The sequence below is a fragment of the Aplidium turbinatum genome, chromosome 11, assembly GCF_918807975.1.
Source record: "Aplidium turbinatum chromosome 11, kaAplTurb1.1, whole genome shotgun sequence".
Lineage (NCBI taxonomy): Eukaryota > Metazoa > Chordata > Ascidiacea > Aplousobranchia > Polyclinidae > Aplidium > Aplidium turbinatum.
Genome location: NC_137482.1, coordinates 12,410,625 through 12,554,803, shown reverse-complemented (window position 1 = coordinate 12,554,803; position 144,179 = coordinate 12,410,625). Strand labels below are relative to the sequence as shown.

At 37.2% G+C, this 144,179-nt stretch overlaps 7 protein-coding genes across 10 annotated transcripts; 3 read left to right on the top strand and 4 right to left on the bottom strand.

Moving 5' to 3' along the window:
- The first annotated feature begins 31,116 nt into the window (after positions 1 to 31,116).
- Positions 31,117 to 33,237, top strand: LOC145780101 (late secretory pathway protein AVL9 homolog). The gene is made up of 2 exons (XM_082591816.1): positions 31,117 to 31,899; positions 32,017 to 33,237. The coding sequence occupies exons 1-2, from the start codon at positions 31,117 to 31,119 to the stop codon at positions 33,235 to 33,237; spliced, it is 2,004 nt and encodes a 667-aa protein (XP_082447942.1).
- A 10,447-nt stretch (positions 33,238 to 43,684) lies between these two features.
- LOC145780371 (histone acetyltransferase KAT7-like) lies at positions 43,685 to 47,915 on the top strand. The gene is made up of 6 exons (XM_082592071.1): positions 43,685 to 44,398; positions 44,976 to 45,141; positions 45,361 to 45,485; positions 46,015 to 46,189; positions 46,284 to 46,513; positions 46,964 to 47,915. Exons 1-6 carry the CDS (start codon positions 43,695 to 43,697, stop codon positions 47,355 to 47,357), a joined length of 1,794 nt encoding a protein of 597 aa, XP_082448197.1. The 5' UTR covers positions 43,685 to 43,694; the 3' UTR covers positions 47,358 to 47,915.
- Positions 47,916 to 49,480: 1,565 nt separating this feature from the next.
- Positions 49,481 to 61,619, bottom strand: LOC145780372 (uncharacterized). 2 transcript variants are annotated; one of them, XM_082592072.1, is made up of 11 exons: positions 61,495 to 61,619; positions 58,425 to 58,504; positions 58,121 to 58,225; positions 57,720 to 57,813; positions 57,416 to 57,523; positions 56,826 to 56,990; positions 56,340 to 56,471; positions 55,895 to 56,017; positions 54,574 to 54,732; positions 50,411 to 50,555; positions 49,481 to 50,337 (listed from the first exon to the last, which is right to left on the bottom strand). In XM_082592072.1, the coding sequence occupies exons 1-11, from the start codon at positions 61,505 to 61,507 to the stop codon at positions 50,175 to 50,177; spliced, it is 1,287 nt and encodes a 428-aa protein (XP_082448198.1). In that variant the 5' UTR covers positions 61,508 to 61,619; the 3' UTR covers positions 49,481 to 50,174. The 2 variants fall into 2 exon arrangements, with proteins under 2 accessions (XP_082448198.1, XP_082448199.1); XM_082592073.1 differs by having other exon boundaries at positions 58,420 to 58,504; positions 61,495 to 61,541.
- A 16,533-nt stretch (positions 61,620 to 78,152) lies between these two features.
- On the top strand, positions 78,153 to 83,693 carry LOC145779472 (putative Ras-related protein Rab-33). The gene is made up of 5 exons (XM_082591071.1): positions 78,153 to 78,346; positions 78,512 to 78,605; positions 79,232 to 79,336; positions 80,056 to 80,175; positions 81,000 to 83,693. Exons 1-5 carry the CDS (start codon positions 78,255 to 78,257, stop codon positions 81,237 to 81,239), a joined length of 651 nt encoding a protein of 216 aa, XP_082447197.1. The 5' UTR covers positions 78,153 to 78,254; the 3' UTR covers positions 81,240 to 83,693.
- Positions 83,694 to 83,852: 159 nt separating this feature from the next.
- Positions 83,853 to 93,562, bottom strand: LOC145779471 (acid ceramidase-like). The gene is made up of 11 exons (XM_082591070.1): positions 93,445 to 93,562; positions 92,113 to 92,247; positions 90,138 to 90,218; positions 89,305 to 89,458; positions 89,148 to 89,193; positions 88,743 to 88,887; positions 88,418 to 88,554; positions 87,770 to 87,918; positions 85,839 to 85,945; positions 85,698 to 85,754; positions 83,853 to 84,225 (listed from the first exon to the last, which is right to left on the bottom strand). The coding sequence occupies exons 1-11, from the start codon at positions 93,514 to 93,516 to the stop codon at positions 84,136 to 84,138; spliced, it is 1,173 nt and encodes a 390-aa protein (XP_082447196.1). The 5' UTR covers positions 93,517 to 93,562; the 3' UTR covers positions 83,853 to 84,135.
- Positions 93,563 to 109,079: 15,517 nt separating this feature from the next.
- On the bottom strand, positions 109,080 to 138,897 carry LOC145779503 (cytoplasmic FMR1-interacting protein 1 homolog). 3 transcript variants are annotated; one of them, XM_082591107.1, is made up of 25 exons: positions 138,567 to 138,897; positions 138,301 to 138,480; positions 131,925 to 132,106; positions 129,984 to 130,102; positions 129,482 to 129,588; positions 129,121 to 129,225; positions 126,453 to 126,686; positions 126,213 to 126,288; positions 125,755 to 125,924; positions 125,459 to 125,625; positions 125,035 to 125,182; positions 123,152 to 123,305; positions 118,628 to 118,784; positions 118,088 to 118,247; positions 117,566 to 117,679; positions 117,340 to 117,459; positions 116,952 to 117,151; positions 116,036 to 116,154; positions 115,575 to 115,687; positions 115,280 to 115,501; positions 114,956 to 115,123; positions 114,618 to 114,737; positions 113,972 to 114,090; positions 113,728 to 113,875; positions 109,080 to 110,657 (listed from the first exon to the last, which is right to left on the bottom strand). In XM_082591107.1, exons 1-25 carry the CDS (start codon positions 138,771 to 138,773, stop codon positions 110,496 to 110,498), a joined length of 3,771 nt encoding a protein of 1,256 aa, XP_082447233.1. In that variant the 5' UTR covers positions 138,774 to 138,897; the 3' UTR covers positions 109,080 to 110,495. The 3 variants fall into 3 exon arrangements, with proteins under 3 accessions (XP_082447233.1, XP_082447234.1, XP_082447232.1); XM_082591108.1 differs by lacking the exons at positions 123,152 to 123,305; positions 131,925 to 132,106 and adding exons at positions 123,906 to 124,044; positions 131,355 to 131,536; XM_082591106.1 differs by lacking the exon at positions 131,925 to 132,106 and adding an exon at positions 131,355 to 131,536.
- Positions 111,653 to 113,605, bottom strand: LOC145779504 (uncharacterized). The gene is made up of 2 exons (XM_082591109.1): positions 113,435 to 113,605; positions 111,653 to 112,269 (listed from the first exon to the last, which is right to left on the bottom strand). Exon 2 carries the CDS (start codon positions 112,185 to 112,187, stop codon positions 111,675 to 111,677), a length of 513 nt encoding a protein of 170 aa, XP_082447235.1. The 5' UTR covers positions 112,188 to 112,269; positions 113,435 to 113,605; the 3' UTR covers positions 111,653 to 111,674.
- Positions 138,898 to 144,179: the final 5,282 nt, after the last annotated feature.

Here is a 144,179-nt window from a genome sequence, read left to right as displayed (position 1 = left end):
CAACGATAGAAGATAACGACACGAGGGTCGGACTGTCTTGCTATTTTCACGCGTCCACGATGTACTGAGTGGTATCGCTTGTACATTAAAGTTATCATTGGTTTTATACTTCTCATCTATGGGTGTGAGTTCACGGGCGGAACTAAGAATTCATTTTCAACACAACAGAGCCCCTAGAAAAAGTTTTGCAGAACCGCTAATCTAAAGAACGTCAAATGAGCCTCCATAACTTTGCGTTTACGGTATTTTTCGAGGACTTTTTGTCCGCTGTCTTGTAGGCTATGTGTGTAGGCCTACCGGTATGTTTTTCATGCGCACCAAAAATAAAATTTCTGACTGACTTCCACAAAAACAAAAAGAGGCAACCAATTGTGACATCTAAGCTACAGAAGTGAGTGGTCGCGACAACCACAAAGACAAAAACGAAACAACCTACCGTACAAAAAATAGACCCATGACAGGTCACAAAATCTTGGAGTTAGGCCTATAAAAAAGATATTTTAGCAAGATTGGATTGGGTGAAACTTGTTGCACGATAATAAAAAGGCTGTAGGCCAAATAGTTGTGCGATTTCTATAAATAAACAAGTGCTTAGTGGTATTCAGTGTTGTACGTTGACGGCGTCAACTTTTTGTTGACGCTGAGGCTAGCGCCGTCAATTTATTTTTCAGTTGACGGAAGTGATAGCGCCGTCAACTATTTTGCCGATTTTAAGCGTCAAGCGCTAAGCATCATTTTTTGTTTTCATGGAAAATCTCGTTTCACAATAAGAGTTTCGCAATGTATTCTGGCCAGCGCGACTCATCCGAATTATCAGTTTTTGCGTTGGTTGGAATGGCTCCCTGGTATACATGCGGAAGAAGTTCGCCAAATGGTGATCACCCATGTATTGAGAACGAGGGATCAGAGACAGAAAGCGAAAAATCCATGAATGGCATCGCGGAAGTTGAATATACTTTATTTCAAGAGCTCTATGGCCCTGAAAAGAGCAATGTTGGTGCAGTGGACCTCGTTAAAAGATTTATACATGCTAAACTATCACAGCACGCTTGGAACAGTGATAGCCTACCTTTCCAACTAAACGTTTTCAACTTGTTTTTGAAAATAATACAACACACCAATAGGCTACCAACCAGCGCTGGTGTGGAACGCATGTTTTCACTTGGAAAGGACAATATGCGCAGGGGCGTCGGAACCAGGGATGGAGCAGGGGGAGCGGATGCCCCCCTGCCCTCAAATTTCTGTGGATGGGGAGGGAAGAGGGGGCAATGGTGCCCTTTTAAGGTCATGTAAGCTACTGCACACTTTGCAATATAACAATTTATGCTATTCGCTTTTAGCCTAATTATAATGTTTTATTTTTGCCTCAAAATAATATTCACGACACAAAATTCTCCATCACAGTAAGTTATATTACATGATTATAAAATAGCATGATGCCTTTCCGTGCCATTGTTCTTTGTATAGCGGATACTTGTATCATTACTCGATAATGAGCTGATAGATGAGCATTATCGCTATATCTTATCTTAAAACTTAAAAAAAAAATTGACCTTTCAGCAACAAAAGTGCCCTTATTTCATACTCCTGCCCCTCCAGTCAAAAATCGCTTCGGCGCCCCTGAATATGCGTCCCAAACGCAGCAGATTGTCAGACAAACGTTTTGAAATGCTTGTTTTTCTGCAAGTAAATAACTAATAGGCTGAGCAGCTAATTACAATACAATCTCAAAACATAATACCTGCTCTTTATTTATAGCTATTGTTAGCCTGAACTTGGTTGAAATATTTGCGTTTTATGAGACGCTGGCAAAAAATAGCGCTAGAAATTAGCGCTGACGCCGTCAATTTTTTTAAGAGCTTACGCAGTCCTTTACGCCGTAAAGTTTTTAGGCAATTCGCGCTGACGCTGACGCCGTCAAATTATTTCAATGACGCGTACAACACTGGTGGTTTTGAATCAGCCTCTGATAGGTTTGTGACACCACCGTCATTCCGGCAGAATAGTTTTTCCGCTTTCCGCCTAAAAAAGTCATCCGTGAATAAGTGCGAGGCATAAAATGCGACCTGACATAGCTTCGAAAAACCTTAAATAAAACAATAACTCGCAACACGTGCCACTTAAATTTTACATGCATCGGATTCAGTATTAAATTACCTTTCCAGGGATGTGCACCAATAGGTGGGAATTTGGAAGGAACTCCCAGCAGAACGCTTCAAAGATGGAGGATATATTTACGATAAACATTAAAACAATACGATGTTTGCATAATGGACACCACTTCAAACATCTTCAAATAGAACTTTAATCCGCAACACGTGCCACTTAAATTTTGCATGCATCGGATTTAGTATTGAATTACCTTTCCAGGGATGTGCATCAATAGGTGGGCATTTGGAAGGAACTCCCAGCAGAACGCTCCAAAGATGGAGGATATATTTACGATAAACATTAAAATAATATGATTTTTGCATAAATAATAGACACCACTTCAAACATCTTCGAATAGAACTATAATCCGCAACACGTGCCACTTAAATTTTACATGCATCGGATTCAGTATTAAATTACCTTTCCAGGGATGTGCACCAATAGGTGGGCATTTGGAAGGAACTCCCAGCAGAACGCTTCAAAGATGGAGGATATATTTACGATAAACATTAAAACAATACGATGTTTGCATAATAGACACCACTTCAAACATCTTCAAATAGAACTATAATCCGCAACACGTGCTACTTAAATTTTGCATGCATCGGATTTAGTATTGAATTACCTTTCCAGGGATGTGCATCAATAGGTGGGCATTTGGAAGGAACTCCCAGCAGAACGCTCCAAAGATGGAGGATATATTTACGATAAACATTAAACTAATATGATTTTTGCATAAATAATAGACACCACTTCAAACATCTTCGAATAGAACTATAATTCGCAACACGTGCCACTTAAATTTTGCATGCATCGGATTCAGTATTAAATTACCTTTCCAGGGATGTGCACCAATAGGTGGGCATTTGGAAGGAACTCCCAGCAGAACGCTTCAAAGATGGAGGATATATTTACGATAAACATTAAAACAATACGATGTTTGCATAATAGACACCACTTCAAACATCTTCAAATAGAACTATAATCCGCAACACGTGCCACTTAAATTTTGCATGCATCGGATTTAGTATTAAATTACCTTTCCAGGGATGTGCACCAATTGGTGGGCATTTGGAAGGAACTCCCAGCAGAACGCTTCAAAGATGGAGGATATATTTACGATAAACATTAAAATAATATGATTTTTGCATAATTGACACCTTTTCAAACATCTTGAAATAAAACTTTAATCCGCAACACGTGCCACTTAAATTTTGCATGCATCGGATTTAGTATTGAATTACCTTTCCAGGGATGTGCATCAATAGGTGGGCATTTGGAAGGAACTCTCAGCAGAACGCTTCAAAGATGGAGGATATATTTACGATAAACATTAAACTAATATGATTTTTGCATAATAGACACCACTTCAAACATCTTCGAATAGAACTATAATCCGCAACACGTGCCACTTAAATTTTACATGCATCGGATTCAGTATTAAATTACCTTTCCAGGGATGTGCACCAATAGGTGGGCATTTGGAAGGAACTCCCAGCAGAACGCTTCAAAGATGGAAGCGAAGCTGGAAGAGTGAAGAGTGAAGCATTAGCTGGACCTCTTCGGTTAATGCACGAACCTGCCAGGAGAATTGCAAAGATTTCGTCAGAATCGAAGTTACCTTTGGATGAGGAGGAATACATTCAGTCGTTCAAGACCATGCTGATGGACGTTGTTCATAGCTGGTGCAATGGTTCCACGTTCGCTCAGATAGCTGAGATGACCGACACATACGAAGGCAGCATCATCAGGTGCATGAGAAGATTAGAAGAACTTCTACGAGAAATGTGCCACGCGGCGAAGGCGATTGGAAATACTCAACTGGAAAATAAATTCGCGGAAGGCATCTGCCTCATCAAGCGAGATATTATATTTGCTGCCAGTCTTTACCTCTGATGTCTACAGCGCCAGTTTTGTCGCTTTATTCGTCGAGCGAAGTTTAACATCAATACGCCCCGTTAGCTCTTCAAAGAAATATGTTATTATTCACCAATATAGCAATTGTGTTGATTAACCAACTTATTTCAAGAATTACTATTTTTGCACCAAACTTAACCCGCTGTTATGAATAGGATAGCCTACAGATCTACCGAAAAACTTCGCTCCAACTAATTCTCCATTGTCTAATTTAGTGGTTCTCAACCTGGGTGCCATTTACAACAGCCTACTCTGGGGTGCCGCGAGCTATTTCTCATATTCATTTTTATCTGTTTTCACATAATTAATTAGCTAGAATCATTGTTGCTGATAAGAATTTGGAAGCACGTTTGCTTTTGTTACATCATTAATCAAGGGCTTTAATAAAGGGCTTTTTTATGATATAAAAAATCAAAAGATATGACTTTATTTTTTGAGATACAGGGTGACCCAAAAAGATTCGTACCCATGTTTTATTCGATTTTTTCACATTTGGAACACATCTTGGAAAAGCCATAAATTGACTAAAAATTGACAGAAAAAGCTAAAACTCTGGTCAATGGTCTTTCATAAACTGAATAATGTGTGGTTGTAATTTGAAATAAATAGCTTTTCAATCAAAGTCACAATTGAAATTTTCATGGGTACGAATCTTTTTGGGTCACCCTGTATATGACAATATATGACTTTAATTTTTAAACATCAAGTTTATGCTAATATTCATAATTAAGAATAACATATTCGAATTCGAATAACATATTCGAACAACGAACCCAAACTTTTACGTTATATCACTTCAAAATCTCAAGAAGAATTCAAATGTCTAACTCTAATGCATCTAAGTACAATTTCATTTATTGGACCTATGCATATACAATGTTTGCGTCTGCAAAATTTATGTTTGGATATAGCATTGATTTCAAAAAGGAAAATCATCGCTCCACATATGCTAAAGTAGGAACAATTTTGCCATGCAATGATGGAGAAATGTCTGGTCTACTCAGCTTTACAATGTTTTCTAAGCGTTTCTTGATGTTTTTTCTCCATTGCACAGAGTAGCCTAATGGTCTATGTTGAAGTGTCTAGCGAAGCTCAATGAACTTGAACCTCATCAGGTTCACACAGAAAGAAGTAAATAGCAATCAGCTAAGTCTTTGTCAATTACAGCGAAATTGCGAAAGCAGTCGTTGAATTCGCTAGCAGAAAAATCAATAAATGCTCGCCTATCACTCATTACAAAAGCGATTTTTTTTGTCACTAAAGTTACTTTTTTTTAGTTGTACCAATTAATAAAAAAAGTGTAAAACCAAAATTTCATGGTTATGGGGTCAATATGCTTGTCCGCCCCGTTAGCTCAGTGGTTACGCGCCTGGCTCAAGATCATTCGGCGCAAGTTGAACTCTCGGGGTGTGCGCTTGAGAAATGCCTTTTTAGGACTGCTCTCCATTCAGCGGCACCTAGTGAATGGAATATTTCCCCGGCAACAACCCTGGCCTAAATTGTAAAAACTGCAAATGAGAGCGATGTGGAATCATTAGTAGAAAGTGCACTTGCATACAACCTCGCCAATATCAAGTTTAAAGGAAATCCTGACACAATTAATTGTCACGTATCTATGCTTGGTTGTCGTCATTGTTCAGTCAGATACACACCAGGCAGGTAGAATATGGCTACTGGCGATAGGTCCTGCCTCAACAAAAAACCTAGCGACCGCATGAGGTTGCCTCAATGGCGCGGTAGGAAAACCTTGTATATCACACCGATAATAGTTCTATTCGAAGATGTTTAGAAAAGTGTCAATTACGCAAAAATCATATTATTTTAATGTTTATCGTAAATATATCCTCCATCTTTGAAGCGTTCTGCTGGGAGTTCCTTCCAAATGCCCACCTATTGGTGCACATCCCTGGAAAGGTAATTTAATACTGAATCCGATGCATGCAAAATTTAAGTGGCACGTGTTGCGGATTATAGTTCTATTTGAAGATGTTTGAAGTGGTGTCTATAATGCAAACATCGTATTGTTTTAATGTTTATCGTAAATATATCCTCCATCTTTGAAGCGTTCTGCTGGGAGTTCCTTCCAAATGCCCACCTATTGGTGCACATCCCTGGAAAGGTAATTTAATACTGAATCCGATGCATGCAAAATTTAAGTGGCACGTGTTGCGGATTATAGTTCTATTCGAAGATGTTTGAAGTGGTGTCTATTATGCAAAAATCGTATTGTTTTAATGTTTATCGTAAATATATCCTCTATCTTTGGAGCGTTCTGCTGGGAGTTCCTTCCAAATGCCCACCTATTGATGCACATCCCTGGAAAGGTAATTCAATACTAAATCCGATGCATGCAAAATTTAAGTAGCACGTGTTGCGGATTAAAGTTTTATTTCAAGATGTTTGAAGAGGTGTCAATTATGCAAAAATCGTATTATTTTAATGTTTATCGTAAATATATTCTCCATCTTTGAAGCGTTCTGCTGGGAGTTCCTTCCAAATGCCCACCTATTGGTGCACATCCCTGGAAAGGTAATTTAATACTGAATCCGATGCATGCAAAAGTTAAGTGGCACGTGTTGCGGATTATAGTTCTATTTGAAGATGTTTGAAGTGGTGTCTATTATTTATGCAAAAATCATATTATTTTAATGTTTATCGTAAATATATCCTCCATCTTTGGAGCGTTCTGCTGGGAGTTCCTTCCAAATGCCTACCTATTGATGCACATCCCTGGAAAGGTAATTCAATACTAAATCCGATGCATGCAAAATTTAAGTGGCACGTGTTGCGGATTAAAGTTTTATTTCAAGATGTTTGAAGAGGTGTCAATTATGCAAAAATCATATTATTTTAATGTTTATCGTAAATATATCCTCCATCTTTGAAGCGTTCTGCTGGGAGTTCCTTCCAAATGCCCACCTATTGGTGCACATCCCTGGAAAGGTAATTTAATACTGAATCCGATGCATGCAAAATTTAAGTGGCACGTGTTGCGGATTATAGTTCTATTTGAAGATGTTTGAAGTGGTGTCTATTATGCAAACATCGTATTGTTTTAATGTTTATCGTAAATATATCCTCCATCTTTGAAGCGTTCTGCTGGGAGTTCCTTCCAAATGCCCACCTATTGGTGCACATCCCTGGAAAGGTAATTTAATACTGAATCCGATGCATGCAAAATTTAAGTGGCACGTGTTGCGGATTATAGTTCTATTCGAAGATGTTTGAAGTGGTGTCTATTATGCAAAAATCGTATTATTTTAATGTTTATCGTAAATATATCCTCTATCTTTGGAGCGTTCTGCTGGGAGTTCCTTCCAAATGCCCACCTATTGATGCACATCCCTGGAAAGGTAATTCAATACTAAATCCGATGCATGCAAAATTTAAGTTGCACGTGTTGCGGATTAAAGTTTTATTTCAAGATGTTTGAAGAGGTGTCAATTATGCAAAAATCATATTATTTTAATGTTTATCGTAAATATATCCTCCATCTTTGAAGCGTTCTGCTGGGAGTTCCTTCCAAATGCCCACCTATTGATGCACATCCCTGGAAAGGTAATTCAATACTAAATCCGATGCATGCAAAATTTAAGTGGCACGTGTTGCGGATTAAAGTTTTATTTCAAGATGTTTGAAGAGGTGTCAACTATGCAAAAATCATATTATTTTAATGTTTATCGTAAATATATCCTCCATCTTTGAAGCGTTCTGCTGGGAGTTCCTTCTAAATGCCCACCTATTGGTGCACATCCCTGGAAAGGTAATTTAATACTGAATCCGATGCATGCAAAATTTAAGTGGCACGTGTTGCGGATTATAGTTCTATTTGAAGATGTTTGAAGTGGTGTCTATTATGCAAACATCGTATTGTTTTAATGTTTATCGTAAATATATCCTCCATCTTTGAAGCGTTCTGCTGGGAGTTCCTTCCAAATGCCTACCTATTGGTGCACATCCCTGGAAAGGTAATTTAATACTGAATCCGATGCATGCAAAATTTAAGTGGCACGTGTTGCGGATTATAGTTCTATTTGGTCACAGCGGTAAACCATAATTTCTTCGTGGGAAAATTGTAACTTAAAGTTCCCGGATCCTTTCGTCTGCATATAATGACCGAAGAAACACACACTTGAACTTCTTTTCAAACAGTGTATTTCTGTAAAAATTAGCCCACGGCTACCAAAAACGAGGGGGTGCAACGCGTACACCACTGAAAACTGTCACTACAGAACAGATTACTTGGATAAAAGACGGAACCTTTGTCCAGCTAGCAAGCACTAAGCCAACAGTTAAATGTGCGGCCAACTTTCAAACAATCATTTTACGAATGACCAGAATAGATATCAATATCTCAAATTCACGTAGAAAGTAACTGTGACGCAATAAATGAAAGACAATTATGAAGTCATTCCAACAGGTGTTTAAAGCTGATGTAATATTTCCTGTTTAAACAGGCCCAAACAAGTCCAAACAAGTTTGACACAAGTCTATGAACGATGGTGCAATTTTGGCACATTTTCTAGCAACTTCCATGACGTAATATTCAGTAGACTTGAACGGTTTTATATGACGTTTGATTTGTACAGAGATTGGCCGTAACACTATTCGAAGATGTTTGAAGTGGTGTCTATTATGCAAAAATCGTATTATTTTAATGTTTATCGTAAATATATCCTCCATCTTTGGAGCGTTCTGCTGGGAGTTCCTTCCAAATGCCCACCTATTGATGCACATCCCTGGAAAGGTAATTCAATACTAAATCCGATGCATGCAAAATTTAAGTGGCACGTGTTGCGGATTATAGTTCTATTTCAAGATGTTTGAAGTGGTGTCTATTATGCAAAAATCATATTATTTTAATGTTTATCGTAAATATATCCTCCATCTTTGAAGCGTTCTGCTGGGAGTTCCTTCCAAATGCCCACCTATTGGTGCACATCCCTGGAAAGGTAATTTAATACTGAATCCGATGCATGCAAAATTTAAGTGGCACGTGTTGCGGATTATAGTTCTATTTGAAGATGTTTGAAGTGGTGTCTATTAGGCAAACATCGTATTGTTTTAATGTTTATCGTAAATATATCCTCCATCTTTGAAGCGTTCTGCTGGGAGTTCCTTCCAAATGCCCACCTATTGGTGCACATCCCTGGAAAGGTAATTTAATACTGAATCCGATGCATGTAAAATTTAAGTGGCACGTGTTGCGAGTTATTGTTTTATTTAAGGTTTTTCGAAGGTATGTCAGGTCGCATTTTATGCCTCGCACTTATTCACGGATGACTTTTTTAGGCGGAAAGCGGAAAAAATATTCTGCCAGAATGACGGTGGTGTTTGTGACGCAGGGCCAGTTACCCAGCTTGGCAGAGTAAAGTTTCTGATTGTTAAAATGTTCTTGACGGGGAATTGTTCCATTCACTAGGACTAGGTTACATTAGAAGATCGGCTTTGGTGCGTTATCAAAAGAATTGATGGCCTTAAGAAGAACACACGGTGCTGGTTTAGCATCGGCCGCCTTGGTCAGTGACGTCATTAAAATGTGTGACGTCATGCAAAAAAACGCAACTACTTTTAAAAAGGGTGCAAAAACGCGGAACAGAAGTAAAAGCGGATCTACCCGAATGGATTATTTGTCAGTCTAAAGTAGGCATTACATTTATGTAGCGCTAACTTAAACTTTACTATTTTGTACCAATTCTCCGCAATTCATTTTTTACAATAAAAATACCAAACCAACACAAATTAAAAGATTATGTCTTGGTTTATTCATATGTTAACTTTCACATTTATATCTAATCAACAAAACGAGCAATCGTTGTTCAAACGTAACCGCTCGACGAAGCTTCTTTCCAATTCATTTTTCAAGGCGATTCGATTGTGGTTCAATATAAGCCGCCCACAGTTTGCTGTGATCGATGAATACTGCCTCCACCAAATATGCTGTAGCTTTCTTATTTCTGCTCGGATTTTAATAATTTTACTATCGTTGGATGGCATTATGCTTCATCTACCCGAATGGATTAATTGCCAGTCTAAAGTAGGCATTGCATTTATGTAGCGTTAACTTAAACTTTACTATTTTGTACCAATTCTTAGCAATTCATTTTTTACAATAAAAGTACCAAACCAACACAAATTAAAAGAGTATGTCTTGGTTTATTCATATGTTAACTTTCACATTTATACCTAATCCACAAAACGAGCAATCGTTTTTCAAACGTAACCGCTCGACGAAGCTTTTTTCCAATGCATTTTTCAAATCGATTCGATCGTGGTTCAGTATGAGCCGCCCACAGTTTGCTGTGATCGATGAATACTGCCTCCACCAAATATGCTGTAGCTTTCTCATTTCTGCTCGGATTCTAACAATTTTACCATCGTTGGAAAGCACGATACTGCATCTATCCGAATTAATTGGTTGCAAGTTTAAAGTAGGCATTATATTGATCTAGCGCTAACTTAAACTTTACTATTTTGTACCAATTCTAAGCAATTCAATTTTTTACAATAAAAATACCAAACCAACACAAATTAAAAGAGTATGTCTTGGTTTATTCATATGTTAACTTTCACATTTATATCTAATCAACAAAACGAGCAATCGTTGTTCAAACGTAACCGCTCGACGAAGCTTCTTTCCAATTCATTTTTCAAGGCGATTCGATTGTGGTTCAATATAAGCCGCCCACAGTTTGCTGTGATCGATGAATACTGCCTCCACCAAATATGCTGTAGCTTTCTTATTTCTGCTCGGATTTTAATAATTTTACTATCGTTGGATGGCATTATGCTTCATCTACCCGAATGGATTAATTGCCAATCTAAAGTAGGCATTACATTTATGTAGCGTTAACTTAAACTTTACTATTTTGTACCAATTCTTAGCAATTCATTTTTTACAATAAAAGTACCAAACCAACACAAATTAAAAGAGTATGTCTTGGTTTATTCATATGTTAACTTTCACATTTATATCTAATCAACAAAACGAGCAATCGTTGTTCAAACGTAACCGCTCGACGAAGCTTCTTTCCAATTCATTTTTCAAGGCGATTCGATTGTGGTTCAATATAAGCCGCCCACAGTTTGCTGTGATCGATGAATACTGCCTCCACCAAATATGCTGTAGCTTTCTTATTTCTGCTCGGATTTTAATAATTTTACTATTGTTGGATGGCATTATGCTTCATCTACCCGAATGGATTAATTGCCAGTCTAAAGTAGGCATTGCATTTATGTAGCGTTAACTTAAACTTTACTATTTTGTACCAATTCTTAGCAGATCATTTTTTACAATAAAAGTACCAAACCAACACAAATTAAAAGATTATGTCTTGGTTTATTCATATGTTAACTTTCACATTTATATCTAATCCACAAAACGAGCAATCGTTGTTCAAACGTAACCGCTCGACTAATCCACAAAACGAGCAATCGTTGTTCAAACGTAACCGCTCGACGAAGCTTTTTTCCAATGCATTTCTCAAGGCGATTCGATCGTGGTTCAGTAGCCTATAAGCCGCCCACTGTTTGCAGTGATCGATGAATACTGCCTCCACCAAATATGCTGTAGCTTTCTCATTTCTGCTCGGACTTTAACAGTTTTACCATCGTTGGAAAGCACGATACTGCATCTATCCGATTAAATTGGTTGCAAGTTTAAAGTATGCATTACATTGACCTAGCGCTAACTTAAACTTTACTATTTTGTACCAATTCTTAGCAATTCATTTTTTACAATAAAAGTACCAAACCAACACAAATTAAAAGAGTATGTCTTGGTTTATTCATATGTTAACTTTCACATTTATATCTAATCAACAAAACGAGCAATCGTTGTTCAAACGTAACCGCTCGACGAAGCTTCTTTCCAATTCATTTTTCAAGGCGATTCGATTGTGGTTCAATATAAGCCGCCCACAGTTTGCTGTGATCGATGAATACTGCCTCCACCAAATATGCTGTAGCTTTCTTATTTCTGCTCGGATTTTAATAATTTTACTATCGTTGGATGGCATTATGCTTCATCTACCCGAATGGATTAATTGCCAGTCTAAAGTAGGCATTACATTTATGTAGCGTTAACTTAAACTTTACTATTTTGTACCAATTCTTAGCAATTCATTTTTTACAATAAAAATACCAAACCAACACAAATTAAAAGAGTATGTCTTGGTTTATTCATATGTTAACTTTCACATTTATACCTAATCCACAAAACGAGCAATCGTTTTTCAAACGTAACCGCTCGACGAAGCTTTTTTCCAATGCATTTTTCAAATCGATTCGATCGTGGTTCAGTATGAGCCGCCCACAGTTTGCTGTGATCGATGAATACTGCCTCCACCAAATATGCTGTAGCTTTCTCATTTCTGCTCGGATTCTAACAATTTTACCATCGTTGGAAAGCACGATACTGCATCTATCCGAATTAATTGGTTGCAAGTTTAAAGTAGGCATTATATTGATCTAGCGCTAACTTAAACTTTACTATTTTGTACCAATTCTAAGCAATTCAATTTTTTACAATAAAAATACCAAACCAACACAAATTAAAAGAGTATGTCTTGGTTTATTCATATGTTAACTTTCACATTTATATCTAATCAACAAAACGAGCAATCGTTGTTCAAACGTAACCGCTCGACGAAGCTTCTTTCCAATTCATTTTTCAAGGCGATTCGATTGTGGTTCAATATAAGCCGCCCACAGTTTGCTGTGATCGATGAATACTGCCTCCACCAAATATGCTGTAGCTTTCTTATTTCTGCTCGGATTTTAATAATTTTACTATCGTTGGATGGCATTATGCTTCATCTACCCGAATGGATTAATTGCCAGTCTAAAGTAGGCATTACATTTATGTAGCGTTAACTTAAACTTTACTATTTTGTACCAATTCTTAGCAATTCATTTTTTACAATAAAAATACCAAACCAACACAAATTAAAAGAGTATGTCTTGGTTTATTCATATGTTAACTTTCACATTTATATCTAATCAACAAAACGAGCAATCGTTGTTCAAACGTAACCGCTCGACGAAGCTTTTTTCCAATGCATTTTTCAAGGCGATTCGATCGTGGTTCAGTATAAGCCGCCCACAGTTTGCTGTGATCGATGAATACTGCCTCCACCAAATATGCTGTAGCTTTCTCATTTCTGCTCGGATTCTAACAATTTTACTATCGTTGGATGGCATTATGCTTCATCTACCCGAATGGAGTAATTGCCAATCTAAAGTATGCATTATATTTATGTAGCATTAACTTAAACTTTACTATTTTGTACCAATTCTCCGCAATTTATTTTTTACAATAAAAATACCAAACCAACACAAATTAAAAGAGTATGTCTTGGTTTATTAACCTAACAACTTTCACATTTATATTATATCTAAAAAACGAGAAATCGTTGTTCAAACGTAGCCGCTCGACGAAGCTTTTTTGACAATTTTACCATCGTTGAAAAGCACGATACTGCATCTACCCGAATCAATTGGTTGCATGTCCAAGGTATACAGTAGCCTACATTTATCTAACGCTAATTTAAACTTTACTATTAAAACATCAATTACTCCAAAAGTGATAGGCCTATGACATTTGGACAACACCATGAACTCCAAACAGACTTAAGCTATGATATCCATAAGCAGACAATAGGCAAAAAGTGTTTACTAATTCCCTTTAATTGAATCTTGCTTGAACATTTTTAATTATTCCAGACATGTTGGATGAATGTGCTTGGCCTACGCAGTTTTTGAAGTCAAGATTCAGTTGGTCAAGCAAAAATAGTAGGCTACACATTTAGCCAAACGCAGCAGCACCACTTTTCAAGATTGAACAATAGAAACCCTTTAATGATGCAGAAATCAGTAGTCTTAACAGCATCAAATTTTACGTCTTGAAGCAGTTTAACATCGCCTATCTTAATACGAGAAGTAGAATGGGGTGACTTTGGTCCAGTTATGAGACACCGCTTACTTTAATTTTACAATGGTTCTGGGAGAAAACTTTAGTTTACCCATATTGAGGGCTATCAAGAGACCTTACATGTTACCAAGTTTGAAGTCATTTGGTCCATGCGTAGAGTTTAAAAAAAAAAAAAAAATATAAGTGGTTTTCACTCCAGTGTTTTAAAAAAACTATAAGCAGTAATCTTTTTTCAAGACATGCTCATTGCCAACCCCAAAAAGGGGTGTCACTGGCCTCTTTCAGAGTTTTTAAAATACTTTGGTTTGGTATTTTTATTGTAAAAAATGAATTGCGGAGAATTGGTACAAAATAGTAAAGTTTAAGTTAACGCTACATACATATAATGCCTACTTTGGATTGGCAATTAATCCATTCGGGTAGATGAAGCATAATGCCATCCAACGATAGTAAAATTGTTAGAATCCGAGCAGAAATGAGAAAGCTACAGCATATTTGGTGGAGGCAGTATTCATCGATCACAGCAAACTGTGGGCGGCTCATACTGAACCACGATCGAATCGATTTGAAAAATGCATTGGAAAAAAGCTTCGTCGAGCGGTTACGTTTGAAAAACGATTGCTCGTTTTGTGGATTAGGTATAAATGTGAAAGTTAACATATGAATAAACCAAGACATACTCTTTTAATTTGTGTTGGTTTGGTACTTTTATTGTAAAAAATGAATTGCTAAGAATTGGTACAAAATAGTAAAGTTTAAGTTAACGCTACATAAATGTAATGCCTACTTTAGACTGGCAATTAATCCATTCGGGTAGATGAAGCATAATGCCATCCAACGATAGTAAAATTATTAAAATCCGAGCAGAAATAAGAAAGCTACAGCATATTTGGTGGAGGCAGTATTCATCGATCACAGCAAACTGTGGGCGGCTTATATTGAACCACAATCGAATCGCCTTGAAAAATGAATTGGAAAGAAGCTTCGTCGAGCGGTTACGTTTGAACAACGATTGCTCGTTTTGTTGATTAGATATAAATGTGAAAGTTAACATATGAATAAACCAAGACATACTCTTTTAATTTGTGTTGGTTTGGTACTTTTATTGTAAAAAATGAATTGCTAAGAATTGGTACAAAATAGTAAAGTTTAACCCTTTGCTTTTCAACGTTTTTTTGGAAGTTAACTGCTCAAGGGGGGGCCGTTTTTGGATCAAATTCAATCAGCTGTTACGTGTTATCCGCTGATGCTATTTGAACAGAAGTTGCACTGGTGTGAAAGCAAATCATTTGTATATAAGTTTGAAAAGTCATTATTTTAAAATTTTATATGTTAAACTTGATATTTCAATTTTTGCAAAGGTACCCAAAAACGACAATTTTGATTTAACTTGCCGCTATTTAATTACCGTGCTAATCCGATTTCATGCAAACTTCTGAATAACAAAGAGCTCGATCGAACGCACGAAGTGTGTGTGCGGTGTGCCGAATCATTGCATTGATTAGAATTTACGACTTGCGAGCAAATCTTATTGTAAGCTACTCACTGATTCTAAAATAGTTACAATCAAAGTAACATTGTTACACGAATTTGAAAAAAAAACAAAACTGCGTTTGTTGTCTTACATTTTTATCCTAAACTAATGCATTCCCAAACTCATGGCTAGCTTCTAGTTTTATGGAACCAAATTTCTCATAAGTAACACCTTAGCCTGCTTGAATAGCTGTTTACATCTTCGTTTGTGTATTTAGGTCTACAATTGAGTTTGTAGTATGAATATTTTTAGTAGAGAGAAGACAGTTGAACAAGTTGTTGAAATTATCTGAAATTTCTAAGTTCAAATTAGGTGCTTTTGAAATTGTGGATTTGTGTCAAGTCGCATCACAAATATCATGCAGGCCACATCATAAGTCATTTCGCTTACGGGTGTTTATAAACATGACTCATAAATTACATCCACAAAAAATACAGCATTTATATCAACAAAGCTAAGTTCGAAGCTCACTTTTTATTGAAGATTGTGTCAATCAATTCGAAATAATGCAACAGCGAATTGCCGCCAGCGTCGAAATAATGCAACAGCGAATTGAGGAACGTGCGTAAACAAAGGAAATGTGAAATAACCCACAGTCAGCAAATCTACATAAATTTAACGTTTACAAATGTTGAATCAATGTAAAAGGACTGGATTGCTGACTGGGTCCTTATTGTTTGAAGCACTAAAAATACGCGTAATATCGACAACATCAGCAAGGCAGTGATTATGTTTCTGGCCAAAAAAAAAAAAATAACTTTTGACTTCAAAGATAAAAATGATTATAACGAAGCTTCAAAGTTTGTCGTAAAACATTTTACAGAGATACAATAAACATAATCATTTTGTGCCAGATTGTGAGAAGACTTCCTAGATTCTTTCCAACCATTTGCATGATTGCAAATTATTTTCTATAACTCTATATTGCTAAAAAATGGCTTCTTTGTTGAAACAACGTGGCTACAATTCTATAAGAAATTCTTAGGCCTACTACATTGAAGTAATGAAATTTTTTTTGTGATTTTGCTGATGACGTTTTACAATATCCGAGAAGTAAAAAATAATAATGATGAATTATTTTATAAAACCGTGGTTTGCAAGTGCTTCACAAAAAATTGTTGAGGGAAAATTTACTATTAGACGTAAAACGTTTGTAAAAGAAAATTGTCGGTTTACGTATTTATAATGTTTATTGCGCTGTTATCGAATTATAAACTGCCTGTATTGTCTACCTTTGTGGTTGCCGGCCAGCTTAGAGCAGCATGCAAACCATGCGTTTTTGGTATTTGCATCGTGTTATGATTCTCGAAAATCTCCCACAAGGTCTTTATTTTTATCGTGATATTTTTGTGCCTTGTCTGTCCTGAACTTGAAGTCATTGTGCAGCACAATCCACATCGGTTTTTAGACTCAGTCTTCATTGAAAATCTTTTGTGTGGTGCATCATTTCAAGTAGTGTCTTCCCCTAAACTGTTACACAAATCGCCCAGAACCAGAACCATCGTGTTATCTTACAGCAGTTGAGAGCCCGTTATTGTATGTGTGGAATTATTACTGTAGATGTCTGACTAAATTCATGCCAAAGTTGAGCAAATTCTGCTTTCGGGATCCTTGCCGTTATTTACGGTATTTTTTGTTGATAAGTTTGGGCAGCATTTTTCCAAGATAAATGAAGACATCGGTATTGTTCGTCACTTAGATTTAGTTTTCTCAGCATTGTTTATTCATTCTTTGATCCACTAGTTTGTCCCACTTTTGGTATAATCGGATCGTTTATAGCCTAAATGGCGGGTCTTCACAATAGCCGGCCTCTTATACATTGGCGCAACGTATTCAGATGTTGAATCAATGATGAAGAAAGCTGATTTGTTGTTTGTCTTATGTGACGCCTAACTTTATGCCTCGTCTACAGTACAAAATATTTTGTAATGTACATTGTGTACATTGTACATTTTGTTTGTAGGCCTACATTACAAAATATTTTGTAATGTAGATGAAGCATTATCATCTTTATTTTGCGCTCTTTGGAACAAAACACAGTGCACTGTGAAACAAAAATACAGGACATAACAACAAGTAGGCGACATAAATCAGTGAAGGGACGCCATCGAGTTAGCTGCTACGTGTAAATGAAGCCTATCTCATAATTTTGAGTATCTCACAATTACTGTTTGCAAAAACGCTATTTCTCCGGCTTCTCCCAAAAGCATTTGCAGTGATACATTTCCTCAATTGCAAGTTTTGTCAATGAGAGCATTTCCATAGAACGTTTATTTCGAAACCAAGTTTTCGTGTCTTTATCCAAGAGAAGATTTCTTATTGTAACGTTTTTTATTCGTCAATGAATATTATCTGCTTGAAACAACTGTTTTGAATAGTTTGTGGCCTCCATAGTCTACTATTTTGATCGTGGATTGCTATTCTTCTTTGTAGAGCTGATAACGCAAAAAACGTTTGCTATTATTGTTTCTAATTAACAGCTTTGCGATCACTGGCTTTTCTTTGTAGCATAAGAAATAACGCGCTTTGTATTATTGAGGTCAAACCAAACAAAAGAAAGCAAGAGAATGCTTCTCTCTGCTCGCGCATATCGATGCACGAAGCAATTATGAGCTTATGGCTTGTCATCGCAATGTAATCCATTTCACGCTTTGCTGGAAGTTAGCTAGAAATAGCAAAAATTCACCAAAATCTTGAATTTACAAGAAAACTACACAACTTTTAGCATCAAATTTAATATCATCAGATCCGCCTGGCAATTTTAGGAAAAGTCAAGAAAAACCAAGTGCATGGCGTTACTGTGCTTCAAATAATTAAAGGAAATATGAGGGGGGGGCCAAATCCGGCCTCCCTTTGAGGAGCAAAGTGTTAAGTTAGCGCTAGATCAATATAATGCCTACTTTAAACTTGCAACCAATTAATTCGGATAGATGCAGTATCGTGCTTTCCAACGATGGTAAAATTGTTAGAATCCGAGCAGAAATGAGAAAGCTACAGCATATTTGGTGGAGGCAGTATTCATCGATCACAGCAAACTGTGGGCGGCTCATACTGAACCACGATCGAATCGATTTGAAAAATGCATTGGAAAAAAGCTTCGTCGAGCGGTTACGTTTGAAAAACGATTGCTCGTTTTGTGGATTAGGTATAAATGTGAAAGTTAACATATGAATAAACCAAGACATACTCTTTTAATTTGTGTTGGTTTGGTATTTTTATTGTAAAAAATGAATTGCTAAGAATTGGTACAAAATAGTAAAGTTTAAGTTAACGCTACATAAATGTAATGCCTACTTTAGACTGGCAATTAATCCATTCGGGTAGATGAAGCATAATGCCATCCAACGATAGTAAAATTATTAAAATCCGAGCAGAAATAAGAAAGCTACAGCATATTTGGTGGAGGCAGTATTCATCGATCACAGCAAACTGTGGGCGGCTTATATTGAACCACAATCGAATCGCCTTGAAAAATGAATTGGAAAGAAGCTTCGTCGAGCGGTTACGTTTGAACAACGATTGCTCGTTTTGTTGATTAGATATAAATGTGAAAGTTAACATATGAATAAACCAAGACATACTCTTTTAATTTGTGTTGGTTTGGTACTTTTATTGTAAAAAATGAATTGCTAAGAATTGGTACAAAATAGTAAAGTTTAAGTTAGCGCTAGATCAATATAATGCCTACTTTAAACTTGCAACCAATTAATTCGGATAGATGCAGTATCGTGCTTTCCAACGATGGTAAAATTGTTAGAATCCGAGCAGAAATGAGAAAGCTACAGCATATTTGGTGGAGGCAGTATTCATCGATCACAGCAAACTGTGGGCGGCTCATACTGAACCACGATCGAATCGATTTGAAAAATGCATTGGAAAAAAGCTTCGTCGAGCGGTTACGTTTGAAAAACGATTGCTCGTTTTGTGGATTAGGTATAAATGTGAAAGTTAACATATGAATAAACCAAGACATACTCTTTTAATTTGTGTTGGTTTGGTACTTTTATTGTAAAAAATGAATTGCTAAGAATTGGTACAAAATAGTAAAGTTTAAGTTAACGCTACATAAATGTAATGCCTACTTTAGATTGGCAATTAATCCATTCGGGTAGATGAAGCATAATGCCATCCAACGATAGTAAAATTATTAAAATCCGAGCAGAAATAAGAAAGCTACAGCATATTTGGTGGAGGCAGTATTCATCGATCACAGCAAACTGTGGGCGGCTTATATTGAACCACAATCGAATCGCCTTGAAAAATGAATTGGAAAGAAGCTTCGTCGAGCGGTTACGTTTGAACAACGATTGCTCGTTTTGTTGATTAGATATAAATGTGAAAGTTAACATATGAATAAACCAAGACATACTCTTTTAATTTGTGTTGGTTTGGTATTTTTATTGTAAAAAATTGAATTGCTTAGAATTGGTACAAAATAGTAAAGTTTAAGTTAGCGCTAGATCAATATAATGCCTACTTTAAACTTGCAACCAATTAATTCGGATAGATGCAGTATCGTGCTTTCCAACGATAGTAAAATTGTTAAAATCCGAGCAGAAATGAGAAAGCTACAGGATATTTGGTGGAGGCACTATTCACCGATCGCGTCAAACTGTGGGCGGCTTGTAATGAACACTCGAAACTGATCGGTTTGTGTTTGCATTGTTTTGGTAAAAAGCTTCGTCGAGCGGTTACGTTTGAACAACGATTGCTCGTTTTGTGGATTAGATATAAATGTGAAAGTTAACATATGAATAAACCAAGACATACTCTTTTAATTTGTGTTGGTTTGGTATTTTTATTGTAAAAAATGAATTGCTGAGAATTGGTACAAAATAGTAAAGTTTAAGTTAGCGCTACATAAATGTAATGCCTACTTTAGACTGGCAATTAATCCATTCGAGTAGATGAATCATAATGCCATCCAACGATAGTAAAATTGTTAGAATCCAAGCAGAAATGAGAAAGCTACAGCATATTTGGTGGAGGCAGTATTCATCGATCACAGCAAACTGTGGGCGGCTTATACTGAACCACGATTGCTCGTTTTGTAGATAACATATAAACGTGAAAGTTGTTACGTTAATAAAGCAAGTATTTTTATTGTAAAAATTCAATTGCTGAGAATTGGTACAAAATAGTAACAGTTAAGTTAGCGCTAGATCAATAATAATGCCTACAAATATTTAAAAATCAATAGGCTTTCCGCTTTTACTTCTATTCCGCGTTTTTGCACCCTTCCTACAAGTAGTTGCGTTTTTTTGCATGACGTCACAGATTTTTGTGACGTCACTAACCAAGGCGGCCGATCCTAAACCAGCACCGAACACACTTGTACCGAATGCTTACAAAACTACCAGAACAGTTTCTTCAACCAAATTAGATTATTTAACTTGCCTTGCGTCAAAAGCCTCTACAAGCAGTGTTGTTCGTTGACGCTGAGGCTAGCGCCGTCATTTTTTTTAAATTGACGGAAGTGATAGCGCCATGGGCGGATCCAGAGGGGGGCGATTGGGGCGATTGCCACCCCTAAAACCCAAGAAAGCAGCTTTATTCTTCATTTATATGTATACGATTTGGAAAACAACATATCGAAAGCAATGCTGAATAAGTCTTTCGCCATGTGCAAAGATTAGGTTAGGCTATAAGGTACCGTAGGCTATAATAATAACATAGTATAAGGCTATTATTTTGTCGCAGAGTCTAATTACCGAACGAAATTACTAAAATTTAAAAAGTTTCTAAACTTTTTGCCAGCACTGTAGTGTAGAGCATAGCGATAAATCCCTTAGCCTAGATAAGTTAGTTGACAGAGCAGGTTATTGGCAACTTTGACGGTCAGACGTGGAACTAAAACCATTGGAATTCTACCTTGAAATTGCATCTAGATACAGCAAAGCTCAATTTTTTTCGATGAGACTTTAGCATCTCGACACCTAACATCATTGCTACCACGAAATTGCTCAAGTATCGACCCGATAGCATTGACAAAAGTCATTTTCAATGCCTACAACGGCTTGTTACGTCATATATATAGTGTAGGATCAGTGGAATCTGCTCAAGGTTCAGAGATCCAACTGTGAAAGGAGAAGTGGGAAAATAAAATTGTTCCGGCGACTGCTGCAGTCTTATTGATGACTGCGGAAGAAGCTTTACAACAGTGTGATGGAAATGTGTACACAATCGTACACTCTCTTCTAAAAATGCTATTAACCTTGCCAGTCAACGTAGCATCAGCCGAAAGAAGCTTTTCATCTCTTCGGTCGTTGAAAACCTGACTGAGAAACAACATCGGCGAGGAAAGACTAAATTGATTGGCCTTACTATACCAGCATCGGGACATTTTAATTGACACAGACTCCGTGATAAATCGATTTGCCAACAGTAGAAACCGCAAACTTGACTTTGTGTTGTAGTCAAAATACGACACCTGTTAGTATTACTGTACCGGCAAAGTAGCTTTTTATTTTCGATTTATTTGTGAAGTCCAGAAATAGTTGTTTCTGTTATTGTTAGTTTCTTTTTTGTCCGGTGCAGCAACCGTGCATGACACGTTTTCAGGAGGACTATATCTTTTGGTCGTCATTTAATTATGTTTAGCTGCCATTCTATTGTACAAATTGTAGTGTTTCGCTGGTCCAAAATAAAAATTTACAATCGATACCTAGCCTATAGTGGCGATTCTACGGGGGGGGGAGCATAACCCAGTGTTTTGACCTGGCCCCCACTTTTGTTGCTCATTATGTTGAATGTATGCATAACCTTTCCTCATTGCTCTTTGTAACAATTCAAAACTTGTCAGAGGAATAAAACCTCAAAGTTATACAGTAAGTCTATAACAACCTCAATGTCTGTATCAGTATTGGAAAGACAGAATTACCTGTTATTATCTTTCCGAGATCAATTTTTAAATTGCCGTGAAACAATCAAGAGTGAAACCTTCTTTCTCAACTATAAATGCGGCTAGGTTGCTCAGGCTTCAACTTGACATGGCAAGGGCATATCAGCTTTTCATCCCTCCGTTTGTTAAACAACAGCATTGTTGAAGGTTTTTTTAAGTTATAGAATTTCAATTTCTCATAATTTGTGTTCGAAATGCTCTCAGAACGCATCAAATTTGATCTAAATTTTCTAGGGGAGACCCTCGTCGTTGTTTGTGCCTGGCTGATCACTTGCCTGAATGTCAATGACATCGCCCCCTCTAAAGTGAATACCTGGATCCGCCCCTGGATAGCGCTGTCAACTATTTTACCGATTTTAAGCGTAATTTTTTATCTTGTTTCATAATGAGAGTTTCACAATGTATTACTGGCTTTCGCGTTGGTTGGAATGGCTACCTGGAGTACAAGCGGAAGAATTTCGCCAAATGGTGATCACTCATATCTTGAGCAGTAGGCTAGTAGCCTATCGAGAACGAGGGATCAGACAGAGAAAACGAAAAATATATCAGACAGAGAAAGCGAAGTCCGCCTTGATAGCTCAGTTGGATAACGCGTGACTTCTGGAACGAAGAAGCTTCAAGATCAAGCTGCGCTGGTTCAACTCTCAGGGTGTGCGCTTGAGCAACACATTCTAAGGACTGCTGTCCATTCAGCGGAATCTAATAGATGGAGTGAAATAATTTCCTGGCAACAAGACTTCAACAATCAGAAACTTCACTTTGTCAATCTCGGTGACCGGGCCTGAGTCAGTGATTCAAAGCCTCTACAAGTATGCGAAAATGCCAGGATTAAGCTCTGCAAGAAGCTTTCCCAGTCCAAGGATAAAGATTCAATCAAAATCAATGAATGTCATCGCGGAGGTTAAAGATAGGTTCTTTCAAGAGCTCTATGCCCCTGAAAAGAGCGATTTTGTTGCAGTGGACCTCGTTAAAAGATTTATATATGGTAAACCATCACAGCACGCTTGAAAGAGAGAGAGAGAAACCTTTTATTTTGTCTGCTGCGAAATAGTATACGGTACAAATATATTCAATAACAGACAGGAAGCAGCGAAAGACTATATTAGTCATCGAGTCAGCTGCTTCCCGTGTTTTTAATGTGACAAATGTAAAGCATCGGCATTACGTTGCAAACAAGATAAGCATAAGTTTCGCAAAAATGTAAACAAAAAAGTGGATTCCTGTGGTTTCATTGTAACATCAAAAAATATCATGCCCTACAAAAGTAAGTTAGTATGAGAAAAAAAAAAAAAAACACCTATGCAAAACAACAACTGTTAACTTCTAGCATAAAGGACGAAGCAAAAACACTAAAAGTAGGCCTATCTTTATAAATTCATAGCCTACTTTAACAAAATTAGTCAGTTTATAGGCCGACTTGAGTACAGTTAATAAAATTGCAGTCGTTATATAAGTAGTACGTAGCACAAGTTCGTGAGTAGTAAGCCTATACGTATAGTACTAACAATGTTCAATCCGAAATAATCGTCAATGTTGTGACAATAAAAACAGTCACGGACCAAGTTCATTCATATAATAAATTTTTAGTTTTTTTGTGAAAGTTTTAATACTCGTAGCCCCAGTTATTTCTGAAGGTAAATCATTCCATATTTTTGGGCCTAAGAATTTCAAACGAATTTGAAACACTGTTTCAAAAAGAATTTGAAACAGTGATACCTTTCCGAGTGAATGTTTTCAAGGCTTGTTTTTTAAATACAACACAACACACCATACCATCCAGCGCTGCTGTGGAACACATGTTTTCACATGGAAAGGACATTATGCGTCCCAAACGCAGCAGATTGTCAAACAAACATTTTGAAATGCTTGTATTTCTACAAGGAAATAACTAATAAGCCAAGCGGCTAATTACAATACAGTCTCAAAACATAATACCTGCTCTTTATTTATAGCTATTGTTAGCCTAAACTTTGTTGAAATACTTCCGTTTTGTGAGAACTTGGCTAAAATAGCGCTAGAAATTAGTGCTGACAATCACGCCGTCAATTTCTTTAAGAGTTTACGCAATACTTTATGCCGTAAAGTTTTTAGGCGATTCGCGCTGAGCCGCTGACGCCGTCAATTTATTTCATTGACGCGTACAACACTGTCTACAAGTAGGTAGGCCTACAGTAGGGTGTTGCAGGCGCCCCGACCCTCTCGGATTTTGCTTACCTTTTTTGTGGTACTGTGTTTAGCTCAGTAGATCACAAATATGAAGTTTCATAAATTTTCATCGACGTTTACCTCCACCGCCGAGGCCATTTTGAGGCCCACTTTGTGAAATTTTTCATGTATTTTGCCACCAGAGGGCAGTGTATAAGTTTTGCAATATTGGGGGTACATTTAAAAGATGCTCTATGATGTTCTGAATTGTTTTAAAAAAAAATTGGAGAAATGGGATAAGTATATCCTAAAATATTCAAGTTTTGTCACTAATTTTTTGCACAATACTGCCCCTAGCGGTAAAAAGAAAAGTTAAAATATCTTGAAAACTACTCATCATATTGTTATGGAACTTGCATGCACCCCCCCATTTTCATGGGTAAGGACTTTGATTTCAGCAATATTTTTGCAAAATATTACCACTAGAGGGCGGTAGTTCTAATTTTGAACTATTTTCCTGTGAAAAGGCGATATTGTTGCATTTCTTGAGCTGTGCTTCTGAAGAATACAATTTCATGGTTTATGCACAACAAAATTTATTCAATTGTAAAGAAACTGCATGCATGCATGTACTATATCAATAAATCCAAACAGGCAATGTGAGTCTTAGTTAACACAATTTCCGCAAAGGCAGTTGTGCATCTTCATTGTGTTGATAAATGACGTTTTCTAAGATTTGGTATCTTTCTTCGATTCTCCTCCACCACTTGAATATAGTTTTGCAGATTTTTTTCTTGTTTTGCTACATGAAGAAAGTCGGATACCAGTTTTACCCCTCTCTCTGCTGAATCATTACAGACTTTGAGTGCACTTATGATACCATTAGCAGAAGCATAGCCATCATCTATTTCCCACTTTTTTGGGTGTTTGACAAGAAAAGCTGTTGAAATGTGCAAAAGTTCAAATAACATTTTGCTGCTGGCATTTGCATAGGAGCACAATGACAATGAGTTACCATTAACAATGTCTGGCAGCTCTGGCTTACCGTATCCATTACCAAACCTGTTTGTAACCTGGCCATGGAAACTTGCATTTAAACGCAGCAGAGTTCCAGCCAAAGCTTCCTTTTTATCAATAGTGACTTGTTTGTCCCATAGAACTAAGGGGATCAGCTCCCCAGTTACATACCATGTGTGCCTACCTAAAGCTTTTAAAGCAGCAAGACTGATAATTTTGTCTACTGCAGCATAGCTTTTGATGTCACTTACCAGTTGCAAATCTTCTCGGGGTGCTGATGCAGCAATTGGACAGTTGAACCACCATCCATTAAATACAAAACTGCAAAGGTCAACAAATCACTCTATGTTTTGTATTTGTGACTTGGAAATGATTCCTTGCGGTAGAAAGTCTTGCAACATTACTATCTCATAGCAATAGAGCTGCTTTCCCATCCACCTTGCTCGATGGACAGCAGAGAGAAATGCATGCAGCAGAGAAATGGCCTTAAAAAAAGAAAAATTTAAAACAACAACACCCAAAAACTTTTTTCAAGCCATCTCTTTGCTGCATGCATTTTTTTTTCAAATAAAGCTAGACAAACCACTTCTCTGCCTAGCATGCAGAAAACATATTGGAGAAGTTATACTTTCTCATGTGTGGGAAGCCCTGTAAGTCGAAACGTCAAGATCTCCAGGCATTGAACTATTCGAAAGATTCCGGAACAAAGGATTCAATGCAACCCCACATGCTGCAGCTGTACTGCACACCAAAAATCCTCAAAAGAGTTGGGAGAATTTGTAACAACTCAAAGCAGAAAAGTGTAAGCACATAAAGTTTGAGAGAGATATGCAAAATTATCAGAGGGGTGATTACAAAGAACTTTTAGACCTGATGACGGTGTAGATTGGAATCAACAGTGGACAGTACAACTTCATGAAATGTGGTACAGTCCATCGAGCAAGGTGGATGGGAAAGCAGCTCTATTGCTATAAGATAGTTATGCTGTAAGACTTTCTACCGCAAGGAATCATTTTCAAGTCACAAATACAAAAATTAGAGTGATTTGTTGACCTTTGTGCTTTTGTATTAATTTAATGGATGGTGGTTCAACTGTCCAATTGCTGCATCAGCACCCTGAGAAGATTTGCAACTGGTAAGTAATATCAAAAGCTATGATGCAGTAGACAAAACTATCAGTATTGCTGCTTTAAAAACTTTAGGTAGGCACACATGGTATGTAACTGGGGAGCTGATCCCATTAGCTCTATGGGACAAACATTCGAACAAGTCACTATTGATGAAAAGGAAGCTTTGGCTAGAACTCTGCTGCATTTAAATGCAAGTTTCCATGGCCAGGTTACAAACAGGTTTGGTAATGGATACGGTAAGCCAGAGCTGCCAGACATTGTTAATGATAACTCATTGTCATTGTGCTCCTATGCAAATGCCAGCAGCAAAATATTTTTTGAACTTTTGCACATTTCAACAACTTTTCATGTCAAACACCCGAAAGAGTGGGAAATAGATGATGGCAATGCTTCTGCAAATGGTATCATAAGTGCACTCAGAGTCTGTAATGACACAGCAGAGAGGGTAAAACTGGTATCCGACTTTCTTCATGTAGCAAAACAAGAAAAAAATCCGCAAAACTATATTCAAGCAGTGGAGGAGGATTGAAGAAAGATACCAAATCTTAGAAAACGTCGTTTATCAACACAAAACTGCCTTTGCGGACATTGTGTTAACTAAGACTCACATTGCCTATTTGGATTTATTGATATAGTACAGGTATGCATGCAGTTTCTTTACAATTGAATAAATTTTGTTGTGCATAAGCCATGAAATTGTATTCTTCAGAAGCACAGCTCAAGAAATGCAACAATATCGCCTTTTCACAGGAAAATAGTTCAAAATTAGAACTACCGCCCTCTAGTGGTAATATTTTGCAAAAATATTGCTAAAATCAAATTCCTTACCCATGAAAATGGGGGGGTGCATGCAAGTTCCATAACAATATGATGAGTAGTTTTCAAGATATTTTAATTTTCTTTTCACCACTAGGGGCAGTAATGTGCAAAAAATGAGTGACAAAACTTGAATATTTTAGGATATACTTATCCCATTTCTCCAATTTTTTTTTAAAACAATTCAGAACATCATAGGGCATCCTTTAAATATACCCCAATATTGCAAAACTTATACACTGCCCTCTAGTGGCAAAATACATGAAAAATTTCAAAAAGTGGGCCTCAAAATGGCCTCAGCGGTGGAGGTAAACGTCGATGAAAATTTATGAAACTTCATATTTGTGGTCTACTGATCTAAACACAGTACCACAAAAAAGGTAAGCATGGTGAAACCAAGATTTAAATTTCATGGGGCGCCTGCAACACCCTAGCCTACAGCCCTACAGTATGCGAAACTACCAGGAATAACCTATTGTAGCGGACGTCGTATAGTCCAGACCAGCGTTTCTCAAAGTGGGCGAAAAAAGTCTAAGGGGGCAAATTTATCAAACCACCAATAACAGTCCAACGCGCTAACAACAGTCCAACGTGCAAACCATTTAGCCTACTGCAAATAGATGATTCCACCTTGACCGACAATGTATTGCTGCTGCTGCTTGGATATGTGCGTTTTGTTCATAATATGAGAACAAGAAGAAATGATTTTTGCCCTCAGTCTTCCTACAGATATTCGGGCATCAAGCATCTTTAATGCAGTGAAAAACTTCTACGAAGAGAAGAGGATTCCACTGAAGAATATTCTACAATGCACAACTGATAGTGCTCCGGCAATGGTTGGAAAGCATCGAGGGTTCATTGCGCTGATGAAAAGAGCAATTCCTGGACTTAATGCAATACATTGTGTAATTCACCGTCAGCGTTTGGTTGCCCGTAAGCTCAGTCCTGAACTGCATGAATCACTGAATATTGTGATAAAATGCGTCAACAAAATAGGAAAAGCGCAGGTCAAAATGTCTTAACTCAGTTTCCCAATTTGAGCGAGAATGTTATTACAGAAGAACAACCACTGCACAAAAACTGCTCACATTTAGACATGCTTCATAAAGACATGAAACTTCGCTTTACAGATCTCGTGGACCCCCATGTTCCAAACTGGGTGGTACAACTATTTTCTACCGAACCTACAGACATACTGCAGAAGTGGAACTTCAAGAGCAGTTCATTGATATGCAAACAGATGATGAGTCAAGAGTGAAATTCAGAAATGATCGATACGATTTGTTTTGGTGCCAGGTTGCTGGCAAATATGAGCTTCTCGGAAAGAAGCTAGAATGTGGATTTTGTCGTTTCCTACTTCATATATGGTTGAAAAAGGGTTTTCGGCTGTGGCATTGATGCTTTCAAAGCAAAGAAATCGCTTGGTAGTTCATAAACGGGATGATCTTCGACTGTATCTTACAAAGATGTCGCCAAACATTTCAAAACTTTGTAAAAGTCGCCAAGCTCATCCATCCCATTGAACATTATCATGTATTCATGTTACTGTCAATTTCGTTGATTAAATTCCCAAAACTAAATTTGTCTATCACTCTATTATCAATGTTTATTTTACTTGACAGAATTAGGAGGGCGAAATTTTATTTCAATAACGAAAAGGGGGTGATGGACTAAAAAAGTTTGAGAAACACTGGTCCAGACTATCTACTCACAGTCATACCTAGCTGTGCCTACAGCAATATTCCGAGCGCGGTAGTGCGGTGGGAATGACCAGAACGATATCTAGCCTTCTTGATTTCATGTATGTATTTATTGTAGAAGCAAATTTTCAAACCATCACACTAACTTAAAGGGTTGCAACTCAAAATAAACTCAAATCAATTTATATCTCATAAATTAAACCATCACCGCAATTGAACTGAAATCATGCTTTGATTACGAATAGAACATGGTGGACTGATTGAACAATGTCACCACTCAACGACTGAAAAAGAATAGTACTGATTACCGGTACTGATAAAAAAATCATAGCCTACTAACAAAATTTCAACTAATTAATTAATCTCTCTCAATCTTTTCTGGGAATGAAGTGTTCAAGGGATGTAATAGGTCGTGCACGGACATTTTGCCGAAAGACATTTTGCCGATGGACAAATTGCCGAAAGGGCTAAGGTTGTGAACGATAGACTAAAACACACTGTGGAGAATATCGATACATATAACACAAAAAGGAGTTTCGGCAAAATGTCCATTCAGCAAAATGTCTTTCGGCAAAATGTCCTTTTGGCAAAATGTTTTTTGGCAAAAAGTCTGGGTACCGTAATAGGTGGCATCCACTAATAAGCTTTATCTTGATATTAGATACGATAATGAATGGAAATTGAAATAAGGGCAGTACACCAAGGATTTGGACTAATGATATTGATATCACATACTAATTTTTAACTAATCTAATCAATTATTGGTCTCACGAAAATTTAAACATGAAAAATAAAAACAATTTAATTAAGTTTGCTTTGGTCTACTGCTAACAAGCTAGGTTGCCCAAAAAAAAGTACCTAATTTAAGTTGTTACTATTTCATAGTTTTGCTAAAATCATAATTTTGCAGGTGTGGTGTGTATTGCTTTAGACCAGTGTTTCTCAATCTTTTTTTGGCCCAACGCCCCCTTCATGAACTGAAAAATTTTACCGCCCCCCAACAATAACGATTAATTACAAAAAGCAAATATAAAACAGTAAATACTATTAATGCTACAAAAAGTGTTCAATGCCAAGCAGAGCGAATTACATCCAATATAGGCTTTTACCAGTCTCTGAAACTCTTACAGCCTGTTTTACCCTAAAAGGTGGATCATCAAAAGGTCCTTATTCAAACAGAATTATATTTCTGTTAGAATATAGCCTAAGGACCTTCTGATGATCCACTGTTTAGGGTGAAACAGACTGTAAGGGTTTTGGAAGCTAGTAGCTAAATTTGATGAAAAGCAAATATATATTTGCGAGCGTGAAAAATGAAAACATTATAGGCCCAGTGGTAGTCAGTGTGAATCTTGGGCTTGGTGAGAAAGTGCCAGTTTCTTCACATCCGGTGTAAAGCCAGTGAGAAACTTTCGAAGATCACCTCTTATATGGATATCTCAAGTGGGTTTCGCTGTTTGGTATGTAGCAGAACAACACAGCATCCCTTTTCCATCAGGTAGCCTATGCGGTAGGAAATGCCACCACGAAGATACGAGCCCTTTAACGAAATCGTTACGCTGGGCGGTAGATAGGGTTAAAGAATGCCTCCTAAATAATCAAAATGCCCCCCTTAAGCCGAGGTAATCATACCGCCCCCCTAAAAAATCAAAACGCCCCCGTTGAGAACCGCTGCTTTAGACGATGTTGCTGAAAATCAATTGCAAAAGTCTTTTTCATATCTGATTTTCATAGACAAAGATTCAGCAAATAAATTATTTATCACATTGTTTTTATTTGCCTTGTAGGTATTAGCAAACTGTCAAAAGCATATATATAATACCAGTTTTTGTAATGACTATATATATGTTATGCCAAGCCAAACCGGATTATCAATGGAAGAATCAGATTTTACACAAAAAGCTGTAATTCACATTATCGTTATTGGTTTTCATCATAAAAAAGGTTGTCAAGTAGAATATTCATATCCTCCTTTGATAGATGGGGAAGATCATGACAGCTCCAATGTTCCTGAAGAATGGAAATGTCTTCCATTTTTAGCATTACCTGATGGAGCCCATAATTATGATGATGACACAATTTATTTTCATCTTCCACCACGTGCTCATTATTCTGCAAAAACCACTGTGTATGGCGTCTCTTGCTATCGTCAAATTTCCACACATTTATTAAAGCGCAAAGATGATGATGTCACAAGAGAAACTGTTCAAAAAAGTGTTGTTGTTTTAAGTCAAATGCCTATTTTTGGAATACTCCATGCTAAACTTCAAATGATTACTCAAGCTTATTTTGAAGAGAAGGATTTTGCTAAAAATGATATTTTAAAAGAATTGTTTGACCATGTTAATATGTCTATAAGTGGAAGTAGCATGGAAGATTCAAGGAGGTTCCTTGGACTTTCTGCAAGATCACTGGTTTTAAAATTTCAGCACAAAGTCCTGATGCTTTTCAAATTGATTTTGCTTGAACGCAGAGTGGTGTTTTATACTTCTCCTGTGAAGAAACTGGTTGGTGGTATTATGGCACTGTTGTCTTTGTATCCTGATATGATTGAAAGAGGCTTAGCACAGTGCACTACGACCTTACATCAACATGCTGAGTCTGTTTCCAGTGAGTTAGAAATCAATTCAGAAATTCCTTTAGCTTCTGGCCAGACCGTGATGGAAGATGTTATCAATGATACTGACATAAACAATGAAACATTTGTAAATATATCTATGCCAAAGAACTTTGAAACTGAAAGCAATGAAGTAGGCCTCGCTGAAATTGACCAGTCTGAGCAGAATTCTTCAGATTTAAATGCTTCGATTGAGCAACAGAATAATAGCATGGAAGAACTCAAGCTTGATGTTAGTAACAATGATGGGGTCGTTCTGAGTACATTGTCTGAAGATGTGGATATTCTTGACCAGTCTTCTCGTCATACTTCATCTAGTATTTGGGATGTTACTTCTGTAACTGCATTAAACATAGCAGCTTCGGTATCATCAAAAATTGAAAACTTTTCATCTGCATTAACCACCACTTTGTATAATGATGAAAATTTTGAAATTTCTCATCGCTCTGAATCTATAAGTGAGATAGAGGATGATGATGAAGATCACAAACTAACAACCAGTTTTGGAAATTCAAGACTTGAAATTAAAACTGATTCTCCTGCAAAACATGACACAAATAGCCATTTTTCTCCATCTATCAACACCCCTTGTTTTGCAGAAAATCATATGGGTGATCTTCTAAAATCAGATAACTATGTTTCCCATCTGAAAACTAACAGATATGGGTTTCCTCTCTCTGTGTTTACAAGAGGACATTTTTGCTTGCCATATGTTTCATTACAGCAATTTAATGACTTAAAAGAGAATTTGGAAAGAGGCTACATAGTAGGAGCAACAAATATTTTGTTTACTACTCAATCACACATTGCAGATGTTGTAGTTGACATTGAAAATGCAAACTTAGAAGTTCGTGATAACAACCTCAAACGTTTGCTTCATCTTACAGCTGCTGATCTTCGGTTTGCAGACAATTTACTTAACAATGTTTCAGACAGTCAGGTAGATGACGTTTTTTTAGATGCCACTGGCTGGGAGGGTGGTGATGAATGGATTCAGACACAATTTATGGATTATCTTATTTCAATGCTGTCGGTGTCAACGGCCGTAAACGGAAACCCAAAAGATGCTCAAGATTTTAATGAGTTTTTTCTTGCTGCTTGGAAACAAACTCAAAATTATAAAGTCTGGCTATCTGGTGATCATCCAGCTATGAACAATGTTTCACAACCACATCCATTCCAAGCCCAATACTCTGTGAGTGATGTAAGATTACGCATTCATCACAATTTACAAAGCACTGATCGGGGACGAAAAATTGAAGGTGCTATGTCTAGTGCCAACCAAGCAGTGACCAACACAGGAAAATATATGAGCACTGCATTTGGCTCTGCTAAATCATCAGTTTCTTCATGGTGGTCAAAAAAATTGAAAAAATAAATAGCAGTATATATAGAAAATGAATTGTTGAACTTAACTTAACCTGTGATCTAATTGCTGTCAGATTTATTTCAGAATAGTACAGTCTTGTGATAAAATCGTTTTTCTTACAGGCTGCATTCCTCAGTTTAGTTGTGTAATGTGTATACTGTATACTTCATTATCTTCAGTTTGTATGTGTTTCTTTTGAATAGTAGGTTATGTTATTTATGTTTGACATTTACATGTGATAAATTGTTTGCTAAAAGTTTTTCTCAATTCCTGATTTGTAACAAAAATAGATCAATAAACCTGTGTTTCTTTCGCAATATGTGCAGGTTGTTAAAAACTCAGTTTTTTGAATAATACTTACCCCACACGGGTTTTTATGGGCGGAAAAGGGCTTTTTGGTAAAAAAATCCAGGTTTTATGGGCAAACTGGGCTTTATCATGTAAAAATAACCAAAACTATTTTTTTTTGTGAAATTTGTTTATTGGTTTAAAAATCAGATGACTATTATAATATGCATTCATGTGAAAAATCATGCTCCTAGTCATTAAGTTGCTAAAATGCTAACAATGAGTTTTTGAATGGCTAATGAGTCTAATCCTGATTTTAAAACTCTGGTTACATTTGCTACATTTAATATCCTTTGGGAGAGCTGGTTGTGGGTGTAATTGACATTTTTTGTTTCTATTCTTTTAACCTTTTAGATGGACTCTTCTCAAACAGGGCAACACCATCATGAGTGGAAGATCTCCAAAGCAGCCTATTCTCTGTTGTTTCCTCCCAGTTTGTGTAATTGATACTGCACTTGTTAAGATTACTCTTCAGTGAGTCCTTATACCGCTTTTTTGTCCACCTATTGAACGCTTACCTTTAGCCAAATCTGAGTAAAGCATTTGCTTGTGAAGATGTTTGCTGTAACTGGTCTGGCATTCGCACTACATGCCCGGCTTGCCCGCACCATCTGAGTTGGTTTTGAATATTGCGGGACTCAATGCTTGTTGTTTCAGCATCTTCTAGCATGCTCAAGTTTGTTCTTTTTCCTTCTCAGCTGATATTCAGAATTTTGTGCAGGCAGCATTATTAATATTGAAATCTTTCAAAAATTGTAATATGGTTTCGGTAGGTGGTCCAGGTTTCGGAAGCATACAGTAGTGTCGTGATAACTACTGCATGGTAGACAGCGAGCTTTGTATCTTTTGTATGTTATGATTATTATCAAATATTTGTAAGCAAAGTGCTAGCACAAAAGCATAGCTAGCACACTTTAAACAGAGTTGTATTTCATCCTGAATGTCAACGCTATCTGAAATTTCACTTCATAGATAGCAAAAGTGTTTTACATTCTTTAGTGGTATACCATCGAGAAGCATCTATGGCAGAACATTGTTATGATCTTTGAGAAGTGATTGAAAGAGTACTTTAGTCATGTTAATATTGATGCTAAGTCCAAGCCTCTTGTATACTAAAAGGAAAACGTTCAAAATCTGCTTTAGGTGATTTTCACTTAGGACTGCTACACTGTTACCATCGGCATATTGAAATTCTATGATACTACATGTTGTAGTCCTTCCTTTACTTTAAAAGTGAGCAAGGTTAAAAAGCTTTCTATCCATGCAGCAAGACATATCTATGCCAAATGGGAGGTCATGGTGGACGATTTCCAAGATAAATGCAATAAAAATTTTAAAAAAAGTTGGTGCTATTACGGCATTACGCAACCCTGTTTCACTCCAGAGTTAACCAAGAAAGATGCAAGATACGAAGAAATTTGTCCTAATATCTCTATGTAGAAAGAACATCCTGCAGGAGCTCTCTTGAGATGCAGTCAAAAACTTTATAGAGTTCTATAAACGCCATGTACAGTGAATTCCTTGATTATTATTTGTGTCATATGCAATTATGCATTCATGTGAAAAATCATGCTCCTAATCAGTGAGTTGCTAAGCCTGCTAAATGTGACACGAATTTGATTAGTTTTTTTTTTCTGAATTTGTAGCAATAGTTGCAACAAAACTTGTGCTAGAAAAGATTACAATCCCGATGAACATCCAAACTTAGCAGATTTTTTTGGTTAGTTGTTTGAAAGTTTTAAGAAAAGCTTTGTTCTGTCACAGCGGATGTTGCCATAAGTTTTTTTCTTGAACAGCTTTAAAGTTTTCTCGAATTGGAACAGAATTTCTCATCTAGCTACACTAGTTTTGTAGATCTAGCCACATTCTTTTAAAAAAAACTCGAGTTTTTTTCATAAAAGAAACCAGCCCACCCAGGCAGCTGCCCTCTACAACCCTGATTATGTAATATGTACCGTAACATTTTCATGTTCTGTCCAAAGATTAGCCATTCATTGCCATGAAGTGGAATGGAATGCTATATCCAGATGACTTAGCAAAGCAATTCACATCTACTGTTATCATTGTTAACCTACATTATGAGCTACGGTTGTTTAATGTGTTGCTGATCATGCATTATTCTCATTATTTCGTCTTTTTTCATTCCACAGTTGAATCCACTACAGTAAATGCATAGCTAGCTGATATCAAAGTGGGTTTATTTAGTATTTACTCTATCTTGTCAAGCATGCTGACATGTTTATGTTATGAAGCTTTGTGAAATATTATTGAAAGGGGCTGTCCTTAAAAGACGTTTTCATAAAATTACAAAAAATGACACTCCCACCCCCTATCTTTGCAAAATCTCTGCACTGTGTCATAGAAATATCTGCAATTTGCAAACCCTCCCCCCTTTGACTGTGGACGTCTTTTATGGACAGCCCCAAACAGTAAATTGTATGAATTGCATTTGCATTTTTTGAATGACCTTTCAAATGCACGACTGTTTGGCACAAATTATATTTCATCCATTGAGAAATGAGAATATCATGCCTGCAGATCTTTTTTTAATAAAAATTCCCATTCTCATCACACTTTTTTTCACTAGACGCTGGTCTTGATGCAAAAGTTGTTCACTATATATATAATTATATATTTGAACCAAGGCAATACAAGAGCTACAAACAGCTAACCTACGGAAGTAGGATGTTACAATACGATTATAATTTTTTTTAATTGAAATTCCTTTTTAAGGTATTTTACTTTTGCAGTTCTAGCAGACAGTAATGCTAAAATATTGTAATTTGAACATAGATCTTTTGTACCATCAAAAAGTTTTAACAAGCTATAATGTGATTTAAATGAGTAAAGTAAACTTAAGCTACAATGGAATGATTGGTTGGTTTTGAATCTTTATTCTCGGACTGACAAAGCCTTGATAGGTTATTCCTGATAGTTTTGCATACTTGTAGACTTAGAGGCTTTTGACACAGGGCCAGTAACCGAGATTGACAGAGTGAAATTTCCAATTGTTGAAGTCTTGTTGTCAGAGAATCATTCCATCCATTACTGAATGGAGAGCAGTCCTTTGAATGCGTTATTCAAGTGCACACCCCGAGGGGCCGAGAGTCGAACCAGCGCAGCTTGATTTTGAAGCTTCTTCGTACATGAAATCACACGCTATCTAACTGAGCTATCGGGGTGGACTACTGAGGTATTGTGGCAAAGTGTGTTGGCGCAATGGAATAACGTGCATTGAAAGTGCTGATGATTGCTTTGAAACTGTTGTAAAAGTAGTGGATAATACTATTTGAAACAAATAATATACACAAAAAAGATATTTCATTTAACACAAGCTTATAAGTAAACAAAATCAGTTAACATTGTGGAACCAGAACAGAGATTGAAACACATCAGCGTCTATTTCATTACTAACACGAGCTTCCCCAGATTTGTTTCTGTTACGACAATCCAAACAATTTCATTCAATTACAATGCATTAGAATTGTACTGTAGCATCATCTAACTTCCAGTAGTTAGCTTTTTTGTTTGTTCTTAGCTTGTCTTTTTTGTTTCAAAGATATAATGGACAACTTTCATAGCAAGTGTTACCGTAACTGTTCAGTGAAAAAAAAATTGTGATAGGAATTCATCACTGGCAAACAAGAATATCTGCACAATGCAAGATTTGTTCAGAGGATGAAATAGAATTTATGCCAAATAGTCTTGCAATAAAGATGTCACTATGACAGGTCATCCATGGTCAATTGTCTTACACCAGGTTAGCCGTGCCAGAATGTCCTTTCTGGGATGATTTGGAAAATAAACATCTTTGAGTTGAGGCATTTTCTCACAACTGTTTTTCTATTAACCTGGATACGAGATAGAAAGGTTTATTTTCTATTAAATGCAAAATGAAACTTGAGTTTATGACTACGTTATGATTGTTGGCAAGAAAATCAAAGCAAACGTTGTTTAACCCTCTACCGTTCACTTTTTTGTTTTGTGTATAAAACAATAACTAGGTGTGTTTTCTTCAATTACATCAAGCAGTGCATTGTTACAAATTTTTTTCTACTTTATCCCATTTTTGAAACGTTACAAATTGGTAATGCTGGTCCCCTAAGCTACATAAAATCTTCGTATTTGACATAAAAAGTCATTTTGTGTGACAAAGTAAATCAAAAACATGTTTGTTTGAATTTTAATAAGCCCAAAAGCAGTTTAAATCACGATCTACAATATAAAGAATGAAATGAGAATAGGGCATCTGTTTATGCCTTATTCAATGCTATTCATAATAATACTAATACACACAACACAGATAAACAAAGCTTGAAAGCAAATCAAAACATCAGCTCAATGTAATTATTGTGGAAGTTATGTTTTTCTCCATATCTCTTTTGCTACTCCTTTGTTGTCATCCAGTGATCCCACAAATATAATTACGCTGCATTGACCTCTGGCCGGTTATCTATGGAGAAAATATGTGGAAAACTATATAAACAAACAAAATCCATTAAACTGGTTGAAAAAACAAGCATATATATATAATTATATATATATATCATTTAAATCTAACATTCTGAAAAGAAACTAGAATAGAGCTTGTTCAGCACTTATGAAATTTCACAAAACAGCTTTTATTTTTATTGATACAAAGATAGACCTCACACTTCTGGCAAAAAAGGTGTGGGCTGCTTTTACGGGTCTGCTACTATTTGGTGAGTCCGATTCGGTGAGTTCCTAACCTCTAACCCCTAACCTTATCCCCTAACCCTAAAACGGCAATGATAATTTGGCTACGGTACCCAATAATTTAAAAAAAATAATTGAAAAATCACCGAATAGGGATCGAACTCACCGAAACGGACCATTCCGGCTTTTACATCCAGGCAACTTGCATTGAGGTCTCTTCTTGTAGATCGGAAAGTGATCAAAATTATCTTGTCAAACAACCTGGTGTGGTATAACTAACTTTAAAGTTGTGGCTTCTGGCTTTCTTTTCTTCATACCTTCTTTCTACTGAAACAGATGATCTTCTATGTCTTGCTGCACCCGTGGCCGTGACCTTACCTTCTTTGTATAGAGCCTCAGCCATGTCATGTTTGAACAAGAGCAAAGGAAGTTGCTTGATCTTTGGCAGACCCAAGTCATCACAATCTCTTCTGTAAAGTAGCCAGCAAGTGACTACTGTTTAATCCATAAAGTGGAAGAAAAGCCTTGGTAACATTTTTTTGAGCAAATCTTGATACGATAAAGAGCAATCAAGGAATCAAGCACATTGACCCTTACCATGTACTTATTGTATGTGGACACAGCTATAGGACAACTAACTTCAATTCTATTTTTGCTAGAACGATCATATTGTTCAGCTAAAATCAATGAAGGGGCAGAATAAAAACTTGTCAGAAGCGTCACTTCTTTTGTATCTTGCCATTTGAAAGCTCTGGTTCATTTTACATTCTTTTTCCTTGTGTGCTCCTCTTCCTTTTTTATTTCCTTGTCTGATGGTAGGTCACAGCTTCATAGCCTGTTGCTTCTCACTATTCTAAGGCAAAGACTTTTGATTTTGCAAGGTGACAGACCAGGGGTACGGATGTAAACCAATTGTCAAAAAAAAGTAAAAGATTTTTTTTCAGCTGGGATAACTTTCGACAACTGCACCACAATATTCGAGCTGGCTTCTAGGTCTGGTTCTGTATATTTCTAGTATATAAGCCATGTGTGACACCTTTGCTGTTGAACTGCACAAAAACTTTGTAGCCATACTTATGAGGTTTGCTTGATATGTACTGCTTCATGCATGACTTCCCCTTGAAGGGAACCATTTGTTCATCAATACCAAGTGTTTGTGTCATTGGGATAGAATTATATTGCTTTTGAAGATGGTCCAAAAGTGGCCTCTATTTAAACAACTTATCAAATTCGATCATTGATCTCTTCAAAATGATACCTTGACATAATTTCTAAAACCTTAGTTATTCCAAGGCCCACAGTCCAATAAAGTATTGTTTAGAAGATAAATTATGGACATTAACATTAAAACTGCAAAGAATTTTTCAAGTTTACCTGCCGTAATTCCCAATAGCTTCGATGGATCAACTTGCACTGCATACAAGTTTGATTGTAATACAATGTGACCCATGATAGTAGCATCAAAAAAAGAATGAAAGTAGTTGATGTATGCTAAAATGCAGTCAGCCCTGTGCACTTCCTAACTATTGTGGTGCGCAGTGAGATGTAGATACTCCATAAATGTCCTTGCAAGACAATGTTTTCTTAGAAGCATTTGGAACAGAGACATCCATCACATTCTCATCATCATCTGAAAAAAAAACAAACACATCAAACGCCATCAGTGGATTATCAAACATAGTAAATAAAGAACCCCACCTGAATCACTTTGATTCATCACTTTCACCAATGCTAGCTTGCTCAGATTCAGGTGAGTATTCCCCATCAGAATCAAGATAAGTTTTCATCATCATTTTCTCCAGCAATAGCTGTTGAAAATAATGGAACTCTTGTTGGCCTACGTTTACCATAAAATGTGCTACTTTCCTTTGTTTTTTATTATTAAAGCTGAAAAACTGTAATGCTGAAATGCAGATCAGTTTATTTATTTTTTCTTCTGCCGAATCAACAAGAATTATTTCCACAGCAAGGATGACAGCAAAAGACTAAAATGTCACTGAAGTCAGCTATTACAATGTATAATACAACTTAGGCCAGTACTAAACAATTGAGATTAGTAGTACATTTTACCCAATCTTCTTTGTTTGAACCTTCTTCGCCACTCCAGGGCTCGAGGAGCTCTGCCTTTTACCACCCTTGAGCAGTGGCTGCGATGCGGTCTAGATATTTGGGCAGGTGTCGAGCAGCCATTGAATTGATTTGTCATCCAGTTCACGCAGAGTCACAGACCAGTCAACTGACTAATATTATAGCTTTGCCAAATTCTACCACCCATGCCAATTGGGATACTTCTGCTGCAGTTAGTCCACTAAAACTGTCCACATGAGCAGGCTTACTAATAGACTAAAAAACCAAGTGCTCAAATTAGACCTAGGCTAATTATGCTTCCAGGAATCAAGTTAACAAAACTTTTCACGCATATATTCAAATATATACCTAACCAGTCAATCAAAAAAAGTACTGACTTTCGAAGATTTTTCTAAACCTGCTGAAATATACCAGAAAATGGACTACTTAGCAGTTTCTGCCATGCCTTCACACAAAGAAAAACAAAAAGGTGATTATCAACTCACAAGCTTGATCAGGGTTTTCAAAATAAAATAAAAATATGAAACGTAATAAATATGGTGATGTGAGTGATGAAGCAAAAATCTGTTTTGTTGACCAATAAAACAAAGAAACTCTAAACTTAACTGATTTGATGATTTGGGCGATAGAGGGTTAAACGATGGGTGGCTGGCTTATGCTTTGAAACCAATGAAGTATTGATGTAGAAAAAATTATACCACATGTTTTTTGTGTTTACATTTTTGTCAGCACATTTTGAGCTGTCTTAATTTGTCTTCGTATTTTATGAAGCTGTTAAAGCTATATTATTCAGAAATGTTTGCGCATTGAGCTTAATTGAAAAAACAAATGTTTAATTATCGTTAAAATGTAGTTGACTGCCATTTTAGGTGTAGAAGTGTTAATGTAATATACTCACATTAAGACTGTGTAAGTTGTTCTTTTCTTATGTACTGTTCTTTGATTATTATTCATGCATTAGGTTACATTCACTACATATTCTTTCATCTATCACACTGTTTATGCTAGATCTTCCTAATCCCAGCAAACAGCACATCCTTCCATTATAGTTTTTGTTGCAAGATTTCTGTGTCATACAATCCCTGTATTTGATAGTATGGTGTTTGGCATACTGATACAAATTTTACAGTAGTATGATTCTCAGCACACACAATAATTTAAGCATTACCAAGATTTACTGTTACAATTTTTACTACTGTAATCTGTAGTTTTTACCTTACACTATATAACCACATGCACTGTAACTAAACCAGCTGTAAATATATTATAATTTCACCATGAAAAGAACATATACATATGCTTTTAATTGATCACAGAGGAAAAGTTCTACAATTCTCCTTTATTTTTTTTTTCAGATTGGTTACTATGTACACCGTCTGTTGAAGTGTTGCCGCTTTAATCTTGGCATTTTACCACATTGTACTGGTTATTGAATAAGACAGTTAGGTTTTTACATTGTATATATCTAATCTTTCACTTTTATTGGCTGAGAGACTGTTTACCTTTAGAAACTTAGTCCTAGCAGTCTGTGTGCTAGTTTGAGATCGTGTAAGATTGCCACCAGGTTTCATAGATGGAAGTTACTGTTTCATGGAAATTTAGCCCGGATTATTACTTACCGAAACGGATTGAAAAAGTAATGATGACAACAATGGTCTTAAACCTTAAATATTATATATATATATGGTAAGATAGTCTGCCACTCTATATGCATCATCATTAAGCAACAAAACATTAAAAAAAAAATGCTTTTGTTGTGATATTCAGACTTAGCTGGTATGTAGCTCGTTAAAATGCTACCATATGCTGCCTTCATTTCTTTATGTTTTCACTTCACAAGAAGCAACTATTTCTTTGATTTATTATGTTCTTGTCATCTCGTTTTGGCCATTGTTTATGTCAACATGTTGCTTGGTTTACTTGCTGTTACTTTGAAAGCGACTTTATGAAAAAAACTTACTGTGACTGTGATTGTATGTGTATTATGTTTTTGTTTCCAAGTTTTAATCTATCATGTGTAATTGGGTTGTCTCCATCTTATAATATCACTTTATCGAAAAACCTATTAATCTTCCACCATGAAAGTCTCAAATGTTTTGATGGCGTTTGTATTATGGATTAAAAGTTAAATTAAAGTAACTGCTTGAACGTAGTTATGTTTTTTACAGCAAATATTATTTTTGTTCACGTGGAGAGTTAAATTGCTTTAAAGTGTCCGGGCAATGAAAGGCGGAAGAACAATTAATGTTTTTAGCAGCATTTTGATATATTTTGAACAGTGGAAGAAAATATCTAAATTAAGAAATATACACTTAAAGTAAATTTGAACAGAAAAAAGATTCAGACTAGAGAATGTGAACATGCATTTACTCATTTTTGCATAGTACGGTATGTCGGGTAGCCTAACGTTGACAATTTTATAGTTTGATTATATTGAAATTGATAGCATGTATAATTTCTATGGTAGATTTGAGTGATGCCATTGTTTACTTTAATGAACAATTGAACATCGCTAAAAATGTATAAAATCGTTGTGTTATATACTTTGTAGCCAAAACTCTGGTAAATGTACCAGATACTTTGTGTTAAAACAGAAGCCAATCTTGTTTTTCAATAAATTGTTTACAAGCAAACTGATGATTTTTTTATCCCATTTGTATCAAAGTGGACAGTTACAGTGGCTTGTTGCTGATAAATAAAGAAAAAAACTTCACACAATGTGTACTATGTCTCCCTCTTCAACTTGAATGCAAGTCTAAAGTATTAGTTTATTTAGTTTTCATGTGCAATTAAATATAATTTTTCTGTACCGTGAACAGGTAACTGACAACAATCCAATTGGATTTGATAACAATGTCCAGACAATAGCAAAACCAACAAAATATGAACATTTATCTTCCTTTTGTGAAATGTTTTGCCTCGTTGATATGAACGTTGTTAAACAAGCCAATAATTGACAGTGTTTACTTTTTCTGTTTTTATTGTATCAGTAACGTATGGTTGTGTGGTTTTACATAAACTGCAACAATAGGCTAGTGAATATCAAAGGTTTCGAATGATCATTTTAATATTTGGTTGCTTTTTTGTGACATACCACTATCATTTAGTAATAATTTTATTGTTTTAGTTGCAGGTACGTTTCCTTGCAAAACTTTCCACGCTTATATAAACGAACGTGTTTCATATTATAAATATGTGTATAAGCATAAAATGAGCTGCATTTTTTGAAAATATAAAATGACATAATGTCTAGTCATAAAAGAGGCAATTTGGACAACAAAGGAGATGAAGATGCTAAAAGGTCTTCCCTGAACAGCTCCTCGGATGACCAACATAGCGGTTGCAGCACAAGAATGACCAGAAGGTCTTCCACAACATTTCTAAAGTCGCAAACCACTAGCAATCCAAAAAAAGATAACATTGTAGATGCACCATCAAAACATGAAAAAAAGCAAATGGAAAACGAAGGTGGTCCCCCAATAAAAAAACAGAAGATTAAGACAAAGAACATCGATGAATCTATCAGTGCTGATTTTGATACAAAGTCTTTAAATATGAAAGTAACGCCTAGAATGTCGACAAGAGGTAAATCTGCCACTTCTGAAATTACCAACAAAGAAAAATCGACAACAAATACTTTGGATAGTCCGAAAAGTAAGGTGAACGATGACAAGAGTCCAAAAAAGCAGCCAGGCAAAGTTGGTATTCCAAAAAGGTCTAATCCTCTTGGAATATCTGAACATGAACTTCTTTTAGCTTTAGATGAAAGTGGTGGCCGGCTAAGGAAACGAAAGTTTAATCATTCATATCAAGTTGACATGAAGCAATGCCCTGTTGCTGGATGTGATTCCCGTGGACACTTAATGGGAAAATTTGAAAGACACTTCACTCTTGCGGCATGTCCAATTTATCACAACTTAACTCCGGAGCGATGCCGCGAAAACCACGAAGCCTATGAAAGATTAAAGCAGGAACAGGCAAATGAAGCGGAAGAAGTGGAAAAACACCACAACACACGAAAACAGAGTGATATTGGACCAACAGTCAATCAAGTAAAGTAAGAAGCTCGTTTTTTATACAAAATCTGAGTATTCTTTTTTTGCTTCTATAATTTCCTACGGTATATAAGAGCTACTATAACCCAACGTTTTTATTTTAGTTTACTTCTAAGTAAACTAAAATAGTTTACTTCAAAATAATACTTTATAGTTTACTTTAAAATTTAAAATAGTTTAGTTTACTTCTAAGTAAACTAAAATAAAAACGTTGGGTTATAGTAGCTCTTATATAGGAAATTATAGAAGCAAAAAAAGAATACTCAGATTTTGTATCTGTTTGTATAGCATTGATTTAACCTTTAATTACTCTAATATGTTTTTTTTTTCCATTGGACTTCATTTGAGATTGATGTTACATAAAGTGTGGTGAACACATTTTGCTTTACGCTGCATTTCGCCGTTATCAAATTGTGCTAACTACAAGGGCTACCGATATATGTGATGTGCGAGACTTCGCTTAGTTACCTATTTGTCCTCATGGAAACACTGTTGTGGTTGTGAAACATCAATAATTACGTCATTTAAGCGATACAAAGTAGGCACGTAATGTTACGTGTTTGCAACGTCCGTTTACAGATACAAGAAGAAGGTGAATCAGCTTCGTGGCAAAAACGGCAGCACTGTTACTGCTGAAACTAAGAATGCAAACAGGGAACACAAAGGGAAGTTTGACACTTCAAGAGAACCCCTGCTTGATGGAATTGCTTCTGAGTATGATATCGATTTATTTCGCCGTGCTCAGGTAATTGTACAGCACAGCGCATGCTCAAAGCTTTTGCTACTTACGCGCTTGTATTTCTGGGTTTTAGTTTTACTGCACCTTTTTAACATTTCTTTGTGGTCAAATCAAAAAAATACATATGATTTTTATTCAAATGGTCTGGAAGTCGTCCGCACAGTAGATTGTTGCAGGCTGTTTATACACAATGCGTTTTTGTTATGAGGCTGTTTGGTTTTGTAGGCATTTGCTTCGGAGGTTTTAGAGGATGAGTTGGTACGTCTTCAAGAGTCCGGTCTTTCCACAAGCAGTAACCAAGATCGACGACTTCGAGTTATTGAGATTGGTCAATACGAAATGGATACATGGTACAGTACACTAACGTAAACACCGTTGTTTTGTCAATGCTAGGCTTAAAACTGTAACAGCAAAGAAGCATTTTCACTAATTATACGTCTTTCAAAATGATATTTTATTGTCTCAGTCTTGTATTATGTTGCAAAGGAATTTATAAAAATATCATATAAACTTTTCTTTTAAACAGTAAATGCTATTAATACTACAAAAAGTGCTCAATGCCTAGCGAAAAGCCAAGCAGAGCGAATTACATCAAAATTAGTTAATAGTTCTTTACAAATCTCAACAGCCTGTTTCACTTCAATAGGATCGTCAGCAGGCACTTCTGAGGTTTTAAGGTTTTTTGTAAACTAGTAACCAATTTTGATGTAAACTTTTCTTTTAATATGTTTAACAAGCCTCGCCCGTTCTTTGTTGAATGCTGACATGGCATTACGTCAAAGATTGTACTTTGACCTTTTGTAGTGCTTACAAATTCCCCAATTAGTATGATTGATTATTGCGCATCATCTCATTAAGTTAACCACAATCATTTATCAGGTATTCATCCCCTTATCCCGAAGAGTATATCAGACTACCAAAATTGTATATTTGCGAATTTTGTTTGAAATACATGAAAAGTGCAACTATCCTTCGTCGGCACATGGCAAAGTGCGTGTGGAGACACCCTCCCGGTGATGAAATTTACAGAAAGGGAACAATTTCCTTTTTTGAGGTAAGTAGATTATTCACTGCTCAATGAAAAATTTGAAATACCCTATGCTTTTATTTAAACGTCAGTTTTTAAATTGTGTTTTTGCTGTTTTCAGGTAGATGGTAAAAAGAATAAAATCTACTGCCAAAACTTGTGCTTGCTCGCAAAGTTGTTTCTTGACCACAAAACGCTTTACTATGATGTGGAACCATTTTTGTTTTACGTGATGACGGAATCTGATTTGACTGGTTGTCACATGATTGGGTATTTTTCGAAGGAGAAAAATTCGTTTCTAAACTATAACGTGTCTTGCATTCTCACAATGCCACAATACATGAGAAAAGGGTAAGAACATTTGTGAGCACATCGACACACAATGTATGTAAAGATTGCCATTAATATAAGATGATGATAAGCTTTATAAGTCGATGTTAGACAAAAAAGACCTTTTAGAAGCATTTCTGTATCTGATTGTAAAAATCTTTATCCTCGGACTGGGAAAGCTTATATAAAAGTACAATCCTGACAGTTTTGCATACTTGTGGAAACTTTAAACCACTGACACAGGCTCGGTCACCGAAAATGACAGAGTAAAGTTTCCGATTGTTGTATGTGATATATTCCATCCGCTAGGTGCAACTGAAGGGAAAGCAGTCCTTATAATGCATTGCTTATGCGCACACAGCCAAGCCAGTGCTTCTTGATTTTTATATTTCTTTGTGAAGAAAGTCGGGCGTTTAACTAACCGAGCTATCGGAGCAGACTTTAATCTCAAGCAAATCTTTGTATTTTTAGATATGGGAAGATGCTGATAGATTTTAGTTACTTGCTCTCAAGACATGAAGGTAAAACCGGGTCTCCAGAAAGGCCTTTGTCTGATCTTGGTTTACTTTCGTATCGAAGTTATTGGACGGATGTGATACTGCATTACTTGTCGAAGAGAGATTCCGCTGGAGAAATGTCCATCCGCGATATAAGTCAAGAAACTGCCGTAAATCCTGCCGATATTGTAAGTACACTGCAAGCATTGGAAATGCTTAAGTACTGGAAAGGAAAGCACATTATTTTGAAAAAACAAGACGTGCTTGAAAAATGGACAAAGAAGCGAGACGAACGAGCATCTGATAACTCACGAAAAGTCATTGATCCAAACTCGCTTAAGTGGACACCTCCTCGGGCAAAGGAATGAGGTTATTGCAGTGGACTACTGGCTTCCAGCATGGGTTGTGTGCTTCTAAGGAGCCATAACAAGTTGCGCCAGCGCTAATAATGTCTATGGAAGTGGAAGATCCACGTTCGTTTTGTCGCCAGGCGAAAAGTTAAGCATACAGTGAACTGCTAGGCCTACTGCTCTTCAGTCTTATAGAATCCAGTTGAGATACTTGATTACACATGAAAATACAAGGTAGCCTACTACGTAGACATTACATAAACCTAATGATTGCACATTAGGGTGGGTCGAAATTTGGACTTTTTCTCCAATTTCATTGCTACAAACTTTTTTTTGCGAATAGTCATAAAACGACATTCCTGAAAATTTGAGCTTGATCGGACATCGTCTTCATTTCTAAAAATCGCGATTTATAAAGGTACCTGAAGCGATTTTTTCGAGGCTTGAAAATGCATTGTTTTTAATAGGAAGTTGTTTTCACGAGATTTGAAAACGTCATAACTTAATTCTTATTGTGGAAAGATGATTTATGCGTCAACGGATTCAATATAATTAGGAGAATCCAATTCATTGTGTACTGACTCCAAAAAAATAATGACGTCATCAATGACGTCATTAAACAGTAATTTGCAAATAACGATAAAACTGATAATCCTACATGCTTCATCTCTAAGTTATTTGATAATGAATTGATGTACTTTCTAAACATAAACATCATGCTGGTGCTTGATGACGTCATCTACATTACTAAATTACATCACTATGATGGCTTCTGGAAAATATTGCGTGTTTCTGATAGATAATGGATCGTTATCAATTAGTTATGATTCGCTTGATTTTAAATAACAATATTGCTCTTTAAAGATTAGTTCCACACTACCTTTCCGGGTGTGCAAAATAGGCAATAGGCATTCTTTTTAACATATTTCAACGCAATGTCTCGAATTTTATCAGGCAAAAGTGAACAGCACTGCAATGATTTAAGGATATGCTTTGATCCGTCTTTGTACAATGGTTCACATTTTATATTGAACCAACATGGGGCATATTTAATGACTATATTACGCGCAACAATTATTTTCAAGTTTTCTGCAACGTTACTTGGCAATTTGTGATCACTGATGTATAGTTTGTAGCAACGTGAAGCGAAAGTTAACCACCACGTATGATTTAACAGACCAATCTTTGCGTACATCAGTTTAGATGAAACATAGTCATTCCTAATGGCATTGGTAATCTCGTACAGATACCTTTGATCAGTCGATAGATCTTTTACTATGTGCTCCGGTAGCAAACGATTTCCTGGCCCCATATTCACAGGCACAAATAATGAGTTGACTTCTTCAAATTCAACTCTACTTAGAAGCTTCCCTATTGGCCCTTTAAATGGTCTGTCACCACTGGTAGGTCTATCTAATGTAGCGAAGACGTGTCGAAGGGGTAACTCATTGGCTGCAACTGTGCAACATGCATATAAACCAACTCACACGATGACCAAGGCGTTGTTCCAGTCCGGTTATCACACCTGATTTAAATCCAGTGTTTACATTCACGGAATCACACCCAACTACTTTGACACAATGCACCATATTATATTTTTTGATACAGTCCATGAGAGCATTTGTAATATCTTCAGCTGTTCCTGATATTGGACTGACAACAGTTAAATACTGATTTCCAGGTTTCTGAACAACACTGTAGAGTTCTTCGCGAACAAAAATCTTGCCACCTGTTCTTGATGCTATCTTAACAGTTTCATCTTAATAAAGTAGGTGACGTCATCAATTACGTCATCAAGTACCAGCATGATGTTTATGTTTAGAAAGTACATCAATTCATTATCAAATAACTTGGAAATGAAGCATGTAGGGTTATCAATTTTATCGCTATTTCCAAATTACTGTTTAATGACGTCGTTGATGACGTCATCATTTTTCGGAGTCAGTACACAATGAATTGGATTCTCCTAATTATATTGAATCCGCTGACGCATAAATCATCTTTTTACAATAAGAATTAAGTAAGTTATGACGTTTTCAAATCTCGTGAAAACAACTCCCTATTAAAAACAATGCATTTTCAAGCCTCGAAAAAATCGCTTCAGGTACCTTTATAAATCACGATTTTTAGAAATGAAGAGGATGTCCGATCAAGCTCAAATTTTCAGGAATGTCGTTTTATGACTATTTGCAAGAAAAAAAGTTTGTAGCAATGAAATCGGAGAAAAAATCCAAATTTCGACCCACCCTATTGCACATGGATAGTTGAATACCGCAGTATGTGGTATCACTGCCTACGAGCACCCTTCTAAAACACTGTCGTGCACATGCGTTGTACGCAGTTGTGTTGATTTTTAATCTGCCAATGAACGAGGTCCCTGGTGCAATTCCTCACAAGAGTAGCTTGCAAATCACAGCCTATATTTACGAACCACATCAACTTAATCCAGGAACTTCGTTTATCCCATGACACCATAGAGTCTATAGTAAACACAAGATTTAAAGTACCGTAATCAACTTTAAAGTATTGTTTTAATTAACACTGTACATATGGTTTGAATGACCCGACAAAGAAAAACTTCGTTCTGACCAGTATGTGGCTAAGGATAGGAAACTGAACGGTTATTATTAGATTGTAGTGATGGCAATGAACTTTTGTTTCTAAATTGTTTCGTTTCCACTTAAACGAAACACGTTAACGATATTTACTGTACTTAAACAATCGTTTGCTAAACCTTGTGTTCAGGTCAATCTTGAATCAGCATTTTAAAAAAAATATAGTTTTTATTTTAAAATTTGTACGATTGTATCAGAATAAAATATTTGCGATGGCATGTTAATGTTTGTCTTGCTCCAGTTCTTTTGGATAGTTCCCATAATACTTTGTCGCCAAATGTCTGTCAGGCAGCACAGCGGTTTGTTCTCGTTTTGCTTTTTGTAAAAGAATCTTGTCTCTTTTCTGACGATTTTTTTCCAAAAAAGTTGGGCCTCTGGTGGACCTGCAAACCATGAAACAAATATACGATTTTTTGACGTCACAAAAGCTGGAACATATTGTCGCGCGTCACTCACTTCAGTTGCGTTTGTGGAAGTTTGTAGCCCGGTGAAGTATTATTCAAAAAACGCTTCACATTGTTTGGTTGGTTCTTGCTCTCCCAGCTGAATACATGATATTGCTTTTCGCAAAGACGGCAGCAAACTTTGTTGTCAATTACGTCTGGAAACGAAAGTAAGATTTATTTTAGATTTTAGCCTACTTGCGAACCAGTGACAGCAAATGGTTTTCCAGTAGGAGGTCACGTTTGAACGATCGAATTAAAAAAGACAGCCAGGAGCGGCTCGCTAGTGTGTGCTGCGGTGCTGCAGCACTCCCATGAAAGTTTTCATAAAAAATTTCTCAAATATCTTAGCGCTTCTTCTGCCCAAAATGTATTTTATGTTCACAGAATTGCTGACTGATATAAGTGTAAATTATATTTGGAAAATCTGCGTGCTGTAAAATATTTTGCGCAAGGTTACAACCAGGGCCCACAAGAGGGGGGGACAACCGGTGCATTGCACCGGGGCCCGGTGAGTTCAAGGGGGCCCGACAAAATATCTAAATTCACGCGTTAAAGTTGATTTCAACGATTTTGCATAAAATATTGTTTTTATATTAGTTCCGTAGCCGTAGGCCTATGTTGATAGGGCCCCCTCATGGGTATGCCCTTTTTTAAAACTACAGAATTTTTAATGTTTTGAGTTCAGGGGGCCCGACAAAATGTTAAAATTTGCGTGCTCAGGTCGATTTTGCATAAATTATTGTTTTTTATATTACCGGTTATGGTTTCATATTTTAATTGGGCCCCCTCATGGGTATGCCCTTTTTCAAAACTACAGCATTTTCAGTTTTTTTAGTTCAAAGGGCCCGACAAAATGTTTAAATTTGCGTGCTCAGGTCGATTTTGCATAATATAGCCTATTTTTTTTATATTAGCGGTATTTTCATATTTCGATTGGGCCCCCTCATGGGTATGAATGAATATTTTAGTTTATTTCAGTGTTAGTCTGGGTGTTTTATTGTGAATATTTGGGTACGTGTACGGCATGTTTTAATAAGCAATTGATTGATCAGGTTAGGTTACAGTCATACAGAAGGTATTCTATGCATTTGCTGACGTCTTGTCAATTATGACACAAGCAAGCAGTGACTGTTATGTGTAGGCTGATCATGTTGAACTGGTACAATTTTAGTTGTATATATAATCTTGTTTAGCGTGATATTTTAAGAGTTCAGAAAATAGTAAAAAGTTTTGAAATATTGTTAAAATACTTAGCAAGAAGTCGTTACTGTCACTTTTTCAGTACAGAAATGCTCAAGTATTTTTTGTTTTGGATATGATACTAATTACATGTACTGAAATTATGGAACTTGTCTAATATAGCCTGAGACAGTTACAGTATTTTTGAGTTTTTAGGACTTGTTGAATGATTTTGCTATATTGGAATGCAAGCAAGTTTCATGGAGGCAATGCAAGAAAATAATTTTGTCCTTGTAGCAGGGCCAAATGTCATAACAGTCTAACAAAATTCGAAAAAAAGTTAAAAGATTAGTGGAAGTGTGATTTTTTGAGTAAAAATCATAGATCTTTACTTCTGTTGAAGTGCAGTTTCTTTCAACTATAGACAGAATCAGAAGTGTCCTAATTGCAATGCAGCTTACTTTTTCCAGCACTGCAGAAAGGTGTTGATTTTCAAAGCTAATGATTAGTATATAAACAAACATTTGTTTCGAAGAAGTTTTCCTTTTTGTTTGTTTTCACTATTTATTTTTTAGCAGTCTTCTCCAGCCAGGCCAAGCCAATCTTACTCTTGAATTTCAGGAACAGTGTCAATATTGACTCAAAACAGCCATTCTGTCATTATGCAGGGTATTTGTAAAGGTCTCGATACATAGTATAGTGATAGATGTAGGTGCATTTATATTGATAGGACTTAAAAATAGAAATATATTCAACTTTGGTTTCTCCTGACCACTTGCTGTAGAAATGAAGAGAAAGTGACCCTCAATCATGCGTGAATGCAGTTTCACTCAAACAAGCAAAGAAAACTAAAGGAGTAAAAATAAGAAGCTGCCTATTGATCCTGAAATAAAGTTGGTATTTCTTGATGTCATGAACAATAGCAATGCATTCATCCAAGTTTGGTCTCCTAGTCTCTGCTGATTTTAAGGTCAGAAATGATATTGTATGGTATGTTAATGTAAAGGTGTATGCACACATATGCAATGCTACTTGTATGTCAGCCATGCCGGATAGTGTTGCCATTTTTATCTTCAAAGTGGCTATTTTTACCCACTTTTTGCCATGGTTACAATCAGGTGTTGCCAGAGTTAGGATTAAAGTTAGGAAGGGGTAAGGGTTAGAGTTAGGAATAAGGTTAGGGTTTTGATCTTTGACCATGACTAAACATTTTTTCCAAAATACAAGTTTTTGTTTTCAACAGCTATAAACGTTTCCTCAAATTAAAACAGAATTCCTTATCTGGCAACGCTATTGAGGCTATAGTTATATACTATAGTTATATAACTATAGCCACAGCCTTTTATCTTTGTATAACTAGTGTGTATCTGTGAATTTAAAGTCATAAACACCACTACAATACTGCATTCTTTGTGAAATAGTGGAGTGGTAATACTTTAACCTAATGTATTCTTTGTAGTATTTTTAAATAGGTCTGGTTTTAAAATAAAAACACTGTACGGAACACCATGTATGCATTGGCCTTGTGGATTAACGCGCACCGCAAATTTTGCTTGTGATTTGTGAGATATCACGCGACATGTTGCGCTGGGGGGCCCGGCAGCATGATCTGCACCGGGGCCCGGCAGGGCTCTTGGAGGCCCTGGTTACAACAAAAGAGACACTCGTTTGTGACTTCGGAGAGCCGCGAGTTTTCTTGAATTGCCAATTCAAACGAATAGCAAAACGATGTGCTATATTAAAACAGCACACGAGCAAAAAGGCAGTGTGAAAAGTTGATGAGTGTCTGGCGTCGTGGTAACATCAAAAGCAGCTAACGGCGCAATAGCGACGCCAGTGTGAATCCGCCTTTACGTTGTGAAATTACGCATTGTTAAGTGTTATGCAATACTAAACCAATTAGTTTACATTTTCGCTGATTAGAAATACGGTTACGGTAGTCTCAGTTACAGAAGAACGCAAATAAGAGAGGCACTAGAAAAACTGATACTTTTTTGGATAGGTCTAGCCATGGCCACCTGGAGATGCGGCCTGATTTGTCACATTTTGCAGATTTTGATTACAGCTACTGCTAGTGCTTGACTGACATTTTTTGAGATGTTTTTAATTTTTGCGGTTTCCTAATGACAAAAAACTTTTTTTTTGCCTTGGGGAAGCAGTAGCAAATGAGAAAAAGTAAGTTAAAAAACGCAAAATCAGACTGTTATTGAAAATTAACAGTCTGACTAAAATCTTCGAAATCAAATTTTCTTTGTTTTTCAACATGTGAGGATGTTAAAACCTATTGTGTCATCTGGGGAAAAAAATAAAGAAAGCGTAAAAATCAAATTTTTAGAAAAATTTATTTAAACGTTTGCCCAAAGTTAGAAAAACCTGGAAATTTCTGCAAAATGTGACAAATCAGGCCATATCTTTAGGTGGCCATGGTCTAGCCTACTTCCCATCCTTGGAGAAAAACTGCTTGAATTTAATATGTCATCCAATAAGCAACGTATCTAAAATGTAAAGTGACATAGGCCACGGGAAATTTTTTTGTAGAATAAGTAATGAAAAAAAGCAAGCGTTTTATCATTTAGAACGTGTTATTCACATGTTTGTTCATTGTCCCCTTCAAAATATTAGCCTACACATTTGCGAAACGCCAAGTTTTACTCAAACTTTTATCACAATTTAGAGCTAAAATATGCTCAGAATGCACCAAATCAAATGTATTTTTTCTGAGGGAAACCCCCTGCTGTTGTATTCGCCATCAGCGGACACGAGGCCGGGCTTCGCCCGTCCGCAGCAACCCCATTTCTTGGACTCACCAGCCATCACTGTAGACGGCCGTGCTTTGCATTTTAAATAGAGATAGAATCATCAGACCACTCAACAACAAAAATGTTAGATCGTAAAAGCGGAACCCAGCGATGTTGTGTTTTCTACATCAATGGCCTAGCATGACACATACAGAACACATTGTCAAAGACGACAAGTAGCCTACTCCATCCGTACCCTGCATTAGCCTTGGATGACCGGAACTTCTTGCACACTGCACAGGATCATCGCCAGCGTTATTTTTTATTTGACCATCGGCGTTGTGCTGCAAAAGACAATTTGCACATTTTCCTTCTCCACTTTTTACTGCAACATGCAGTGGTGTATCTCCACTGTCTGCAAAACATAGCTTACAGTTAGGCCTAGTTGAAGTACCACTTCTGCAGAAAGATGTTATTTCTTTCGATTTTTATAAATTAACGCACATAAGCCTAATCGCAAAGAAAAAAATAAGTAAGCTATTGGGACGCAACATCGCCTTACGCGATTGTCACAATCAATGTGCAAGGCCTCGCGACAGGCTGCTTCGTATCTTGACCGAACGTGCTGTCTTTATTGTGGAATGCTATATGTTATTATCCGTTACTGTTCTGTAGTAACCTCTGATTGCAAAATCTTTATTATGTGACGTATTTCTAGAACATTCTACCCTACCTGAAAATTTGGAAGCTTCTTTAACTTGCTTGTTTACTTTACGTGTAGTGCAACTTGACAGAACAATGAGTTTTTATGATGTAACATTATGTAACCTTCTCGAAGTTACTAGACCAAACAACCAGCTATAAATAGTGGTGTAATTTGCGTAAATTACGAATTATGACTATTATGAGTTGTAGATTGTTGTTGTAGTAGTTGGTAACTAATAGGTGCAGAGATTATTGTTGATTGAGAGTTGAAGTAATTGAATACAAGTAGATGAGAGTTGGTGCTGATATAAATTGAGATCGAAATTAGAGTTACAAAAGAAGCTGTGAGTGAACTTCGTTAGAGTCCTTCAAGAATTTTCATATATCATTTCACTAGTAGAACTATTCAACATTTAATTGACTGCCTTTCGGTAATATTCCATTAAACTACGTCATTGAACCTTTCCAAGTCTCTTTCTTGGTAAGAGATAGAAAGAAATCGTGACAGCGATAAAAAGCTGCAAAGGCCAACCAGAGTTTGTTGCTTCTATGTACTATGTAGGGTTTTCAACTTACTGAAGTACAGGATCAGATTATTTTACATGATAAGGACTTGTCGTGCGAGCAAATCGAGTAAAAACAACCACCATCTAATAATCACCTATTGTAATGACTGGCCATGTTGCAACGCATCTAGAGTTGTCCACGTTTTTGTGGTTTGCAAACACTACCGTTAAACCTTGCATGTCACTCACTGGCAGTATTTTGCACCGAATCCCCGCAGTTGATCCAACACAATTCCAAGTTAAAACGCAGGCTTCATCAGTAAGCTATTGTGACCTGTTTCAAGACTTAGAAAATTAGGCACTCACCATCTTGAACATTCACATCCAGTTTGGCTTCAGCTAGCCAGTGCAATACGTTTGCAGCTCCGTGCTTGGCCGCGTAATGCAGTGGTGACCGTCCGACGCCGTCAAGTGCTTGTAACTTTGCACCTAGTTTTGTTTAACTTTCAATTATTATATCAAAGCACCATTTACATTGCAGCAGACAACGTAGCCTGATATCCAAATCAGTGAGCTGCCAAACTATCCAAAGACATTTAAACACAATAAACCAGTAAAACAAACAAAAAAGTGAAGCCTGTTGCTTCGGCTTGTTCCTCATAAAATATAAGGAAACGATGCAGCATGAGACATCAACTGCTGGGTTAATTTTTGTTTTGCTTGTCAGTAGGCCATCTGCTTTGATTGTATGAGAGGATGTGATGCTTTCTTTAATCATCTACTTTTCATTCTAAACAAATCTCTTTCCTACCTTGTTTCGCTAAATACTTCAAGCAATCGAGGTGATTCTGTGAAGCTGCATAATGGAGAGGTTGGCAGCCAGATGCATCTTTGGCGTGAATATCGCCGTCAAAATTTATTAGTAACTTGATAGATGTCAAACCTGAAAACACGTTTAACAAGGTCATCAAAGAAATTGAAAAAAGCTAAACAAACACAGATATGAAAAGTGAGCAAACAGAGACAAAGCTGAGTATATAGCCTACACAGGGGATCAGCTGTGTAAACTTAATTAACTTTTTGGTGAACTAAACACTCGATATTTTATGTTAACTACCTTTTTCCACATCCTAACCTACAAGCGAGTTTTAGAACAACATTACGCTTATTTTGAAATCTTCAAACAACTGGCTATAGGTTAGATATAGGTCTTCCAAGTAGCCTAAATAAACATTAAACAAGGTTATGGCGTATCGGCGTATTATAAAGATCAAGTTAGTGATGGTGCAACTTTCACCTCCACTTGTAGCTGCTGTATGCAGTGGATAACGACCTCGATTATCTGTTACTTGCATATCAACACCCAGATGAAAGAGAAGCTCCAACACTTTGCTTTGATCTCTTGTGCATGCGACATGTGCGACGGATCTTCCTTCTTTATCACCCGTCAGGGGTTCACAGCCTGTAATATAATAGACAAACTGAATTACTGAAGGCCGTTTTACGATAAAAGGCTAGTAAACCATTGACTTGACCGCATGCTTAACATGCAAAAACCAATCACAAATTGACCATTCTCGGTAAGCTTTGTATCAACTGTAAGCCCTGCAGATGCCATAATCAATAGGGACTTTAGTGCCCCACGCAATTCCACAAATGCGGTCGAATTCACGAACATCTCTAAAAAACGAGACATTCTTACCGTTTTCACACCTTGTTCTCTTGTTCATTGTGGTTTTTTTGTTTTTAAACATCGTTCTTCTGTTTTGACTATTACTTAGATGCTTAAACCCGAGCTTAATCTGGCCTAATAGTTCACCCAGCCCCGCCGACGTATCAATTACGATAAAGTTTACAAAATATATTTCCCATTACTGCGGCACTAACCATGTTCCACCAATATCTTGATGCAGTCCGCTTCTCCATTCAGTGCCGCAAGATGACATGGCGTTTGACCATTAACATCCTGTTCATCAATTCGGTCTACGCATCTGACTGACAATATATCAAATGTATAAACATTATTTCATGTGGATCTTTCGATTTTCAAGAAATCAAACGATCCTTGTTTATTTTTCATTTTATGTTGCAAATTACTGTATGTTGCAGGTAGATTGGTTTTTAAGATTATTGAACAACGGATGTGACATCTAAGCTACACATAGAGTAGAGAAAAATATAATCCAATTACCTAGTGCTTCCACAACCTTCGGATGGCCACCAATGCATGCTTCATGCAACGGCAGTCTGTTAGCAGAACTTTTCATGTTCGCATCGGCTCCAGCCTGTTGAAAAAGAAAACACTGGTCAGCAATGAATCTAAATCAGCGATGGCTTTACTTGTCTCTAGAATACTTTTGGCTCTGATTTCAGTATTGTTTTTATTTTCTATCTAGCAAATTAATATTTATATTACAAGACCTAAGAAAAGTTGCGAAACGCAAACTGTCACCAGCTACTTGCTTTAATTAAAGCACTGCTGCATTACATGACTAGTATTGCGGAACTATAAATTAGGAATTCATGGGTTACTTTGAAAAAAAACAATATAAAGCAAAGCTCGGTTTAATTCATAATAATTCATAAGTATACCTGCAATAATGCATAAATAATTTCAACTTGACCGTACGCGGCGGCTCTATGAAGTGCTGACCTCATCTCCCCTCCATTATCCCGGCTACTTGAATTTGGATTAATCTGAATAAATGTTTAAGAAATCAGGCCAATAAAAATCAATTTTAAAGAAAGTTTTGTCCTAAGCAAATTGACCTAAACATTACACAAAAATCGGGTATAGAAATCAACAATAACATAAAACAATGAATGAATACAAGGCAAAAGCTCTACCAAAGGTAGTAAGTAAGTGCAGTCAACCAATGGCTGGTTAGTACCTTACTTGTTGATTTCGGAGTAATTTTTTAGCCATATTAATATCTCCATTTTCCACCGCTCTTATCAATTCTCTTCCGTGATACACTGAACAAATAGCACATACCATTTTTACAACATATACGGTAGCAGTAAAATGAAACCCAGCTCATGAAGCTTTTTTTATTTGATCACACTAATACCTACAGGAGTTAGCATCGGGCTCTATAAATAAATGAATACTGTAGTAAGAGCAAACATCAATGGCTCAACTACTGCCATTTATGCAGAAATAATGACACATACGAAGGCAGCTCTTCAATTGTGACAAAAACTTTATATTGCAGGCAAAGCCAAGCAACATACATTGTAGATTACTCCATGAAACTAATATATAAAATAAACCTTCTTGAGACCATCCACCAAGCATACATATCCCATAAACATAAAGAATAACCTGGACACAAAGGAATAAGCTGTATAACCGTATACCTAAGATGTTTTGAACATATTAAAACTGACCAATTCCTGTGAACTTGACCCTAATATAAGGTCGATGTTAAGACTTAGGAAAATATGTGATTTTTCACAAACACTGAAGCAACCTTTGAGTTGGCAAATAAAAACTCTTAAAGTTAACTTACTTTGATTATATTAAACTAACAATACACAGGAATAGAAGATTCACTTAGTAGCCTACTGTGATAGCAAAGTAATTGTCTGTTCTCTATTATATATCTTCAGTGTGATTTTTATCAAATTGATGTTATATGTGATAGTGAAAGACCGGATGCAGTAATACATGTTTTGCTATACGGTAACATAAAAGAGCAGTTTTATTATTCTTTTAAGGTGTTTTGAGGTACTGAAACGGTATCTCAAATCTCTCTAATGGTCTCTCAAAGTATAACCTACTTTTGAAACTATAGCAGAGAATTAGCAGTTGGTCTTTGTAAGTGAGTGCTGTAACATTTATTTTTACACTCTGTTCTTGGCCATGATAGTTGTGGTACGGTATCTTAAAATTTCTCAGTAGTCACCAAAGTCGAACCTTTAAAAATTGCCAACGTGCGTACTGCTTAGTTTGTATTTTTTCTGTACGATAGCCTACTTATTACAACTTACTAAAGGCAACTGGCCACTTTGGTTGTATTTTCATGAATACCAATTATAACTCAATGAATGTATCGGGTTTTGAACATAAACTGGCAGAGTGTGGTACTACTACACAGAAAAGTTATGCCACTCAATATTATGTTCATTTTCATTACCGCAAACTAGTAAAACACAAATTTGGGATCTCCCAAAGTTTTCCAGAAATGCTAATTTATATAACCTATGTTTACTAGAGGCCAGATAAAAAATTTCCTAGATTTAGACCAGGGGTGACAAACCTTTTTGCGGTCGCAGGCCACTTTGTCAATTACACATGAGTTATCGGGCCACACAACTTTTTAATCGTAACCTACTATGAAATCCTTTAGAAGCGACTCAAGATATTATTCATGAAAAGTACGATAACAAACGGCAGATGAAAGTAATAAAACCCACACAGTTAAAATTATCCTAACTTACGCAGAATCGAAACATACAACAGCAAAAAATAAAAACAAATTAACTTGAGCAAAAAGGATAGAGCAACAGTACTTGCACTGATAATGAAGACAGTTTAATTTTCGGAGCGTTTGCTTTCATATAAATATGATTTCTTCTTTTTTTGACTCTATCATTTTTGCTCAAGTTAACTAAATACTTCGACCATTATGCTCCAAAACAGCAAATCAGTTAATGAAATTTCTTTTTCAAACAACAAACAAAAGCCCATGCGAATCATACAGCTGAAGCCATCTAATGCAGCATTGAAGCTTAAAATATTAAAAAATAGCATAGGCTGGAAGCATTAAATTTTTTGCTTAGTGGGATTTTTGGAACATTTTTTGCTTGACTAAGCGTTCAATATTAGGTCGAACAGGCGATGTGGCAACTCTCAACTGCATACTAAGATTTTCATCTGTCAGCCTCGACCTGAAACGACTTAAGAAAATAGCAAATGAAAGGTATACCAGTGAAGGCATAAAACAGCTTTGAGATGTCTGCATGAGCGATTGTCAAATTTTTTGCGGGCCGCACAAAATTCTTTGACTGGCTGCATGCGGCCCGCAGACCGCAGGTTTGTCACCTCTGATTTAGACTATAGTAGTAGTACCGACTACCGTACATAAACTAATAAGTCAAACCAAAATACAAACACATTACTTCAGTTACTGTAAATTACTACAAAATAGTTTAGTTACTGTGGATTACTACAAATAACTTTATACTCAAGTGATTTAGAACATGTAGTCTAACCATATCTTCTAAAGCAGAACTTAACCTATTGTCTGATTAGGCAACTCCTGGCATTGAATTTTTAAATGATTCCTATGCTTTGTAACTTCCTATCAAATAAGCAGTCAAGCATCAGCAGTACATCTCTGCATCAGTATCCGAGTTTTTATCTTCTTTCACTGAAAGAAAGTCTACCAGATTAGATCGTAAGACCAGGAAGGTGACAGATGATTAGGCTATGCCATGGTAAGATGGTTATGCCAATGGTAAGAATCAGAAAATGTACCGACATATGTGCAGTATGAATATATTTACTTGTATTATTTGTTCAGTTTGTGCTTTTCAGTCCATAGTGTCTTACAGTTAGTGCAAAGTCAAATTTACCTTACGATTTTTCATTTTATGTACGGTATATTGCAGATTTAATTCCTGATGATGATACATGTACGTGTCGAAAACGTTTGGGTTATTATGTTAGATATTTTGTTTTGTATGTAATACCGGTACATTATGTTAAACTAGCTAAGGTTACTTTGTTTTGCTTGTCTATAGTTTAAAAATTATGCAAACTCTCTACCAAAGCATTATAAATATATAAAAGCCAATGAGAACCGACTGCCCACATCCAAAAACTAATCTAAACCAGCTTACCAAAAAAGTTGATAGATATATTCCTGAATTGCTATTGGGCTAATCCGCCCTTAAATGTTCCATGTGCATAAATTTTAGAAAGCATGGTCACATTTAACGGAACAATAAATTTAAAATACCTGTTTTATCCATTGCTAATGCCCAAATTTTCCCAATACAAGCTTCAGTTTCCAAGCCTTTCAGTATAAATAACAAGCATTGAATTTGTTTTGTATCGTAGTTACCAGATCATGAAAACATCCGTACGATGACGCCCTTGTACCGTTTGACATTCATGAAAATTTCGGGGCCAACTATTTTATCACAATGATAAAGCTTTGGTAAAGAATAAAAAAATAACAGTAACTTCTCAAGCAGGGATGGAGGAACCACGTGGGCCTGGTCCCACCTACTTTATTTTTTAGCCCACTTACTTTTGGAAGCCAAATATTTTTGAAAAGGTAGCAAAAGATTTGACCAAGATAACCTGCAGTTTTTTGTGATATACAAAAAGTAATTTTAGCTGCAGCAAGAGTAGAGGATGTAGCAACTTTGTCTATAAAAGAAGGCACTTAAACCAGGCTAGATGAGGAAATTGATGTTAATTCTCTCGAAAATGAACTCAAGTTGTTAAAATAGATAAAACATTTACATAAATCTATCAAAACTGATACAGTTTTACCTGAAAACCCCTATGTTTAATGCTACTGCAAAAAGGTCTTTTTCGTGCCACAGACTGGTGAAAAATTACTTAAAATGCAGATTAACCCAAGAGCACTTGAACCATAGGATGAACAGTTGAACAAATTCACAAAAACTTGATCGATCAGGTTGATCTCACCCAGTGGTGCCGAAGTTAGTTGAGGATTGGGGGGGATAAATCTACATTTTATCAAATTTTTAACAATTTTGAACATTGGGAGGGATGCAAATTTTTATACACAATTTTACTGGTAGGCCTATTAAGTTTATTAACAATCACCGAACCTCGGTAAATTAGCTGCTAACAGCATAATATATGGTACAGATAAGAAATCATGGGGATAAAAGTGCTACCAGTGCTCTTGTGAATGCTTATTTCTTAATCTTGCAGCAGCCAAAGAAAAATTGGTAGGCCTATCTCCATCGGGATTCGAACTTATGACCTTCCAATGAATACTTAGTTTTTCCAAAAAAAACAGAAGTTATACTTTTCTTCATGTCCTCTCCTTCACTAGAATCACTACACTAGCACTATAGGACAAAGTCACTAGTCAGGAGACTGAAAACAATCGAAGCACAGAAGAACATCTGCAAATTTATTGACAAAAATAATAACTTTCAAACACATCACAAGAACTTGTTACAACCGAACATATTGCGTCTTACGGTAGTGCGCATTGAAAACTCATTAGTAATGTCATTTATGCTGATGTCATTAAGAATATTTTGGTGAATGTTGCAAGCAATGCTAGCATTCAACCTTTCCTGTCCCAAAGTATTTCTCAGTCAGGTTTTCAATCTACGAAGATTGGAAAACGACCTCTCACAAGCAGCAGAGCTATCCGGGCAAAGTAAGAAGATTTTAATCAGCTGGAGTATTTGAGAATAGAGAGGTTTTTCCAGCTCGGACAATGCCTGCTGTGGTAAGCTCTTTTAGCATCGTACAGAGATGTTGCTCCTGCTGCCTTTCTGAATGAATCAATTTGATTGATTGATTGAATCTTTATCCTCGGACTGGGAAAGCTTCTTGCAGAGCTTAATCCTGGCAGTTTCGCATAGCCTACTTGTAGAGGCTTTGAATCACTGACGCAGGCACGGTCACCGAGATTGACAGAGTGAAGTTTCCGATTGTTGAAGTCTTGTTGCCGAGGAACTATTCCATCCATTAGATGCCGCTGAATGGAGAGCAGTCCTTAACGTGCGTTGCTCAAGCGCACACCCCGAGAGTCAAACCAGCGCCGCTTGATCTTGAAGCTTCTTCGTTCCAGAAGTGACGCGCTAACCAATTGAGCTATCGGGGCGATAACTCATCGATTGTTATTCAGCTCTGGATAATTTTTGACCATTTCAGGAACTATAAGCCGGTCTTGAAAATTCGTGCAAGTTCTTTGCCGAATCGGAATTCAGGCTATTTTCAAACCGTTTGGTCAGTTCAGAGATAACTCTGTCCATGAACTTGTCGCGGACGCGTCGGTTAGTGCGCGCGCTCATATGCTGCCGTCCGTGCTGACAGCGACATTCCTGGGCAGAACGAGATTCGGACTGGCAAGGAATGACCAGGACACGGTGGTCTTCACACTGTCTATTTACTAACTGGCTTGACAGCTAATGCTTGACTACGAGATTGAATTCTCCAAGGCTCCGTCGTTTATTAATCGATCCACTATTTTCAGGAGAACAGAGATTTAAACATAGCGAACTAAGAACACCGAACTTTGAAAGAATAGAACTTCAACTTGCAGAAATCAAATAGCCAGCTTGGTTGCAACCAGAAAATAATAGCGAACCTTCTTGAATCGTCTCGAATAATATAGTTGAATAGTAAAGTAAAATCTATTACAGTAAAGGTCTAGTAAAGTTCTCGATTACAAGTACCATATCCTTTACACCCAAAACTAAAATTCTCGGTCTGTCGATTGGTTGGCCAAAACGCGATATACATAGTCGCTGAGGAATGAAACATCTGTAAGCTATAACGTTGAAAAGACGAAAACTACGCATATGTGATTGAAGCTACAGGTTGTAAGAATGCTTTTAGCTGATTGGCGAACGATTTCTTCAGAGGTAAGCAAATTCCTAATCAAATTCCTAATCATACTTCAGGAAGCCCGAAGCATACTTGCCAAACTACCTGAATTGGTTGACTTACAGAGTAACATTACATATATGCAACAGAACAATGATATCAAGGCGGTAACAAGCGTTAAGGAAGATTGAAAAGACCTAAAGTGAAAACGCAGGGCGCTACAAACTGATTGTAAAGTATTTTATAATGCACTTGAGTGTCTGCAGTAGCTGCCATTGAGCCTCTTCCCAATCTTTTAGGGACTCTTCTTTGCCGTGGTGCTTGCAAAGGCGTGATAAAATTAGCAGCAAATTTTTCCGGGAGTGAAACTGCATTTTTGTAATTGTTCTCAAACTCTAAATCACGATATTTCTCTCGAGTGCTTTTCAGGGTCTAAAACAGCACTTCACAAGAGCCAATGTCAAGAAGCTTTTCTCCTTGCAGCGTGATGCTACATTGCTCCATAAGTGACAAAGGCTTCAAAATCAGCACAAATCCAAATGATGTTTCAGCTTTAACTAAGCTTGTTAAAATTCCTTGGGCTTTTATTTTTGCTTCTAGCGTAGACAGTAGACCAGACGCAACAATTTGTGACTAAGTTTTCTTGATAATATGATAGTTGACCACCGTTAGGTTTTCCAAGGAAGTAACGTCATTTTTTGAGCTGATTTTTGGACGGGAGACTTCATTGCTGATTTTGACATAATTTTGTAAATTTTTGAGGTCGTACAACATGTTTTCCATTTGTTTAACTTGAGTGATGTCTTGGCTTTCAGTGATAAGTGATTAATGTGCCATAAATTAGCATTGTTTTTAGGAATGTTGAGTGAGACTAAAAGTTCAGGTTTTAGGCTGGGAGCAAAAAAATTACCGGTCATGTGGTGCGTGACCTGTGAACCTCCCTGTTGGAGTGACCTGCCAACCATTTTGTTTTGGGTCAACAACATGATCCAAAAAAATTAATTAATACCTGTTGACTTGTCTATGTACAATTTTGAATAAACAAGTTTGTGGTGATGAAGTACAGTCGTGTTTGTCCAATTTGCTGATTACGAATTAAACTTTGTGCACGGACTATTTGTGCTGATAGTAAAATCATCTGTGTTCGTAACAGAGAGATTTTCCGATTACCGCATAGGCTACATTTAGTGCTTCTCATTTGACCTTTCTTGTAGTAGCATATGACAACTGTAATGTCTTGATCTCTCAAGATATGTTGATTCTTATACTGAATTATAGCTTCATCAAACTAGCGTCTTGCGCATACATCAGTAACTCGTGAGAATATATATTTCGTCATAGTAATGGTAACCGCACATATATACAAGTGGTAGGTGGCGCTATAGGCCTAATCATTCAATCTGTTACATCTTCCTTCTTCAAATAGGCCAACATTATTTACACAGCATAAAAATACAATCGTGAAATATGAACAGTAACACAAATGCTTGTAAGTCACAAGTCGGTGAATAAATCAATCACGATATCTTTGTGGGGTGACAACTTGTCTGCCAGATCGCGTTGTCCTATTTTCAAGTCGAGAAGTACTTGATTCATTTCGAACATCAGGCACATTTTGATTCAAATCATGATTATTTGCGATACAGTTTTCATCAGGATCAAAATTGAAATCACCATGACAGTACGGATCAGCGGGCATTTGCAATAGATGTCTACGATTACGTCGAAGAGGTCCACGTTCATTGCGAACAATGTAAGATCGAGGTTCATTGCATACATTCGAAACAACAGCATTGTTCCAATAATTACGTGTTTTATAACGTACTTTATCTCCTTTTTGCAAAGTAGGTAAGGGTTTTGTATGACGATCAAAATAAGACTTCTGGCGATTTTGACGTTTGCGTAAATCAGCATACACATCAACAACTTTAGGCACAAGTAAAGTGTTAGCAATAGGCAATTTACTGCGAAGACGACGACTCATCAAAATTTGAGCAGGTGAGTAACCAAGACCAGCAATGGGTGTATTACGGTACTCTAACAAAGCTAAATAGGGGTCAGTGCCTGCATCAAAAGCTTTTTTGAGCATTTTCTTTAACGTCTGAACAGTGCGTTCAGCCTGGCCATTACTCTGAGGATATTCGGGGCTGGAGGTAATACTCTTAACACCATACTCTTTACAAAACTCAACAAACTCTTTGCTTCGAAACGGCATATTGTCGCTGACAATTTCTTCAGGAATACCGTGTCTCGCACAGACACTTTTAACTTGTTCTACAACAGTCTTTGCTGTCTTGTCAGCTAAGGAAAGCAGTTCTGGGTACTTGGAATAATAGTCAACAACAACAAGATAATCGCGATTTTTAACAGTCATTATGTCCATAGCAATTTTTAAAAAACGTCCATCTGGAATTTCGTGAGAAACTAGCGATTCACGTTGGTTGTTTCGTTGATGAGCACAACAAACATTGCATTTTGCAACAATGTTTTCGATGTCTGATAACATCCTAGGCCAATAAAGCAAGTCCTGCGCTCTGGATTTGCATTTTTCCATTCCATAGTGGCTTTCATGGATTAAATTCAACATAAACGATCGTAACTCGACTGGAACAACGATTCGATCGTTGGCCATTATTAAGTGTTCGGCTTCATGCAATATGTCACGCATATTCCAGTAACTTCTAGCTTCGACTGGAACGTCTCTTTGTGCACGAGGCCATCCATTTTTGCAATAGCTTTTGACCTTTTTTAGACCTGCATCTCGCTCTGTAGCCTCAATAAGCTCGTCCATGCGAGATGGCGTAACTGGAAGGCTAGTTATAAGAGTGTGGATTACACGAACAAGGTCATCATTCAATTCATTGTCTGGCACAACATTGAGATAAGCACGTGATAAAGTATCAGCTAGGTACATTTCTTTTCCTGGAACAAATTTGATTTTTAAATCGTATGGCTGCAAACAAAGCATTAAACGTTGAAGTCTAGGCGGAGCTTTGCACAATGGCTTCTTCATAATTGATTCAATTGGTTTGTGATCAGACTCAACAACAATAGAGTCTTTTCCATAAATGTACTGATGGAACTTTTTTGCTGCAAAAACGATAGAGAGCATCTCTTTTTCTATTTGTGCATAGTTTTGTTCGGCGGAAGTCATGGACCTAGAAGCATAGGCAATCGGTTTTCCATCTTGAAGTAAGCACGCTCCGAGTCCCTTTTGAGAAGCGTCGGACTGGATTGTTACAGGCTTCATGACATCGTAGAACGATAAAACTGGCTTACTTGTCAAAAGTAATTTAAGATGAGTTAATGCTTCGTCATGAGCATCAGTCCACTTCCATTCAACTCCTTTCTTTAACAGATCACGTAAAGGCGCTGTAATGGAGGATTCATTAGGTATATATTGAGATAAGAACTTCGTCATTCCTAGCAATCGCTGCAAAGAATGGACATCTGTGGGCTTGGGCATGTTCACAATAGCGTCAATTTTCTTTTCATCCGGCTTCAGATCATCTTGTGAAACAATGTTACCCATATATTCAACAGTTTTCACTTTGAGTTGGATTTTCTTTTTGTTAAACTTCACTCCTTTTTGACGAGCTCTGTCTAGCACAGCTTTGAGAATTTCATCATGTTCTTTCTCAGAAGATGCTGCTATGATGATGTCATCAGCTATGACATGCACATTGGCAATGTCACCAAATGTCTCTTCATTTCGTTTCTGCATTATTTCAGATGCGGACGACAGTCCAAAAGGCATTCGAAGAAATCGTTTTCTACCCCAAGGGGTGTGAAACGTAGTGAGGTACGAAGATTCTTCTGTCAACTTTACATGCCAGTAAGCGTCTTTCATGTCAATTACAGTAAATAAATTCTTTCCGGACAGTTGGGATTGGACATCCGCTGGTGTGGGAATATTATGACGTTCACGCTTAATAAAAGTATTCAATGGTTTTGGGTCTAAACAAATGCGCAACGATTTGTCTTTCTTTTCAACTACAACAAGGTTATTTACCCAATCAGTTGGCATATCAACATCAGCAATGATTTTTTGTGTTTTAAGTTTTTCAAGATGCTCTTGCAAGTGTGATCTTATAGCATAAGGGATTTTTCTGGGGTGCTGGATTACAGCTTTGGCATCAGGCTTGAGCATTATGTGGTATTCTTTATCATAAGCTCCAATGCCAGAAAAAATATCAGCATATTCATGGGTAATATTTGCAATAGTACCAGTGCCATTTTGTGTGTATGCGTCGATACGTTTAACAAGGTTTAAAATAGCACATGCATGTTCACCAAGAATAGCAATATCAATGACATCAGTTACGTAAAATAACAAGTCAAAACAATTGTCGCTTTTATCATAGCATTTGATTACGGTGGTGCCATGCGGCTTAACAACGCTATTACCAAAACCACAAAGCTTGGTGCTCGTCTGCTGCAATTCAAGACCGGACATTTGTGCAAAAAAATTGTAAGGAATAACATTTGCAGCTGCACCAGTGTCAAGCTTACACAATACAGAATATTTGTGACCATCAGGATCACCAATAAGCAAGCGAGTTTTCATTTTCGTGCTGTTTTCTTGTTCATCAATGGTAGAAACTTGTAGAAATGTTGGTTCTGATTCTTCGGCTTTGATGTCGTGCATCGGCTTCGTAGGTGGCTTTCGACACACCGATTTAAAATGATTACGCACACCACAGTTGAGACATGTTTTACCATAAGCAGGGCATTTTCTGGGTGCGTGGACTTTACCACAGTATCTGCAACTGTCTCTTGGCTTTGGAACGGGTTGCATCGCAGAGGCTGCGCGGTTCGTCATGGTTGACTGGCGTTTACTACTAATGCTGTCGATATGTTGTGGTTGTGTGTTATTCATGACCAACAAATGGCTTCTTGTTGCGTCATAAGCGTGGCATAAATCAATGGCTTTTGCCAGCGTTAAGTCTGAGGTTTGCATCAGCTTTTCTCTAATACTCTGGTTTGAAATACCACAGACAATTTGATCACGAAGATTTCTCTCTTTAACAGCTTGATTATGAAATGCACAGTTATTTGCAAGTGTTCTGAGATCATTAATCCAACAATCAAAAGACTCACCATCAAGTTGATTTCTATGCCAAAACTTGTACGTGGAAAAAATTTCATTCTTCTTTGGTTCACAATATAACCGAAATTTTCTCAGTACGTGGTCGTAATTGTCTTTGCTATCATTATCATCATTGTCTGGAAAGACAAAATTGCTAAAGATTTCTTGTGCTGCAGTCCCAGCACAGTGTAGCAAGATTGCGACTTGCGTCTCTGCTGACTTCTTACTGATCTCAGCGGCTACATAATAGGTTCGGAAAGACATCTCCCATTTTTTCCATGCTTGAACTGTTGAAGTTCATCGGGGCAGGCTGCTTAAAATCTGCCATGTTTTAAGACTAAAAAAACGACTATTGATAATTCTTCTTGCAATACGTAGGTTCAAGTAAGTTCTGACACCATGTAACGTCTTGATCTCTCAAGATATGTTGATTCTTATACTGAATTATAGCTTCATCAAACTAGCGTCTTGCGCATACATCAGTAACTCGTGAGAATATATATTTCGTCATAGTAATGGTAACCGCACATATATACAAGTGGTAGATGGCGCTATAGGCCTAATCATTCAATCTGTTACAACAACAGCACAACATAAAACTGTTAAATAAATAGAAAATCGAAAATATTGCATGTTTTTTAAGCGGCTTGCAGGACCCTCCACGTATGGTCGTAGGACCCTCACTTGCGGGTCGTATGAATCACTTTGGAGGAAGCTACATTTTTCGCTCTAGGGACTTCCGCTTCCATTGGAACATGCTTAAACTCCATGAAAGTATGGAGACTGTAGGTAGAAAGATATACGTAAACTTTGAGAGGAATTGTAGACACTAAACAAAAAATATATGAAATTTTGTAAAAATCGGCTCGTAGGTCCGCCCTTCCCCTATGTGTTTCATCTATAGCAAATTTCACTGTCCCAAGTCTCCCCTACATATCCCAGATCACCAAATAGCATGGCTGAACTCTCCCCACCACGTAGAAGAGTTGAGCCAAATCATTGCAAAAAAGGCGATTTAAGACACACAATAACAGATTGGTCGTTGGCTTATTCTGGGTTGCATTCTGAGTCTTTATCTTCGGTTTTCTCAATTTGAGACTGGAAATTCAAACTCTACTGGAGATTCAAACCAACAGAAGTTGTTGTTTTTTAATGTCATCGGCTAAAATCGTTTTATTTACTGAAGTAGTGCACCTGCCTCTGCGCACGTGTGTGTATGAATGTAGGCTATTAGGCCTAGTTAGATTTATTGTTATTGGGTGGTGGCTGACTAGGTGACTGGCTGACTGCTTATAGTTTTTTGCTACTATCCTGATTGCGCAAATAATCTAACCAACAGCCGTAACTGACTATGCATAGTTTTTAATTTCCATTTACTTTTCTTATTTGTTTGTATGTGGCGCTATTGAAACAAAATAAACTGACTTGACCGGTCGAGAGGACCTGTTTTTATCACTCCTTGCCAAATGTCGAGGCGTTCATTGGTGCGGTAACTTTTCCAGAACAATCACTCATCCATCGCGAAGACAAACAAAGCAAATTAACAAGTCAAGGTTCAGGTTGGCAATTTGAAGTTTTCTTGCAAAATCAAAAAAAATAATTTAGTGATTCATTTCTCTACCTAATGATAATAGTTAAGCAAAATTTTGAAGATTTTCAGAAAATTGGCCGAATGTTTTGAAAACTGGCGATTTTTGTCTGATATGAAAAACTTGTTTTTGAGCCTAAAAAAGTAACTTTAAAATAGGCCTATAAAATATATGGATCAATCTTTTTGATGCAAACAATTTTCAAACGTGCTACACCAACTTCTTTCAAAAGCAGAGTCAATGCTAAAAATGAAAAGTTTTGTTTACACTGATAAGGGGTGCAAAACTGGAGCAGAATTTCAATGAATGGTTTTGAAATTTATCAACGAATATTCCATAGTTATAAAATGGAAGTGGCTACAGTTACGGCACCGTAAATACAGCCGTGCCATGACTTTTTTTTTAATCTTTACGTCGCTTTTACTGTGCGCTGGTGCGTATTTTTCTTTTTTCTCGAAATAACAAATGAAAAAAGTGCATATATAACTTCTAAATTCAACCGCTTTTGCCAAGTGAATCTGTGGCGCGTGCGATCTTTGTCTGGCTTGTACACCCAAGGATATGAGTTCGACAAAGATCGCACGCGCCACAGATCCACTTGGCAAAAGCGGTTGAATTTAGAAGTTATATATGCACTCTTTTTCATTTGTTATTTTCAGAAAAAAGAAAAAATACGCACCAGCGCGCATGCGCAATATTGGACATCAGTGTTTAGGAGACGACATCGGTGGCATCCCCTTGAAACAACATAGGCTGATGTTCGTAAAACAGATAGAAACATAAGGCATGTGCTGATGCAATACTCAAGTGAAGTCCTGTGGTATTATTCAAATTTATACTTTATTTTGACTGTTTAAAAGTAATAGAAATTTAAGAAAGCTTTTAAAGTCAATAAACTTTTATAAGCAAGAGCGTTTAAACTTCAGTGCAACCAATAAGAGTTTAAGCCAATTAATAGTACGTAAGCAAAAACATTTTCTGTACAGTACTACAAAAAATAATCACCTTGTAAAAAAGGTTATATTGTTCGGATGCAAACTAATTTGTACCCTGAACCATTCGTACCCTCATTTTGTACCCTGAAAAAATCGAGAAAAAAATTAAAAAAGCCAAAATAGCATATGAATCAGAGTTTCTGCTTAACCCTAGCCCTAACTTTAAAATGTTTGCGGAAACTCCAATTAGCGACTTCGGCTTTGTTGCAATCAGCGACTTCGGCTTTGTGCTATTTTTTCTCTCGATCTTTTCAGGGTACGAAGTGAGGGTACGAATTGTTCAGGTTACGAATTAGGTTGCACCCATATTGTTCTGTTATAAAAGAAATGGTTGACTGACTCTCTGTATGACCAGTTAGGCTGCAGGAAACTAGCTCAATGTGATCGTATAAATTGAGAAAGAAATTATATAGCATGTAAATGAGAAATAATTAAGTAGAAGCGCATACCAATAGGTGAATAATGTTTTCTTCAGATGAAATTTAACAGATCAAACTCAATTACCTATCATTCAAACGTTTGAGTTCAAAATAACAATAGGACGGTTTAAATGCACGTATGTCATTCCTCCATTGCCATAAAGCGACAAAATGGATTTAACTTCAATAAAAAAATAAAAATACTTTTCATTGAAATAAAAGGGCCGTTTTTAAATGTAGCAAACCTCGCAAACCACAAGGTTGCCAGATGGTATGTTTTTTAGTTGTATTTTTTTTAATTTCTTGGCGTTTTATTTATCAGGCGCATGTTTTTTAAAACCTTTTTGAATATGTTGTTTGTTTGGTGCTGACTGCTAATGTTTTATTTTTATCAATAAAAAGATATCAAAATCTCTGCTTTGTTGGGTATGGTTAGTTTTGATATAAATACGTTTAAAGCAATGCTTTGCGATCAACATTTGTGAGATGCTGAAAAGTAATATTAACGCAATATTTGGTAGTCAGACATTCGGGAATCAGTTCAGTTTATTTTTTTGTTTTGTTGGCGAAAAAAAAAAGACACAAAAAGCAAAAACACAATAAACACAAATAATTTGCACAACAAGGATGGCAGCGAAAGACCAAAAGGTCACCAAAGTCAGCTGCCACCCAAACATTGAAACAAAAGACCCAAAATTAAGAACATTAACACATATATAATATATAGCACATTACCAGCACTTTACAACAATGGAATAACACAGGGCAACATAAAAAAACTGTGTAGAGAAAAAATCAGTACTCAATCCCTTAGACCATGGTTGGATGAGTTCACTAATCAGTGGTTCTTTAAAAACCGGGATGCAGACGATAAATAAAACTTAACTTTTGCAGGTGACCGTAGTTTCTGGGCTACACCGTGTGACACACAAGGAAGAAGTTCCTAATGACAAATTTTTGTGTGTGTTTAGAATGTAAGGAATATTTTGTAAACGAAACCGGTTTTTCCAAAAGATTTGGTCATTTGAAGTGTGTTCAATATACCTGTATGCTTTAGCTCTTTTTTGGGCTACTTGTAAAAAATTGGTTTGATTTTGGGATTAGTTTGAAACGTAGTTTTGGCTGGATAATTTTGTGGAATCTGGCACTCTGCAAGGTTTGCTTTTTTGAATGTAGCAAACCTCGCAAATCTTGAGAAAGGTTTCTACAATTGATGGCCGATGAGGTTTTCAACTGTTCATAGTTTGCATAAAATAGATAGGCCTAGACTACAGACAACCTTACCATCAGGGTTGATCTCTAAGTCAGTGGTTCTCAACCTTTTTGTCTTGGTGGACCCCTTTTGGTGTCTTCGAAGCGGTCGCGGACCACTAAAAATTTCAATTTGAAATTTTGGTATATCGCGTTTCCTTATGGAATCATATGTTACATAAGTTTCAAAGCAACACACTTAAAAGAATTTGCTGAATTCGCAACGCACTTGACGATTGATGAGATTGACGAAATTATGTTATGACTTATGAGCTATATGTTGGCACACAGGATCAAACATCGGTATGCTATATGCTCATTTGATGTTTTTCTATAACTTTTATCAAAAGTTAATAGAATACTTGCAACTGTTACAAAGAATTTCTCCCTTTTTTCATTTGAAATCAATATTAATTCGTTATGATCACAGTCATTGCAAACCTGTGAGTGGTGATAGACTGCTGACTAACGTTTGTATTTCTAAATTAATCATTGATCAACAATCTGCTGTCTCAAAAGAATTAAGTTGAACATAGCCAACATAGCCTTATTAAAGAGTTTAAGTAATTTATATGATATTTTAGTTAAGAAACCAAAACTTTGTGCAATGTCCTTTGCAATTTCAAACGACGCACCAGTGCGTTGCGACTTACAGTTTAACAATCACTGTAGGCTAATACATAAACAAAGCACAAACAATTTTTAAATTTCTTAATTTATCCGTCATGTTGAAAACTCGGAAACTTTTGTGGACCCCCGGAAATCGCTTCACGGACCCCTTGGGGTCCGCGGACCCCCGGTTGAGAACCACTGCTCTAAGTGGTCAAAACTGGGTTTTGACCAGTAAGCGGTTCAAACCTGGTTTTAACCGGCCAAAACTAGGTTTAAACCGGTCAAAACTGGTGAACAAAACCCTGACCTGACTGGTCAAAACCCCGCAATGAGTTGCTTGATCGTGTTCGCCAGAAAATCACTGAAAACGTGAGGGAGATGGTAGAAGGTGAGGGAGAAGGAAAAGATGAAATTGACTGGTGAATGAAGCATTTGAATATACTGGAGAGACTTGTTAATTCCAATTGTTCAATTGAGGTGTTCTAACTTGCATAAAGTAGATAGGCATAAGGCATCACAACTTGTTCCTTTTCTGATAATCCTTTCTTGGCTTGACGTGTACTTTGCTTCAAAGAACGAATCATAAACTATCCTGTCTTTAATTTTTAAAGCATCTTAGAATATGCATTTGCATTGTTTTATTTTAACTGGATAAAATTTGATGGCAAATGTTTTTCATAAAAAAAAAAATTGTTGGAATAAATTCTTGTACTTCAGTTGGCTGTGCAAATTGTTCATCGTTTTACCAAGCATTTTTCGGGTCATCAGAAACTTATTTTTAGAATTTGAATTTTCTCAATAATTAAAATAACCAACTGATTGAAATATCAAAAACAAACAGAGAAGTTGAATATTTTTTGTTCCAAATCCAGCATTTAGGTTATTGTTGATCAAAACAAAATATAGTTGAACATCATTACTAATAACATGGAGGGTAATACTTTTAATTCAATTGAAAAGCAACTTGATTCATACACTAAAGGGATTTTGACCAGCAATAGGTGGTCAAAACTGCCCGGTTTAAACCAGGTTTTAACCGGTTTTAACCGGGTGGTTTAAACCGCCCCGGTTTAAACCGATCAACCCTGCTTACCATTACTTGCTGCTAGTCTAAATCTGGGAGCAAGTCTTTTAGGCGCAGACAGTTAGGCGCTGGTCAAATAGGTACGCACACTGTGGCGTCTAGATATTTAGGTGCGGAGCACTGTGGCGTCTAGAGCACTGTGGCGCCCATTCATTTAGGTGCTATTCCTAGTAAAGTCTGCAGATTGTATCAGCTTGACAGGTAGGGCAATGCTTTTCCCACAAACTGTTGTATTGAACAGAAAAATATGTCATGGTTTCCATGAGTGAAGCTGCTTAAACCGACAATGCTTTTCAAACAAAATGTTATATTGAACAGAAAAAGATATTGTATTTTAATGTGCGTGTTCGGCATTTATTTGTTGTTAGTCTAGGTTTGCGTCGGCGAAAGCTTTATCAATAAATTATTCAAGTTTCCGAACATGACTGAGTTCACTTTTAGTGAGTCAAATAATAACCACACTAAACATCAGTAAAAAATATACCTTAGCCTATATTCAAGCGGGGTCTGCTACTATTCGGTGAGTCCGATTCGGTGAGTTCCTAACCTCTAACCCTAAAACGGCAATGATAATTAGGCTACGGTACCTGATAATTTAAAAAAAAAATTGAAAAATCACCTAATAGGGACCGGACTCACCGAATCAGACTCACCGAAACGGGCCATTCCGATTCAAGCGGGTGGTAGGCTTGAGTGAAGAGTAACTTAGTTTTTCGTCAAAACCCTGACTAAGTTTAATAATGAGCAAAGTTGCACCATTATGCTTGCAACTTGTAGCCAGGGTTCATATGCCCTATAGAAACGTATTCATGTAGTAGAGCGTCGTCTCATACAAACTCGCCACACAACCAATTCATCCCGAGTAGAAGTAATTGCGAAAGAAAACAGATTAAGTAAGGTTCCATCTAGCTGCAACCTGTGTTCAGGATGCATAGCAAATGTCCTGTGGAGATGTGCTAATATCAAGAGTGGTAGAGCGTTGTCTCGCACCTCATCTCCACACGTGCATTAACAAAACAACATTTTATCTTTCTGTTCAATATATGATTTTGTGTGAAAAGCATTTCCCTACCTGCCAAGCTGATACAATCTGTAGACTTTACTAGTAATAGCACCTAAATGAACGGGTGCCACAGTGCTCCGCACCTAAATATCCAGACGCCACAGTGTGCGCGCCTATCTGACCGGCGCCTAACTGTCTGCGCCTAAGAGACGTGGACCCCTAAATCTATCTTCTTTAGGGAGACTATGAAAACCTATTGGAAGGCTTTCAAATGCAGAAACCTTCGAGGAATTCGGAGTTTACGACATTTAAAGACGCCCGCTAAGAAAACCTCATAATTATCAATTGACAAATGCACAAACCTTATTAAAAGTCATAGCATAGATAGTAGTTACCATCACTAGGTAATTGTACAAACCTTGTGAGGTTTGCTAGGTTTGCTACATTTAAAGAAGCAAACTTTGCAGAGTTGCCAGATTTCACAAAATTATCCAGCCAAAAACACGTTTCAAACCAATTCCAAAAACAAACTAATTTTTTTGCAAGTAGCCCAAAAAAGAGCTAAATCATATAGGACATAGGTATCTTAAACACACTTCAAATGACCAAAACTTGGAAAAACCGGTTTCGTTCACAAAATATCCCTTACTTTCTGAACACACACAAAAACTTGTCATTAGGAACTTCTTTTTTGTGTGTCACACGGCGTAGCCCAGGGCAGGAACTACGGTCACCTGCAAAAGTTAAGTTTTATTTATCGTCTGCAGCCCGGTTTTTAGAAAACCAGTGATTAGTGAACTCATCCAACCATTGTCAAAGGGATTGAGTACTGATATCCGAATGTCTGACTACCAAATATTGCGTTAATATTAACTTTCAATATCTCACAAATGTTGATCGCAAAGGCATTGCTTGAAATGTATTTATATCAAAACTTACCATAACCAACAAAGCAGAGATTTTGATATCTTTTTATAAATGAGAATAGAACATCTGCAACATCAACACTAAACAAATAACATATTCAAAAGGCCTTTAAAAAACATGCGCCTGATAAATAAAGCGCCCAGAAATAAAAAAATACTATAAAAAATACCATCTGGCAACCTTGTGGTTTGCTACGTTTGCGAGGTTTGCTACATTTAAAGACGGCCAATAAAAGCAACAAAGGAAAAGCAGTTTTGTAGATTTAAATGCGATTGATTCAAAATTGCCTGGTACCATACTCCTGCTTCCAAAAACTAGCTAGGCTCTGCTGCTGGCCAATCGTGGATTTTAGTGTCAAAAACTAAGTAATTTATCATTGATAACTCTTGAGCTGGTTATTTAGATTGATTTATAGCAAGACAACACATACAAACCCAGCAAATTTAACTGAATTTAAAAACAAAGAATTTTAGGACAAACTTTGAACCAATTTGATTATGGGCAGCAAGCGAGATGTTATTGTTGAACAATAAATACAGCATGTTATGCGATTAGGTCTTATGGCTTACTAATCGTTGTTTGATAAAATTTGTGCCCAAGTGCTTTACTGGATAATAATTTCAGTTCACTCACCCCGTTTCTTTCAAAGCTGAGGCTGTCGAGTCAACCGCTTGGTTGCTACATGCGGCAATTACAGGCTTGGATTCTTGACTACTATAAGTTCGCTTTACTATTTTCTAACCCCAAACGAAACCCTCACTTAACCCTGAATGAAGGTTAGGGTTGGAAAATAGTGAAGTAAAGAGAAACTAGTACAGGCATAAACATTAAACAGCTTTCGCTTTGTTGAATGCTGTTGTGTTAATTCACTTTATCATATATGTCTTAGTCGATTCCAATTTTTGATGTATATTCACGTCATATTATTTATGACCAGGGCGGAGACTTGTACACTAGCTCCCATGTTTGAAAAAGGAAAGGTCGAGCTTCGAGCATTTTATTTATAATCTCAAGTATCATAGTTCAAGAGTAGAACTTCAATTTCAAATAAAAAGGAAATAGAATTATTTCATTTTATTAACTCACATATTACAATTTTGTTGTACATACAGACTTGTCTTGTAGTCTCATCATTATAGGCCAAGTGATAATTCGCTTAGCTGATCTACAGTATAATTAAGTGGACCCTATCACAGAGAAATCATGGAAAAGAATGATATTTCAACTGATAAACGACTATTCAAAATTATTGTGATTGGGGATTCAGATGTTGGAAAAACCTGTCTCACTTTTAGGTAAGTGAGCAATGAGCATACATTTAACGAGAAGTCACAAAGCAATCTTACTTTGGTAGTTTGAGGTGATACAAACTGTATATACATGAATACTTTTACCATTAACACGAAGCTTGCATGGCTTAGTTTATGGTTCGTCTTGTCATTTTACAAACAACTTTTCAGGTTTTGTGCTGGTAAATTTCCAGAAAAAACTGAGTCAACTATTGGAGTTGATTTCAGAGAAAGAACAATTGACATTGATGGAGAATTGATCAAAGTAAGTTCAATAATCAATAAATGAACTTCAGACTTCAGTTATAGTATTTTGCTGCTAAATGTTTTGTTTAGTTCTTCCAAACATACAACATAGAAGTGATTAAAGTACTTGCTCAACTGCTAGTAGACCCACTTTCTGGCCTAGTGAAATTTTTTCTCTGAATTTGTAGACATAAGCTTGTTACCTTGTCAATTTATACCAAATATTATACAAAAATAGCAAGATATAAACTTATGATGAAAATGTATGTACTCAATTACTCTATGCACTTTTGTTGAAACTGTTTCTTTATAAATCTCTTGGAGCAATGTAGAACTGCAATGACTGCGGTGTCATTATTATGCAATAAAAATATCAACACTACTGAAACAGTGCTCAATGCCAAGCATAGCAAATACAGATGCTTCCTAAACTGCATGTTTCACCCTAACTGAGATCTTCAGAAGGTATTCATTTAAATAAAGTTTGTTAAGATTTGCAGTCATTGCAGTAATATTCTGTTGTTTAAAACAATGTCATTCTCTAAATACCCCTTCGTGATTCTTCACATACCTTGCTTAATCAAACGTAACATTTTGACGTGGTATTGCTACTGTATTATTAAAATGTTATTTTATGCATTGTAGTTGCAGCTTTGGGATACAGCTGGACAAGAAAGATTTCGAAAATCTATGGTTACTCATTACTATCGCAATGTCGAAGCTATTGTTTTTGTATATGATGTTACAAATGTAAGTCTTAATTTAATCTAACAATTGTTTTTATAAAACATAAACATGGTCTTAAACCTGGCAGTTTCGTATACTTGTAGAGACTTTGAATCTGATTCAGGTCCGGTCATCGGGAAGTTTCTGCTTGTTGTTGGAGTGTTGTCTGTGAATTATTCTATGCACTAGGATCGAGAGCTGTTGTCGAATTGCGTTGCTCATACGCACACCCCTAGTCAAAACAGTGCCACTTAAGTTATGATTGAAGATTTTTTGTTCATAGAGTCGGGCGCTTAACCAACTGAGCTATCGGAGATTTTTCACACTGTCAGTGTAAGGTTGTCCGAGAAATGTTTAGTTTCGAGCCAAACGAGGTGAAAGACCGCCACATTTCTTGAATTTGGAAGGAAAAATAGCAAGCTAGCAACATTGAACGAGTCTTGCTTCCTTATTTTAGAATCTAGGTGCTATTGTTTGCCTGGTCTGTATTTATTTGGTCACTGTAAAGCTGGATTTCTTACCATTGTTCTCTGGTAGCAGTCAGAATATTTCACTGAAGTATGAAACGGTTGAAATTGCAACATGTAGTGTACTTTACATTAAATAGGTTGTTGTCGTCTTTTTATTAAATTCAAAAAATAGAAACTTACAAACAATCTTTAATATTTTTATCATCGGAGTTACTATCTACCATTTGAAAAGGACTTTTTTGCAAGAAAACATACTTTTCTTTGCTACCATAGATGGAGTCTTTCACAGGATTGCCTTCTTGGATAGAAGAATGTGAAAGATTTACTCAAAACTCTGTTGATATTCCTAGAGTTTTAGTCGGAAACAAGTGCGATTTAAAAGATAAAGTCCAGGTTAGTCTATTGTGCAAGTTTCTATAAATATTTTTTTCTTTAACTAGGACATGAAAATACATTGCTACTTCATTGCCTTTCAGTAGCCTGGTGTCCTAGCTCACGTTAGTCATAAGTTGATCGTTTTTAGATGCGACACAGTTTCTACCATAAGTGAGTGTTGTTGCCGATGACGTTACAGTAAGTTTAGCTCGGTCATTGCCTGTGATGACTGATGAAGTTCCAAGGCTAGTTATTTCCTGTTCACACCAAACAAAAAACGATACTTGATTATGTGCTGTAATAAGCTGAATAAGTATTGAGCCAAAGAATGTATTTGATTAACCTGAAGATACTTGTATTGTAGCGAAATCAATTTTAAATAAATTATGGTAATTATGGTTAGATTGTTGTGCAAATGTCAGCATTCGATGAATGAAAATAGCAGTACTGTAACTCTATGCAACCGACGCTACCAAACCTAAGCATGCTTTTGTTTCGTGCTGAATACTACGCAATATCTATTTAAAGTAAACAAACAACTTATCAGCATAAACAGGTATATATCTGTATTCCGCTTAAAACTTATGACATAGCCTGTAGGCGCGGTAATACATATTGTTTGTAAATTTTATCCTAAGAAACGAATGTTTTTTGTGCTCTGAGAACGGGTAGATTCATGTGTCATTCAATTGAAGTTGGAAGTTCGCTGCCGCCATGCTAGACGCTAGTGCTTCGTTGTCAGAGTTGATATTCTGGTCTCGTATGCCTTTATTATGGGGATAATAGTTTCCGGTTACGTCATCTTTCAAAATACGCAATTGACACTTGTAATTGATTGTTAGGTGAACACCAATGCTGCACAAATGTTTTCCGATAGTCATTCAATGCCACTTTTCGAAACTTCGGCAAAGGACGACAATGATTGTGACAATGTTGAGGCTATATTCTTAACAATAGCGCATAAGTTGAAATGTCACCAACCAATGATGACGCAGGATTACCCCTCCATGAAGCGCGCGACCGTCCTCTCAGCTGATAAAGAAGTGGTTCGTAGCGGCTCTGAAAGCAATTGTGCTTGCTAACGACTTGTGTTACCGTTAGCAATATTTTCTTCGTGTATTAGTGATAATGTGTCGATTTTGTTAAGTTTTTGAAGTGTTAGGCTACTACAGAAAACGTACCTGTAAGTGCATTGTGTTTTACCGTCGCTATGATTTTACTATTTGTGCCAGTGAACTTTTTCTTTTCTGAAAGCTGAATTTTAACACATTGCATTGCTGAATTTTACGAATATTACAGCATAGCAAGGACGTACTTGCACATCAACTTCTTACACGTGATAGCTGGAGCGTGTTGGTCTACGGACGTATTTTAGTTAAAACCGCCGATGATCATAAAATCTTCTGGTATTATATAATACAGTGTATATTTACTGTACGTTTAAAATGCAATCGATACAAAAAAATTACATCACCGAAATTAACTTTCGAAATATTTGGGTCGTGTACAAGTTATCAACACCATGCAAAAGTAAAAAATACGCAGGGTAAAAATATTTTTTACACATCTCATGAAGGTGAAATTGTTTCATTGTAACAAATACGGTATGTAAAAAGATAGTAGATACCGTACATTTATATTTTGTGAAAATTTCTTTGTTTTAAAAGCAAGGTATTGTGCTTTACCAATCAAATTGTAAAATGAGAAGACATTGAAATGCAGTATTATTTTACCTTAAAAACTATATTTATCATCTCAGTTCGTTTATTTAGAAAAAAAGAAAGGGCAAGCTTTGTGAGGCAACAACTTTAAAAAATGGTGTTAATTTGTTGTAAGTTCTAGGTTTTGACGTTTTTTAAGATGAATGTCGTACTGTACCAATCCATTAATCTGCTCCAAAATACACACTAAGGCCGAAGTATGTCAGTACAATTTTAATAATTTGGTTTAATTCGTTAAACGATTATTTCGAAAAGTCCTATTTTCTCGTTGTGTAAGTTGCCAGCTAGAAGTCGTCTCAACGAATTTCCAAATTTTTTACTTCGTTTGTGGATGTACAAATTACTTACAGCCACTGATTTTAAAGACCGTTTTTACTAATACATAATACTTTTTTAGTTGAAATTTATTTCCCAACTCAATGATCGCGTTGTTAGCGCAAGTATGGAACAAGTTTTACCATTAAGATTAACACACGAATTTGGAACCAACCCAAACAAAAAGTTGCAAAACGAAAAAAACATTCATTTGCCAAATATGCGCTGGTGGTCTTTCAAATCAGTAATGTTAATTTGTACAGCCACCAAGCTACCCATTGACACAATCATTCACTACCACATCCATGTCATAGGAGACTTGCCTTGAAGTTGAACCCATGCTATAGTTGGTAGTCGTGAAAACTTAAAGAACAAACAAGAAACAACAATTTTTCTTGTCTCTGTCTGATACTAAAACTGGGGCTACACCATACACTGATTACTCCAACTACCTGTACTAAAATAATATACATATAGCCTATATTTTGAACACTCCCATACAACAACCTCTAACACAAAATTTGAATGCTTTTATGTTTTACCATTGCACGATCATGGATAAAGCTACAACGTTGTGACTGCAAGACTTTTTTTTTTCTCAAAATTTTCAATCAGGGATTTAATTTCATCTACTCCTGCCTGTAAACCCAATGATTGTACAAATTTTTGTTGTTATGTTAAATATTTCGATTAGCGTACATTACATAAAAATATCGTATGTGTGTGTATTTCCAAGACAACTAGGCTAATCACGCACTATCAATGTTTAAAGACAAAAACTAAAGCAGTTATCAACGATTTACGTGTGATGTTGTGCCTGGTATTGACATTGTTCACTTTGTTAAAACTACAAGGCAACAGTTAATACGAAATCTTTATGTTCATTATTGGCCATTAAAAAGATCACCACGCTGGATCAGCGCGTTCACCCCATAGTCTGTAACTTTTGGTTTCGCATGCAAAGCTGCATAGACGGGCGCACTTCAGATGGAAGAAATTTGCATTCTTTCCTCTGCAGAAACCCATTTCAATGTAATTTGGTGATGAACAACTGTGTGTAATGCTGCCGTAGTGTTGTGATTATTTGTACTTGTTCTGTGCTCTCACAAACCAGCATCATTTATGCGAAGTTTTCCTGCTAAACTGTGTGCGATAGACCACTTTGTGCAATCTATTGTTTGTATTGTGTTTGATAACTATCATTTTATACAATGCGGTGTTATTTTATTGCTTTTAAGTTTCGGTTGTCATAGATCGCCATGAGTATAGGACGCACTAGCAGCAGAGAGCAAAGTTTAGCGGTAAACCTTTTCACATGACCATAGATTTAACAAGGAAGAAAGAGAAGCATGAGCTGCAAGGCAACATGTGTGGGTTTCGAAAACGAGAAATTAATTTCCTTAATTCTATGGTCAATTGGTCATGTGTAATGTACACTGTACAGACAAGTTTTGTCTGTCTGTGGTTCAGTTTTGTCTGTCAACTCTTTACCAATGATTTGGCAACTGTTAAGGAATTCCATAAAGTTGCGAGAAATGGTCTTACAATATACCAATGGCTCGGTCAGCTGGTAGTAAGGATGACTACCAGAGATGTTTGATCAAATGAATCTTTATTAACAGCTTCGATCTAAAAACATCCAATTTAACTTCTCGGAGCACAGTGATCACTCAAAAACATTTGCGAATTCAAAAATCTTTTTTTTTTTTCCATTAAAAGTGGTTAATATACATTGCTTGTATCTCAAAGGATGGTTGCATATTGCGGGTATGCTCATTGCTCACACTTTGCGACATTTTTATTACCACTGGAACAATCTTCTTTGCGGCTCAATGACGCACCGTTATTATAATTGAAAAGTAAAAATACATGAGAATAAAAAATTACAATCTATCAACACGATGTAGCAAATAACGAAACCATCCCTCAGAATGACGTCACACTACCACGGCCAGCAAGGATTTTCGCAAAAGCGAATATACGTTTCCATGGTTCCATTGTTGACTTGCATCAAAGCGGTGTAAGTGGTTAGCTGAAAGATATACATTTTTTGTAAGAGATAATAGTTTCAATTCAACGATTGGCTCAACAACGGGCAAATTGACAAAAAATTATTTAGGCATAGCCTACGTTGTGTTGACAAATTCTATACTTCCCGTAAAGTTGAATTAAGTAAAGAAATCTACAAAAACAACCCCAACGTAGGTATTATCTTAGTGACTTAGTTCATTGTATTGGGGACAGCTGACTAGATGACCCAGTGGTCTTTCGCTGCTCCAAGCTAATCAGATTGAATTATTCAACACTGGAGTGTTTCTCTGAGTTTGTAAATTGTATATCATTGTGACGTAAGCTTATTGAGTACCGTAGTCCGTAGACTACTATGATAGAACAGGGAAAGAATGAGGCTGACAACGTCGGACTCGTCGTCGTCTGAGCTTCTGGGGCCGAGGGTCTATCCTTTTACCACCCCAGATTCACGATGTTCCCGGACTACACTGGAAGGCTGCTAGAGAGCAGCCGGTCTTTAGTTTCATCATCCATGACGCGCAGACCCTCCACTCCGTTAGGTGGCTTGAAGATGGTACAGTTATTGATGATGTAGTCTGTTCCTCGGCACCACATTTACAGGAGGAGGAAGAAGCCATTCCCCATTGGTGCATGGTTGAGCGGAAAAGCCCGACGCCCGTACGGAGACGGTTGAGGCGCACCCATGCCTGTCTCTGTAGTGTCAGGCCGATGGGGCGTGTGTCGGCGTCGGGGATGAATGAATGGAATCTGGTGGTGCTTGACCTCCATTCAGAACTCCTTTTATGGTCCGCCCAAGTAGCCGCAGAGATGTCTTGTTCATCAGCTTCGTTGATCAGAAGCCGAGCGGCTGGCACAAATGGGTGTCTTGATTTCAGTCGGCGGGGGTGCCCGTTTGGGAAGGCAGAGATCTTGTGGTGGAGAAGATGGTTAGGCTCCAGTGCCCGTCGACCGAGGGACAGAGTGGCTTCTTCGCGACGAAGCTCAGCAGGTTGGATGCCAGCGAGAATGGGGAGATTGTCCAATAGTGTGGGACGCAGGCATCCGGTCGCTGTGCGCAAGGCGCTGTTTATGGCAGTGTCGATGTTGTGGCAGTGAGCACTGCGGCACCAGGCAGGTGCACAGTACTCTGCAGAAGAGTAGACAAGGGCTAAGGCTGCTATTCGCAAAGTCTCAGCGCTCGCCCCCCAGCTAGAGCCTGCCAGGCGTTTCAGTAGTGCAGCGCGGGATGTCAGTTGAACGTCGGACTGAAGAAAGAAGATGAGACGGAGAATAGGGGTGAATGTAATCGCTGCAAGGAAAGAACCGGCCAACCCCACAAGTGGGGACACAACTGATAATGATTGGCAAATAAAGCTATTTACCGGTATATCTCTTTCACACAAAGTGGTAGCCATGAATATGTATTGACCCAATTCAAGCTTAACAGAGTAATTCCAGATAGTGCAGTGCGACACTGTCGTCGTTACAAATTACCTGGTTTAGCATGGGCTTGGTAGACAAAACATCATATAAACCGGAGAATCCAATGTTCTGCAAAATAATACATTGTACAGTAAAGCATCATGCGCATCAATACAAGTTTTAAACTGACTCTGCCTTGTAGAGATGTCTTACCTGCTGGCCAATCCCAGAAAGACATTTCTTGGCAGGTTTTCTGCGATCATCAAAGAACGGTGGGTTTGTCCAGTTATCATAATTGGTTTCAACAACGAACCATTCGCCTAAAGACAAAATAAACTGTCGCAAAAAATATCCAAGTACGGGTAGGTGAAACGCGCTTAATCGTCCGTGCAGGCATGCTCGAAACTAATGGTGAAGTGAGTGTAATTATTTACTTGCATATTGGAAATGCAGCATCAAGGTTCGAAATTATTGATTTTTTCCCTAATTTGAAAACTTAACTCCATCGATTATGTGAAGGCCATTGGCCACACATATAAAATGGTTTCTTCCAGGTGCTTTATCTAAATGGAAGTCGCGTAACCGAAGAAAACCCAGTTCATTGGCGTCCGTGGGAATAACTCTCGGAGACGTCCGAAGAAGCGTTTACTCGACAACATCAGGGAATGCATTCTTTCGGTTGACCCTCAGGTCCGGGTGGCATGGAGAAATGCCATCAGACAAAGTAGATACAGTAGAATTCGCCATAACGGCTTCGTTTATAACGTCAATTCGCCTATTAAGTCACATTTCGCTCGGTCCGGGCAGAATTCCTATCTTTTACGTACATTGTAGTTCGGCTACAACAGCATCGCCTATAACGTCAATTCGCATGTAACAGCACCCTTTATTGGTCCCCAGACGTATTTTGTTCGTTTATAACGTCACTTTAAGCCATCAGCCCATCACCTTCACCACGAACGGTCAGCCTTTTAATCCAGTTAGCGCTGCTGCTTGCAAAATGTCTTCCCTGTATTTTGCTACGTCGTTCGCAGCAGGGATTTTAATTAACTGAATTAACTTTTTTCCCGCGTGAAAAACTATCACGTGTAAAAAGCAGCTCTACAGCTGACCTTTAAGCAACTCAAAGCAACGGTTGTACAATGTACGTGCAGTAGCCTACTGTATAAACTAATTAACTTTTTTTCCCGCGTGAAACAGTAACAGAGAGCGACATTTTGCATGACATTCATGTACAAACTGCTGCAGAAGATGTCGTACAAGAGGAGGCCGATGATGATGGCGACGATCCTGTAGAAGCCTTTCAACCCCAGTAGAAGCCCTAAAGTCAATCAGACAACTAGACCGATACTTCCGAAGTCACGACGATAGCGAGCAAATCCTACATTATTTAGCAAAAGCTGAACGCTATGTGGTAGAGAAATCATTGTCAAAACCGAAACAGCTGAAGATCAATGCCTTTTTTGCTAATAAACAATGAACTTCTCTACTATACTATATGTAACGAGCTGTATTGCGCAAATTTCCTGTAGCCTACCTTTCGCTGTAGGTTATTTTTTTAAAACAATTTCTTTGTTTACTGTATTTTCTGCGTGACTTTTGTCAGTTTGGTGGTACAGTGGTACACAGTAAACCCGACAGGATTATACACCTCTTTCTTTAATCAAAAGGCAGTTTTGGAATAGTTTGCGGTAGTTCGTCTATAACGTCAATTCGGCTATAACGTCAATTTTTGCAATCACCTAGAGGTGCTGTTATAGGCGAATTCTACTGTATTGTTGTTGACATTTGTTCCGAAAGCTAGTGACAAACTACCAGCGCCAACCCGCATCATCAGGCTAAAACAGGTCGTTTGTATCTACACTTGTGAAATAAAGAAGCATTCGTTGGCGTCTAACACTCGCAATACAGGAAACAAGAGATGTAGATCAATACTGAAGTTACATATTAGGAACCTGACAACCAACGTCACTGAGCAAATTCTGTACAGTGCATTTTGAAAATAGCTGATTTATAAAGCAGCGTTGTTTACTGAATGCAATCACTTGGAAAACCAGCAGTTAATGTTATAATGACTAAGCTAAAATAACAAAACTTACAACAGCTTAAGAACATCACGTGAATAGCCTTGCATAAATATTTACCTGCAGTTAAATTTAATGATAAAGTATTAGCGATGGACTCGCGATCTCTGGTGATGATTGCACCTTGACCAGGCTTCGATCCACCCACAATGTAATAAACTGGAGCAAGAAGTTCATCATTTGAAAGCATTTTCACAGCATCATCGTAGCTGAAAAACAAGACTTGCTGCTTCAGTCGATACTTCAACTCCAATGAAAGTTACGTGAATTTCGAAGCGGTGACACTACCACCACTGGTCTAGCTGAGGAAGCATTACGTCTTGCTTAACTCTTAAAAATTAAAATAATATTAATATCTTTGAATAAAAGTACCGATAGTCCACAATTTCCATGATAAAATCGAAATCTGCATTGACATCACAAATTGGTAAGCTAGGGTTGTTAATATCTAATAGTGTAATACTAAATAGATATTACGCTAACTCATTTCTGGTTACATTTAGCCTACTTACTCTCTCTCTGTTTTTACTACCATTTAGCCTACTGTTGTGAGTAGACATTTTCAGATAGGTTACTTTTATAAAAACGTGAGGTGTAGACAAAAACTACGCATACGAATAATCATATTATGTTTTTAAGCCTTGGCTCTGATGGTGGAAGTTTGAGATTTTGCATAGAATCATAAAAAGATCATTTCATTAAACTAACCTGCTGGCCTTCTCTAAAGCATCTCGAGGCAAGAAGCTGGTCCAGCGACCAGTTCTGTCTCCAAGTATCCATTCAATGATACCAATAAATCCGCCGTCTATGTTAAACCTCTCATTCAATGTAAACGAAAAGACGCCCTGAAGTACCGTAGCGTAATAAATAAAAATCGCCTTAAAGACATGAAATGGTGATAATGTGCAATTGTGCATGCTAAACCAATGTACCAAAAGCAAACGTCGGAAACTGCAAAATCATTTACAGCCATTTGTGGTAGTGTACAGTTTAGATTGCATCGAAGTATATGTATCTGGTGTTGTGTACATACCGGTTTCATGCCACTGAGTATACCGACATATCCGGCAAAGCTGACGGACTTGTACAATGTCTTTCCACCCTTGACATAGTCCACATTTATCACTAATGGGCGAAGGTACTCGCTAATGAGCCAAGTGTGATTTTTTGTATCCCATCTGAAATTCATTCACAGAAGCTTCAAGGAATGTTTCGATATAACTATTTGAACGTTGAGTACCGGTAATGTTGATGGTAACATCTAGCTCAGTTACAAACGATTGTCAAATTAAAGCTTTTAGCATATGCAGTGATTCTCAAATCACGGACCAGGCTAAACTCCACCACCTCCTGTAACGTAGTAAATGCATAATGTATAGTGCATGCATTATATTAATGGCTGAATTGTAAACAGTGAATTTAAGCCTACAAGACTTACCCCATGAACAAGCCGAAGTCCAAGTTTCGAGCGTGATATAAATTACCTGCAATACACAAAGTGACGATTTTTGAAAACGAAATTGCTTACGAAACAATTGTCACCAATCACAAATGGATTAACAAGCGCTGTCATAAGATTGCCTTGTGGTGCGTACCCATTTTGTCTTGAGCCACCACTGATGTACAAACAGTGAACACTTCATAGAAAATATTGAACAAAAGAATTTCCCCTTGAGGAATGCCACTCGCTTTTGCGATTCCTGTGATTTCAGCGTCGTAAGGAGACGGAAGCTTTTCAATTATTTCAGGCTGTAAAAAAATTTAAAACAGATCAAGCAACGAGGTAATATATTTCATGTTTTAACCATTTCTTCTGTTTTAAAAACTTTAGTTTAGGTGATCCCACACTTAATTCTCAGTTACTGAGCTACGGGGAATGAGAAGATAAGGTTCTCATCACACTCAGCCATCGGCACTAACGAGGTAGAGTGGCCAGTTTCTTTACCTTGGCAGCAATTATATATTCAGCATTGGAATGGTAAACAAAAATGTCTGTACAATAATAGATAGAATTTTCGTCTAATAGTCTCATGGTGAGATGTCTCATGTGAGGTCGGCAGTGTCAAAATGACTACCGGTAGTACTCCACGAACGTGGCACAAAAATGTAAAAAGAAGCGTACGGTACATAAAGTAAAAGGGTGCATAAACTGGTTCAATTATTTCCCTTGTGATACAATTCTTGTGTATTAATTCTTAATACCATATGTACATCCGGACTACAGCACATAATTTATGTTGTACTCCATAAATAAAGCAGATATACTAGTAAATATCACATGAGCTTACCAATTATCTTAAAGACCCGGTTTCACTAAATCGATATAGTACATCTAACTAAAATGATGAATTTATTAAACATACCGATATATGCCAAACAACACAGATTATTACTTGACAAAAGTTGTCATTAAATGTTATGTTCTTACCAAGTACTCATCCACCGCTGAAATAAGTTTTGGTGAAATATAACCAACCAGCTTTTTCACTTGAACTAGCATTGCTTCAATCTATGAAATATGCAAAATTAAAAAATGTAGAGTTTTTTTTTCAGTTGTACAACTGAAAATTAAAGCTTTAAGAAATACTCATATTTTGATGCTGACGTGTATGACATAAAGTGTATGACATGTGAAGAGATGTGATTTTTTTTTACGATGTTTTTTTCGCTTTCTATCTTTTTTTTTTAAAAAACATGTTTAAAAAAAAACAATCTTGTTTTTGCGCAAAGAGTTTGTCTAACATTGAAATGCTGGAGCAAAATTTGCACTTTTTTCTGAAATATCTGTTCTGAAATAATCAAGATTAAACTTTTCATTAAAATCTTCTTTTGACTTCACCAAATAATCAAAAAAAGTAAAGATTACTTTAAATACTATATATACACCATTAAATTGGCAAATTCAAGTTCATTAATTTTGAGTTTGAATTGAAAGAACTTGAATTTGCCAATTTAGCCTGGTAGGCTAATCTCTAATGTTTTTTTTATACATAAGTTAACCTGATCAGTCGATCAGACTGCAGATTTACTAATTAGACTTTAAAGAACACTTACTCATCATAATAAACAAACTAAAAAGACTTGAGACAAGTAACAAAGGTGGTTGACTGTTGCATGGTTACTACTGGACTATTTTACAGGATTTATCATCCAAACAGTCCTCATGCTCATCATAGGTAGTACTACTTAAAGTTGGGTGGTTCAATAGAACCACTTGCTGAGTATGCGGCCACACTTCTGACTTACAGAGCTTAGTCAAAACTGCAGTAACCTAATTCATAATAAGTTATTCAGCAGATAATTTTACAGCTTCTTTTGCAGTTCTTTGTTATGATAAATAAAAACAGTTGTTACTTGCAAAAATGTAATTGGACATAGTATATATATGATGATGATGATTATGTGCCTGATCTGATACAGACGTTGGCGATCATGGTCTTCCAAACTTCTCTGTCATTTGCCATTCGTATAAAATCGTTCGTTTTAACTGTTGTGTTTGTGGCCCATTGATTCAAGCTGTTTAAATAAGTTAATCTTTGTCGACCTCTGCTTCTTTTTCCCTGTATCATCCCCAATAGAGCTAATTTTTCCAAATCTCCATGTCTGTGAATATGACCTACAAATTGCATCTGACGCCTTCTAACTGTTGTTATTAATCTCCTTTCTGCATTTGCCAATTTCATAACTTCGTCATTACTCTTCTTTTCAGTCCAAGATATCCTCAACATCCTTCTGAGAAACCACATCTCAGCAGCCTCTAGTCTTTTCTTCATATCTTTACTTATTGTCCAGCATTCACATCCGTAGGTTAGAATTGATTCTACATATGCTTTTAAAACTTTAATTTTGGTCTTTATTGTCATGTTGCGATTCCTGAAGACTGTGCTCATTTTACTGAAAGTATTCTTTGCTATGGCGATTCTCTTTTTAATTTCAGTGTCACTTTTGCCATCGGAAGTTATAATATATCCAAGATATTTAAATTTATCAACTTGTTTCACTGTAACACCATTGAGTGTTAGGTTGCAATTTGGATAAGTTTTCTTTTTTGATACCGTCATGCATTCTGTTTTTCTTGAATTTAACTCTAAACCCATTGCTTTACTGTTATTGACAACAGAATTTAATAAGTCCTGTAGATTGTTTGCAGATTCTGCTATCAAGACTATATATATATAAAAAAAACAATTAAAAAAACGGCGACTAAAAAAAACTGTTTTTAACCATCCCTAGACATGTGTAATCAATAATCATGATATATACAATTACATCTGCAGATGTTTACTAAGAACGTAGAAAAGTTTTAAAACATCCAAAGTAGTGTCGCTTAAAAGTCAACAAAATAGATGCTTCTTCGAATATTTTAAGTAATATATATAAAAAAAAACATTGCAAAATCTAACTTCTTTTCCTTTGTGTTTGACAACTTCATTCCATCGAACAGATGGATCCAAATCTAAATTAACTTGGAATGTTTGTGGAGATCCAGTTGATCGAGCATGGTTCTGGTACATTCCATGCCGACAATCTTCTGTAAACTAAAAAATGTGTTTTTACATAATTTTGTTTGTGAAGAGGTGAATAACTGAACATCTACTACTTTGAAAGATGTGTGCTCTCACTATCGATACAATATATACACAGATGGTGCTCCCGCTACCAGTTCATGTAGAATAACATGCTACCCCTTTCACTACTCTTGGTTGAAAGTAGCAGGGGTACTTGCTACTTCCACATTCTATGTTTTGTCTTGAGCTGACATGGTAGGCTGTACTCAAGCACTTTGTAAGGTTAAAACGGCTATGAAAACAAACTTGTTTCTCAGACATTTTTGCAATGCAATTGTAAATGATTACCAAAGCTTTTAAACAAACAGCTTGTTTTACCAAGCCAATGTTTCACACCAAAGTGATCTGAAATAGATAAAAAAAATTCATTTTAAAAGTGAAAGTAGCGATGATGGCTATCCCTCGTCTTCGAGGATGATAGCCTTCGCAATAAACGATCGCCATTAGGTTTGAATGTCTTGCAAAGATGCCTGTGCGTGAGTTGATTAGCATGGACTTGATGGCGCACACTCATCAAGGACATATAAACTTGACAAGGCCATCAGCTTTATCCAGTGGCAAGCCAAGACGATTGGAGCTGGTGGCATGCTGCAGCCTTCATCCGCCTTCACAGTCGTTTAGCTTGGCTGACTTCATCCGCCTGTTCTGCCGTTGGGGACTTGGGTACTTTGGACTACATTTTGTCTGGCCTCTACCTTTTGACCAACCTGGCATTGGTGAACAATCTGGGAGTAGTTAGCTCCCGCCAATACTGCTCTAGAGGTCACTGAGGCACGGAAACTCTCTCACCACGTTAAGGTAGTAGTCTGAGGAGAGAGGATGAAAGCAGCAGGCAACATAGAAAAATTACTATTGGTAAAACAGTATCATACCCACTACAATTAAACTAAGATGGCCTCCCTACTAAAAAAGTACTAGCACTAGAGCTGTAAAAGCAAAGAGTAAATTTATACAAAGCATGCTCAATTTAAACTATTTTAACAATTTCACACAATACAGCAATATCTTTTCAGTAGATTGCTTCAAAACCTGAGTAATATGAGCATAAAGTCAATTTTGAAAACAAAACAGTAGAGCTGTGTGATGTGAAATAAGTGCGTGACACTCAATGAAAACAGAATTAAACAGAAGTGATATCATATATACCCACAATTATTGGCTACTTACAGGTGGGACGTCTTGAGCTTTGCATGCAACTTGAAAAAACACAAGAAATGTGATAAAAAGTAACAACTTCATTTTGACTAGACTATTTTTTTTTAAAATAAGCAATCAAATAACCCTTTTACAAAAAATGAAAGTTGATGTGATTTAGTTGCATATTAGGTGAAATAATACGCCAATGCTTGGGACACCCTTTCAAATGGTGAGATTGTCAGAAAAAGTAAAGCACTCATGCAAACTTTTTTTAAATTTGAAGTTGATTTAGGGGTGGCCTTCCCCTCTAAAGTAGGCTACTGTGCCCTCCCTCAAAATACCAAATCTGCGTAGCCTAAGGTATCTCAAAAAACACTTGAGCTAGAGATACTGTAGGCTACGGTTTTGTGTTAAAAGATGCAGAAAACATAGTTTCCTATCTACTTTCTGAACATTAAATGGATCTATCTTAAGTAGAAAAGCAGTGATTTAGAAAAAACACATTTCAACACAAAAGGTACAATAGCATTAGCTCTATAGCGATGTTATTGACAATATTGTTCTTGTTGCAATTTGCAAAACAGTTTCCTGTATTCAGTAACAACTTGCAAAAGAAACTGAAGTTGGACCTCATTTTTAGATAAGAGTTTGTTAAAATCCTGGATTACAGCAACTCCTCTCTCTGCTCTGCCATTGACTGCTGAAAGTCCCTTTGCTATGTGTAAAGCTTGAATAAATGCACCATATTCAGTCCAATGAGCAGGATCCTTCGAAAGTATTGCTTCATCTACAGTACACACAACAGCTGAAGGAGCCGTTTTGAATTAGAGGTGCAATACTGTTCTAGACTTTATTGCCAAGAAACGCATCTACTTTGACGCTTCGTCTCCTTGATGGAGGTTCTGCTGTTTCATCTAACATTGTTGCCACCAATAGCTTTTTACTTTCCAGACAATCGAGAGTCAAACAAGGCTGGTCAGTAGCCTATATAAGTCACCCTAGGGTACATCCCAAACAGCAAAATTTGTTATTTTTACATTGATTTAACGTCTGCAGACGTTAAGTCAACATAAATATGGCGGATTTTGCTGTCTGGGATGTTCACACTTAGTCAGGATTTTACGGAATTAGCAACAGGAAAAATTGCAGATTTATATGTTCAGTAGGCTACCGAAAAAGTAAAAAAACTCTATAACTGCAAAAAGCCAAAGCTAAAAAAAGCCAAAGCTAAAAAAAGCCAAAATAAAGCCAAATTACAAAAAAAGCCAAACCGTAAATCTTCCAGCTAAAGGCCTTAAAAAAGAGCCAGATTTGAGGAATTTGGCTTGGTAGCCCTGCCACAGTTACCAGCTACTTTGTATGGTGAATAGGTGATATCTCAAATTCTCAGTTGATCAGTATAGTTGCTACATTCACATTGTATCAGAATGGAGCGTTTTTTTTTTCAAAAAGCAAACCAACTACAGCTAAAGAGATAGAATCAAGAGTATGACTTAGGCCAAGGTTTCCCAAATTTTTTTGGGCCACGGACCACTATTTGTGAATCTGTTTATTTGCGGACCCCCAATTTTAATACAAAAGTAAAAATGAATAAAACCGAATTTTGTTTATTTAAAAAAAAGTGACAACATCAATGGGATTGCTTCTTATTGCACAAGTCATCAATTCTGGGAGTTATTTGTTAAAGGCATACTCGTAAGTCAGGGTCCACGGAAAGTCTGGACCTGTATTTTGTTTTCATGTTGGTAAGAGATGAAAATGCTGTCTCACTCTCACACATGTACCGGTAGGTCGTGGCAAAAGGCAATAAAATTTTAGTTGCCTTTTGCGATAGCAATGGGTGTTCCTTCACAACACTCAACCAGAAAGATGCAATAGCTGTTTGATTGAAACTAATCATTAAAGTTCGATCAGATGATAATTCGGCTAATTCTTCTTCTTCGCGTCCTGACAGATCAGTCTTTGTAACATCAAAAGGGTTTAAAATCCAGTCAAAATTCTCGTATGTCTCTTAAAAAGCACTTCTTGAAATGTGCAGAAACAATTCTAAATGTTGTGTAAGTGTAACATCAGAGAAGAGAGAGAGAAAGAAACCTTTTATTTTGTCTGTTGCGACAATAGTACGGTACAATTATACACAATACGAATGAAATAGTACCATAGCTATCTAAATACCACAACAGACAGGAAGCAGCGAAAGACTATATCAGTCATCGAGTCAGCTGCTTCCCAGTTCTTATTGTGACAAATGCCAAGCATCGGCAAACTACGTTGAAACAAGATAGGCTGATGTTCAGTAATATTAATGAAAGAAAACAAATCATGTGCTGCTGCGATCCTCAAGTGAAGTCCTGAAAAATCAACTCTGTATTAATTAAGAACTCCGGCAATTATCTTCAACAGGGTAGGCTACGTACTGTACAACGTATAAGTGTGACTTTTTAAATTTTAATTTCTTACCATATCGCCACGGACCACCTATGCACAGGGTTGCCAGATTGATAAAACAAAAAAGGCCAAATGCATCCCCAAAAAAGGCCAAATTATAGAAAAAAAGGCCAAACCTGAGGTTTTGTTCTCTTTGTTGAAATCAGTGGTGTTTTTGCACTTACTTTCAACAACAAATTAGATAATATTTACCCAGTTTCTATTGTTGTACATGTTATCTGTTAAAGAAGAATCGCTTAGTAAAATTCCTGAAAAAATACAATCCATAAAATACAAACAGATAGGTATGGAAACAATTACAATACAACTGAAATATGCATACAACATTAGGCTAAGCGTCATCCTGTAGACTAAAAAGCCATTAACGTCCACCAGTGAGACCCAGGTGACTAGTGAGAAGGAGTTAATATTGGCATATCACTTAATGCAATATGAAATAGTATATATCTACAATATTTATACCCAATATAATTACTTGTAGGCTACATTAAACACCCAACACTGCAAAATCAGAGAAATCAATTGCATTTATGTCCAACATCTTTCCACAATGAACAGTTGAACACTCCTTATTATAGGAAAGCTAGCGCCTCTGCCATTTCGTTACTGCTAGTTTCACCATAAACAATATCAGATGTGAAACGTCTTATCATTATGGCACTGCCATCAAAGTTTGTGCAACATTTTCCATTCAGCAGCCTGTCCGTTTGTATTCGCAAAATCGTTTCCAAAAGCTCAGTCTGCATTTTGTTTCGTGTTTATTTTCACTGCAGTAAGCAATGAAAAAATCCTCTGTACTACTGCATTACTGACAGGGATGCAGAGACACATAGGCGTCGAAATAGGGTGGGCAGGGTGGGCGACGCCCACCCTGCCGTGAAGCGAGGGTGGGCAAAATATGTTTCGCCCACCCTGTTTTCATGCCACTTATGAAGTGTTCGTTACAATTATTTCCGTTTTTCTTAAACGCTGGACTATCCAACCAACTGCAGCGCAACTTCTTGTTTTACGCTATGTCTCTCGCTAGGTATCCGACAGAACAAAGCAATTCCGTAACAACGCTGCGTGGAAAAACGGCGGTACGCACTGCATTGTTGTTGCTACGGCAACTGCCACAGCTGGCAATTCCTGGTGAGAGAAAGCCACGTTTGATCTTTTCTCCAAATTTGCGTCAGCAATTTGATCTTTTCTCCGAATGGTCTCTCTTTCGTTACGTCACAATCAAACTTCAGTTCCCGGTCGGCGTAAGGGAATGTGAATATGACATCATAATGAACATGACAATAAAATAACCGATACAAACTAAAGACGTACTAAAAACAATCGCTTTTACAAATGCGGCAAATCCGAAGGCGCCACTTTAAAGATAACAGGTCACGAGTCACGCGCTTTTTAGGTCGCAAAGGAAAACATAAAAGAAGTTTGTTTAGTTTAGCAGCGCTCATAAGATCGCAAGATGCAAGAAAGAAAACATCCAACCTATTAAAGCTTAATTGCTGCAGCGACGCTAAACACAGTGTTTGTGAGAAAGACTAACCACACTTTTCGAAATTAGCGTCGGCAATTGCCGAGGTGATGGTAAGGACAACAAGATCACTAGAAAAAACTAATTTTCTTAGACTACACCAGACTAGAATGTTGATTCAATCTTACTATTGCTGGATGTTTTATTTGGGTTACTTCCTACTTCGCCGGCGCTTAGACACGTGCCCAGCTGGGAGAATCTTTTATAAAAATATCACCCTATAATTCAGGCCTCGAAACTGAAGGCGGCCATCGCCGCGATTAACCTACAAAAACCGACATTTTGTCCGCCGGGTCTCGCCCTTCCGTCGGCCGCATTTGTCCGCCATGAAGTTCCGAGAAAATTTTACACAAGCGGCCTTGTAAATAAAGTAGTAGTACTTTGCCACTTATAATCACAAAGGACTAGAAAAGAGTTAAAGCACTCGATAAATCACAATACACCCTTTATTATGCTTGAATTGTTAACATTATTGAGTGATCAAGCAACTGATGTCTGACGATAAGCTGGATGCAAGTGACACCACAATACACTTTATTGATGCGATAAATTCAGTCTTCAAAATTAGCGTCGGCAAATGGCGCATTAGCGTCGGCAATGAAAATGCCGAGGCCACACGAGCGCTTGTAATGTTTGAGTTAAACATTCCTCCCAGTCGTTATGGCACAGCATAGATTTATTCCCTAGTCAACACCCTGATAGATCTTTATGAAAAAACAAGAGGCCTGTGGAGTGGTATCAAAGCCCGAAAGCCGCAAAACGTGGACGCTTCATTGCGAACGGCAAAGACGGTGTAGATTTACAGCCAAGCTATGAGCCTCTTGATGTGTCTGATTCCAGTGATGACGCGACAACCTCGTGCTCCGATACAGCATCTGATGATTCCGATTCTGACAGCTAGTTCTTTATCAAACAGACTTTGTGTTGTTCGCAGTATCCCAATTGTGCCGAAATTACGTTAGTGTATACGTAAATCGAGGCAATCTTCTCGCAGGGAGCTATTAATTTGTTACCTGTATCTGGTTGAGCAATTGACGTTGAGGTTGAGCAACACGCAATATAACCGAGCGGAAAAATTAAATCGATTTGTGCTGACTCGAACGTTGAATCAACCCAAAATTAACTTACTTTTCCCCGTGAGGTATTTAACGTGAATTCCTGCAACAGCGTGCCACGTGCATATCTTTGTAGCTCGCTTTATCGCTACTTTTGGCATTATTACATCACAACAAATCAAACAGTGCGGTCGTGATAGACTACTCTAGTATATTTTTCGCTTCTGCCAAAGTAAAAATGTGTGTCGAAGTTCCGATAGCCGCCATGTGCTTGTGATTGACCGCCGAACAGCTTGCTTCAGTCGGACACGTTTGGCCGCCGGAAAAAAAAAGTTGTTTCAAGGCCTGCTATTTGCATTGATTTAACTAGACGTCAAATTATTGTAAGCATCTATTCTCCTTATTGCGCCTCGCTTTCCGTTATCTCGTCCAGCTGATACAGCATCTGATGATACCGATTCTGACTAGTTCATCAAACAGACTTTGTGTTGCTCGCAGTGTCCCAATTGTGCCGAAATTATGTTGGCTTATAAGCTTAGGTAAATCGAGGCGATCTTCTCGCAGGGAGCTATTAATATGTTACCTGTACCTGGTTGAGTAATTCACGTTATTTTATGATAATTCAACATCGCTAGATGTCGAATTAATGTAAAACAAACGTAAATTTCTTATTGGGCATTGTTGTTACGCAATATAACCCGCCGGAAAAATTAAATCAATTTGTGCTGACTCGAACGTTGAATCAACCCAAAATTAACTTACTTTCCCCTCCCGGTGAGTTTTTTAACGTGAATTACCGTAACAGAGTGCGTATCGCGTTGCTCGCTTTATCACTACCTTTGGTATTATTACACCACAATAAATCAAACAATGCGTTCGTAATAGACTACTCTAGTATATTTCTCGCTTCTCGTTTTACATGACTGTTTTAGTACAATCTTTTCCTAATAAAGATTCACAGTAATTGCCGAGGCAATTTCAAATTTTGCCGTTTGGCCTCGGCAACGTTTTTGCCTGAAGTAAAAATATGCTCATTTCGAAGACTGGACCATTGCGAATTTGCAAACACACATTCAATGAAATCTGTTTGAAAACTCTTGCCCACCCAGAATTCCTCTCTTCTAAGAAAAAATCGACGCCTATGCAGAGACATGTTAAAGCATAGCTAGCAAGGTCTTTGAAATGGCCATGATGTAAAACGCTACACCAAAACTTTTCACTGTTGCTAGGGATAACCAAAAGAACTATGAAAACCAAAAGAAAAAAAGGCCAAACAAATGCCAATCGGGAAACTAAAAAAGGCCAAAAAAAGGCCAAGCGGCCAAACAAAAATTGTCCAGCCAAACACTTTTTAAAAAGGCCAAATTTCTAAAATTTGGCAGTCGTTGCAGTCGTTGCAGCCTATGCAGTCGTTGCGGACCACCAGTGGTCCGCGGACCACAGTTTGGGAAACCCTGACTTAGGCTATCATATGACAGAGAAAAGGCTTAGTGATCTCGATGTCATTAACATCGAAAAGGAAAGGTCAACTGATCTCGATCTAAACAAATTCGTTGATATACTTGCAAATAATCACAATGATCCCAAACTTTTTTGCTCGGACCCCTTCAACGGCCTACGTCACAACTTGAAATAACCGGATTTGGTAAAGACTGTACATGACCTATTTGTATCTAAGCATCTTGTTGATGCCTCGGAAATGCATGCGAAGCGTAGCCCAAAGAGGCAAAGACTATGCACATAGTGTTGTTATTTCCACGGATTATTTATCGGAGTTTCACGATCGGCGATATCGTGTTTGAGTTGTTGGGTCGTTTTATGTATGTCGGAGCTTTTGTAAACATATCGGACCCATTCATGGATGTCACGTCAGCGTCGGATTAAATTACTTAAAAGGGTACTAAAGGAAAAACTGACTTGGCGATTTTCCACGTTCTTTGTGTTTAACTTGCTACCATAAAACGATTTTCAATACAATTTTGCCCCATTGCGGTCTGATCAGCATTCCGCGACTACTTTTGTCAGAGCTTTCAAAACCAGAATGGGCCTAAGCAGCGAAGCGTGCGACTGTACAGTCTACGTAATAAAAGACGAGCAATCAGCTAATCACGCAACAGTTGTTACTGTCGGCCAGTGGCTCCGAGAGGGGGGGGAAGTCGGGCCAGTTTCCCCCCTAGCAAAACATTGTAAAGGAAAAACGAGTAGTTTTTTGTTTTTGCACTTTTGAAGGGGGCCCATTTTTAGTACTAAAGTAAAAATGTACCAACTAAATAATCAACAAATTCTTAAATGAAGTGCGTAGTTCCAAGTGTTTCTCAATCATTGTAAATGTCACTCTCGATGCTTCTCATCAAGAACAAATCGTTTTCGTGTTAAGGTAGGCGATGTGTAACAGCTTCAAGACTTAAAATCTGAAGCTGAATTGATTTCTGTATCACTGAACGGTTTTGATTGTATTGATAGTGTCAACTTGAAAACTGGTGCTGTTTTAGCTAAGCGGGAACTATTTTTGCTTGACAACTAAACCTTAACTTCAAAATCTGCGTTGGCCAGGCATAGGATGTTGTATTCAACATAAGTTATCTGGGAAAGTTAAAGGTATCAGTCCAAGCACAATTAAAGAAAGTAAATCCTGTATATTTTTTGTTTATGGATCATCATCATCATCATCAGTCATCATCTCCGCCTGCAGCAGATTGCGCATCAACATGAGTTATTTGCATCCAAGAGTGGCGATTTTGAGCCAGCTCTCCCAGTGTCGCCAAGTTGAGTCCGGTCCATGATTGGATGTTGTCTTGCCATCGTTTTGGTTGTCTGCCACGTTTTCTTTTTCCTTCTACTTTTCCTTCTGTGCAAACTTTGCTGATTCCGAATTGTGATCTTTTAGTGTGGCCGAACAGTTTTAAAACTTTTGATTTTATTATTGCTGCAATTGGATGTAATTTTGTCATAGTTAAAAGATCTTCTGTTTTCGTGTGGTCAAGTAGCCTTTTGTTGGTCATGCTTCTCATGATGTGATTTTGGAAGGTAGTAAGTTTTTTCTTTATTTGAGTTTTTTGTTTATGGATGTTGTTGCTTAAATCTAGTTGGAATTCATAATGTTGCCTACAGACAGCGTTGTTCAAATGTCTTATCATTTTTGGAGTAATTGATTAATTATCTGTAAGCTAGTGGCATCTTTAAAGTTATAGTCCAGTCAGAGGAAAAATTCTGAAAAATCTAATAAAAGCTGTCCTATCATCTTGCAAAAAAAAATTGACTTCGAGAGGGTAATCAAGGCGTGGTGCAGTCAAACCCAATGCTTTACATTACCCTTTTGCAATTGCAATTTTGCAAAGACCAACAAGAGCTTGATCTGAAGCTGAGTCAATGCTAAAACAGCCTACAACTAGCAGTTTTAAATTTGTGATTGGTTTGCATTATGTGGATTACGGTCCTAAACAAGATTCACTGATGAATTTAATGAAATTAAAGGAAGATGGAATCTAAGTAAGAGAAAGCTGAGAAGAGTAGGCTACTACTCGCAAGCTAAAGTTGCAGTGGCAATTATAAATTTAAAAGAAAATGATTTTCTTTTCCTGAGGACAGAACACTTTTATAACTCCACTTAACTAGCTGAATCATTCAAAGGAAATGTATTCTACCCATGGACTTCTAAATAGTAGCATCTGGACTGGAAACGCAGTGACCAACAAAAGGCCAAACAGTTGGTACAACAGTTGGCCAACAGTGGGCCAACAGCCAAGTATCTAACCCTGTTGGCCCACTGTTGTACCAACTGTTTGGCCTTTTGTTGGTCACGGCGTTTCCAGTCCAGATGCTACTATTTAGAAGTCCATGATTCTACCGTACATTGCAAAGCATTCGATAGTTGTTGGAATTGACAAATGTATCAACAAACTCAAACATATCGTCGATGAGTTTGAAGTTCCATGAAAATTTCATCGTATGTCTGTTGTGCAGTTGCGGGCATGTGGGACAAATTTAAACCATTTGTAGGCTACAACAATGACATTTTTCAAGACATTTTGGATGAGTTGGTACTTTTGACAGAAAGCCACACAGCAAACTTCAGCTGCAAACCAGAACGAACCACCCCATAATCTCTACAGAAAGAATCATTGATTGCAACTTTCGAGCTTTGAAAACGTGGTTTTAGCAATTAGCTTACTGTAATTTGTAAAGAATTGTTTGCCCTCCAGTAGGCCTATGACTCAAAACCGATTGAAAAGCCTAACTATACATATTGTGCATCAATTCAGATGTCGCAAAATTTTATTATTTGATGCTGTGATCCGTCACTTTGCATTGCAAAAAGTCCAGAAAGGGTTGGATTAAATCAGGGATGTCCAAAGTCCGGCCCGCGAGCCAACTCCGGCCCACGAGACGTTTTTGTGTAGCCCGCGCCTGTTGTTGTACAATGTGTTATTTTTGGCCTGCAGACACACAAAAATCATATAAATTCAACTTGAAGTTTTCAGAAAAATTATTGTGGCTGTTGGCCCGCGAACACTTATTATCAAATCTGGCTCGCGTGTTAAAAAGTTTGGACACTCCTCAATTAAATGCTTGCTGGTTGAACTATTTTCGTTGCCTGTAGGCCTATTGTGTGTTTACAAAGCTTTCTAGCAAAATAGTTTGCCTCAATGGCATTTTTGCTGCAAGTGTAATTTAGTGATTAATTATTGATGATTTTTACATTGAACAAAGTTCTTTTTATGCTGAGGAAAGTAGGCTAATTTCAGCTTAACACGAACATACAACGCAATATTTGCAAAAAAATATTATGGGGCCCATTTTTCGTATTGTTTCCCGACCAGTGCTGATTTCTCTCGGAGGCCCTGCTGTCGGCGATTTAACTGTAGGCTATGTATGTACCGTATGTAGCCTACATCAAAACATCAGTATATCAAAACATGACATCAAAACATATGTATCATCAACTTTCAACGTCAAAACATCAGACAGTTTGCTCAAAACCTCATATCTGATGTTAAAACATCAGATGTTGTAACGTGGCTTTTGTTATTGCTGTCTTTTGTGACGTATTCTCGAGCTGTGTTTGCACTTTTTGGTCATTTTGAAAAAAAATGAAAATAAATGAAACATTGAACTTTGGGCCTTGCCAGCGCCATTGAAAACAATTTTTTTTCGGTAATTTTTTTAAAAATGTATTTTTGAATGTTCAGTTTACGCATTTTAATGCTTAATTCCCGTTTGAAAATTTCATTTAGTATGCCTTTAATGCAGCGAGTGATAAATTCCTATAAACTTTCGTAGTTGCATTTATTTGATTGGTCAATGAAGTGTCTACGTGGTCCTATTCGAGTATTTCATTGACCAATCAAATAAATGCAACTACGAAAGTTTATATAATTCATCACTCTGCAACCTGCATTAAGTAATTTAATTGAATATGACACCCACATGTCTCCTAGAGTGCTCATATAACTATTGTCGGAATGGCCTGTTTCGGTGAGTCCGATTCGGTGAGTCGGATTCGGTGAGTCCGATCCCTTAACGGGAGATTTTTTCAATTTTTTTTTTAAATTATCGGGTACCATAGCCTAATTATCATTGCCGTTTTAGGGTTAGGGGTTAGAGGTTAGGGTTAGGGGTTAGAGGTTAGGAACTCACCGAATCAGACTCAATGAATCGGACTCACCGAATAGTAGCAGACCCAACTATTGTAGGCCTATAGTTCCAATTGGCGTAATTTAATTAAGTTGACTTATTTGGGGTTTGAGCTGAGTTCATTGTCTAAATTGTTCGTGAGTCCTGATTATTGCCATGGCTTAACTTTTCTGGACAACACTACAACACATGTTAAGTTATATTATAGCCTACATTCAGAGATGGGCAAGATCACCAGTATTGGTGATCTTGAAGATCAAGATCAAGATCACCAAGAATAGGGGATCTTGAAGATCAAGATCAAGATCACCAAACTATGTGATCTTGAAGATCAAGATCACCAAACTATGTCATCTTGAAGATCAAGATCACTTTCAAGATCACTTTTTGTGTAAGTTACTTGAAAAAAAATGAAGTTTTTGATCAATGATGTTGCAAAAAATAATTACCGTACTATAAGCAACCTGGGTAAAGGTATATAGTTGGTATTGCTAACTTTTACTTTTAACTACTCGATCACTGGCCTAAGAATTGTAATAAGTTAGTGACTGTTGCTATTAGGTCTATCAATTGCTGACGTAGTTTGCGTAGAACCGCAACGTCACACCCAAGGCCAAAGTTAATTACAATAGTACTGAAAAAGTCGCAAAATTTGCAATTAGTTTTATACTTTTTATTTATAATAAATAAATGAAAATAAACTTTGAACTGCATCATTTTTTTACCAAACTTTTGTCTGGTTTTTGTGGGAGTTTTTATTCGTGTTACTAAGTAGTTTTAACTTTCACTGTGTTATGTCAATGTTTATTGCACCATTTACCCATCTGGCAACCTTGATACTGTTGTCTGCTATCAAAAAAGTTCAGAGATTTGCGGTCAGACAAACCGCTCCATACTCAGACCTTAAACAAGTCTTGGTCTCGTTGATTTGCTGCAATAAACCACTTTACATGACCAAAGTCGGCTAGAGTCCAGAATTTTTAACACCATCATCCTAGACTTTTGAAACATCTAAAATTGAGTCAAAGAAAGCAAACATTTCTTTAAAATTCACACATAGAAATTGTGAACAAAGTTAAATCATTTTTTACTATACGTCAACATAAAGTACACGGAAGTTGACTTCTTTATTATGACCAACACAGAAAACTTTTTCAATTTTGAAATGGCAACACTGACCAAATTAGATGGAGACTTTAAATTGTCTTTTGTTGGATACATCAGTGTTGTACGCGTCATTGAAATAATTTGACGGCGTCAGCGTCAGCGCGAATTGCTTAAAAACTTTACGGCGTAAAGGACTGCGTAAGCTCTTAAAGAAATTGTCAGCGTCAGCGCTAATTTCTAGCGCTATTTTTTGCCAGCGTCTCATAAAACGCAAATATTTCAACCAAGTTAAGGCTAACAATAGCTATAAATAAAGAGCAGGTATTATGTTTTGAGACTGTATTGTAACTAGCTGCTCAGCCTATTAGTTATTTCCTTTCAGAAAAACAAGCATTTCAAAACGTTTGTCTGACAATCTGCTGCGTATGGGACGCATATTCAGGGGCGCCGAAGCGATTTTTGACTGGAGGGGCAGGAGTATGAAATAAGGGCACTTTTGTTGCTGAAAGGCCAATTTTTTTTTTAAGTTTTAAGATAAGATATAGCGATAATGCTCATCTATCAGCTCATTATCGAGTAATGATACAAGTATCCGCTACACAAAGAACAATGGCACGGAAAGGCATCATGCTATTTTATAATCATGTACGGTAATATAACTTACTGTGATGGAGAATTTTGTGTCGTGAATATTATTTTGAGGCAAAAATAAAACATTATAATTAGGCTAAAAGCGTATAGCATAAATCGTTATATTGCAAAGTGTGCAGTAGCTTACATGACCATAAAAGGGCACCATTGCCCCCTCTTCCCTCCCCATCCACAGAAATTTGAGGGCAGGGGGGCATCCGCTCCCCCTGCTCCACCCCCGGTTCCGGCGCCCTTGCGCATATTGTCCTTTCCAAGTGAAAACATGCGTTCCACACCAGCGCTGGTTGGTATTGGTGTGTTGTATTTCAAAAACAAGTTGAAAACGTTTAGTCGGAAAGATATCACTGTTCCAAGCGTGCTGTGATAGTTTAGCATGTATAAATCTTTTAACGAGGTCCACTGCACCAACATCGCTCTTTTCAGGGGCATAGAGCTCTTGAAATAAAGTATATTCAACGTCCGTGATGCCATTCATGGATTTTTCGCTTTCTGTCTTTGATCCCTCGTTCTCAATACATGGGTGATCACCATTTGGCGAACTTCTTCCGCATGTATTCCAAGGAGCCATTCCAACCAACTCAAAAACTGGTAATTCGGATAAGTCGCGCTGGCCAGAATACATTGTGAAACTCTTATTGTGAAACGAGATTTTCCATGGAAACAAAAAATGACGCTTAGCGCTTGACGCTTAAAATCGGCAAAATAGTTGACGGCGCTATCATTTCCGTCAACTGAAAAATAAATTGACGGCGCTAGCCTCAGCGTCAACAAAAAGTTGACGCCGTCAAATGACGCCGTCAATTTGACGGCGTCAACGTACAACACTGGGATACATATCATATTAACAGTGGCTTAATGTTAGTAGTTGCCACTAACTACTTTGTACAGTACGAGTTCTAAAAAAATTCCTCTGTTTAGTAAGTAAACTTCAATTTTAAAGTGATCTTGATCCCCGTCTTGATCTTATTGTTCTTCAAGATCAAGATCACACAAAAAAAGTGATCTTAGATCAAGATCACCAAAAAAAGTGATCTTGAAGATCAAGATCAAGATCACGATCTTGATCTTCAAGATCACTTGTGATCTTCAAGATCAAGATCACACCCATCTCTGCCTACATTGATTAATATATATTAATGCGCTGAAACGGTCTAACACATAGGTCCAGCCATATAAACATATGCTGATGCTTGCCGCGCATCTGAACTGGTCTAGATGAAAACCCAACTAAACCCAACTAACTTCTGGCAAGCAAACACCTGCTTTATGTCTGCGGTCCAGCCAATGAAATACTCAAATAGGTCCACATAGACACTTCATTGACCAATCAAATAAATGCAACTACGAAAGTTTATGGAATTTATCACTCTGCATTAAGTAATTTAATCCGACGCTGACGTGACATCCTCCGAGTAAATCATGAATGGGTCCGATATGTTTACAAAAGCTCCAACATATATACAGTAAAACGACCCAACAACTCAAACACGATATCGCCGATCGTGAAACTCCGATAAATGATCTGGGGAAATAACAACACTACCGTATGTGTATAGTCTTTGGGCCACGCTTCGCATGCATTTCCGAGGCATCAACATTATTTTCGGCAAACCACCATTTGGTTTATGAAACACTAAGATGCTTAGATATAGGCCTAATGCGTCAAGTATAGTCTTTAACAAATCCAGTTATATGAAGTTGTGACCTAGCTGTGTACTGTAATTGGTGATATGGGGTTGTTACATGCTTAGCGAACACTATCCGACAAATAACCCCCTGCGCCAAAATAGAATCAAGAGTATGACTTATCATTTGACAGAGAAAAGGCTTAGTGATCTTGATGTCATTAACATACAAAAGGACAGGTCAACTGATCTCGATCTAAACGAATTCGTTGATATATTTGCAAATAACCACAATGATTGAAGAATCGTTTTGGTGTAAGTGGTGCTGGTAGTTTTCCTTTACCAGTGGCCGAGTGGTTAGCGCGTTGGGCTCGCAGTCGAGAGCCTGCATGTTCGACTCCAGCCACCTGCAATTGCTGTTGTTTCTCTGGGCAAGAAACTTTACGATAATTGCCTCTACCCAGTGATCGATTTCGAGTAATGGGTAGTACCAAATTGAAGTCATAAGTAGAGTAGACAACCGGAAACAGACATTACCGTCGGCTGCAGCGTGGGTCAGGTGTACGTCGGAAGGCGTACACCGATGCATAGCGCTCAGGTCCGCTTTCCCGCAATGCAGGATAAAGATAAAAAAACAAACAAACAACCAAACCATGATCGTTTAGAAACTGTCATTTGTGTCGCTTTTCCTTCAGTTATAAGCGAACCAGAATCAGCAAATGCAATTCGAATGACCAGTCCAAAGCAGAAAGTTAATCTTTTATCGTCAATTAAAATTTAACGCTATCATCAATTTTAGAGCAATTTATATCGCTTTCATTTATGACGTCACGAAAAATATTGTCCGTCCTGCAAAAAGCCTTGCCCCTTCTTTAACCCCCTGTAAATCGGATCTGGCTACGCCACTGAATGCGATCCTGTCAAGATTACATTCCTATCTTCGAACGAGACTTTTTTGTTCGATGGTAAAGATTTCCACAACCAATCGTGGGTTGGTTGATAATTTCATGTAAGGGAACGTTCAAATATTACGTAACGCCTTCGAGGGGGAGGGGGTTCAAGCAAAACGTTACGTAACGCTTTCGAGTACGAAATGGTAGTTTTTTGTGCTGAATTCGTAGTGAAAAAGCGTTACATGGGGGAGGGGGGATTGAAAAAAGCGTTACGTTGGCGTTACATGGGGGAGTAATATTTGAACGTGCCCTAACTAGCCTATGATTAAATGTGGGAATCTTTATTTAAGTGTTGATAAAGCTTCGTTGAAAATTCATCTCGAGTTTCGTATACTTCTGCTTGTCGGTTTTGAACCACTGACGCACGTATGGTCATCAACAAAGTAAAGTTTCCGCTTGTAGTCCCTGATTCTATCCAGAAGGTGCAGCCGAATGGAGAGCGGCCTTTGAAATGTGTTACTCAAGCGCACACCACAGGAGTCTAACTGGCACTACTTGATCTTGCCATTTCTTCGTTTACAAACGCTAAACTGAGCCATCTGGGTGGACTGTATCACATCATAATTGGACTATATCTCATCACATGCCTCTGTGCAGTGACTTAAGTTGGATAAATAACATTTTTGTTGCTTGCTTGTTGTCACTGATAAGAGGTGAGATCAACAAAATATAGAGTATGTGGTTTATTGAATACAAAACAATCAAACAATATCGAGCATGTTAGGCAAATTACCTCAATGTGTTAAGTGAGTGGGGTTCTAGACAGCAACTTAGCTTTTATCTCAAACACGAGGTTAAGATGACAAAAAAATAGCCATTTCATCACGGTATTGGTACAGATGAGAATTACCGTTGACCACGTATAAGAATTACATTTCATTCTTGGATATTCATCAAACGTTATGATTACACAACAATAATACAAAGGTAGGCTAAACGTTGGTGAAAACAAAGTACGCAAGTATTTCTACACAGAATTCCTGTTATGTCAATCAAGTTTCAAGCTGAATGATCGTGAAGCTTCGCTAAACGCATGTTGTAAAGATTTCTGGAAATCAGGAATTGCCAATCAAGAGTTGCCACATTGAAAAACAAACAAACAAATAAATTGTGAAAAGGGCAAAAGTGACAAAAAAGTGACGAGCAGCTAAAAGATCTTCACGTTTGTGACTGTCATGAATTCTCCTAAATATATCGATTCAATATAGCTGTTAGTTGAATCAACGTAAAAAGAGCGGTTGCCTTTCGCAACAGATAACTGACTATAGAGCAACTTATATGAAGACGAACAACGAAAAACAAAGACTATTAATGCTTTTTACATTCTAAGACAAGCTCGTCTTCAAAAACGTCAAACTGGGTTATATCAGCGGCGAAAAGCAAACCAGTTTTCAGCCAGCAATGTGGGAATGTCTGGTCATAGATGAACTACGGCTGTTGCAGCAAACAAACTCCAATAGGCTACTTATCAAGGTCAGTGGTGACCATTTATAACCGATGAATGGAAATACACAATTATTAGAAATATCTGCATTCTACAACAAACTAACGAATGTTTGTATAAGTATGATATGGCAAGCTCGCAGTCTTTGAAATGTTCAGTTTGACAACGAACTGCCAAGGCTATAGTAACTCAGCAAGCAAAAGATGTACTTTTGCTGGGTGAGAAACTTAGTTAAGAAATCATCTTGTCTTCAAGCAAGTCTTCTGTTATGTGACAAAGACAATGCTAAATCAAATCGGTGAAAACGCTTTAAATGCACAGAAAAGAACAACATAAAATAATAAAAAAACATTATGAATATGTAATGTATTGATTTGTTATATATTATACAAGAAGTAAACGCTCACCCATACCGTGATAGATCAAAGGACAACAATCGAAAACTCAGATGATTCGCAATGAAATATCACTTCATTAAACCAAGATGAAAGAAATGCGATTTTACCACAAACGGTATCATGATCAATCATGCATGATTGAGACAAAGGGAAGTTAAGTCATCGGGTAGGTGGTATCGCTTCTCGATCGATTAGTAGATCAACTTCAACAAACTGATGATTGGTTGAATCGGGTGAGCTTTTAGTGCATCACAGAACTGTGTATGGGAGGTTGGAAGCATCGCACGTTCTCCATCGGTGAGCTTGTCTCCGTTGGAGGATTCAAGTACTTGTAAAGAATCCCGAAGATCTCGTTGTTGAGAATCTGGAACTTTCGAACTCGCTCCACAAACTTTTTCAGAGACTGAAAATCATTCATCAGCATCAAGGTGAAAATCGATGTTATTGGAATTAGCTGTTTGAAAATCCCATGCAACAACAAAAGACTTAACTATCATGATTCAATATATTTTTGGATTTTAAAGATTCGTTAAAGATCTGAGACAGTTTGCACATATGCGTAGCGTTAGATGACCAGCGTCGATTCACAACTCAGCAAACTGGAGAAAAACAAACACACAAATTCTTTGAAGCGTAGTGAAGCGAGGGATTAAAACTTCAATGCGATCAACTGACTTAATAATGTAGACTTATACGTGGTGGAGAAGTTTTGAATTTTTAGCAAATAGGAAGAAAAAAAAGGATGATGGTCAACGTGTATTTCCTGAAGCGCAGCGGTGTTTTCTCAATGGGCATATAACTTACAACCCAGACAGTAAATCAATCGTTTTTTACATTGATTTAACGTCTGCACACGTTGAATCAATTTATGCAAAAAACGACTGATTTGCTGTCTTGAAACCTCTCAAGGGCGGGGTGGGTGCTCTCATTCTTCGAGCACACAAGCAACAATACACAACCAACGTCACTGTAAAAAGAACAAAAGCAGAAACATTCGTACTGGCCGTGTGCAGCCAGGCATGAGCGTGAACAGTAGGGTGTTTCATTTTTTCACCACTTTTGAAATTCAAAATGCCTGGGGTCCCATCTGGTGGTATTTGGGGAAAAAAGTTTACACCCCAATTTTTTTTCAATTATGACGTCATATTGAGGTGGTCCACGAGGTTTGAAATTTTTGGGCCTCAAAATCTCGAAATTTGGGCGTATCTCCGGAACCACACATCATAGATCGACAAAATTAGTATCAAAATGCGCAGAAGGGTCGGTTTCCTATACCTGATGTAGAGAATATTAAGGTCTATCTGCTTGAGAAAAAAAGTTATTTCAAAAAATCTGATTTTCGGTCTATTTTCTCCTGATGAACAGAGATCAGGTGATCAAGATATTAAGTTTTTCTGTATTTTTCCACTCTTGGAAGCTGTTATTGCGTAGTAATAGTTGGTGTTAAGGTTTCAGTACTGGGCTTGTCTAGTCTTGCTATCTGGTTAAGCAAAGCCCCATCTTGCATTGCTCCGGGTCCCTTCTTGGCGCCGTCCACAAAAGAAATGACGTGGGAAAGATATATTTCGTTTATGTGGGACATACATTTAAGGGTATGAATATCATGACCAACTTCATCATTATAATAATTGACCAGTCGAGTATTGACTCCGGACTTTTTTCCTGTATTGAGAGCAGTCGTATCAGCCATGACTGAATATACTTGGGATAGGTGAACTCTGCAAGCCTCCTGGATGATGGTGTCAAAAATCAGTGCTGCAGTGACCGACACAATTTTGGGAAAATATTTAACAGCAAGCACACTTTCGTGCTTCATGCCATTATCATCAACAAGTTGACCCAAGAAAACGTATCGATCTATTTTATCGACAACGCGCCCATCATAACATAACTGCATGGCAGAAGCTGAGTTGAGAAGGTTCTCACTTTCCATCAGAGATTTTTCTCTTGTTTTTTGTCGTTGGCGGTATACTGTCGAAGGTGCTGCAGCTATTTGATCTTTTCCAAGAACCGACCTCATAAGATCTGACTGTTGGCGTACCGAAGTCATCCTACGATCAGCAAGTAAACAACTTCTATCATTTATTGAAAAAGAATGTACTTTCTTGTACACTTTTCCCCCAATAGCTGGTTTCAGAGGCTCGTATTCCCTATCATCTTCCTAATTCATATCCCCATCAGAGTCGCTTTCGCTACTGTGTAGACATCTAACTGCTTCATTTCTTTTTCTTTGTTTCGAACATAGTAATGCCGATGCTTTGGCAGATTGTATGCCAGAAGTGCTCGGTTGTTCAACTTCACTGCTCGTTTCCCACCTCCTTTTATGATTTTCCCGTTCTAAAGCCTTTTCTACATGGTTGACATCTACGCCACTGATAAGCATTTTTCAATCTTTTTGCTGATCTTTCAAGAAAGCGATTTCTTTCTCCTGGACTCGGTTTTCGAGTTCACAGGTGCAAGAGAGTTTCTTTTGAAAAACAACCAGATTTTCGGAGATCGAACACTTCACTTACATGCACATATATCGAACAAGTTCTGTAACCATTCTTGATTAACCTCATTACCTCTGCGTTTCATTTCTTTTTTTCTTGCTGCATTGTACTTCTCTATCACGTCTTTTAACTTGGCTTTAATTCTCTGTTTGCTAAGCACTGGAAGACCAGTTTTGTTCCATATGCCAACTACATCTTTCAGCAGTTCATCTTTCAAATCTTTGAAATAGAGTACCGTATTTTCTTCAAAAACTTGGGATTAGTTTCGGCTACCGTACTCTCTTCCTCAAGTAAAAATAGTGATGATTATATCTGAATTAAGGGGAAGCACATTTTTCTCCGATTCCTTGAAGTTTTGCATCGACTTACTAATACTTGGCCTTAATGCCATAATGACACTTAATCAAAATCTAAAGCAGGTGAGCATACATACCTCTTCCTCAACGGTTACATTATAATATCCTCGACGAGGAATAGCCATCATCATCATTATAATAGCATTACCTTCAATTATTACCCTTTCGTCTCTTGCAAAACGAACAAGGACTATTATTACGCAATAGCAGCTTCCAAGAGTGGAAAAATACAGAAAAACTTATTATCTTGATCACCTGATCTCTGTTCATCAGGAGAAAATAGACCGAAAATCAAATTTTTTGAAATAACTTTTTTTCTCAAGCAGATAGACCTTAATATTCTCTACATCAGGTATAGGAAACCGACCCTTCTGCGCATTTTGATACTAATTTTGTCGATCTATGATGTGTGGTTCCGGAGATACGCCCAAATTTCGAGATTTTGAGGCCCAAAAATTTCAAACCTCGTGGACCACCTCAATATGACGTCATAATTGAAAAAAATTTGGGGTGTAAACTTTTTTCCCCAAATACCACCAGATGGGACCCCAGGCATTTTGAATTTCAAAAATGGTGAAAAAATGAAACACCCTAGTGAACAGTCATATATCCACAACAAACTTACAACTTGCTTGATGACTTCATCTTTCCCGTCATATCTTTGTACTTTCATGATGTGGTAGGAAAAGTCAAGCACGTCGAATCGTCTGTGCTGTTGAAGCAGAGTCATGATGGCACAGGCAGCCCAGTGCAGACCATCTCCAAACAACTGCCTGAAAGTTCAAAAATATCAGTCGTATAAAGCTGTTGAGATGCGTTGATAAATAGAAAGCGATCTGTATGTAAAAGTGCAGAAAGAATGAACTCACTCTGTTGTGAATTCGTTTTCGCGCACAGGAAGGCAGTACACGAACTGGATGGCGCTCCAAAGTCTGTAAAACTCGTTGCATTCGTCAACGTGCATCACTCCGTTGGCTGGAGTGGGACCCTGGAACAAGCATAAATCAATGAACATAAAATAACAGATCACCCTCACTAGTGGGGACAAACTTTGAATGATGAACCCTCACCAGAGGGGATGAAATTTGGATGATGAACCCTCACTAGAGGGGATGAAATTTGGATGATGAACCCTCACTAGAGGGGATGAAATTTGGATGATGAACCCTCACTAGTGGGGATGAAATTTGGACGAATTTGGATGATGATCGCAAACAATAAATCAAGCACTGCAAATGAAACTGAACAAGTTCGACATTAATAATCTCTTCTGTCACATCCAAATACAGTATGCTGGTCTTTTTGAAAAGTTTTTGCAATTGCTGCATCGCTCCCTTTTCACCAACTGCCACTTTTATTAAGCAGCTTTTTATTATGCCTGACAAGGGCTCCAGATAAGTCAGATGCTTTTTTGAATATTTAAATTAAATGAATACAATCCTAAAGCTTTGCATTGTTTCGCATCTCGATCACACAACAAAGCAAACCGTTGATTTGTCGTGCACGAAAGCCTACCTTCCAAATCGGATCATCGAGGTATGACTTGATGCGGTTGAGAACAACCTCGAACATGGAAAGCCCGCAACACAATCGCTCCCTTGTCAGCAAGTCCCCTTCTCGGGCGATAGCTATTTGCTGAAATAAAACACAACGTTACAGCAGTTTTACATGAGTCTCAACAGCAGTACAAACGTTTGAGGCCTTTTGACTTTGATTCTTGCTTTGTACTTTGATTTTGATTATTGCAAGAAGTTGCCCTCATATAATTGTCGATGATTTCTTATCAACTAGCAGAGGATAGAAATAACTGTTCAAGTAAAACGATATTACTAAAAAGGAAAGTTTATGCAAACCTGGGGTGTCCCAAACTTCTCTATGAGAGGAACCAGATGGAGCGACGCGTATTTTCCTTCGAGCTTTTTCACTTTCGCTTCCAACTTCTCGCCTTCTTTCACAAACGGACGAGGGATGATGTTCTGGAAGGGAGCAGCATGGAGAAGATCACAGATTTCCTCCTGATTCTGCATGGAAGGATGATTGTCAAACTAAACTTTCAAATTGAGTAGAAGATCTTTTTTAGAAAAAAACTTCTACGCTATGAACGGGATTACAAAACTTGGCATCACAGATTAATGTTGCGCCAAGTTTGCATTAAAATAACATCAATGGATGTTTACCAGATTTTGTTCGATCATGAGGCAGAACAAAATGGCGTTTCCCACTTCTCGGAAGTTTTGAAACACGAGAGTTTTCAATTCGGAATATCCGAAAATATCCTTCAGCTGATGCTGGTAATATTCCAGGACACCAGGCGATCCGTAGTCAAAGCGAGGAAGTTTGCAAATAGGTGGCATCACTCCTAGAAGAGTTGTCACGTACTGAAGGATGGTACCTTGAAGCTGTATGAAGAAAAATAGCCGTTAACACATCGCACTTACGCAGAGAGGGTGCAGCTTAAGTTAGAACGCTTACCAAGCTTTTGACAATCTTCAGCAGTTCCTCAATGACGACAGCAATTCCTTGGTAGCCGATCAGTCGACAGATGGCAGCGAAATGAGGATATCCAATGAATTGTGAATACAAACCTGGCGAAAGCAACGGTAACAATTTAACTATCGTCGGCTTGCACAATGTTTGACTTCTTCCAGGACAAAGTTATCGCGTTCAAGAAAAAAAAACTTAACTGTCATCACTTATTGAAATGACAAGCGCAACCGGTTGCGAGGTGATGGCATCTGATCGACCTTCAATAGGCTGCCAGTTCGACGCTCACCGGAAGCACACTTTAGTGCTTTAAGAATCAATGACATTCTTAACTTTCTTGCTTTTCAACTTACTTACCGGTAATCTAAAACTTCTTCACTAAGCACAAGCTTTTAACATTTATCATCATCATTAACATCAAGAATTATTGATTATTATCAGCCTTTTACCTGCTATCTCTTTATAAGCTGTGTTGAGTTGTTTTGAGCCAAAGAGATAATGATGAGCTACGTTCGGAGGCTTCTCTCGAGTCAGTTCCTGGGAAAACGTGATTGGAGTGCGGACAAATCTGCGCAACATGTCACAATTGTTTCTTCATATTAAAATATTGAAAACTGCACATTGCCCGGGGTGTGGCGTGAAAGTCGATACTAAAAAGATATCACTGGGAGCATCTAACTCAGAGGTGGAAGCACGCAGCCACGTGGTTTTTCTCCACTTTTAGTGAGACCTTTCCTCTTCTTCTACCTATATTCCCTCAAATAAGGAAATCCGAATGTTGGTCATGTTGAAACCTTTGCTCTTTCGACTTTGCTTACAGTTTAAACGCACTACCAAATACTAAACTTTCATAAATAAGGAACATTGACATACTTGTCATAACATAAGGTACTTTTCATGCCTTTTATTTTAACATTTACACGAGTATACATTTGCAATGCTTTATATCTGCATGTACTTCCAGTGATTTCCAGGTAAAATCTGGAAATATCAATCAGTGTTTATCCGTAGTAAGCACTACATTTTCCTAACTCTCTCTTGTGTTAAAAAGATTACCCACTCCTGTTCTAACTTCTTTAGTTGAACTCATTTGAAAGTGTAAAAAGAGAGTTCAGCAGACAGTTTGTGTAGGACCTATAAGCTAGAAAAGTTTTGCAACTAAAGGATCGACTAAACAGGTTGGATATTTGTTGAATTCCCCACACAATAAACAACTTCGAACACCCGAATGGGTTTCCTACAGCTGTGGAAGATATCTCTCAGAGGACTTGCCTTAGTTAACGAAATACTATCATTCAGCAATCATAAAATCTTGTCCGATGCTTTAATCGTTATTTGGTTATTGTCAGATAACAAAAACTCTACCTGTTTGTGGAAATGTTGTAGCAGTAGTTGGGCAAAAAGTCATAATTCAACTCCCAGAAAACGTGCAGAGTGATGCGACCATACGGCGCGGCGACGTTGTGATTGGCTTCACGCAATATGGAGCTGAAGCTATCCAGCGTCAGATGCTCTGACAACAACTTGTGCGTTTGCCGGTTCACGTCGAGAAGCATTTCCAGTTCCTGTGACACGGAAATGAGTCAAGTTTTAAAAAAATCCCGCTCTTTTTCAACTTGATCCAACACGGGTATGAAGACAAAAAAAGAAAAAAGCAAATTGAACAAAGTAGTTTCAATCAAAAGTAAAAATGATAAAAATTTTGGATGGCAGTACAGCAGGATACAACGTTGTACACAAAACAAGCATGTACCATGATTCCTGTGATGTCTCCACTTTCGAACTTTCCAATAGCGAGGTCAACAGATCGATGCATGGCGACTTGCACGCGCTGTGTTATCAATCGGTTCAAGTCGATAGATCGGCCCAACAACTAGAAAAGCACAAAGTAGATCAGCAAGGGCGTTTGTTAAACGTTCGTGCGTTCAGGTTTTGCATCACACGCGATTACATTGGCAACTCAACTTTGACTTTCTGACCTGAACATGCCGCTGCTTGAGTAAAGTCTCGTACTTGTTGGCGGGTGGGTAGGGGACCTGTGCGCCGCACTCTTGTCGGAATTGCTGGTCGAGAAGGATGGATCCCGCCAAATGCTGCCATTAAAATGTGAGGATGTAGTAAAAGTTACACTGCGTCCCATACGCTAAACTCAAGCTTTGAGGCATTTGATTTGATGTTTACGATAAAGAAAAATTGCGGTACCCTCTTTTTTGTTTAGTCTTAGCCGGTTTAACTGGACGTGAACTATAAACGATAGACTTTTCAAGCTATCGGCTGCGTCAACAGTAGAACTACTAATGATTAATGATATCTGTCGGCAAGTTCACTCCAACAACGAGCCTTAACGTCATGCAAAATATTCAGTGAGATTGACCCTCGAACCGTTGAAGATTCTGGACATGGTGTCTGTTATTCAGGTGATGATAAATGGAATCAAAAAATCAATGTTTAATTTTAAACTGAATGAAACAGTGCCGAATAAACCTGGAAAGACATGTCACCTTGAAATAGGCAAAAATCTGATCGGACAGTTTGTAGACGAACTGATCAAAGCACAAATTGACTTCAGCCTCGACTTCGTCGTATAGAAACTGCTTCTTGAATTTGGTCAACGCGTAGTGGGCGCTGTCGCTGTACAAGTCAAGCGGATACAAGACGAATCTAAACAACACATGCATTTTAAGTTTGAATTGACATAACACTAACTTTGTTTTGTCCAATAAGCTAGAGCTAGACCTTTGGTAATAAGTTCAATTTTTTGCACAATAAACAGTTAAACACTGAAACATATTAATTTAGCAACGCCACAGGATTTCATCATATTATCACCAAACATAAACACTTCGTATTCTTTGTGTGTTTTCACTGTTTTTGTGTTTGAATTGAAATGATGCTACATTCTAAGCCGTTACTTAGTTTTATGCCTTTCGTTAAAGAAATTTGGAGGATGAGCAACACCTGATTATCTGCAGTCTTGATAATACGATAGTTATGCAATTTCAGATAATTTCAAAAACAGTTTACATCACACAGCAACCCACTCCATCATAGATGGTTCCTTCTTCTCTAAAATGTGATCGGTCAAAATCCATGGCAAAGACATTTCGATCGGAAATTGAATTCGTCGACCCATAGTCAGCTCAAGGTAGAACTCTCTGTACCAGAGCTGGGACAGATCGCAGCATTCTTGAAGTGTTTCTGCGATTAGTTTTTGCTTAAGAAATTGATTCGAGTTGATCGCCTGCCAACGGCATTAGAGCGAGAGACTGGATAAGTGAGCAGAGGTATTTCGAGGCAAAGTATATTCTGGCATGCATCTGCACCATGGCGTACTTAACAGAGGCCAAACCAACGTGCGTGCTGGAGTCTAAACTGGAGGCGAACATTTTCATTGACATATTGCATTGCAAACACAGTATATTTAAACCTAAAACGATTATAATGAAAACTTTGCTTTCAAATTTCAAAATGTAAAATACATTTTCATCCATGGCATTTCATATGCTTGACATAGTCTATTCCAATGAATAGTTGTTCCCGTGTGTGTTACAATAATAAAAACAATTACAGTAGATGTGTAAGGTTTTAACTTTGAAGTTATTATTTTGTATAGAGCTGATTCACAAAAATACAATGTACCTACATGGTCAAAACTACTACATGAAAGGACTGTGGCTAGTAGCGCAACTAGGATTTTAGTAAAGTGGGGGGGGGGGGCTAAACCAAGCCCCCTGGTTGCGCAACTAATGTGGTGCTACTTTAGTTCAGATAATGAACGAAAAAATTATCTGTTACGACAACTTTAAATAATATCAGTGCAAGGACTTCTCAGGAATGAAAATGGACATTTAAAGAAGTTCTATAACAGTCCTTACAGAAGTCTCGACAACAAAGAAAAACAAACAAAAAACAAGTTTTTAATGCATAAGTTTTAAAATCTTTTGTTTTACTTCCTTTTCTGATACAGGTGAAAATAGACAACAATAATTTTTAAACATAATATTGGCCAATGTAGCTGCATACTTTTTGTTCACAGATACCTGGTATTGATCTGATATAAAGTGAAAAACACGACATAACGAGGTTCTGCAACAGTGGTTAACAACTTCATGAAACATGATATAACCATAAAGTACCCATTGGCAAACTGTGTCACCTGGTATATGCATATATATGGTATATTTCTCTTCAGGATTTCGAGGTAAACGAGAAGTTGTTTCTTTGTTTGCCTCATCATAATTTCCATGGCAATTAGTCACAACATTTTCTACCCATCTTAATTAAATATCAAATAACCTCTTAACATACTTTGAAATATACATGAAAATGAAGATGTAATGAAAACTATGCCTGCACTAACTATAAGCTACACTTTGCAATGGCACAAGTTTGACAAAATTAAGGTCACAAATGATGCTTTGAGACCGCATGAACTGACCAAATTCAACTTATCAAACTTTAAGCAGCACAATTTAAATGCACAGTTTTTATAAGAACAATCTAAACATGTTAACGTTTTGCTTTTTTTTTAAAAACTTTGCTGGTCTCAAAATTGGAGACTAAATTTTTATTAATGCACACAAACTTAAAAGCGTTTGTTAGACTATTCCTTCTTATACCACATTAGACTATTCCTATTTATACTACATGCACAGTATAGAACAATCGGGTATTTTAGACTGCAACAAAATTTTAAAACCAGGTTCGAAAATGAGAGTGTCTTTTAATTCCTGGGTGCCTTCATGCTACATTTTTGCTGTACTGTTCTACAGTGTAGCAAAGTATTAGCCTGCACAAGTCTAGCCAGACTAAGCAATTATTTTTCTAAAGTAGAATTTCAAAATGCTGCATAGGATTTCTAGATTTGTCTGAGCCATGGCAACCTTGAAATACTGACTATGCAAGCAATTTTAGGCTCAAGAGCTGAAGGCTGACCTTGCAATCATGCGTTTAATATACTACACCTCTACTAAAAATAAAAACAGCTACACCAATTTGGAAAAAAAAAACAAAGCTAGCCTCAACAATTCCCATCATTCTCAAAGGTACCGTACAGTAAGTTACTTTTCACACAATTTCATAACACTTCTGGGTGTGCCCTCAAGTAGCCTAACATTATTTTACCAAAACCGATGCGGCTACCGGCATTCGCTAACTAGCCTTCAGCCTCGGTACTCAATATTTGTTTGCATGGCCAGTATTTCAATAAATCAACATTTCATTTATCCAAATATCCTACCCTAAATAACATTTCAACAGCAAGCACCTTAAAAACCACCGCAAAACCTAATTCAATTATTGAACACAATATCAGTGTTGCCAGAAGTTTAAAACAATTAACTTTTTAAAGGAAATGCCATGAAAAGAAGTGCAATTTTCAAAACAAAGCTGAGTAAAATTAAAAAAATTGTTCAATATATAAATTATAAAAACCACAGATAAAGCTGCGAAATGAAACGTTCAGTAAAGTTTCATCATATAGGAATTATATTAAAATTGAAAGAAAAAAAAAGTATTTTAAAAACTAAAACTTTTCTGCGTTTTTGAAAAGTAAAGATAGTTCTTGTAGATTTTTCCTGTTCAAAGAAGGGTATGTTAAAACAACTGTGCAAATTCAATAACAGAACAACGGGACAGTACCGATTAAAGCACACAGATATCTGTTGGGGTTTACTTTTCACACCTGGCAACTCTGCATCGTTTTAGTATGCTTGCGCAAATGGCGAATGAATATACAATTAAAAATTGATTTTCTAGCAAACTTTTTCATATAAGATAAATATTTAAGGTAAAAAACATTCACTTCAACTTTTTATACATATCTTTTCAATATGGTATGTCAAAGTCATGAAAACATGTTCGCCTCCAGTTTAGACTCCAGCACGCACGATGACATGGCCTCTGTTGAGTACGTCATGATCTGCACCTATTAATAATTACGAAGACAGAACTAAAATAACCATCTCCACTTCTAGTTTCCAAGAAGTTGTTAACTTGACAACTCAATCTCAACCTAGTTTCGATTGAGAAAACCAAAATTTAAATAAGTATTGCAACCTTAACAAAATAATTTGATGTTCGGGCTGCAATTGCTGCAGCGCGTAAAACAAATAAAATTTTGACCAATCAGACAATGTGACGTTGCTGTTGCTTTGTATTGTGCCATGGCCTATATTGAGTTACGGCTAGCTATGTCACATTTTGTGACCAATTTCTAAAAGGCCTACTTTTGTTTTCTTGATCTTTTCAAAAGTATAGAGTTTAAGTGTTTGTTGAGGTTACTGACAGTTCGGTGAAATTTGCTTGGCTTGATAATACTTCATTACTACAAACGAAAATGGTAAAATTTTATGCACAAGTAGCACCAAGAAAGCACTACATGCAGCCGGAGCTCTACAAACTCAAACAAACCTCAACGCTATAATACAAAATAGTCAATCTACTGTACGTGATTTTCAAAAGTTTTGGACGTAAATTTCAATTATTTTTTTTACCGGAGGTCTTAGAATATAAGGTTATAAGCTATCCTAAACCCATGGCTAAAGTTGGATTTGAAAGTAAAGCCGATTACCCTACCCGTACTGTATTCACTAAAAATTGATGTGCTATATGTTTCATCAAACTGATGTCGTGTAATTAAATTTGAATGATATAACAAAACTAAAACAACTACAAGAAGTTTCCCGAACTGTTAGTCACCTCAACAAACACTACAGTTCTATACTTTTGAAAAGACCAAGAAAACAAAAGTAGGCCTTTTAGAAATTGGTCACAAAATGTGACATAGCTAGCCGTAACTCTAAAGGCGATGATTGAATATACAGTGCAGGCTTGATTTACTGATATGCAGGAGTCAGGACCAATGTAGAAATATTAACAACTCTTGTTTTGAGGTCTTCTCCAGACATAATTCTACATTACCAAACAAGCAGTGCAACTTCACAGATTTCTTTCAACTTATAGTAAAATTAAATTATCATATGAGGTTTAAACAGTTTTAAAAGTGAGGCAGTCATAGGCATATAGTCTAGTTACAAAAATAACAAGCAGGATGTAGATGTGTGCCGATAAGCCCACGTCTGAAGTTCCAATCATAAAATAGCTGAAAGCAATCGCTATAAAATCTGATTTGTAAAATCAACGCATTCTCACGGTTCTGTAATATAGAGAAAATCAAACTACAACACCAAAATCATAGCGTGCAAATTACATAGTGCTGTACAAAAGGTACATAATGGCAAATTGGGCATAGATTAGTAAACTTGAATATACGCTCCATGCTAACAAAAATAAAAATGGAAAAAATCATCAACTCTATATCAAATCAAAGTTTATAAAAGGTATCATACAATATATTTTAAAATTACGGCTAAGCACTAATTCTAGACACCACCTAATGAGTTATGGTTTGTAAACATAATGTCGATGCATTCACACGATTGCTCACGGAATAAAACACGATAACCTCAAATTTTGTAGTTTTATCAACGAAGCCAGCTTCAGATGTGAAACTACGATAACTAACAAATGAATTTAGAAAAATGACTATACAGTATAGAAAATACCGCTAAACTCAAGCAGCGCTGCGTAGTAAAACGAGTCTCTGTGAAACTTCTCTATTGCTTCGATTGTGTGGGAGTCCAGAGATGCTCGCAAGGTCTTCTTCGTTCCACTTTTATCAGCGATCAACGATTCAAGCATGGTACGCACCATGTATAACTAAGTGAAATGATTACAATGGGTTACTACAAGCATGCAGAAGGTCGTGGGAGTAAAGCATGATTTGTAATGAAATCAAAAATTAAATCTTTATTCCTCCACAACTGGAACTATCATGAAATAATCAGACTGATCACAGAAACAATTACAATCCTGTACTCTGATAATCCACAATAAGTCCAAAAAGGGTCAGATTTTTAATTTCTTCTATCGATAAAATATTTCGATAAGCCGCGACGCATACCTGGCTTTGGAAGATAATTGTTTCTGTGAAGTCGCTTCTCGCTTAAAACCGAAACAAATAAACAAAATCATTAGGTTGACTACAAGTGTGCTTCAGCTCTTCCACTAATGTTGGTAAGTAGATGACCAGACCCACCAACTTGCAAGTTGCAACTACCACAGAATCTACCGGCTACTCACCATCCCACCCCCCACGTTGCCACTTTTGTGTTGATTAAACATCATAAGACATCAAATCATCATCAAAATTGCATGATTTCAATTCGGCAATCCATTAATTGCAGTGCAAAATGCAAATTAAATCCGACAATCAAGAAATGATGCGGCTCGCAGACACACACACATAAGGCTGCTCACCGGAGAAATGCAACATTTGAGGGTAAATATAGGAGTCTCTATGAAAGTTCTTAAAATTGTCTAAATCTTGCTCTTTTTTCATGGCTTTCTTTAACGGTCCTTTAAACAAGGACTCGACCAACACACGGGCCATGTAAAGCTGCAGTTGGAAAAAGAGATTAAGAAAACAGTGACACGGATAAATGCAAAACAGTCACGTTCTATTTGATTCAGAGTTAAAGCAACCACACACACTAAGCTACCACGTAAACATTGGCATTGGCACAATTCTTTCTGTGCCTTCGGGATACTTCAGTGCGGGTAAAAATCATATTGTTGCAGATTTCGTTACCGATGGCAGGGTTAGCAGGAGTTGGAGGGTTTGAGCTTGGTAAAAAAAAAACAAAAAAAACAAAAAAAACAAGTAATAAATGGCTTCGTTTCTTTAGAAATATAATTAATGTATAAAAATGTTGATAACCGAAAAGTGCTAACTCAGTGGAAACTGGAACCCCGCTAAGTTTTGCTGGCATTTTCTTAATAGGTTGTTTCATTTATTGCCATTTATATAACACTTGACATTAAACTTTTTGGCCGTTTAAAAAAATCGATCCCGTGAGTGTTGCACATGTCGCAGAACATTGTTTTGCATTTTTACACCTCTCGTCTGGAAATCTGCATTTAGACAGAAAAATATTACACAGAGCATTGCAAAGAGAACTAGAGTGCATTGCCAACACATAGTTGTGATGGACGATTTATCTTCAAACCAGACAGTAGACACCGTCGCTTTGCAAATTCGCTTCGGACAGCACAGGATCAAGTCTCAGGCCAGTGAAAGCTGTACTCATTGAAAAGCCATACAAGGCTTACTCAGTATTAGCATGGCACAATCATCATGGACAAGATTTGCTGCAACTGTTATCAGAAGAAATTTCGTGCACAGTAAAAAACAAGTTTTAAAAAAGTAAATTATTTTCGAATGGCAAAAAAACGAGTGGCATGACTTAACAAGTCAAATGGGTAAATATAAAAGTATAATCTTAAAGTTATGAACACATTACACGTTATGAACTATTTAAATGCATTTAATAAAACACACATAATCATCTTCACCCGATGCACGGATCAAACATGCTATTCCACTAACCTGGGTACTCGACGGTCCAACATTACGTCTCGGTACATCGATGTGAAAGCCAGTTTTTGGGTCCTTTTCACCCTTTATAGCCGGGTCGTTGGGGGGTTCGAAACCTTGGAACCAATCGGCGCAAGTTTCACGAACTGAACTGATGATGCTGAGTGATCAATAGAAGATATTTCAATAATTTGATGATGGAAATAAACGATGATATCTGATCATCAAGAAAATCTGTGGTGCAAATCTTGTCTCAGTGCTATGAAAGATGAGCTCATTGCTAAAGCGATGCTTCAACTCAGCATTAGCATGGCTGTGTCATCATAGACAATCGGGTAGAAAACTTCATGCGCACATCGTGGTCCGCATTCGTGTTATAAAACCTCAATGCACGAGTAAAAATCAACGACCAAATCTATCATTTATAACCAGTTACCTTTTGACGTGATTTTTCTTCTTTTTGATGGACATCCGCAGTGGATCTCGCAGTTTGAGCTGAACGAAATCTTGTAGTTTCCCATAGATATGGCATCGAATGGCTTCGTTAAACACACTTTCCATCCTACCCATGAGAACCTGTAGTCCCTTGATCATGGCAATCACCTAAAAGTAGAACTATCTGACAAAAAAGTGTTGTAAACACAACACTCTAAAAATAGTGGTAAAGTAAATATATTGTAAAAACACGTGTGGGAAGCAAAGGTAGAGAACATTCTGTGTGGTAAAAAGTACCTCCACTAGGGCATATTTCTCTTGGCTCGAGTAGTTGTATCTTGTTGCGCGTTCGTATTCCTCAGCATCATCAGGGCATTCCGGGTTGCTGTACTTGTCCGTCGGATGAACCAACTTCCAGGAGTAAACCTCCATGACATGTGAACTCCAACGCAAGAGCAACTGGATACCTGGAAGCGAGCATTACAATTTGCTCATTATAAAAAGTGTTTCATACTGGAGATGTGGGCTTCAGAGCATAAATATTGGAGTCGAATCCCCAACTTTACAATTCGATTTGGAACTACGACTGCAAGAAGAAAGCAATAGAGTATAGGTTCGAGTGCTTTTGGGCATCTCATGCATCTCTTTTCAATCTCTTGCTCGCAACCCATTGGCCGATATTGACTATGCTGTGTTAGTGAGAGAAAAAGATGCGCATCATGTGCTTTAAACCTACCGAGTGCAACTGAGCAAACCTTTTAATGCCAAGTTGTAGAGTTCTGCACTTTCTTCATCCGACCGCGGTTGGTCTCGTTGAGCTGTCGTCACAACCTGAAAGTAGTGGTTGTGTTGTGATCAGCTAAAGTGCTATACTTTGCCTATAACACCAAACTCGTTGTGTAAGCATCCACAAATCTATGAAAGTAGCCAAGTCAACAGGCAATTGCAATTTTTCACGATCACTGACACCATGCACAATTGTACGAGCTATATACCTCGTTGTTGCTGTGCCTCGCCAATTCACTTGTATACTTGATGTGATCTTCCCGTATGGACACAAGTTGTTCTGTCAAGTTGTATTGTGGGATCACTGTAGCGCCGGTAGTTTGCGCAAGACTGGCACTTGTGCAGGACCACCTGGACTTGTTTTCCTCGTAATCTGTCATGTTCTGAATGTAGGTTGCCAGGGGGATTTGCATATCTCCAAACAGAGGGACCACTTGCAGTTGCTGGAAATAGAGAGATTTGTTTACAAAGAGGCCCCACAGAAGTCATCGCAGGAAAATTATACTGTGACACAATAGCTAAAACAAACAGAACAGTAAATGTTCAAATAACAAAGTGCCTTCAGTTTTCTATCGCAATTCATCACGAGCATCCCATTACTTACAGTTTAAAGCATTGTACCTAAAAAAAAAACATATAGCTCATAACTAGGGCAACCAAAAGTCAATAAAGCCAAAATTTTTCTGCCTTGTTCAAAGTTGATAAAACGCCCACAAACTAAATTTCAGGCTGACACGAAGAGAGGTTTCAAAGTTATTAAGTAAAAAAAAGTCAAATTTCATGGTTAGGTCAAAATTCTCTTTTAACATAGTTTTTCTTCTTTCTATTGATATTTTGTTAAAACTACACAGATTTTGATTTTTTTCCAATTTCTGTTGCAGTTCTGACGTAATGATCCATTTGTTGCAATTTCTGAGGTAATAATCTTGTTTCGCCCAGTACTGACGATTGAATATTAAGTCACAGGCTAGGCGTGGAAGGCAGGTAACGTGGTCGATGTCGTGGTAGCTAATCAAATTCTTCTAAAGTTCGTAGTAGCCTACACTGCTTGATTACGCTTCTGAGTTCACCTCAGCACCTAAAGGTGAATGACAGAAGACAGGAACTTCAAAGGCGATAATGTGAAATATTACTTGATGTTGAAGTATAATACTGCAGAACCTTCTCAGTAATTTCGGGGTATTTAAAGACACTCCATATTTATCTTTTGCAGTTTTTCTAGTTACTTTCATTACGGTACCTGTTCGTTAGCTGTGGTGTCGTTGAGTCTTCCACATTTTTCTTATATTTCATTAGAAAAAAGAATATATCCTTACACTGGCGCCGACTTACGGGGTTACGGGGTGGCCACGCCACCCCGTAACGGCTGTGGCGGGGTGGCAGCCACCCCGTTTAGGTTACATTACTTACTGCAAATAAATGTAATTTGAACGGACGTTTAAATCTTTTTTTGGTCATTAGTTTTCGCTTCAAGTCAACGTAAAGCAAGAGGTGAACCAATACAGTATTGCGAAGAAACTGATTGTTTTTGTCACAAGCATGATACTCGCGTAACATCAAGCAAGCTACGTGAAGATTACGCAACACGTGACTACGAGTTTTTTCCTTGTTGTTGCGATCGTTTTATTTGTTACTTGTCATAAGTCATGTTACATTTGTTAGGTTTACAATGGGATTTATTAATCAATAAAATACGATCTTTCCCTTGCCTCCCTCAAAAATCTTTTTTGAAAATTTTTAAACTGCTCATAATATCGCTATAAATTATGCCAGCTATAAAATACTTGGAAATAAAATTATCTCGATGATTGATAGCTCCACCCCCTAAATGAATATCTATTTTTAAGTTTCATTAAAAAAATGCAATTTTTGAAACTTTTTGAGTTTTATTTAAAAAGTGCACTTAGTAAAGTAGCAGTTTTAACGTTTTGCAAATTTACACGTTTACATGATTCTATTCGGGGAAAGCTACACCCCCTACCAATTCCCAATAATAAAAGCAACCTTTTTCAATTACTCAAGATTTTGCATTTTGAATTATTTTCCGATTTCAGTTGGAGTGTACTGTACTGTGATATACTTCATGCAGTAATATTACGTGTCAATGCGTGACAAACTGTGAGGCGGGAATTTATTGGTCTGACATAGGAGTTGCTTGTTACATCACAGAAAAAATTACGAAAAGTCGTCCAGTAAAAGTTTTTGCCGACATTCCAGTTTTATTCAGCTTAAAGATGCCACCGAAAAAGCGTTCAAAGTTGCAGCCCTCCATTGAGTAATTTTTTGTTGCGTCTAGTCAGGATTTCAGCCAGCATGAAAGTGACCAAACGCCTGAACGAAACGAAAGTGTGCCCGTGCCAAAAGGCAGCACGAGCAGGATAATCGCTGTTGAAGGGAGAAGCTATCAAATATCATGGGAGAACGAATTCCCGTGGCTAGAATATGATAGATGCATACGATAGATTCTGTCAGTTCTGTCCAAATGTTAAGTGTCAGAGCAGCAACGTAACAATAAAATTCACGACATACCTTCTGTGCTTTGTTTTAAAGTTGCTTTGTAAATTATCGAGCTACAAATCAGGTGTGAAAAGACAATTTCATCTACGAAACACGCTTAGTAAAAATCAAACAAAAACATGCAGTTTGAAAGTTTTTAGGTTGCCATATTGTGCTATCCGCCACCCCGTGCAAAAATAAAAGTCGGCGCCTATGTATCCTTACATAACGGCTTGATTTCTAAGATGCTTTGTATTTCGCATTAGGGTTGCAAACGCAGAAAGTTATTGGTCAAAATTTGTAAATTTTATAGTCAAAATTTCAAGTTTTTAGGTCAAAAAATTGGTTGCCCTACTCATAACATAATATAAAAAATTGTACCTTGAACAATTTGTCTATCTTGTTTAGGTTGAGTCTCTTCTTGTCGTTGAGCTTGTAAATACTCACATCTCGGTTGTTCAGCAGGAACAAACCGAATCCCATCACCTTGACATGATATAAATTAAATTTCCTACTTTGCTTCGGTTCATAGTCACCCAGACAGCAATTCAGTCGTTTTTGACTTTGGTTCAACGTCTACAGACGTTGAATCAAAGTAAAAAACGACTGATTTGTTGTCTGGGCAAGCTATATTGAAACGGGGTTAATAAAATGCTGCACAAATCACAGGGCTTAGTAAAATTTCTTACAATTACAACTAGTAATGAAAACCAAATAAAATAGAAATTCCATATCACCCCACCTTTAAAAGCATGTGTTTTTCGGAAGGGACCAGATACATCTTATTTTCATAGTAATTCATGCTGATATTCACAATATCACAGATTAGGTCTTCATATCCGTTGATGCCTGAAAACCACAGAATAGGTGTTGAGTAAACAATTTGTTTTGAGCAACAAAAAAATACGATATATATATTGTGAGTGAATTGAAGTGAATTGCATTGAGTGAAACGAATATATTGTGACCTTCTGATGATTATGAAGCTACATCATCATCATCATCATTACGTTCCTTCCTCGTATTGAGGGTTGGATACAATGCGCCATTGTTCTCGACCATGAGCTGTTCGTACTGCATTTTCATAAATTAATTTTGTCCATTTAGTGATGTTTGATGTCCAAATCATTCTTGGTCTACCTTGAAGCTACAGAACTAAAGGATCTTCAAATGAAAGAAAATAAAAACGTAGAGTACGCCATTGGCCAGTTAAACAGGCTGGCTATTTTGGTAGCCAACGTCACCTGAAAGAGCCAACTTCAGAGACTGGGTGATCTTGTCATGATTAGCCAAGAACATTGAAAGATTTTGTGACTCTTGAATAGACTGGGGATCCGACATTTTTTTGAGAAATTGTGCAGCTCTGTAATGAATGTTATTGTGACAATGAAATGTTTATGACAAAGAACACATAAAAATCTACTGTGCACAAGAAAAAGGCAATCGCAATTATTCCATTAAACTAGAGTTACATACTCGTGTTAGAATCAAAAACACACTTTGTCAAAGATCGCAGAACATTAACATTTTTTCACAAATTTTTACATTTCACTGAAATAAAGATCGCATATCACGTATTTCTAATGACGTACGGTACTTCAAGGATATGGGCTGTTTATAATGTAACATAGGAACTTAAAGTGTTAACCTTAAACCAGTATAAAATGAAATGAACACTGAACAGTGCACTGCACGTACGCAACACAAAAGCTGCAGAAAATAAAATGTTTAATGTTTGCATTCATGTAAACATCCAGTATATATCTCTCCATGCAAACGAAAATGTAATGAATCAACTTAAATCCATTTAAACTGTGACTATTATTTCATGCAAAAGGTAACATTCCATATGACATCACATCACAGTGGTGAGAAAGTATGAATTTCTGAGTCTTTCAGACTCATGTCGCTAAACTGTTCTATTTTCTTTCTCTATGTCACTAAAGCGTTCGATTTACTTTCTCCGTCTATTCTCTAGCATTGACAATGAGACTTTTGCGTCAGATAAAACTGTTCTACAGCACTTAAACTGTTCACTCAAGATAGTAATTTTTTAATCACCCAAGCGCAATAATTTCAGTTTAACCTTGTTCACTATTACTTAGTAACATGTCTCCTTGCTTCCAAGAACCACATGTTTGTTAACAATCTTCCTACCTAAAAATTCAATTGACAAAACAACAAAATCTAAACTGTATTGCAAGTTATGATTTTGCAGTTGGCAATGATGGAACAACTAAAAATTATAATGTACGATAAAGTTATTTTTCAAATTGAAATAGAATTTTTGTGAATTAAAATTGATGTCAGATTTTTTTATTATTAACTTCAAAAATTATGTTCAATAGAACATAAATATATATATTATAACATGTGGAATAGGAACATAGGAAGAATATCAATTAAAGATGTTCCTCAATCCTATAATATATTACAGTCGAAAAATAACAGAAGTTTGTTAACCCCCAGCTTAGCACCATCCCATCAAAATCAAGAACACAACAATGAAAGAGCAACCAAATATTATGTTTGACAACAAGTATTAGTTATAAAACAAAATCACTGAAACAACACAACAAGGAAAAACACGTTGCAATTACAACGGCTGGTCATACCTTCTGTACGCAGAGTAATCATTTTTAACGCTACTTTTCATGTTCTTCAATGCATCCAAAACAGCAAACATGTTGATAAACTTTCCAAGTGTGAGAAGATATGCTTCTGAGACAAAGTCTTTTCTTCTCTCTTGATGGCAGAGACGTTTTACTTCACCTGTAAATTTGTCCACTGCAATTTTCTGAAATTAAGAAGACCGTTAGACATGTTTTAGAGAGAGCAAAATTCAGAGGCAAAATGTAGTTCTGAAAATTGAAACATGCCTGTCTGTCCTTTCATTCTTCTAGTAAAACTAGAGTTGCTAAAAAATACTGCAATTCTAAGTTTCTTTCTCATCTTAAACTTTCGATCAACAATCACTAACAGAAGAAAATTAAGTGATTGCAATGATGTTTTCAACATGATGATTAGCAAGTCAAAATAATATGCATTACATATGATACTGTATATGAGTGATGCCATGTGCAACAGCAAACAAAAATGCTTAAAATCAAAACACTGAGATTGTGAGAAAGTAAAATGCTTTCAAGAAGCGAAGTACGCATTTTGTGGCAGTGCCATGCCCCAACCTGCGGTACAATGATAGATCGTTGCTGCAAGATGACTTCATGTTTTTCAATGCATCTAATACAGCTATCATGTTGAGAAATCGGCCCAGTTTAAGCAGGTAGCCTTCTGACACAAACTGTTTTTTGTGTTCATCACCAGACATCCGTAGAACCTCTCCATAAAACATCTCCACGGCTCTTTTCTGGTGTTTTATAATCAGTTTGGTTGATAATAAGTTGACAGAAATAGTTAATTAGTGAATAGGCCTACTGATGCAGCCCGGAATGTCCCGTTTCGGCGAGTCCGATTCGGCGAGTCCGATTCGACTAGTCCGATTCGGCGAGTTCCCTATTCGGCGAGAGCCTTTTTCGGCGAGTGCCCTATTCGGCGAGTTTTTGAAATTTTTAAAAGGAAATTATCGGGTACCGTAGCCTAATTACAATTGCCGTTTTTACATCGTTTTAACGTCGCTAAACGTTGAAATCGTGCAGAAAGGAATAAAAATATAATGTTTGAACTATTAAATTAAAATTCGTCATGTCAGTTCAGTTATTTATATTTTTGACCATCATGTCAAAAACAATACACGTCAACATAGCAAAGGTAGTAAACATAGCAACATATTCAAGTTCATTTTCACAGCAACCGATTCACTGCCGCGACAATTCTCTGCAGAGGTTTCGACTTCCGAAAGCGACAGCGAGGCTGTTTGCAAGCGCATTAAGTTAAACGCACGCTGCGTCAACGTAGCAAATTATGTTGTTTTTGGGTGCATTCAACATCTGATGACATTGAATCGACGCAAAATGGTAGATTTTTGCTATGTCACAGGCAGCAAAATCAGTCATTTTTACATTGATTCAACGTCTGCAGACGTTAAATCAACGTAAAAATGACAGATTTTTTTGTCTGGGGTGGGATTGTAGCATCGCTACTCGTTCTAGTGATTATTTACTGCGAAGCTGTTGCGGTTTGCATTTAAAAATGTTTTCCTGCTGCCGATCGCTAGTTCATCTATTGTTTTATGTATCAATGCCGCATAAAAAGTTGCTCCCACGCGGAAATATGCGTGGGGGCCTGGTCCCCACGGCTTAGTCGCCTATGGTTAAAATGATTAGTTTGGATCAACAAATGTGTGACCTACACTCCTACAGCTTAGATTGAAAGGAAATTATCGGGTAGGCTACCGTAGTCTAGTTATCCCGACCAGCAAAAATTTGTTCCAAGAACCCAGTTAGCCTAACAGTTCATTTTTACATTGTAGTAGCAGAATGAAAAGGCTAACCAAGTGTGTGGCCTATCGTTTTAACGTCGCTAAACGTTGAAATCGTGTAGAAAAGGGTGCTTTTGCTGACTAGGATACGTTGAAACTGAGAAACATTCACAGAAGCCCTACAATACGTTGCATTTTTAAGATAATGTATTCAGACGTTGAATCAATGTACAAATGAAATGTTATGCTAAATGGGTTCTTGGAACAAAGCGTAGGGCTTCTGTGAATGTTTCTCAGTTTCAAAGTATCCTAGTCAGCAAAAACTCCCTTTTCTACACGATTTCAACGTTTAGCGACGTTAACACGATAGGCCACACATTTGTTTAGCCTTTTCATTCTGTTACTACAATGTAAAAATGAACTGTGTTCTTGGAACAAATTTTTGCTGGTCGGGATAACTAGGCTACGGTACCCGATAACTTCCTTTCAATCCAAGCTGTAGGCCACACATTTGTTGGTCCAAACTAATCATTTTAACTATTCAAAAGTACTAACTTATAGACATAAACATGATCTTTTTTTCTTTTTTTTTGTAACGTTTTCTTTGTTTTATTTTCCCTTCATATCTTAAATTTTTCTGAAAGTGTTGCGACCGTGCCAAATTTCTTTCAACTCAATAACTTACTTCGGTCACAAGCACGTTTTAACGTTCGTGTTTTGTCGCTTCTACCTTTTTCTACACCTTTGCTATGTTGACGTGTATTGTTTTTGATATCATGATCAGAAATAAAAACAACTGAACTGACATGACGAATTCAAGCACGTTTAAACGTTCGCGTTTTGTCGCTTCTACCTTTGCTATGTTGACGTGTATTGTTTTTCATATGATGGTCAGAAATAAAAACAACTGAACTGACATGATGAATTTTAATTTAATAGTTCAAACATTTTCTTTTTATTCCTTTCTGCACAATTTCAACGTTAAGCGACGTTAAAACGATGTAAAAACGGCAATTATAATTAGGCTACGGTACCCGATAATTTCCTTTCAAAAATTTCAAAAACTCGCCAAATAGGGCACTCGCCGAAAAGGGCTCTCGCCGAATAGGGAACTCGCCGAATCGGACTAGTCGAATCGGACTCGCCGAATCGGACTCGCCGAATAGTAGCAGACCCGATGCAGCCACACCTTACATTACAAACCAAAATGGAACTAAATTGTATATATATATACTAGTTGTAACTTGTAAATATATATAACCCCAAACCACACAAGTATAGACTGCCTTGTGAATCAACTGAATGCAACGAATGGCTTTTCAGCCAATTAACAATTTTGGAAGCTATATTCAGGTAATAAATCCTAAAAAGACAAATTTTAACTTTATCACTATTTAGTGATCATGCACCAATCAAATTACATAACCTGTGACCCAACAAAAATGATCACACAAATCATCAAAACTGTCACCATGTTACAGCTTTAAAAACGTGTTGCCAATCAAATTCAACATATGGTGCCGACTGCCGATACTTCAAAGTCTATTTCTTGATTCCATTCAACAAGCTGCATTTTCATAAATTGACACCACGCAGAAGAAAAGAGTGAATCAAAGCATAGGCCATGTATGTACCGTACAACTAAGTTTATCCTAGCTTTTAAAACAATTTTCAAGCACACGAATTACAGCAGTATCTATATGATATTTTCAATGTGTTACAAACAAATGCAATGTATAAAAATACCACAGCATGAACCTAAATGAAAAATACCAAATGACACTGATATTTTGCTGAAAAGACATGGCCACATAGTTTCCTTTTTATTACTTCAAATGAAAGATTTATTATAAATTATAATGTCAGACAAAACAGGTCAATCATGTACCCTATTTGCCAGACATTTTGATAAGATTATCCGATTGATGATTTAATCAATTTGCTAAAAAAAAGTTTGTTGCGAATGGGTATTATTGTTAGAAATGTGCATATGGTAAATCAGTTGCAATGGGCCAAGGCAACCTATATATACACAAGACATACCAATGCGTAAGTTGCCAGTTTGACTAGAAGCCCATCTGCTATGCTTGATGGCAGTCAAAATTGCTAGTATAAGCTGACGGTTTGAGCTCAGTTCAGTAGGGCGCAGACAGTTAGGCGCCGGTCAAATAGGCGCGCACGCCGCACGATGTGGCGTCTGGGGGTCTGCTACTATTCGGTGAGTCCGATTCGGTGAGTCTGATTTGGTGAGTTCCTAACCTCTAACCCCTAACCTTAACTCCTAACCCCTAATCCTAAAACGGCAATGATAATTAGGCTACGGTACCCAATAATTTAAAAAAAAAATTGAAAAAATCCCCCGTTAAGGGATCGGACTCACCAAATCGGACTCACCGAAACGGGCCATTCCAGGCGTCTGGATATTTAGGTGCGGAACACTGTGGCGCCCCTTCATTTAGGTGCTATTTCTAGTAAAGTCTGCAGATTGTATCAGCTCAGCTTTGGCAAAACCTAGTCGAGGTTTTCACGAAAAACTAAGTTATGCTTCAGTGCTTCACTCAAGCCTACCACCCGCTTGAATATAGGCTACGGTATATTTTTTACTGATGTTTAGTGTAGTTATAACTAAAAGTGAACTCAGTCATGTTCGGAAACTTGAATAGTTTATTGATAAAGCTTGCGCCGACGCAAACCTGGACTAACAACAAATAAATGCCGAACACGCGCATTAAAAAAACAATATATATATTTTTCTGTTCAATTTAACATTTTGTGTGACAAGCATTGCCGGTTTAAGCAGCTTCACTCACGGAAGCCATGACATATTTTTCTGTTCAATATAACATTTTGTGTGAAAAGCATTGCCAGTTTAAGAAGTTTCACGCACGGAAGCAATGATGTATTTTTTTGTTCAATATAACATTTTGTGTGAAAAACATTGCCCTACCTGCCAAGCTGATGCAATCTGCAGACTTTATTAGGAATAGCACCTAAATGAACGGGCGCCACAGTGTTCCGCACCTAAATATCCTGACGCCACAGTGCGCGCCTATTTGATCGGCGCCTAACTATCTGCGCCTAAAAAACTTGCTCCCGTTGAGTATGCCATAGCCCTCAGGAGGGCCGTAGCCATTTCTAAAACAAGATACTGTTCATAATCATAAGAGAAATCAAGGGCTACAGTCGAAGGGACGCTACTCCAAAATCGATGGAGTAGTGGTAGTAGTATGAAAATTAAAACACAAACGTAGGTCAAAATTACACTAAATATACAAAAACTATATTTATTAACTAGGCTACTACTCAAACCGTCAGCTTATAGTAAATAATGGACTAGATCAGCGGTTTTCAACAAGGCATCTGCAAAGCATTTTTAAAGGGTCCTTGAAAGTTTATGAATTTGCAGCATGATTGATAATTCTAACATTAAAAATTGATTAGGGTATATTTTATTTGCGTATTACAGTGACTTTCAAACTGTACATGTGACAACCTGGTGCGAAGTTGGACATTTTAAAGAGTGTTGCAATAAGGTTCAATTTCTTAACTAAATAAAATTGATACATATAAAAAAGTTAAACCTTTTTATAAGGTTATTTGTGTTGTTGATCAATGCTTAACTTGGAAATGCAAAACTTTAGTCAGCTACAGTTGCGCCAGGGTCTGCTACTATTCGGTGAGTCCGATTCGGTGAGTTCCTAACCTCTAACCTTAACCCCTAACCCCAAAACGGCAATGATAATTAGGCTACGGTACCCGATAATTTTAATAAATTAAAAAAATCCCCCTTTAAGGGATCGGACTCACCGAATCGGACTCACCGAAACGGGCCATTCCGGTTGCGCCATGACTGTTCTTACACTAAAATAAGGTTCACAAATGAAAAAGGGAAAAATTTCTTGCAAACGGAGCAAAAAATATATTAATTTTTGATAAAATCCATACAAAAGCATCAAATCTGTATATATATTAATGGTTTTTGATCCTGTCTGCAAACATAAAGCTCATAACATAACTTTGGCAGTGTCATGCATCGTCATAAGTACGTCGCAAATTCTTCTAAGCGTGTCGCTTTGAATTTTATGAGACAGTTGTTTCCGTTAGACGCAATACTAAAATTTCAAGCAAAATTTTTTTACAGGTCCGCTTCAAGGGCACCAAAAGGGATCCACCAAGACCAAAAGGTTAAGAACTACAGGACTCGATTTTGGCAAACAAGAAAAAAAATCTTTTTTAACGTAAAACTCAGAATTATGCAGTGATATGAGATTCACTGAGCACACTTTGACAATTTGAATTCTCAAAACTACTGTTTCAAAGAGATATAAAGCATATTTAAAACCAAATTACATCGTCCCTAGTCATTATTATAGGTTCATAACATAACAATGACAAGTTGTGTGAAAATAGATAGCTATGCAATGGGCATTACAACTGTGTGATACTATCCTACAATTATGCTTAAGATTTGGGAGAGTTTATCAGTGTTGACTTGTGTTATACAAAACAGTGCATTGTCAATGATGATCTTGGGTGATATGACTAAAGCATTTTTCCACAAACTGTGGCCATTGCGCCTTTTTATCTTTAATGTTTTCTCTTATTTGGTTCAAGTGTGCTATTATCAGCTCCATAACTGCTGCATACCTCAACAAAGTCCAGCTGTGCGAACATCAGATCTTTGACAAACTATGAAAATGAAAAAGGGGACATTCTCCTTTAGGTTGATGGTAAACGTTTGCCAAGTAAATTATTTCCTTTAACCATCAGGCCGAAGACAATAGTTACATTAAAGATGTAGCCTATGCAAGCAAATCCTGATACAACTATGCAATATGTTCCTTTAAGTGGTAAGCTATACAATTAACCGATGCTTTTTCTTGACAGTAAGATTTGGTTGAGATTTCAGATTTTGATGCAGCAAAAGGATTGATACATTCAAGCAGTATGCAACTAACTGATTCTGCCTGTATATATAAATATCTATAGGTTTCTTCAGATCCAACTTATTTGAAAGCTGAAAGTTGTCGAGTTTCATTCCAATACAATTGAATTTAAAGTTTTACGAAAAGTTATTCCAAGTCTTTGTGTCAATCATAAACATATCAAAAGTAATGGATTTATTTTATCAGCAAGTCAAAAAATATAATTACATATTGCACCTAGGCTTATAGAATACAAACCTGAAAGTGCATGAAGTTCATCAATTTCTGAACTTCAGGTTCAAGAACTTGAACAGTCTTTTCATAAATTTCAGAGCGATTTGCTTGTTCATTGCATTTGACCTGAGGAATTGCACGTGAACAACTTCGCCACGTATACAACATAACAGCATATGTGTGACCTTCTTCAAGCATTGCATTCTGTATATACAAATAGCAACAAGATTTAACACAAAGTTTTCAATGATAAATTAATTAAAATATAGTACAAATGTTTGAAGTCTCACCATATTAGAATGAACAGTGGCTTCTTCAATGTACTTTGCGACACCCGTAACAAATGCATTTCTGTCTTCAAAATTAGTGTCAAAGTTTGCTTGGTACACAATCGATGTTGGAACAGGTTCAATACATGGTTGTTGATCAGGAAGTGGCAGTTCTTCTAGTAAATCAACATTAGAAAGAGCATCTTCCAACATAACATTAGTTGTCATTTTGAATTTTACAGAGTTGCAGCAAACTCTTCTTCACTGGATTAGCTGAAATAAAACTATTCTAAATGGACCAAAGCTGTAGTACAGCTGCTTTCAGTACGATATACACACAATTACACATTCACATAAAGTCTGAAATAACATTAACCTTGATTCAACAATTTGTTTGGAATTGCACACATCCGTATGTAGTTCTGGAATAACGGTATGCAGAAGTTACGAAGAAGTTACTGCAGACAATAAATTATCAGGATTGCCAAATGTTTTAGTAAGCTTTTTTTTTTTTTATTAAAATTTATAACCCCTCAAAAAATCACAGTGACAGTTTTAAGCATTAACTAATATTAAATAAAAATTTATATATGCATTAGTTTGAAAGCAGCAAGTTAATTTTACTGGGTGCAACCTAGTTCGTACCTTGAACCATTCGTACATTCAGTTCGTACCCTGAAAAGATCAAGAAAAAAAAATAAAAAAAGCCGAAGTTGCTGATCGCAGTTTAATAGCACAAAGCCGAAGTCGCTGATCGGAGTTTCTGCGGTTAGCGGAAACTGCGGAAAAATGTTTGCGGAAACTGCAATCAGCGAGGGTTAGAGCATAGATTACTCTATGGTTAGGGTAAAGGTTAGCGGAGAGGGAAAATGTTTGCGGAAACTGCGATCAGCGAGGGTTAGAGCATAGATTACTCTATGGTTAGGGTAAGGGTTAACAGAAACTGCAGAAAAATTTTTGCGGAAACTGCGATCAGCGATGGTTAGGGTTAGAGCATAGATTAATCTATGGTTAGAGTTAGCGGAAACTGTGGAAAAATGTTTGCGGAAACTGCGATCAGCGAGGGTTAGGGTCTGGGTTTTTTTTTTGCTGACACTTTTCGGTCATTTGCCTGAAATGACTTGAAAAAATTCGGTCATTTTTTATTTATTTCGGTCATTTTTTCTGAGGAAAATATTTCCTTTCAAGTAGCTGATACAAACCAAAATTTGCACTTCCTGACTAGCTACAACATAGGCGCCAACTTTTTATGCTGTATTGATACATAAAACAATAGATGAACTAGCGATCAGCAGCAGGACAACATTTTTTGAATGCAAACCGCAACAGCTTCGCGATAAATGATCACTAGAACGAGTAGCGATGCTAAAATTCCACACCAGACAAAATCTGTCATTTTTACATTGATTTAACGTCTGCAGACGTTGAATCAATGTAAAAATGACTCATTTTGCTGCCTGTGACATAGCAAAAATCTACCATTTTGTGTCGATTCAATGTCATCAGATGTTGAATGCACCCAAAAACAACATAATTTGCTACGTAGACGGAGCGTGCGTTTAGCTTTATGCGCTTGCAAACAGACTCGATGTTGCTTTCGAAAGTCGAAACCTCTGCAGTGAATTGTCGCGGCAGTGAACCGCTCGCTGTGAAAACGAACTTGAAGTCTCGGCCCGAGGTAACCACTAAATAACGCAACAAGGGCTGGTACAAACCGCACTGCGCACATGCGGAATAATCAACGCAACAACGGACTCGCGCAAACTGCATGGCGCACACACGACCGTTGCCACAGAAACCCGATCAAAGGCGGGGAATATGCGCATCTTTTGTTTCATCTGCAACACGAAAACAGGTCAGTCATAAGTTGCGATATTGTAGTGAAAAGGGAGCTATAATCAAACGTCTCTCCGTAACTACTTTTAAAGAGCTGTTTACGGATGTCAGCAACTTCTAAATTTATTCAAGGTAACGTGCTGTTGAATTGATGTAAACGTGAATGATTTTACTTTCAACAGGTACATTTTCAAGCGTATAATCAAGTTAGTATTTGCATTCCATTTTCAAGACATTGTCATTCCATTTACAGTATACCTTTTACTTTTAAGTAAACCTTTTCGTCTCTTGTTTCATGGTAATAAATCTAATTCGTTGCTGAACTTTATGTTATGCTTAGCTTAAAGAGTCGCAGTCCATCAACCGCTAGTTTACGCAGACGCATGGCATGTGTTTGCTTAACCGAAGTGGTCGAGTTTTGTTTATAATAATTAACGGTAGGTCGAACGTAGCGATAACTCCGAGTGTGGCAATAAAAGCAATCCTAGTGTGACGACATAATTATGTCATCCATCTGCGTGACATTTTGCTGAATTTACGTTGCTGCTGATGAAACACGCTTTCGCTCCCACGGCCAAAAAAATAGTTAGGCGCCTATGAGCTACAACATTAACTTTCGCTGAGAAACGTTGTCGTGTTTTATCCGAGAAAACTTTCTTCAACGTTCATCAGCGAAACTCAACCTTACAACACCCGACTTGACTATATATTTTTCGGACATTTTGACCGAATTGACTATATATTTTTCGGACATTTTGACCGAATTGACTATATTTTTTTCGGACATTTTGCTAAAAAATCGGTCAATGACCGATAAATGACCGAAAAAAAAAACCCAGGTTAGGGTTAGAGCATAGATTACTCTATGGTTAGAATTAGGGTAATGGGTTAACGGAAACTGCGATCAGCAAGAGTTAGGGTTAGAGCATAGATTACTCTATGGTTAGAGTTAGCTGAAACTGCGGAAAAATGTTTGCGGAAACTGCAATCAGCGGACTTCGGTTTTGAGCTATTTTTTCTCTCGATCTTTTCAGGGGAAAATTTTTAAAATGATTGCGGAAACTGCGATCAGCAACTTCGGCTTTTTTTAATTTTTTTTCTCGATCTTTTGAAGGTACGAACTGACGGTCCGAACTGTTCATGGTACAAACTAGGTTGCATCCAATTTTACTTAGTTCCAAAATTTTCACTTTTGTATCCTTTGCCGACACGCCTGGCAGCCCTTGTTACTTCTGGTATGGCAGTCACTTTCAAGACTGTCTTTCTGCTGTAGCAGTCCAGAAGTAACTGCTATCACAAATGCTGTTTCAAAATTGATTTGATAAAACTTGCAAATGGGTAGACAATTATAGGGTTTAACCTATTTCGTACCCTGAACACTTTGTACCCCCATTTCGTACTTTGAAAAGAACGAGAGAAAAATAGAACAAAACCGAAGTCGCTGATCGGAGTTTCTGCACCGGTGGACAAAATGTCAGTGTTTGTAGGGGAATGATGGCGACAACCGCCTTCATTTTCGAAGCCTGGGTAGTCTACCAAATTATTATTTTTTTGTTTATTCATCAACTAATTCCACAAGTTGTACCAAGCTGAAAGAATAACGTAACAAACACCACAATAAATATTGCAAATGTAATAGCCTACTTTCGCAATTCTGCTTTTGTAGCCTATGCTTCAGCAAAAAGCATATTCCCAGCAAATATCAAGTCTTTTCGGCAACGTTATTCATAATCACTCACTGGCAACGACATGCGCATTGACGCTCGGGCTGAAATGCAACAGTCCGCCGCATATGAAGTTTATTCGGCAACGTTATTCATAATCACTCACCGGGGATAACATGGGCATTGACGCTCGACCTGAAATTCAACAGCCCGTTGCATATGAAGCTTATTCTGGCAACATAAATGATTGCGCATCTAGACGTATGAGGGGAGGGGACAACATCGGCGGGGGACAAAATCGTCGCCACACATAAAAAGGTTGTGCAAAATTACATAAACTGTAGTCAGTCTGTGTTTTTCAACTACAACTCAGACAAGCAGCTTACCGGTACTTTTGCTATAGTATTTACTATTTAGCCTGCCTTCAAGTGCAAAAAAGTCTATCTTGAATCAAATTCAAAGCTTGCATGATGTATTATCGAGGTCTGTATTGAAGACTGTCATAATCCAAACATCCTAAGCGATGCCTTGTTTCAAACATTTTTTTATATATACAAACACAACAATTACTTTTGTAACAAGATTTTGTTTTAATTTTTATCTTATTTTTGTTGAAGCTGCTCAACTACTAAATCTGGCAACCTTTGTTGGTCACTTCTGGACTGCGTATACCATAGGCGCCGGGTTTTGAAAATCGCCGGGGGGGCAAAGTTTCTAGCCGACTGATTGCTTACATTCAAAATGCTGATGTTTGTTTGTCAGCATTGATGTTTTTTTGCGTCTATATGCCATTGTATATCGCCAAGCTTTATAATGTAGGCTCAGGCCTCGAAATTCACGGCGAACATCGGACATGTCCGCCGTCACAGCATGTGATGTCCGCGAGAAGTACCATCTAGATCGGTCATATTTGTCCGCCAAGAAATAACACAGGAACTAGCGATACAAATCGTCATTGCATAGCATGCACAATAATATAATTTCCAGCGCATTCTAGTGCGCATCTAGAAAATGTGAATACTGTATCCCTTAACTTCCATTCAAGGAGGAAACCTTTCGATTTTTACATTGCTTCAACGATTGATGACATTAAATCAGCGTAACAAAGGTGATTTCTTCGCTAAGAATCGATAGTACAGGTACTTCTCTACACTAATCACGCGCAATTTAGTTCAAGTTTACGTCACAATGTCTGGCTTTGATCTCCGAGTAATAATGATACGGCAAGGTTGGTTACTAAATTAGATTATACGAGTAGGCTATTACAGCAAGATGCAACAAAATTTGTTAAGTTTTGGTATTACAGTAAGAAAGAAAAGACCCAAGGAAAATTCACTTTCGCTCACATGACACGCAAAAATACACTTAAAGAAAAAAGCCTGTGAAACTTTGCACAGCAGAAAATAGTAGCGTTAGTGTAGAAATTTTCCGACTCCTGCCCAGAGCATTGTGACACAATAAGCCACTTGACCTCTTTTGGTGGAAGTTAATCAGTATTGTGACGTATAGACCAGCTATACACACGCTTTGACTCTTCAAGCACAAGTCGTTGGTCTGATGAAAACCTTTTAGAGTGACTTTACTGAATTTTTAAAAAGCCTTCTAAAACCGTAGTTATAGTTCTGAAATGGCGAAGAATTATGATCAAGATAAAGTGATTAAGCATGACGATCGACGGCTAAAAGTGGTGTGTCAGCCGTGAGACTTAATTTGTCCGCCGAGATAGCTGCTCAGACCAGACACGTTTGTTCGCCGTCAAAAAAACGAAATTCGAGGCCTATAGGCTACTTCGAATTATATGCTGGTCACTTTGAACTTTAGCTCTTAATACGCTTAGATACTAAACTGAGCAAACAGCAAACCGTACCTCGTTATTGACACTCCCAAAAAAAAACAAAGCAAAAGAAATCAAGAAAAACGTTTTTCAATCATTGTTACTATGCTTCAACAGCACCATGCTGGCGTTTATCAGCTACCGTACATCTGTTTTTTTTGTTATCTTAGGAGCAGCGCTCTTGTTGCAACAAGTACCGTAGATCTTTTAATTGAGATCGATCCGCAATGAAGGTCAAACTAACGCAAATCTGAACTTAGAAACTTTTGATTTAGAATTTTTTTAAATAATTTGCAAGGG

Excerpts from the sequence above, each read along its gene's own strand:
- LOC145780372 (XM_082592072.1), bottom strand. Across the intron at positions 56,472-56,825 it reads TACAGCAGCTACAAGTGGAG|GTTTGACATCTATCAAGTTA; the intron begins GTGAAAGTTGCA and ends ACGTGTTTTCAG. Across the intron at positions 50,338-50,410 it reads CTTCCACAAACGCAACTGAA|GTCCACCAGAGGCCCAACTT; the intron begins GTGAGTGACGCG and ends CATGGTTTGCAG.
- LOC145779503 (XM_082591107.1), bottom strand. The coding sequence starts at position 138,773 with ATGACAACTAATGTTATGTTGGAAGATGCTCTTTCTAATGTTGATTTA. Across the intron at positions 138,481-138,566 it reads CCACTGTTCATTCTAATATG|AATGCAATGCTTGAAGAAGG; the intron begins GTGAGACTTCAA and ends TTGTATATACAG. Across the intron at positions 117,460-117,565 it reads TCAAGCAGCGGCATGTTCAG|TTGTTGGGCCGATCTATCGA; the intron begins GTCAGAAAGTCA and ends GTGCTTTTCTAG.
- LOC145779471 (XM_082591070.1), bottom strand. The coding sequence starts at position 93,516 with ATGAAGTTGTTACTTTTTATCACATTTCTTGTGTTTTTTCAAGTTGCA. Across the intron at positions 88,888-89,147 it reads GACTTCGGCTTGTTCATGGG|ATGGGATACAAAAAATCACA; the intron begins GTAAGTCTTGTA and ends AATGAATTTCAG. Across the intron at positions 85,755-85,838 it reads TTTCTGGGATTGGCCAGCAG|AACATTGGATTCTCCGGTTT; the intron begins GTAAGACATCTC and ends ATTATTTTGCAG.
- LOC145780101 (XM_082591816.1), top strand. The coding sequence starts at position 31,117 with ATGGAAGAATCAGATTTTACACAAAAAGCTGTAATTCACATTATCGTT. Across the intron at positions 31,900-32,016 it reads CTTTAGCTTCTGGCCAGACC|TCTGAGCAGAATTCTTCAGA; the intron begins GTGATGGAAGAT and ends GAAATTGACCAG.
- LOC145780371 (XM_082592071.1), top strand. The coding sequence starts at position 43,695 with ATGACCAGAAGGTCTTCCACAACATTTCTAAAGTCGCAAACCACTAGC. Across the intron at positions 46,190-46,283 it reads GAACAATTTCCTTTTTTGAG|GTAGATGGTAAAAAGAATAA; the intron begins GTAAGTAGATTA and ends TGCTGTTTTCAG. Across the intron at positions 46,514-46,963 it reads CCACAATACATGAGAAAAGG|ATATGGGAAGATGCTGATAG; the intron begins GTAAGAACATTT and ends TTGTATTTTTAG.
- LOC145779472 (XM_082591071.1), top strand. The coding sequence starts at position 78,255 with ATGGAAAAGAATGATATTTCAACTGATAAACGACTATTCAAAATTATT. Across the intron at positions 79,337-80,055 it reads TTGTATATGATGTTACAAAT|ATGGAGTCTTTCACAGGATT; the intron begins GTAAGTCTTAAT and ends TTGCTACCATAG. Across the intron at positions 80,176-80,999 it reads ATTTAAAAGATAAAGTCCAG|GTGAACACCAATGCTGCACA; the intron begins GTTAGTCTATTG and ends ATTGATTGTTAG.
- LOC145779504 (XM_082591109.1), bottom strand. The coding sequence starts at position 112,187 with ATGGAAAGTGAGAACCTTCTCAACTCAGCTTCTGCCATGCAGTTATGT.